Consider the following 144,179-nt stretch of genomic DNA (forward strand, 5'->3'; position numbering starts at 1 on the left):
GCCACATCCCGTGCTGAACCCCCTCGCTCTTTCATCTCATTCAAAGAACAGGCCCTTTTGATAACCTCTTCCTCCCTGCCCGATTGTCCGGCCTGATCCCAGGCCATCACCTAGCCCAACAGATGCAGTTTATTACCCCCTACAGTAGGACCTCACCTCACATCAAAGGAGCGGGGATTAATCAATGCTTTCGCACCCCGAAGATCCAACTGATCACACACATCCCCGTTCCCAGCGGAATGTCCAGCTGCGCGATAACCACCACATGCTGAGATCGGGGTGGGAACTCTACTGTAGATGTGTGTGGGAACGGGCCTGGACCGGGGATTCCGAGGATGTCTTTTCTGTCCTTCAAAGAAACATTACGGATGCAGTGTATGTAATAAAGCCATAAACCTGTGTATAAGAGGCCAGGCCTCAGAGATGCGGTTAGAGCACCTCGAGAAGATACCCTGTTGTCTGATTTGACGTGTTCTGCTCCGTCGGAATAAACTCCTGTTTCCTGCCTTCCGTCTCCAGCGCCTGCCTCTTTGTTTGGTAATATCGTATGGTATGAGAGGCGGCTAACGCCGGGCAAACACTGAAGGTCCTTGGTCGACATCGGCTCTACCTTTTCACACCTGGGCTGATCTTATAGCTCATGGCTAATCGTTTGAACTGATACTGTTTGTCGCCAGAAGTAAAAGTAAAAGCTGTCTATTGACTACTAATAGAGGACAGGTTATGGCTAAAAAAGCCTTTGGATATGTCAAGTGTGGTCTTAAACCGTTTACGCACAAGACCATCTACAAGGGCTGAACTGTGAGTATTCTGTACCACGCAGGTCCGACAATGAGAGTTCAAGTGCCGCTAATCCAATGCTAAATGGTATGAGCCATAAGGCTTGGTCACAGTAAAAAGAGGATTATTATCGGATACACACATGTTTCAATCACACCTTGATATTCCAATTGGTCAAGGATTTTCACCACAGGAGCTTTCGCTTCATGTTGCATGGGCTATTGGAGTTGAGGCTCTGGCATAGACCGCAATGGTATCTCATGTCTGGGGTAAATTTGTCCCATCCACATTGAGTACGGGACAACGCCGGTACAAGCACCTTAGCCCACTCTTCTACAAAATTGAGGGCCTGCTCTTTTGGCACAATGTGTGTGAAACTAGGGAGGATTACCTCCTTCCATCTCGGAGCGGCCAGAATGAAGAGTGGGGACCAGTCGGCCTCTGCCAACAAAATGTCATAGGTAGTAGTCAGATTTTCCCAAAATACCCCTTTTCTGGTACATTGTATGTCACCTTCAATTGAAAGGAGTATTTCATTAAGTCTTTCAGGGGGAGCCACTCTAGTGTCAGCTGTCTCAATAGCAACAAACGTGTCTGATGCTGTCACCTTCAGAAATGGAGGCAATGCCTCCCGCACTACTGTAATTTCGGCCGCGCTGTCCAGCAGCGTCAATGCCCATGTCAGGTTTCGAAGCTGTGTTCTCACTATCCGTGGCATACCTCGCTTTTAAAGTAGCAACTTTCTTCTTCTGAAACTGGGGTCTTTGACGTGAAAAGTCATCTTGCTTGCCTTTACCTTAGGTCTTGCGGGGCTGCTCACTGCTTTGTTGGGCACCCTGACCTCTGCCGCTGTCTTCTCCACCGGTTGGTGAGACCAATGTATCCTGCAAAGAGCGAGCAGAACGCTGATCAGGAACCTGAAAACGATCAGGTGACTTAATATTAGCGTGGTCTCGCAAATCATATGTGCGCTCAGTAGACATAGGTATTGGCGAAGCAGGACATGATCCCTGTTTCTGTTGCTGTTTCCCCTGTTTTTTATTCTTATTCCAATTCTGCTTTGGAAAATTGGGGCGATCATCAGAATTCGCCACCTTAGTTTGCTTTTGTGCTGCTGTCTTAGCAAAAGGTTGAACACCCAAACTATTGCGGCCAATGGTCTTATAAGCCTCCGCAATGATTTGTGGTAACTGCAGGGGTTTATCGGCATCAGGGACATCACGTAAAGCATTAGACACCTGGAAGTTCACCGCATCAATCAATCAATCAATCATGCCATTTGTATAGCGCACTACTCACCCGGGAGGGTCTCAAGGCGCTTGGGGGGAGGGGTATGCTACTGCTCGAACAGCCAGGTCTTGAGTTGTTTCCTGAAGGCGAGATGGTCCTGGGTCAGCCGAAGGTGGATGGGGAGGGAGTTCCAAGTCTTGGCAGCCAGGTAAGAGAAGGATCTTCCTCCGGCGGTGGCTCTTCGGATGCGTGGTACGGCTGCGAGGGCGAGGCTGGTGGACCGTAGCTGGCGGGTGGGCGTGTAGAAGGTCAGGCGGTCATTGAGGTACTTGGGGCCCAGGTCGTGGAGAGACTTGTGTGCGTGGGTGAGGAGCCGGAACGTGATCCTCTTGTCGACGGGGAGCCAGTGCAGGTTCCTCAGGTGGCTGGAGATGTGGCTGCGTCGGGGGACATCCAGGATGAGTCGGGCGGAGGTGTTCTGGATGCGCTGGAGTCGTTTCTGTAGCTTGGCTGTGGTTCCAGCGTAGAGGGCGTTTCCGTAGTCCAGTCGGCTGGTGATGAGTGCCTGGGTGACAGTCTTCCTGGTCTCGGTCGGGATCCAGCGGAAAATCTTGCGAAGCATACGCAGGGTGTTGAAGCACGATGAGGAGACGGCGTTGACTTGTCTGGTCATCGAGAGGGAGGGGTCCAGGATGAAGCCCAGGTTGCGTGCGTGGTCGGTTGGCTTGGGTGCGGTGCCCAGGGCTGGGGGCCACCAGGAGTCGTCCCAGGCGGAGGGCAAAGATCCAGGATGAGGACTTCCGTCTTGTCCGAGTTCAGTTTCAGGCGGCTGTCCTTCATCCACTCGGCGACGTCTTTCATCCCTTCGTGTAGGCAGGTTCTGGCGGTATCGGGGTCTCTGGTGAGGGAGAGGATCAGCTGGGTGTCGTCGGCGTAAGAGATGATGTTGAGGTTGTGCTGGCGTGCGATGGCTGCGAGAGGTTTCATGTAGATGTTGAAGAGGGTGGGGCTGAGTGAAGATCCTTGCGGGACGCCGCAGATGACTTCGGTGGCCTCGGAGCAAAACGGGGGGAGGCGGACTCTTTGTGTTCTTCCGGCGAGGAACGAGATGATCCACTCCAGTGCCTTCTCTTGGATACCGATGTTGCTGAGGCGCTGGACTAGGGTGCGGTGGCAGACCGTGTCGAACGCAGCGGAGAGGTCCAGGAGGATGAGGGCCACTGTTTCCCCCTTGTCGAGCAGGGTCCGGATGTCGTCGGTGGCTGCGATGAGGGCGGTCTCGGTGCTGTGGTTGGCTCTGAAGCCGGACTGCGAGGGGTCGAGGGATCCGTTCGTCTCGAGGAAGGCGGTCAGCTGTCTGTTGACGATCTTCTCGATGACTTTAGCAGGAAAAGGGAGGAGCGAGATGGGGCGGAAGTTTTTGAGATCGGTGGGGTCCGCTGTAGGTTTCTTCAGGAGGGCGCTGATCTCGGCGTGCTTCCAGCTCTCCGGGAAGGTGGCGGTGTTGAAGGAGGCATTGATGATGTTCCGGAGTTGGGGTGCGATGGTGGAGTCGGCCTTGTTGAAGACGTGGTGTGGGCAGGGGTCGGTCGGTGATCCGGAGTGGATGGTGTTCATCGTGCGGGCTGTGTCTTCGGTGGTCACCGTGGTCCAGGTGCGAAGGGTGGCGGTGGGGGGCATTGGTTCGACGGTTGGGTGCATGGGTGGGGCGCCGAAGCTGTTGTGGATGTCGGCGATCTTGCGGTGGAAGAACGAGGCGAGGGAGTCGCAGAGGTCTTGTGACGGAGTGATGTCGTTGGTGCCGGTGCTGGGGTTGGAGAACTCCTTGACAATAGTGAAGAGCTCTTTGCTGTCGTGGGCATTGTTGTCCAGTCGTTCCTTCAGGGATTTCTTCTTGGTGGTGTGGATGAGCTGGTGGTGCTTGCGGGTAGCGTGTTTGAGGGCGGTCATGTTGTCGGTGGTCCGGTCGAGGAGCCAGGCTTTCTCGAGGGTGCGGCAGGTCTTAGCAAGGACGAGATTGGAAACTACATCAACCACTCCTCCGAGTCTCATTCCCAATTCAACAGCCGCCTCCGCACCGTGTTCATCTTGGACACGCTTAATGACGGAGCGTAGGACAGCCGTTGATGGAGTGCCGAAGCACTTAGTATAGACTGTCACAAAAATCTTACCCCAGGACTCACAATCAGGTACCTCTGGTATTAAGTCTTTCAGCAAACTTATCGTTAGAATCCTGTGTTTCTCAACAGGTGTCGTATTAGGAAATTCTGTTTCAAGCTGATCAAATTTCTCAGCAAGCCAAAAAGGCATATTATCCTTATCTTGAGGCCGCTTACCCATAACCGAATTACCCATGACGGGATTAATTTTCATCCCGGCCGGTCCAGCTGGTTGCGCTGCAGCGCCATGTGGCCCCACCTAGACATTGCAGGATATGTATTGCACAAAAGCCCAATGCACTCCAACGAGGAAGGCATAGAGCACACGTAACTCATCAATAGTAACGTACAGATAACAAGGAAGCAGCGTGTAGCCGGCCAAAACCGGCCACTTGGCCCCAGGAATTGACAAAGGACCCATCCAAACCGCTGTTACCGAATTGGGAAGGGCGCCATCCAACCAAATTTGATGCTGCTGGGCAGAAATATGAATCTCCAGTGTCCTATATGGGGTATAGGCTAAAAGCAGGCCGTGGGAGTATAAACGTGAAACCTACCAGAACCCGCTTCGACAGCAGAAAAGGTAACCCATGAGTAAAAGAGCTCAAACAGGTACGCTGCTTCAGCACCCACCACAAAAATGACCGGCAGGCCATCCACAGTACCGCCAAACATCAGGAAATGGTTGCAGACGGCCACCCTACTATACAGTGGGATTTCAACGTCAGCCATAAAGACACAGTAGAGTAGAAGTACAATGCAAAAGAATCACATCACATACGGGTTGTAATTCAAAATAAGAACCTTTTTAAATTATCAAGCTTGAAAAAACCTATGTAATTATAGGTAGTTTAAGCCGTCACCACTGTTAATCGGAAAGAGCAGTGAGGTCATCGTGGACCATTATAAGCACTATTCGAGAGTCTCAAATATAAGACCACATCGTTAGGTGTGCCATGTTGCAGGGACTGTGCACAGAGACCCAGGACATCAGTGAATTGTGGTGGACCAAAAGATTCACCTCAGTACCTAGAACCCCTAACCAACTAGCATCAGTGTCTCATTAGCTCTTCGTCCTATAGCAAAGGTACCAATGATTAGACAACCCAGAAAGTGCGAATTAGGATACACTCAATAATGGTGGGAATCAAGAACACTCTTTCGTTTTATTCTCATACCAGTCCACAACATGGGTAAAAAGAGACACAATAAAGTTTAAAATGTTTATTTTAACGACGTGCTTTAAGATGCAGTATTTTTGCTAACATAAGCAGGCATATGAATAAAAATATTACAATCAGCATTGTTACAATTCCATAAAACACAAAGGGAGAAATCATATTATAATCATATTATAATGATAGTGGGAACTGGTCCTATAGTGCCTTGTATGCCACCCTCCCTAGCTAGGAACTAGGTTTTTATATAATAATAGAAGGTCTCTTAGCTTGAATGGGGAACCCCATACCTCCAAGATCACTAGAGATGAATCACATCAGGATCTGCAAAAGGTCTCTTTCTCTCTCTGGATACGGATTTTCTCCAAGTGTTCAAATCATGCATGCAGTGCAATATTAAAGGTGCAATCATTTCAGCTAACTGCAGCTGCGTGCATGTTGTGTCTAGAGCAAGAACCGATCAGCCCGAACAACACCTAACATTGTTATGATAACCTTGGAGACTTCAGCACTCACTGTGCTGACTAAGGTCGATATGTAAGTCTAGGGATGTTAAAACAAGCCATTCTCCTGTGAAGAATTTCACCAAGCCTAACTTACAACAACAGTTACATGTAGTGTTGTGTGCAAAAGCAGTAAAAAGGAAAAATGGTGTTTAAACTTCTAATCAGCCTATGCTAACATAGCAATGAGCGCAAGCAGGACCCTGCCTTCACTACAACGGACTGGATTGCACATGTACAGCTGCGGACCTGGCGGCTCGCAGATGCACAGCTGCGAGCCGATGGACTGGTACTGTTTTATGGTTTAGGGAAGTATAGTGGTGTTTGTGTACTGTAGTGGATTGTGCTGCGAGTAGTGTTTTAGGATTTAGAGTAGAGCAGTGTGTTTGTGTAGTGTTTGAAGGTTTGCGATGGAAATAGTGTTTTAGAATTTAGGATAGAACACTGGTGTTTCGGTAGTGTAGCGGATCATGGCAACAGACTGACTCACAGAGCCCTGAGCCGACGCACTGGCTTGTAAAGGCATAACCACGACCTGCTGATGTGGGGGAGGCAGCGTGAAAAGGGTATCTCACACAGACACAGATACCATTGTTTCCTTGCAGAGGTAAAATTACGAACCCGATAGCTTCTACACGGACAGATGCGAGCTGACGGACTGAATCACAAAATGGCTGCCAACACTTCCTAGTTTTAACAGTTCACAGCCAATCAGCCGCAAGCTCGTGCTCGTAACTCCTCAGCCAATCAGATGCCAGAATTTATATATCTATAAGCGCACCGTGGGCGCGCATTCCCGTGCATGAACTGCTGTGGTTAGGTAGAGGGTGTGTGACTGCCCAAAGATGTGTGAATAGTTGATTCAGTAGATATATGAAGTTAAAACTACATGTTCTAACAGTTGTTTGGGTGAATGAATTTCTTTATGGGTGTGGTGATGAGCAAATATATTTCTCACCGGTACATGTCCAACAAACTTGAAAAATAAAAGGCAGTGTATGTGTCAGTTGTTGCATATGAATAAGTATACATAAGACTCAATGATAGTGTGAGTGACTGTATGGATAAATGTATACTTGTAATAATGAATTTATAATATACTAAATATGACTTACTATCTAAATGAATAGATGAAGTGGTGTTTGTATAAGTGTGTAGCTAAGTAAGTATGTAAGTATGATCCATTGTTTGCATAAGTGAGTAGGATAACTTCATATGTGAATAGGTTGTGTGCTGGTGTGTAATGTCAGTATAGGTGTATAAGTATTTTTGATAGTGTTCTATTGTTCATTGACAGCATGTATGAGTGAATCTACAGGTAAGTGATTAGATGTGTGTATACAGCTAGGAATCAATGAGTGGGTTTTCAAATACTTCTATTGCTGTATCAATGCAATGGATTCAAATATGATACTCTGTATTTTACAAAGAGTGATGAAAGATTTTACTAGTGTATAAAAAGGTGTATGTGATTGTCACGTGGATGATGTCATCAGTGATGTCATCATTGATGTCATTTGAGATGTCATCAGTGATGTCACTGACCATGTCATGAATGATGTAATATGTGACATCATCAGCAGTGGATTGCGGGTGCGCGAAATATAGTTAGTACAACTAACTATATAGGAGCAATTTCAATGTTTTTTTAAAATGCTAGTTCCTAACTATATAAGGCCTGAAACCTATGGTTTTTTCAGTGAATTTCAAAGGTTTTTTATATGCTAATTCCTAACTATGTAAGGCCCGAAACCTATGGTTTTTTCAGTGAATTTGCAAGTTGTTTAAATGCTAATTCCTAACTATATAAGGCCTGAAACCTATGGTTTTTTCAGTGAATTTGCAAGGTTTTTTAAATGCTGATTCCTAACTATATAAGGCCTAAAACCTATGGTTTTTTCAGTGAATTTGCAAGGTTTTTTAAATGCTAATTCCTAACTATATCAGGCGTGAAAACTATGGGTTTTTTCAATACATTTTAAAGGTTTTCTAAATGCTAATTCTATTAGCTGATAACGTTTAAATATGTTAATATCCTTTTGGGACCACCTGAGCAGCCGTAGGGGGTGAGGATGTTTCTACCCTGCCCCCTTTTTGCATTCTACACGTTTGTTTTTCTGCTTTTTTGTGCCTCGGTCTACCGAGCACAAGATGGATGCCCAAACTTCCTGGTTTGGAGTGTTCACAGCCAATCAATGCAGCCCATGCTCGGAAAGGTCTGCGCGCACTCCTGATTGGCTGGCAGTCGTCTGTCAACATTCCAAACTGTCCAAACCAAGAAGTGTTGGCCACCATCTTGTTTCTCAGGAGAACTGAGGCACAAGAGAGCCCAAAACAAGAGTGGAAAACGCGAAAATGGGGCAGGGTAGAGTACCCCTGACCGCCTAGCCCTTCTCAGGGGGTCCCAGAATCACCCCCAGGGCAAAAAATAAATTTTTTTTTTTCGTAAAATCGCTGGGTTTTTTCTGGCCCTTGGGGTTCTTCTGGGACCCCCTGAGAAGGGCTAGATGTCCTATGGAAAATTGCATGTTGAAAAACACGTTTTGAGACCCCCTTTTTCACTGTTTTCCCCTGTTGTATGATCAGGGTACGCGTACCTGTAATCGCCCATGTACGCGCACCCTGAGCTTACTCCGTGAATTTTTTTTGCCCTTTGTGGTCCTTCTAGGCCCCCATGAGAAAACCTATGGGGTCATTGGGTCAATACCCTGCCCCCTTTCAATGTTTTCCCCCTTTTTTTTCGCCTACCGAGACACAAAATGCCGGACTCTCCGGACTGTTTCAAATGTTGACAGACACCCGAGAGCCAATCAGCTTTCCGCTCGCGCACTTCCGTTGCACGCCGGGTGTGCTTACCGGTACGCGTACCCTGAAAGCTCGAAGCGCGCATATAATACATTTTTTTAAGTTAATTTTCGTACAAACCACTGGAGCAATTTCTGCATACCAGTCCCTACAATTTTGCAAAGTTTGGTGTAATTCCATTAAGCGGTTTGGGCTGTAGCTGTGTCTGAACGTCCTATCGAAATAAACATGGGGAAAAAACGTTTTGGGACCCCCCTTTTTCTCGGCCCCCGCATGACGAATCCCCCCGAAACTTCCAGTGAAGGAGCGGAGCGGAGCTGGCCTAAATTTTGGAAAATTACATGCAAATTCCTCAACCGGCAGCAAAGTTATTCCTAATAGAATGTTGTAGATTTCCTATGGAAACTAGGTCCTAACTATATATACCTACTGGCTATCGCCAGTAGGTAATATATATATATATATATATATATATATATTTTTTTTTTTTACAGCACGATGCAACTCGATCCTGTTTCAAAAATGGTCAGCACGCTGGTATCCAGTTTTCAAATTTCTTTATTGCAAACCCCCCTCGCCCAGACAGACGCGTTTCGCTCTACTAGCTTCGTCAGTGTCCAAAAAAATAATATATATATATATATATATATATATATATATAAATATATATATATATATATATATATATGTATATGTATACACCAATCTGTAATGAAGATTGAGTGGATATATAACTGTCTGGATGGAGGATTTAGTAGCTGTCTAACTGTCTGTTTAAGTGAGTAATTAAAAGTGTCTCACTTAATACATGGATTAGTAACTAAACTATGTGAATGTGTGCATCACTGTCTGTTGTCGTATATCATGCTGCATAAGATGGTCACTAACTACATGAGTGTGTGTATTAGTTATTGATTAGTTGGGTGAGTATTTATATGGGACACTGAGTTTGTGTGTGGTTGGATGGGGTGTGTGAGGTAGGTTTAAGAGTGCATGTGGAAACAGTTGTTTGGGTGACTGAGTGTATATATATGTGTGTTGGTGAGCAAATATATGTTTTAGTTGTACATCTTCAACAAAGTAAAAAAATAAAAGGCATTGTATGTGAGAGTTGGTGTATATAAATAAGTATATTTAAGAGTCAGTGATTGTGGGAGTAACTATATGAATGAGTGTATAATTGTAATGGTGATTTTTTAACATATTAACTATCTTATTCAAACAATGTGTTTGAATACGTGAGATGTTGTGTGTATAAATGTGTAAGTGAGTAAATGTTAGTGTGATTAACTTTTTTCATGAGTGAGTAGGATGACTGCATAACCGACTAAGATGACTGCTGATGTGTTGAATTGGTAGTGGTGTGTGTCAACTTAGGAATCAGTGAGTGGGTATATAGTAACTGGTATTGGTGTGTCAATCGTTTCAAATATGTTACTCTGTATTTTACAGTGAGTGATGAAAGGTTATACGAGTGTATGATGAGGTATATCAGATTGTCATGTGGATGATGTCATCAGTGATGTCATCAGTGATGTCACTGACCATGTCATGAATGATGTAATATGTGACATCATCAGCAGTGCATTGCAGGTTAGCAGAACTAACTATAACGGAGGAGTTTCTATGGTTTTGTACGAGTGAAATATCCAGCTAACTATAACACCCCTGAAACCTATGTTTTTTTCTGTGAATTTCTAAGGTTTTTTAAATGCTAATTTCTAACTATAACGTTTCTGAAACCTATAGTTTTTTCAGTGAATTTCAAAGCTTTTTTAAATGCTCATTTCTAAATATAACCTCTCTGAAATATTTGTTTTTTTCAGTGAATTTCAAAGGTTATTTTAAATGCTAATTTTTAAATGTAATAGTAGTTATACCTATTTTTTGTCCTGATTTTCTACAGTTTTTATTTATAAATATTGTATTCATTAAATAACATTATATATTTTTCTGAAAATTGCAACACATTTTGTTAAAAAATAATTCAAACTGAAATATTGTTTTATTGTTTTAATTTTAATATATTTATATTATTTTCTTTTTTTTCCATATTTTTTTCGGAGTCGCTCACCCAAAGGGTACACATCACAGTGGGTGCCAGGATTCTAGACGCCATTTGAGAAAAGTCATGAAGTATCCGCGTACGGTGTGCGGCGGCTGCGTATTTTTCATTTACTTCATATACATTTAATATTACATGATGTGCGCGATTGGTATGCGACTAGTCCGGGACTCCTGCTCCCGCGCATTTGCGACACATGCGCATTACGGTGCACGGTGGCGTGTTCCGCGTGATGTCATATACGTGCTGGGGCCCGTAGGGTGCGCAACTTCCGCAAAAAAATGTTATGTTCTAAAATGATATGTATGTTTCTTTAATATACATATTAGGGCAAGAGCTTATCTAAGATATTCATAAAAATAATATATTCGTACTTATAATAAACATATTATTTTTAACTATATTTTTGCGAAGTCGCTTCGGGTGCGTGCTTCGTGAGCGCAGAGTGCGCGGATCCCATGTGATCTACAAAAAAAAGATTTCATTGGTTCATAGCATTTCCCACTGTAACTATTGAAGGACCCCACGCATTTTAATCATGAAATGAAATGAAATGAAAAATTGCATTTGTATAGCGCATAACTGCCCTAGGGCCTCGCAGCGCTTGAAGATAAAATGGTTTAGCGCAGGCTCGGGGCAGATCAGCAGGATTTAGCAAACAAATGCGTTTTCAAGGCCTTTCTGAATGAGAGGAGGTTGCTATTTCCTCGGATGGCAAAGGGGAGGGCATTCCAAAGTCTGGTCGCCGAATGGGAAAAAGAGCGGCCACCCCAACGGGCTTTGTTAATTTTAGAGGAGGTGGCCAGCTGCAAGGTACCAGACCGAAGGGGGCGTGCTGGGACATAAGGCGTGACCAAAGGGTGCAGAATCGCTGGGCCTACACGGTGAAAGGATTTGTGCATAATGCACAAAGCTTTAAACTGCACTCTGGCAGCCATTGGGAGCCAGTGGAGGTCTTTCAGAGCCTTCCTCGCCGACTGCCGACGGGAGAGATTGAACAGTAGGCGGGCCGCACTGTTTTGTGTGACCTGAAGCCTCTGCAGTACCGAAGCCGGTGCTCCTAGGTAGAGAGCATTCCCATAATCCAGGCGAGAGAGAATCAGGGCCTGGACCATGGTCCTCCTCGCCTGGAAAGGGAGCAAAGGGAGCACCCGCCGGAGCATCCTCATTAGTCCAAAGCAAGTGGCGGCAGTCTTAGTAGCCTGGACCGAGAAATCAAGGGCGGTGTCAAGCCAGATCCCGAGGCTCTTTATCTGGGACTTGGGGGCAGGAGGAGCGCCAAGACATGGTGGCCAGACGGGTGCAAGAGCAGACGGGGAGGGATTTCCGAGTAGAATGATGTCTGTCTTCTCCCCGTTAAGCTTCAAACAGGAGGCTTGCATCCATCTGGCAACAGCCTCTAGACAGGGGCCTAAGGTGTCGGATGATCCATCTGCGTGGTCTAACGAGACCACAAGCTGCGTGTCATCCGCGTAGGTGACTATACGCACACCAAAGGGATGGACTATCCTGTCCAGAGGTTCCATGTAGGCGTTAAAGAGGGTCGGGCTCAGGGAGGAGCCCTGAGGGACCCCACACCTGAGAGGGTGTTTGGGAGAGACTATCTCACCCTCGAAGACCTGGAAAAAGCGCTCACTCAGAAAGGAGGTAAGCCAGTCTAGAGCCGCGCCCGACACGCCCATGCCCGCCAGTCGGTGTAATAGCGTGGCATGGTTCACCGTGTCGAACGCGGCGCTAAGGTCTAACAGGATAATGGCCACCTTTCCTCCCCGATCCAAAGTCGTTCTTGCTTCCTCTGTAACCGCTAACATAGCGGTTTCTGTGCCATGTTGAGGGCGAAAACCTGTCTGGGAGGCACGCAACAGACAGTTGGACTCCAAATAGTCTGTTAAGATATTGTTGGCGTGCCTCTCCAGCAGTTTACTCAGCCAGGGGAGCAACGAAATGGGGCGATAGTTGGACAAGTTGCTCTGGTCCAGGGAGGGCTTCTTGAGAAGCGCCCTCACCATGGCGCACTTCCAGGGGAGTGGGACCGACCTGGCCACGATGGAGGTGTTTAAGGCTTCCAGGATGACAGGACGAATAACGTCCAGTGCCTTGACAAGGATCCGGGGGGGTGCCGGGTCATTGGGAGACCCGGAAGAAACTTTAGAAATTAATCTATCCAGGCTGCCGGCATCAAGAAGCGGAATTATATCCAGTTTGCAGAGAGCCGGAGAATCAGCTGGCTTAGATGGGACGGAGGGGGCGTTGACCGTAGGATTACTAAAAGAAGAGTATATGGTCGAAATTTTCTTGGAGAAGAAGGCAGCTAGCTCATTACAGCGGTCTTGTGCCCCTTCAGCAGTAGGACGCTCAGCCGGAGGTGAAATAAGGGACTTGGCTATCCTAAAGATTTCCCTAGGCGCGTTGGCTGCAGCACTAATTTTCCCTTCGTAGAAGGAGGTTTGCGCCAATTTAATCTCTGATTTATAGAGCCTTATTGCGGACCTATAATCATCTTTCCTAGACAGAGAATGGTCCTTCCTCCACGCTCTCTCTAGTTTGCGGCAGTCAAGCTTTAATAACCTCAGAGCAGGAGTGTACCAGGGTGCAACTTTAGGTCTTCTGATGAGTTTACAGGGGCGTTTGGGAAGAACTCGGTCTAGGGTGCTGGAGATCCAGTGATCAAAGTTGCTAGAAGCAGAGGCAGGGGTCAAGGCCCTTCTCGGGGGGTCTTGAGTGAGAGCCAATGTCCAGTCGGTGAGGGGAAGTGAGGACCATTTCCTGCCCATGTACTTGGTAGAGGCCTCACGGGGGGAACAGGAGTTAGAAAGCCAGGTGAACGGTATCAAAAAATGATCAGTCCAAGGCAGTGGAACAGGGGACTCTACATTAAGGTTGGTATTACTGTATATGTGATCAAGGAGATGTCCCTTCTTGTGGGTCGCCTGATGGCCTCTCTGGCAGAGGTCTAACGCTTGCATGTTGGCACGCAAGTTATTAGCTGCCATATCCTGGGGGTCATCTGAATGGATGTTAAAATCCCCAAGCAGGGTGAGGTTAGATGAGGTCAAGACTGCGTTGGCAGTGAGATCAGTAATTTGAGTGATAAAATTATTCAGGGAACCCGGTGGGCGGTAGAGTAAAATACCAGAAAAAGTGGTGGTAGGGGAGAGATCAAGTGCAAAGTGTAAGCTCTCGCAAGTCAGCAGGGAATTAGGAGTGACCCGACACTTAAAGCTGTCCCTGTATATAATTGCTAATCATTCTTGTTGAAGCATCTTTAGAGAGATATCTCTTTTCCTACAAGAACCCTTTTTGCTTGTTTTTTTGGTATTTTTCAAAAAATATCAAACAAAATAGATCCCATGTGACCTAAAAAAAAAGATTTCATTGGTTCATAGCATTTCCCACTGCAACTATTGAAGGACCCCACCCATTTTAATCATTCTTGTTGAAGCATCTTTAGAGAGATATCTCTTTTCCTACAAGAACCCTTTTTGCTTGTTTTTTTTGTTGGTATTTTTCAAAAAATATCAAACAAAATGGCAGCTGGACAGCAGAAGCAGTAGGAGGAAGTATCTTCTGAAGAAGAATTCTTGCCAGAGGCACCACATCCACAGAGGAATCTGTTGTGTGGAAATTCTTCACTTTTCCACCTGGGGAGAAGAAAGTAAATGCATGAAAGGTGACGTGCAAAATTTGTGACCTGTCAAAAGGCAGTGAAAAAAATACTCTTGTGGCACTGCTTCTATGTACACACGCATCTCCGGACCACAAATCCTCTAAATCTTGCTCGGGAAGAAATGAGGCGAGCTGCTTTGAATCCCTCATCTGCTGTGGCAAGTACGTCTGGAGCGTCCTCACGAACACCTGCAACGGACATTAGGCCAAAATTTGCCTTTCTCGAGCAACAGTGCGCGAAGTGTAAGAAACTTATATGCTTCGGTGAGCTGTCGGTGGATGCAGTTTGTGCTGCGCAACACGACCATCGTTGTTAATTTTTTGTTGTTGTTTTTGGAATGATAAGTAATTCCAAAAGTTTCCTGTTTTATTTGTTCTTTTTTTGATCAACACCAAAAAAATACAAAATTGTTCAAAAAATAAAAGAAAAATACAATAGAAAAAAAAAGTACTTATCAGAACTACCTTATCGAGTTAAAGAAATAACTATAATTTCAAGGTAATGTGTGAAAGTTTTGTTGAATATATGTATACAGCATGATTGACTGAAAGAATGCATTAGTAGTCTATGGTGAAATTATAGGTGAACATTTATGAGGAAGTACTGCAGCATGACACTGCAAGCTCTTTAGCTGCACTGCACTGTGGCACTTCCGAAGCACAGGGATGTGACATATGTACATGAATATGTTGCAACTCTGTGCTTCCCTCTGCAGTGCTGCACAAACTGCAGCCATGCGGTGACACAGGCACACTTGCACCAATGTGCAAGGATGTCTGTGTCGTATGGAGATTGTTTTTGTGCAGGAAGGGACACGTTCCTGCACAAAAACAATCAGTAAAGGCATTTTTTTCTTTCAATGTATGCTGGGGAATGCAGCATGCATTGAAAAGGGAAAAAATTAGGAGAAATGAAAACAATTATCCTCATTGCACCTTGCTACACCAACTCTAGGATGGCACAGCATTCACACACATCTCCAGATTTGCGATTTTTAATAAATCCGGAGATGTGTCTTGTTCTATGGGTGTTGTGTGGGAACACCCACAGCAACAGCTATAGGACGCTCCTTCAACGCAAAGTTCTGTGTATGAAGGGGTCGTATTTACAAGGAGAGGTAAACCATGCAGGACGGCTTTTCCTCTCCTTGTAAATATGAAGGAGTGCCTGGCGCCAACACTACGTTACAAAAAGTGACGTACTGGTGGTGCAGGGTGCTTTTAAATTTGCCCCATAAGTGCCTAGGTATTTGCAAACTGATACAATAAGAACGTAGTGCTGGACGAGTGATTTAAGAATTGCATGAGACTGACAGGAGGTATCCTACACTGCATGGGTACTACTTCAGTATTTAAGGGAGTGGACCAATAGTATGTATCTGCTTAGAGATTTGTAAGGATTATGCACAGAATATTTTATGTGTACTTGTGTTGGTGCCTAGGTCATTTTATAAGAATACCACTAGTAACTGGAATGATGACAGGGCTGCAAACAGAGTGAACACTTAATTTATAAGTGCTTACGTATTGGTGGAGTGATATGATAAGTAGATAGTGGTAGATAAGTGATTAAATAAGTGAATGGGACAGATTGGACGATTCCTACACTGCATGAGTACTAACTGGGTATTTAGAAGAGTGTATCAATAGTATGTAGCTAGTTAGAGGTCAGCTTGGATAGTGCACAAAATATTATAGCTGTAATTGTGTTAGTAGCTATGCCATCCCATAAGTTCATGACTAGTAACTAGAATAATTACAGTATTTTAAACAGAGTGTATAGTGAATTTATAAGTGCTTAGGTATTGGTGGAGTAATAGGATAGGTAGATAGTGCTGGATGGGTGATTTGAGAAACGCATGGGACAGACAGGAGAATTCCTACACTGCATAGATACTAACTGGGTATTTAGAAGAGTGTATTAATAGTTTGTAGCTGGTTAGAGGTGTGCATGCATAGTGTACAAAATATTGTACCTGCACTTGTGTTAGTGACTACGCCATTCCTTAAGTGTACGACTAATAACTGGAGTAATTTTAGTGTTGCAAAGAAAGTGCGTGCTGAATTTATAAGTGCTTTGGTATTGCTGGAGTGATAGGATACCTAGATAGTGCTGGATGGGTGAATGGAGAAGTGCATGGGACAGACAGAAGGATTCCTAGACTGCATAGGTACTAACTGGTTATTTAGAAGAGTGTTATCAATATTATATAGCTGGATAGAGGTCTGCATGCATAGTGCACAGAATATTGTAGCTGTACTAGTATTGGTGTGTCTAAGGTTTTGAGAATGGTAGTCTGTATTTTAGGGTGTCAGGAGGTGCATCAGATGATCACGTGGATGAAGTCATCAGTGATGTCATCAGTGATGTCACTGATCATGTCATGAGTGATGTAATATGTGACATCATCCGCATTGCATTGCTGGGGCGCAAGTTATAGTTAGCACAACTAACTATAACAGCCGAATTTCTCTTGTTTTGTACGAGTGAAATGTCCAACAAACTATGACGTCCATGAAACCTATGTTTTTTTCAGTGAATTTCTGAGGTTTTCCAAATGCTAATTTCTAACTATAATGTCTCTGAAACTTGTGTTTTTTACAGTGAATTTTATATGTATGGATTTCATCTCCTCTCACTATTAAAAGGAAGGAATCAGCACTCAGGTTGCAGTTTGGAAGTATTTAATCTGCAAAGGATGTGATCCACGCGTTTCGGCTTGTCCGAACCTTGATAACAATACAAGACATCATTGTAGCATCCTTATTTAAATGTACAAATGCCTAAAGTTGACAACAATAACAAAGGACTACATTTTACTTTAATCCAAAGAGCTGGCAGCCATATTGGCCTGGTCATGATGTGAAAATTCAGGAATTGATACACTAAAGAAAATAAAACAAGTGTTAATATGCACACAATGTCATTTCAGCATATCTTGCCCGTGACCACCATACCTGTATGTTCGTCAACGTGACTGATGCGTAAGTTATAGTTAGATCAGGTAACTATAACTGCCGAAATTCGCTGGTTGTCTATGAGTGAAATCTGAGTCTAACTATACTGTCCCTGTAACCTTTGATTTTTTCAGCAAATTTCAGATTTATTTTAACGTTAAGTAAGATGCATATCACAATGGATGGTGCGGGGTTGGAAGCAGGGCCTGGCATTCTGCTGTCCCCACCCAAGCTTGCTACTCCTGCCTTCCCTCCTCCTAGCCATCCATTGTCCAAGTCCATGTTCCTGCTCCCTTATTACAGCCCTGTGTGGCCGTTGTTCTGCCACTGGCCTTCCCACCTTCTCTGAACAGTTAGCTTGCCGGCCCATCCACCTCCTCCCTATCCTCTGTTGTCTGAATCCATGGACTAGCCTCCTCCCTCCTGCCATGCATGGTCTGAGGTGCTGGCACTGCCCTCCATTTAGCATGATGTACCAGTCCACCTTCCTGCCCTCCATTGCCCAATTAAGTGCCCCATCATTAACCCCTTCCATGCTGGTGACTGAACCACTCAGTCACCAGCCACGGGTGGGCTGTGCTAATGATGGAGTGGTTCCGTCACAGCCCGGCCGCCACACCTGCGTGGTGTTAATTTCGCATCCAGCGCTGAGCGTTCTATTAGGCGGGCGGGTCCCTGAGGGAACCACTCCGTCATTAGCACAGCCCACCTGTGGCTGGTGACGGAGTGGTTCCGTCACCAGCATGGCGGCAACATGCGCCCCCCCTCCCCCCAGTGCCATGGCGGAATTACTGCTGTGGCCAAGGGGTTAACCTCCTGCTTAGCCTCTGTGCTTAGCTTACTTCCCCTATTCTCCTTCCCCCTGCTGTCCGATGTCTGTGTGTATGCCCCTTGTCCATCATGTTCCATGGACCTGCCACTCCTATCTACTCTGAGTGTTCTTTTGAGCTGCTACTCCCCTCCCACCTGCCTAGCATTGTCAGATGACTGTAACCTGTCCCTGCCACCTCCACCCTTCCTGTCCATATTCCATGCCCCAATCCCCTTCCTCCTGTCCTCCATAGTCCATTTTACTGCCACACCCTTCTGCCTTCCCTGGTCTGTAGGGCTGCAGCTGCTCCTCCTGCCTGCCCTGCGTGGTCTGTTGTGAGGCCCCTTTCCCTGAACTCTCTTGTCTGTGCCCAAGAAGAAAACAGAACCCCGAGACGCTGTGACCGGAGGAGCAGGGAGGCCGTAATTTTGAATCCAGATATGGTATGAATTAAAATTTAGCCGACGAAGCATATCCAGCACGCGGCTGCAGTGATTCTATCAAGTATATCCCTGTATTGATGAACCTATCGGTGGCCCCTCCGACACAGTGTGGAACTAACAGATTGAAAAGCAAGACAAAATTCTTTTCAAATATACCCTTATTGATCAACTGGGATATTTGCTGTCTTGAGTGTGAATCAATAATAAGACACTCCGAACAATTCTCTTACATGAACCGCACCTCAGAATGAATATCTGAGTGAGAACAATTTTATATAGACCATATGAGAAACTGTCCTGAAGAAGGTTTTTTAACCGAAACACCGCGTCGACCTGTGTTCTCATGAACTTTTAAAGTTTTGTGTAATATTTTTGTGTATTGACCTGTGTTCTCATGAACTTTTATAGCATTGTGTATTATGTTTGTGTATTATGTAATGTAAATATGATGTATTCAACAATTGTATGAAAACATACAGTTTTTTTAATCTTACAAAGTGTAATAAATTCATGCTTAAATTTTTAAGTTTATCTTGCTGTATTGTTTCAACTTGTCACACAAATGGTTAAAGCTGCATGCTGGTCTCTAGTTTGGGTTGTATAGATTCCCAAATTGCTATGATTTATATAGCTACTTTCCTTATACCAGGTGGTTGTGTCTAATACTCAAACGAAGCATAGTGAGCACTAAACCTTGGGTGACTATCGCCACGGGTTTCTTTTTAATTCTTTGATTTTAGGGACATTGCAACTTTCTTAAACTCTTTTCCCCTGGTCCCAGACCGTACTGTAGGGGGCCTCCTATATTTTCTTTGTGACTATGCCAGTATAGTCTCACTGTTGCTCTCGATGGTGTATCTTGCTTCTTGTGCCCATCCCGCCTGACCTCCTTGGTCATCTTGCTGCTCCTGCCCTGCCCCCTTGCCCCCAGCCCTCTGTTTCCATATCGACACCCTATTTCCTCCCTCCTGGCTTTTCTGTTCCATTGTAATGCCCCTGATATGTCCCTCCTGCTCTGCATGAGGTGCCACTAACTTACAGCACCATAAGTCATTGCCACGTGGCCTTATTAAGGCAGAATTCAACAGACAAAGGACATTGCTCCGAGTGCGGCCTGACCAGACCACGCATCATCGTAGGGTGCGCACGCGCTGGGTGCTTGAGGTGACACTAACTCACTGCACCATAAATCATCGCCACGTGGCCTTATTAAGGCAGAATTCAATAGACAAAAGACATTGCTCCCAGTGCGGACCGCCCAGACCACGCATCATTGCAGGGTGCGCACACAGTTAGTGCTTCAGGTACCACTAACTCATTGCACAATAAGCCATCACCAAGTAGACTTATTAAGGCAAAATTCAGTAGGCAAAAAACATTGCTCCCAGTGCAGCCAGCCCGGACCACACATAATCGCAGGGTGCGGACACGCTGGTTGCTTCAGGCCCCACTAACTCAGTGTACCATTTATCAATGCAAGCTGCACACATATTGAATTGCCAATAACTGTGCAGCTCAACTCAATGCCATGTGGCTGTGGGCCCTTGTTAACCACTGCCTCCTGCCTACACTGCGGTCATCAGGGCTCACAATTATAATTGAGTCTTCATTCATTAATTACAGAGTGCAGTAGGCAACTAACTACAATGTCCCTAAAACCTACATAATTTCCTTTTAGTATCCTTGCTTCAAGAACGTTTTTGATATCAATTATAGCATCATCGCAGGGTGCGCACAAACTGAGTGCTTCAGGAGCCACTAACTCAGTGCAGCACAACTCATGGACCCATTATGACACAATATTTTGTTATTTGCAACAAAATAGCTGTGCAGTTGATACCTGTGGTGGTTGTTATGAAGTGAAAAATGCCTCTCCAATTGAAAAAGAAAAGATAGTTCATAGAAATGTTGAACAAGTAATAGCTGAGGAAGTTCAAGTGAGACGTACCCAGACTCTAGTGTTTACATTGGATTGTAGTAGTATTTGTAGTATGCATCAACATTCTATTGATATTTTACAAAATTTCTTAAGACAATATAGAAGAAAAGCTGTGAAACAGAAGACCAAGATATTACAAGCACTGGATACTTGCAAAGTGAGAAAAAATACGGGGGTGCAAGGTCATTCTCTGGCTTGTCTTTCTAGGAAAGTGTGTCAAAGTCGTTTTCCTAATTTAAGAATGTTAGCAGTACATTATTCCGAAATGCGAAAGTTAGTTAGAAGATTATACTATGTGAAAAGTCCTGCATTATGTCTAAATGAGATTAATACAGCTTTTTTGCATGCATCATTACTGGATGTAAAAAAAATTGTGATTTAGAGTTACATTTCTTTGCTGGTCAAGAGGAGTGTGGAGAAAGTAAGAGTTTGATAAGTGTAGGTGTTGAAGAAGAGATGTAAGATAGTACTGATGTGAAGTTTGAAAAAAGAAATAACAAAGTTTAAAGTAGTTTCTGGTGAAAATCCCAACTATTTTTGTATTTGTTGTTGACGTACTCATTATAAAATGCAAACTAGGAATGTAGATGTGTTTTTAAGAAGTGAAAAGGAAAACAATGATAACTGGAAAAAATGTGTTGCTTATCTGTTTGTGGAAGGTCGTTTTGAGTTAGGTACCGAGCAATATATTTGTAAATATTGTTACAATAAATGAGAAGAAAACAAAATGCCAGCTAGAGCTTTCCATGACTTAGAATTAGTTGCTATACCTCCTGAACTTAAAGTGTTAAATACATATGAGGCCATCCTTATAACATCTGTGCACCCTTTGCAGGCTATAATTCCTATGCAGCCTAAAACAGGTAAGCTGTCTCCAAGAGGTTTAAAAGGAAGAATTGTGTATTTACCTTTAGATTTTAACAACAATGTTGAATTTGTTGGTGTAGAAAGAGAGGATACTGAACCTGTAGTCATTCTTGTTAATGGTGTACCCACAAAGAGTCAGAAAATATGGCAAGAGTTAGCAGATGTAAGGAGAGTCCATAAGGCTACATTATATCTGGTGCAAACAATATTTACTATAAAACTGTAAATGTAGAAGAAGGACAAAGAAAAAGTGAAGAATTCAAGAAACGAAGAAATTTAGGAACATTATACTATACTCTCTTTACATTCAAAAGAACTGATAGGAGATACTATTGAATTGTTCTAGATAAAAAAAGCAAAAGGAACTCCCATGAGTGTGTGAGAAAAACGTTTGGAAGGTAGTTGTTTTCCACAGCTGTTCCCTACTGGAAAAGGTGGATAATATGATGATCGACCAGTTCAGATTCCAGCTTCAGAATACTGTACTTTACAACTGTACTCAGAAGAACCAAGATTTTGTCAGTGTATTCCATAAATGTTTAATCTTTTGTTCTATACAGCTACACCGCAGTCAGCAGAGCTCACAATTTAAATTGAAACACAATTTATTTATTATAGGGAGAATTGTACTCTATGTCCTCGAATTTTGTCAAGGAAGTGACTAAAAGTATTCCTCGATGTCTGTGCTGACTACTGCATTCGATGTACACTGCGGACAACAGGGCTCACAATTCACATCGAGTTGCCATTGCAGATGACACAGTCCAGTAGGCAACACACATTGGTACCAGTGCGGTTCGCCCGCACCACGCATCATCACTGGCTGTGTAGACACTAAATGCTTCTGATGCCTCTATATCAGTGCAGCAGTGCAGCACAACTCATGGGCCCTTTATGATACAATACTTTGTGTATAATTTCACATTGGGTGCCCCTACCTCAATGTACCACAAATCATTGACCGTTTATGATTGAATCTCTGTGTCTGATGCAATGATTACTGTTGTACTTATTGCCAGCACCAACCATTCCCAAAAGGCTGGCTTACACTCACCCCACACGTATCCAGCACAGACGTCACTGAACATGTGACCCTGGTAATAAAAAGGAGTCAAGGGCACGTGCCCGTACCCACTTCCACTATCTATCTGTGTCCTTGAGGTAATTATGTATGCAACATACTGCCCCTGGGCCCTACCACATTACATTGTGCTCTGGACAGAGTATGCAACTAATTTTTGACAGTGGGGGAAAACCTTTGTTACATAACTTTGTCTCGGTCATTGTACAAGTACATACATAGAGACTGGATCATTAGAGAACTCCAAGCAGAGTGTATAGTGAATTTGTAAGTGTGTGGGGATTGGCAGAGTGATTGTATAAGTACATATGTTGGCGCAGCCTAACTCCGACAACGAGCTTGTCTCTAATTGGCTGCCCTCCATGTGCCAAAAACTTGAACTTTCCATGGCCCTGTATTGCTACAGCTGCAACACTTCACTGAATGTGTAATAAACATTCATATCCACACAGATAAGTCATGTCCACCATCTTTCTTGTGTGGTACTATGGATGAATGTAGGGTCAGTGATTCCCCGTACATTCCAGGTTGGCCATGTTGTGGGACTTGGCTCACAGAGTGACACATTGGCGCTTGCGAAAAGGGTGACGGCAGCACTATAACACGGACACCCGCATCAGTTGATTCCTCATAGAGCTCACAACGGAGCCATGCCCATACCTCTGGAGTCATTCTTCACAACCTCATGCAGGACTGGCATATGTCAGGCCAGCCCACTCTGCTTACCCTTACAGGAAAGGACAACAACGCCCCATGGGCCAAATTTTCATTTTAGTAACTTGCTGGTCACAGGTCTAGTTGTCAGTGTGCCACAGCCACTCCCTCATGGCTGGTATACACACACAACAACCATCCAGCACAGGTGTCATAGGACACGTGACCCTACTAATAAAAAAGACCAAGCGCACGTGCTCTATGCCATTTTAGAGTTGTTCGCACTGGATGCACTGTGGCTGGCACAGTCACACCCCCATGGTGATGGCCCATCCCTGTGGTCCGGACACCTCATGTATTGTGTGCCCTGCTGGACCGCAGTATGGGCCTGAGCCATGCAACAGCGGGGGCCTACCGCCATGTGCATGGCCTCACTGATCACTGAGTTACTAGCACCGCATGGACTGAGCCAGTGTGTACCCTGCGATGATGATTGGTGCACTAGTATGTCCTCTTCCATGTCAAAATCAAGACACAGCACCAAATGTAAGACTTGTTGGCTTGTGCAGTGGGGCTCCATGATGTGGAGGGTGCCCTGTCCCTCACACGTTTCTCTCTCTTTTCCTTGTATCTTACTCGTTCTCTCTCTCATTCCTTCTCTCTTTCTATGTCTTCCTCTCTCTCTCATTCATTCTCTCTTTATCTGTCTTCCTCTCTCTCACTCTTTTTGTCCTCCTCTCTCACTCTTTCTCTCTCTCTCTTCCTTGTATCTCACTCTTTCCCTCTCTCACTCTTTCTCTCTTTCTCTGTCTTCCTCTCTCTTTCACTCTTTCTTTCTCTATATCTTCCTCGCTCTCACTCTTTCTCTCTTTCTCCTTTGGTGGACGCATGACACACCATCTTATCTTTCATTTTGTCTTGCAGGCTGTGATTCACAAATGGTCAAGCGATGACACGACATGGCTGTACATAGTTTTATTTGTTGTTGTTTTGTTTTAATAAAATGTTTTATATGTAAATCCGTACATGACTAAGATTCTGATTTGTCCAACCTCACAAGCATCTTATTATTAATAATTGTACAACATTACCCAATTTTTTACATTCCACATTGCCTAACGTGACTATCACATTTATTTGTGGGGGGTGGAGGGTGGTGGGAGGATGGCGGACAAGGAGCTCCTGCTGGGGGATGTTGGAACAGTGTTGGTTGTATGACCTGCACAAGAAAATGGGAGTTTTAGTAGGAAACAGGGATTTGATCAGGAGCTCAGCTTATTTACGCAATGGAGTATAGTTCAACCCAATAACTAGATATGGTGCAAACTAGGCAAGGGGATAAGCCCTAAAACCACTTATTAAGGTGTTGGAAAAATGCTTCGATACCCTCTTTTTTAATAAATTCCCGGTTTTATAACAAGTTTACGTACTTGTTTTTGTAGAGTGATCACTTCGAACTGAAACACAGCCCTTCTATTCAGAGGACCCATTCACGACCCAAGTGTGAACGAACACAATGTACCGAAGGTAGATCAATTATTTTTTGAACGTCTGGGTGTTTATTTTATTTCTACACTTTGGCTCACTCAACATGGACGACTATTAAGTGCCCTTGTGTGTTTTTTTTGTTCATTTTTTTCTACACAGACCGTTTTCTTTGAAACACATGTTGAGTACAAGTAGTGTAATATTTTTCCGTCTTCAACAATAGTAAGCCACACTTAGCCGTATCTCCTACTCATTTACACGTTAACAGAGTAACATAGTCCGGTTATTATTGCGACTTTGGCTCCATTTTCGATTTTTTTTGTTTTCCACCAGCACATCATTTATACTTCGCCCGTTTACCTATTAGTCCGGCCGGGTTGGAATTATAACTGGCTGAATGGTACGGCTCCTAGTACTCTTAGGCTGTCATTCTCCTTTTTTTCACCTCCTCCAGTTCTTTGAACACATTCGGGCACTCAGGGTTTTTTCTCTTCCATTTTTCTTGCCCCATCGTATATCTTCTTACCTGTCTGACTGTAATTTTTTCTCGCCTTACTTGAAGAAACCTCCTTCTTTTCTACCTTTTCTGACCACATTTTGTTTGATTATTTTCTCCCTTTATCTTTACTGTGCTCTCTCTTATTCCCCCCTCTTTTTTTCTGTAGCTCGCACATATCAATAGACATTGTCACAGGTATTGGTCAATCGCCACTTTTTGAAGCACTTTTTCGTCTAACTTTCTGTTCACGTAGAACATCTTAATACTTATCACTAAAATAACAGTCAGAATTTTTTCACTTTCCCTTCTATGAATATAGCATTGGACACTTTTTTCAAATCTCCTAGGACAACATCACTCCTTTCATATGCTAAAGAGGATTCTCCACCTGAGGTTGGTTGGGTTTCCACGTGTGCTTTTTACCACTCGTATCTCATCATAGGGCTCACGTTGTAAAGCACTTTTTTCTTTTTTTCAGCTTGCGGAACATATGTATCATTCGTATTTATTGTATCCATTCCCAGCCTGGCCTGAAGAAGTCACGGAGCAATTCTCCATTGTGCGACGAAACACGTGTCGGCTGGGTTGTTCCACCGTACTTTTATGTTTGAAAAGGATTAAAAGATTCAACTTGATCCACTGAAGACCTTTTCCTTTCATCTCAAAGATACTTGTTTTGTTGTTACATATTGTGATTACACGATCTTTACTCTCTTTTATGTGTGCCTAGGTGGTTGTTCTCATTTGTTGTACGACCTGCATGATCATTGCATCTGTTCTCAGAGACTTATGAGCCGGCGTGCTGGCTTGTAGAGGAAGAGCTACGAGCCGACTGGCTGGCTCATAGAGGAAGAACCGCGGCCCGTCAGTTCGCAGAGGGACACCTGCGGGCCGACTGGTATAGGGAAAGGTGCGGGCTGTCAGCTTCCAACGGGATAGCTGCGGAACAGTGATGTGGGGAGAGGGAGCGTGAAGAGCGTATATATCAGAGAGAGACCTGTGGTATATTTCCAGTCTTGGCTTCACAGATGCAACTGCAGGCCAGAGAACTCGCACCCGAAGAGATGTGAGCCGAAAAGTGGTTAGCAGGGGGAGACTTGCGGGCCCAAGAAGGTTGTTGGAAGTATGCTGTTGATGAGGGAAAAGGGTGCGTTACCTGCTGATGTGGGGAGACGCAGTGTGAAAGGGGTATTTCGCACAGACTGAGTTCCGGTATATTAAATTGCCCCCAGGGCCTTTCTTTTATATTTTCACTTGATGCGAGGCACAAGATGGCTGCTAACACTTCCTGGTTTGAAGTGTTAGCAGCCAATCAGAGGCAAGCTTGTGCTCAGGAGTTAGTCACCGTTCAGATATATATATATTTTTTCCTTTAATATCTCTAAAACTACTGAATGGATTTATACCATTTTAACAAAAGCGTGCTTTCTGGACCAACATCTTTCTCCCTGCCAAAATCAGCGTAGCTCCTTTCAGCAGTTTGACCCCTAGCCTTGTCTAAAATTTCCTACGGAAAATGCATTGAGAAAACACATTTTCAGACCCCCTTTTTTTCTCAGCCCCCCTTGACGAATCACCCCTAAACTTTCAAGATAGGAGCTGATCAAAAAAGAGAAACTTTTTGAAAAACTTCGTAAAGATTTGTCAAACGACGCCAAAGTTATTATAAGCACATGGAGGGCTCCAGGAGGGGGGCCGTGCAAACCACCTCCCAACATGAGTGAAATCCCGGGACTGCGGGGACCCCAGCGGGCCCCCGCAGCCCCAGCAAGTCCCTGCCATTATTTTTTAAGAAATGGTCCCGGGACCTAACCCACCCGGGGTCTCAGTAAAATAAAATGCAGGAACCCGCTACCCCAGCGCGAATTGTGCCGATATTGGCTTTTTATAAACATGCTTTCTTTGACCCTGAAGGTCCTTCTGGGACCCCCTGAGCAGGCATAGAGGGTCAGGGTGTTTCTACACTGTCCCCTTCTCTTGTTTTATAACTTTGTTTCTCTGTTTTCTGGTGACTCGCTTCTACCGAGTCACAAGATGACTGGCAACACTTCCTGGTTAGGAGTGTTGGCATCCAATCACAGTGAAGCTCGTGCTCGGGACTTAGGCTCCGCCCAAATATCAAAACATTTGTTTTCCCAATTTCTCAGCAACTACTGAACGGATTTACACCATTTAAGAAAAACATCGCTTTCTGAACCAACCTCTACATTTTCGCCAAATTTGGGGTAATTCCGTTCAGCAGTTTGGGCTGTAGCTCGTCACAAAATTTCCTATGGAAATTAGCATGGGACCCCCTTTTTTTCTCAGCCCTGGCTTAATGAATTACCCCCAAACTTTCAGGATAGGAGCTGACCTGGATAGACTTTTGTTGGAGAATTTCACAAAGATTCGTCAAACAACACCAAAGTTATTAGCAAATCAAAAAATTATTTTCCTATGGAAACTAGGTTGTAACTATAACTACCTACTGGTGACTAGCAATAGGTAATATATATACAGTATTGGGCCTCACTGTGTTTGTGTGACCTGTGGGTGTTTGATGAGCTGCTCCGTGCTCATTGTGTGAGGCCGCCCTGAAGAGTCTGGGGCTCCAGAACGGGGAAATGCTTTTCTGGATATACGACCTGCTGAGCAGCACCCGCTCCAGAGTGCCTGAGGGTTTCGTGGAAACTCGAGCGTTGAGGAAAGGTATCCCTCGAGCACCGCCGAAGCAATTACGGACACCGGTGAGGCTCCGGCTTCTGAGAACAGCGCCGTGAGAAAATTCCTCTGCCCGCCTCCGTCTGAGGTGAGAAAGACTACGCGTCTGACCGGTGAGTCCCGCTCCCTTCTATCAAGCCTGGAGTGTTTGCATGCAACGGTAGAGCGCCGAGGGGAGTGAAACACAGCGTGCCTCTAACCAGGATGGTTATGAGCAACAGCACTTAATTGAGTGAATGCAATCCGACTTTGTGCAAATATGGAAATGTTTGGCGAGCAGGAGCGCCGTGCCATGGCGCAGGATATGTTTAAGAAACGTGATAGACCGCTCTCAGCAACAGCGGCAGCCTCGTCCTCCGGGGCGGGAGGCGGGAGCAACAAGCTCAATGAATTATTTTTCAAACTTGAGAAATTGCATGAGCGGGAGATCCGCAAGTGGTGGGAGGCCACTAGCCTCAGCAGTTACATCGATGAAAAAATGGTGCCCAGAGGGTTAAGAGTGTATACGGTGCCCGCTTACGAGCATCCTGATCCCCAACTGCTAACGGACTGGCAAGAACATACTCAGGCATACTGTGATGGTATCCTGAAACTCTTGGTAAAGTACGCATGGAGCGACAGGGACAAAGCTCTAGCAGAGATACAAGCACTAGAAACCCTCCTAGATGGGGAAGGCGATTCTTCAAAAGTGAACGAACTCAAGGAAGCCCTGAAAAAACGTCTGGTTAGATACCAGCAGAAAATAATGTCACGTAAACAAGAAAAATTCGAGCGTGACGAAAATGACTATCGTCAGGGGCGTATCCTGACGTTCGCAAAAAAGTACGACGCACCGAGGAAGGCCATGATTCAAGGCACCGCGCCAACACCAGGCTCCAGTGCGCCAACCTCAGAGTCAGAGGTAACGGCAGACGAATCAGGAGATGACCAACGGGAACAGAGAAGTGAAAGAAGGAGAATCCCTGCTCCTTTTCACGCAGAGTTCCAGTTGATTCGACAGAATTGGCTCAGGGGTGGCAAAAACAAGCCTCCGGAACGACAAGAAGAAGGAGGACTAGAAGAGCCGGAGGAGGCGGCAAAAGGAAGAGGAAAGGGCAAAACAAAACCTCAAACACGGTCATATCGCAAAACGAAGAAGTAAGAATTGGAGAAGAACAGCGCGATAATGGGAGTAGCCTTACAGTGGTAAACCTTACAAACAAACTCCTGACCGATGAACAAGAAGAGCTCCTCAGCCTAGGGCTCTCCTTTTGCCCTAATACGGATCTCGAATTTACACAAACCAAGATCGATCTCTTCAAGTTTACCAGAAAACTGAAGTTACACAAACATTTTAAAATAAGACCACACATTAAGGCCACGTCCAAACCTGGGCTCAGGATAACAGCTACTGACACCTTGATCGGTCTGGACATGTCCTGCATTGAAGCCATGGAGACTCTAAGGAGTGAAAATGTTGACACGGACATCTCGGCAATGAATATGGCGGAGAGGGCAGTGGCCCAAGGCATTGAACAAGAAAGAGATGGGAGTCAGTTCAAACCTCTCTCAACGTTCATTCCTCAGTCTCCCTGGGACGCAATTGACGCCTTCTCTGAAGCCATGATGATGGAGTTGGTCAAAGAAAGAAAGGTTTCCCACTCTATTCCCAGTAACATCACTCAATCCCAGAAGAAAGCCTTGCAGGAATTGTTAAGCGACAAACAAACAATTATAAAACCCTCGGATAAAGGAGGAAATGTCGTCTTAATGACAAGAGAGTACTACCACCAAGAAGCAATGAGGCAACTTTCGGACACAAAATATTATGTCATCACGACTAAAGATCTGTATGATGCAAGTATTAGGGAGTATGACAATCTGATCCTTAAGTGGTACAACCTTTCTATGCTTGATAAAGACGAACACATCTTCTTAAGAAGTAGTAATCCAATGACACCTACTTTTTATCATTTGCCGAAATTACATAAAAACAATGTCACTCCTCCTGGCCGACCGATTGTGGCATCTATCGGTGGGCTAACAGAAAATATGTCCAAATTTGTGGACAACTATATCTTCCCTCTGGTTTTGGGTCTAGACTCTTATGTCCAAGATACAAAGGACTTTTTAAAGAGAGTGGACAATATGGATTGGCAAGATGATTATCTTTTCTTAGTGATGGATATTACCAGCTTATACACCATCATTGAGCATGGACATGGACTATCTGCTGTCGAACATTATCTAAACAAACGTCCCATTCGGTTTGCGCAACACAATGTGATGTTAATAGAATTTGTGCAATTCTGTTTGGAGAACAACATCTTTTTGTTCGAAGATAGCCTATATCGACAAACCTCTGGGACAGCGATGGGCACATGCTTTGCTCCCAGCTACGCGAACTTGTTCGTCGGCTGGTGGGAGGAGCATGTGCCCAGGAGCTATGATGAAGAGGGTGAAAGTGGGAAAGTGGTACACTGGTACCGCTACATAGATGACTTGTTCATCGTGTGGCAGGGTACTGAGGAATCGGCCAGAAAATACATTGATATTCTCAATGATAACATCTACAATGTGCACCTGTCTGGTACCATTAGTGGGGTGGCAGCTCACTATCTGGACCTGCGGGTTCACATTGAGGATGGCCGAGTCCAGACGTCTCTTTATCGCAAAGAGACAGCAGGAAATTCTATCCTGTTTGCTAGTAGTGCCCACCCACCTAAGCTCGTCAAGAGTATCCCGTACGGTGAACTCTTGAGGATAAAAAGAAACAGCACCCAAGACAAGGATTTCGAGGCGGCTGCCTCGGAATGTCTTTCTCGCTTCCGAGTCAGGGGCTATGATGAGCCACTTTTGTCCAACACACTGAAAAAAGTGAGAACGATTTTGAGAGTTGATTTACTAGCTGAGAAGGTAAGGACGCCAGATAATAACACTGGGAACGTCTTTAGAATGATCACTCCCTACTCTGCAGGTGCCGATAGACTGAGGAGCCTGATGCGCAAAAATTGGCACATCTTGCTCACAGATGAAGTACTCAGAGAAGATCTGCCCCCGCATCCTCTGGTGACCTTTAGCAAGGCGAGGTCCCTGGGAGATGTGTTAGTACACAGCCATTTAGAACCCTTACCCACTCAAAGTAATACCAACACCTTGAAAACTATGAGTGGTTTCTTCCCATGTGGGAAATGTAAAGCGTGCAGTAATAGCCGTAGGGTTCTGCAATATGACATTCCTGATGCTGGTAGGACTAAGAAAATCAATAAGTTCATTACCTGCAGCACCACCTATGCTGTGTACTGTCTGATATGCCCATGCGGTCTCAGATATATTGGTAGTACCATCAACCAACTTAAACTGAGAGTGCTCGAACATCAGAGGGCTATCGAAAAGGTGGACCCCGCGTACCCAGTAGCGAGGCATTTTGCCGAACACCATAACAAGGATAGAACGAAATTACGCTACTTTGGCTTGGACCATGTCCCATTCAACCCACGGGGTGGAGATAGGCTAAGAAGGCTTAGACGCCTCGAGTCTAGATATATAATCGATCTGTCTACCAAGTTCCCCAAGGGTATGAATAGTGGTGAGGATATGGTAGTACATTTGGGGAAATGAAGGGCTGAATAGGAGTACATTGTCATTGCCATTATCACCTGAAATTCCATCTTGTCTTTATATCATCTGTACGCTACAACACTATGCATAATTATCTGAAAGTATGGTCAACTTATGAAAATGTATATATGTATATAGTGTATATAGTGTGCTTTGACTGGATGGTCAAATTATGCGCCAGGGGCGATCACCAGCTTCTACATATTAACGTATGTGTGTATATATATATGTATATATTTCCTTATTATCAATGGCAAATTGTACATATATTATACGTCTCGTATCGGAATCTCACTCCTCTTACATTGTCCTAGTATCTGTATGTTTGTGTATATATTCTGACCTTGATCACTCTCTACATTAATCAGGTCTTTGATTTGATTGGATGGATTTCATGAATATGACCATTCTTCTCTGTATAGTTGTGATCATTTGTATATAGCTTGTGATGAACGTATCCCGCCGGATGGACGTCTGGCTGTTTGTTTTGCTGTGTTGCAGGATTTATTACTTTTTTCTTTACTATTTATTCACGGTGGAATTTTAGCACCCAGTAATATTCGCCTTGATTGCTGATATGAAGTAGGCCACTTCCTCTTTGCACATATTTATGTAAAATCAGCACCTTTTTGTATGTGGTCATGAATTGTTTTATTTTCTTCACGCAAGGGACCCTTGCCGATCCACGGCTGTATTCCTTTTTTGTACAATCATTGGAATGTATTATTGAAATTTGCCCTCTGCCTATTTGATTTAACCAATCCATGGCTTATATCTGTATGGTTTTGAATCTTAGAAAACCATTCTAAGATGGCGCTTACGGTATTGCTGAGGGTTGAGTCCCTTGTTGTTGTTCATGAATTATCACATGATTTTATTTAAGGTGTGTTTTGAACCAAGGGTTGTGACACCGACGAAGGCTTTTTGCCGAAACGTTTGTTTGTGCTAAATAAACTGCACGCTGCTTAGTAATTCCCCAGAGTGCTGCTCTCTTCTTTTTATACCACGGAGAAGTTCTCTGAGCGTCATATATATATATATATATATATATATTCACTGAAAAACCCATAATAGGTTTCATTGACGTTATAGTGAGTTGGAAATTTCCCTCAAACAAAACAATATAAATTCCGCCGTTATAGTTGAGCTAACGATAACTCACGCCCCTAGCCCTCTGTTTCCATATCGAGACCCCTATTCCCAGTGCTATTTTTATAATACAAAGAGCTGTATTAGATTATTTTTATAAACAATACCACTGGGGGCACACAATGGTGGTGGGAGCTGGACAGAGTAAACAAAGCTGTATTTCCCAAACATTTTATGTATCATCCTTTTACTATAGGTATATTAACAGCTTTAAGTGGAGTGAAAAATTTGGCAACTGTCTTAAACGGCTGGCGGAGCTAAGTACAGACAAAACCAGGACCACTTAAAGGTCTGCGTATATTCAGCAGACAAACACACTCTCACAATTACCTTCACTAATTATCACATTTACTTTAGCACTGTGAACAATATCGTACAGAAAATATACACAGAACATTTTCATTTTTTTATCTCTCACATATTTATAAAGAATGTCTTCTGAAGAAACGCTCCCCAACAACTTCCATTTCATAACAACACCAAAATCCAAAGCCTCCCAGTAACACACCAGTTTTGACTGATATTGAAATCTACCTCTCAGTATAGAAAATGAGACCACAAATTGTCCACATAACATTTCTGATTTTTGTTCCATCTCTGTTAAATTAATAACACATGAATTTTCTATTCTTAACCCTTCCCCACTATTTCCACACTAAGCATAATTTAACTAAGATTCGTAGTTGGTATGCAGATTCCAAATGTCACAAACACACTTGTCATGCACCGCTTTCATCAAGAATGGAACCAGTATAGCACAATTTCCCTGTCGCCCCACACATAAATACATGTAAAGAACAAATCGGAATAGTTCCTTGATTTTTTCAAATTGCAAAACTTCTCTCTTTTGGTTATTTTTGAACTTTCTATATAAACAGTTTTAAAACAATTTAGGAACACATACAGGTGAAAAGTTTAACATATTCTATCAACGCACTTTCTAGAACATTCTACGGCATGTGCAAGTTAAAAGTTCATAATTTTTTTAAACAAAACATCATTTTTTTGCAACATTTTCTCGAACATTTAATGGCAAGTGCAGGTTAAAAGTTCACCACTGTTTTAAGTTCAAACAGTGCCTTCCAAGTAGAAGGTGTGGTTGAACTGAGGAAATGTTATCCTATCATATGTACTCCAGGTTGAAACTGCTTTTTATTAACCAATGACAAAGATGCTTTTCCACAGACTAATAAACACCCTACTTTTTGAAAAACAATGCTTTTCATCTCCCAATCAGTTATCGTTTTGCATGAAAAAAAAAGTAGTTCTCCATCTTTAAACATATCTCTTATTCTATGAATGGAGTGCATGAGCTACAGACATCTATCCATATCTTCCAGCTATACCTTCAAAATGCTAGTGTGGATAGTAGGACATAGCTATGTTTTCTGGTGCAAGAGGGATGCAGAACAGAGATGTATTGACTTAGACCTAGGTTAACAAAATATAGACATTAAATGGTATGGACAGAGAGGATTGAAGTGGCACCAATTGCTCCCTCTGGCTAAAATCTGTTTGCATCTTCAACTCCCTGACCTCATGATTGTGCACTGTGGTGTAAACGACCTAGGCACATTGACTGGGGTAGGTTTGGAAATGCTAATGAAGGACACCTTTAGACAATTGATGTTACTTTTGCCTCAAACTGTCTTTGTATATTCCAATATATGCCAAAGACTGAAGTGGAAATGGTCAAACCAATTTTGTCCACAGATTGAAAAATCTAGAAAGAATGTCAACAAAGCTATGTCTGCATACCTCGGAGACCATAGAATGGGGTTGATCTACAACAACAACATATGTTTTGATATAGCTGATATCTAAAGAAGTGATGGGGTTCATCACAGATGGGGTTCATCCCAGATCAGGGAAATCAACTTTTTCGGAATAGCCTCAAGCTGTGCATCCGCACTTATATGTAGCTCCAATTAATAAACACAAAGGCTCTTTTTAGAGCTGCCTTATATTTCCAATATCAGTTTGCAGAGTGACTGCTGCGATCTGGCTAACTTAGGGAGACCTGTGGGCCGTCGAACTGCCTCGCAGAGGGAGAGCTGCGGCCCGTGGGCTCGACTCACACAGCCGCAGCTCTCCCTCTGCGAGTTACGGGCTGTCGGATCGCAGACGCAGAGCTGTGAGCCAACGGACTGGTAGTGTTTTATGGTTTAGGGTACTGCAGTGGTGTTTGTGTGGTGTACGGGGTTCTGCTGTGGGTAGCGTTTTAGGGTCTAGGGTAGTGCAGTGGTGTTTCTGTAGTGTAGGCGGTGGCGCTGGAGGTACATTTAGGGTTTAGGGTAGTGCAGTGGTCATTACGTACTGTAGGGGGTCCTGCTGTGCCTAGTTGCTTAAGGTTTAGGGTACTGCAGTGGTGTTTGGGTAGTGTAAAGGGTCGTGATGAGGGAAGCGTTTTACAGTTTAAGGTAGAGCAGTGGTGTTTGGGTAGTGTAGGGTGTCATGCTGGGGTAGTGTTTTAGGGTTTAGGGTAGTGCAGTGGTGTTTCTGTCATGTAGGGGGTCGTGCTGGAGGTAGTATTTTAGGGTCTAGGGTAGTGCAGTGGTGTTTGGATAGTGTAGAGGGTCATACTGGGGGTACATTTACGGTTTACAGTAGAGTAGTGGTGTTTGGGTAGTGTAGGGAGTCATGCTGGGGTAATATAGGGTTTAGGGTAGTGCAGTGGTGATTGTGTAGTGTAGGGGATTGTGCTGGAGGTAGTGTTTTAGGGTTTTGGGTAGTACAGTGGTATTTGGGTAGTGTAGGGGCTCGTGCTGGGAGTAGGGTTTTAGGCTTTAGGGTTTAGGGTAGTGCAGAGGTATTTCTGTAGTGTAGGGGTCATACTGGGGGTAGTATTTTAGGGTTTAAGGTAGTGCAGTGGTGTTTCTGTAGTGTAGGGCGTCGTGCTGGGGTAGTATTTTAGGTTTTATGGTAGTGCAGTGGTGTTTCTGTAGTGTAAGGGATCATGCTGGCAGTAGTGGTTTAATGTTTAGTTAGGTAGTGCAGTGGTGTTTGGGTAGTGTAGAGGGTTGTGCCGACAGACTAACTCACAGAGCTCAGAGCCAACGGACTGGCTTTTAAAGGCATGGCTTCGTCCTGGGGATGTGGGAAGAGGCAGCGTGAAAGCGGTATCTCACACAGACACAGATGCCAGTGTTGCCTCGCAGAGGTAAAACTACCCTCCCGATGGCTTCTGCACGGAAAGATGCGAGCTGACGGACTAAGTCACAACATGCCTGCAAAAACTTCCTACTTTCAACCGTTCACAGCCAATGAGCCGCAATCTCGTGCTCGTAACGCCTAAGCCAATGAAATGTCAAAATTCTCAAATATAAAAATCTGTAAAATATGATATTTCTCAAAAACTAAGGATATACACCAATTTTAAAAAGGGTGCGCTTTCTCGATCACAACCTTTTTCCCTACGAGATTTGGCGTAATTCCATCCAGCAGTTTGACCTGTAGACTTGTCTAAAGTTTCCGATGGAAAATGAATTGAGAAAACACATTTTGGGACCCCTTTTTTTCCTCAGCCCCCCTCTTGACCAATCAACCCCAAACTTTCAAGATAGGAGCTGATCAAAAAATAGAAACTTTTTGGAGAACTTTATAAAGATTAGTCAAACAACGTCAAAGTTATAAGCACATGGAATGCTCCAGAAGGGGGGCAGCACAACCCCCCCTCCCAACATGAGTGAAACCCGGGGCTACGGGGATCCCAGCGGGCCCCCACAGTTCCAGCCAGCCCCACTATTATTTTTTAAGAAATACCCCCGGGACCTAGCCCACTTGGGAGCCTCATTAAAATAAAACGCGGGAACCGCGACACCAGCGTAAATTGCACCAATTTTTTTATTTAAAAAATATATATATTTGACCTTGGGGTCCTTCTGGGACCCCTTGAGCAGGCATGAGGGTCAGAGTGTTACTACCCTGCCCCCTTCTCTTGTTTTATACCTTTGTTTCTCTGTTTTCTAGTGACTCGCTTCTACCGAGCCACAACATGGCTGCCAACACTTCCTGGTTGGCAATAAATCACAGTGAAGCTCGTGCCCAGATATCAAAACTTTTATTTTTCTAATTTCTCAGCAACTACTGAATGGAGTTACACCATTTAAAAAAAGGTCGCTTTCTTAACTAAGCTCTACCTTTCTGCCAAATTTGGGGTAATTCCGTTCAGAAGTTTCGGCTGAGGCCTTGAACAAAGTTTCCTATGAGAAATTGATTTTTTGACTCTTATTTTTTTAATTTCTCAGAAACCACTGAACAGATTTACACCATTTGAAAAAAAGGTTGCTTTCTGAACGAACCAAGCTCCGTCTTTCTGCCAAATTTGGGGTAATTGCATTCAGCAGTTTGGGCTGTAGCTCATCGCAAAATTTCCTATGGAAATTACAATGGGGAAAACACGTTTTGGGAACCCCCTTTTTTCTCAGCCCCCGCTTGACGTATCGCCACCAATCTTTCAGGATAGGAGCTGACCTGAATAGACTTTTTTTGGGGACAATTTCGCGAAGATTCCTCAAATGACGCTAAAGTTATTAGCTAATCAAAAAATGCTTTTCCTATGGAAACTAGGTTGTAACTATAACTACCTACTGGCGACCACCACTAGATAATATATATATATATATATATATATATATATATATATATATTTTTTTTTTTTCAACACACACGGTCCACACTCCAATGTCCGTTACACAATTAAGGGCACTCACAACAATTTCTCCGTCGTTTTTCAAACTGCCACAGTTTATTATTTATGGCGCTGCACAATCATATCAACAAACGCGTTTCGGCGATCCCGCCTTCGTCAGTGTCGATAGATACTCATTTTAAAATGGTTTAAATAAAGTTACATTGCAACTTACTCACGTGGTTAAAATTAAACATAAAAGAAGGCACAGTAATTATTCTGCATTTCTGTGGTGGCCATCTTGGAATGTCAAGGAAGCGCTTGTTACAATCACAAGAGTCTACTTAAACTTCTGTACATTAAATCATAATGTTATTGATAGCGTAATTATGCATTATATTTACATTTTAAATGTTCTTTTTCGTATTTTATGATTTCATTTTTGTATTTTACGAATTTATTCGACCCTCACTGGGCTTTCCTTATTAATTCATAAGGATATTTTAAGGCGCTTTTCCTCTGTTTTTTATGGCCCATATGTGTGCCAACCGTCTCACATTTCTTTACTTTTTAGTATCTTGCCCTGAATGGGCGAAATGTGAGAAATCAATTATCCTTCAGAGGGGAGTGAAGTCTTAGCAGGTTATGAATCACATGTCTTACTTATTTCTCAAAGTATTCATCTCAGCCTATGTGTATCCACATTTCTTCCTCATTGTTCAGGCCTGTCGGGTTCTTGGTCTGCAGCATTATAATATATCGTGACTCGAGGGTTCTCAACTTTCTTACCCAGTCTCCCCCACGTTCTGACCTTGTTAGCTGATCGAGGATGAAAAAGGAGAGCAGACTGCTGTTGCTCTGATGCTTCTGCTGATAGTGCCGAGCTACTGGGTAGCTCTGATCCTTGGTGTTGATCGCTCTCATGTGTTCCGACACTCTTAGTTTTGTTTGTTTAGTTGTACTGCCCACATATTTTTTACCACATGGGCACACAAGGCAGTATACTGTGAACTCTGAATGACAGTTCAAGAGTTTGGGGATAATCTTATTCTGTTTGCCCGGTACCTCGAATTCTTTTACTTTGCTGGAGTTTTTACAGGCCTTGCACTTCATACAGGGGTAGAACCCCAGAATTGGGGTTTTCCTTTTCTGTTTGGGATTATGGTGGCTGCTCACCAATAGGTCTTTTAGGGAATGACCTTTTCTATAGGTGACTAGTGGGTAGTTGGATATTAATTTTCCCACTGTATTGTCAGACTGTAGTATGTCCAGTTTCTTCTCAAGATCTGGAATAGCTCAGGAGACTTCTCTGTGAAATTGGTTATTAGTCTCACCTTCGTGTCTTTAGGTTTAACCCTGTCTATTAACAGTTCATTCCTGGTTACAGCATTACTTCTCTCTTCTGCCTCTTTCAATACACCCTTGCAGTACCCCCTTTTAAGGAACCTCTGCCTGGATTCTGTTCTAGCTCTCGCAAATTCATCTTCAGTGGAGCAATTCCGCTTTATGCGAAGGAATTCTCCCAGGGGAATGTTATTTACTACACTCCTTGGGTGGCAGCTGCCAGCATGCAGAATTGAATTTCCCGCTGTAGGCTTTCTGTATAAGGATGTCTCAATTTTTCCCCCCTGAACAAATACTCTCAGGTCTAGGTAATACACCTCTCTCTTACTGATGTCGCTCGTGAATTTTAAATTCAGTTCATTATCATTGAGAATCCTGATATACTGTTCTGCCTCATTCTCCGTTCCACGCCACACTATGAAAAGATCATCAATGTAGCGCGTCCATAGCACTATCTTCTCCACCCATTCCTTGTTGGTATCCGCCCAGGCCACGTGCTCCTCACACCAGCCCACGAAAAGATTCGCGTAGCTGGGGGCGAAGCACGTGCCCATCGCGGTCCCCTGTTCTTGCAAGTACAATTGTCCTAGGAATAGAAAAATGTTGTTTTTCAAACAGTATTCTGCGAGCTCAATTAACATGCGGTTATGCGACCTGTACTTCAATGCCCTCCTGTCTAGGAAGTATTTCATGGCTTTCAGGCCATCCTCATGTTTTATGGAGGTATATAGGCTTGTTATGTCCAATGTTATTAAGACAAAGTGATGTAATATGTGACGTCATCAGCAGTGCATTGCACGCGCAAGTTATAGTGAGTCCAACTAACTATAACGTGGGAATTTCATTGGTTTTATGCCAGTAAAATTTCCAGCTAACTATAACTGGTGTGAAACCTATGGTTTTTTCAGTGAATTTAATCGGTTTTTTAAATGCTAATTCCTAACTATAACTGGTGTGAAACCTATGGTTTTTTTCAGTGAATTTCAATGGTTTTTTAATAGCAAATCTCTATAGGTATGAAAAGTAATATTTTTTTATAACGAATTTTATATTGTATAATTATGTAATTTCTCTATTTTTTTTTATTTTTTGCCCTAGGGCGCTCCCGGGGTGCGTACCGGTGAATGCACGGGTAAGCGCAATGTTACGGCACGCCCCGGGGCGCGTACCGGGGAGCGTCCCGTTAGCGCTATTCCCGCGAACGAAAACAACATTGTGACGTTTCGCGTAGCCGCGTGATGCGTCATATGACGCACTGCGTAAGCGCACCCGGAAGCACGCGAGCGCATACGATCGCGCAACGTCCTAACGCGCTTATGCTGCGTGCCCCGGGGCGCGTAGCGTAAGCGCGACGGGTCATGTGATCTGAAAATAACACTTTTCATTGGTGCAGATCAGTTTTGGTTTCCAAATGATGAAAGCCCGGATCATGTGACTTGAAAATAACACTTTTCATTGGTTCCTAACTTTGTTTTTTTTACAAAGACTGAAATCCCCACCCATTTCCTTCACTTCTTGTTTCACTTTTGTGAGTGCAAGACCTGCTTTTGGCACCTGTGTCATATTTACTTCTATTATCATGGCTGCAAGAGCATCCAGCAGCAGTGATGAGACTGAGGATTTCATTGATGAGGAGGTTCCTGAACGAACTGTGAAGGAACATTTCATTTGGACATTTTTCAAAATTCCAGAGGGGGAGAAGAAGGTAAATGCTCAAAAGGTGGAGTGCAAAATATGCCACACCATCGTATCGAGAGGAAATCCCAGAAAAAAATACAGCTTCGGGAACTGGACGATGATACGCCACGTGTCAAGGAAACATCTCCAGAACTATGCACGGGAGAGTGTCAGGGCTCTGGCACGAGAGGCTCCCAGGGATGGTGCCTCTACTTCTACCGGTGGAGCAACACCTTCTGTGCGTCGGCGTGAGCAGGAGATGATACCAAATATTCAGCCTGCTTTTAATCAGGCTATATTAAAATGCCGAAAATGTGACCATCTTCTTTGCTATGGGGGGCAAAGTGTCACACTCATGGTTCGAGCTCTCGAGAACCACTGCTGCCATCCCCAGGCCTAATTTTTTTTTTTTGGCTCCTGTTGAGCTGTTTCCAGTTCCCAGTTTTTGCTTTTGTTAAAAAAAAGAAGAATACAAAAGTTCTTTTCAGAGCAACCTCCAATTCTCATCAAAGAGCTGTGTTCTTAAAAAAATCAAAAAGAACTCAATCAAGGCATTTATAGAGCGCACTACTCACCCGTAGGGTCTCAAGGCGCTAGGGGGGGGGGGGGAGTGCCGTTACTGCTCGAACAGCCAGGTCTTGAGCTTCTTCCTGAAGGAGAGGTGGTCTTGGGTCAGGCGCAGGTCGGTTGGGAGGGAGTTCCAGGTCTTGGCGGCCAGGTAGGAGAAGGACCTTCCTCCTGTTGTCGCTCTTCGGATGCGGGGGACGGCGGCGAGGGCGTGGCTGGTTGATCTGAGGTGGCGCTTGGGAGCGTAGAAGTTGATTCGGTTGTTGAGGTAGCTCGGGCCTTGGTCGTGTAGGGCTTTGTGTGCGTGGGTGAGGAGGCGGAAGGTGATTCTTTTGTTGACGGGGAGCCAGTGCAGGTCTCTCAGATGTCCGGAAATGTGGCTGTTTCGTGGGATGTCGAGGATGAGTCTGGCTGAGGCGTTCTGGATCCGCTGGAGTCTCTTCTGGAGCTTGGCGGTGGTTCCGGCGTAGAGGGCGTTGCCGTAGTCCAGTCGGCTGGTGACGAGGGCCTGGGTGACAATCTTACTGGTCTCGGTGGGGATCCACCAGAAGATCTTCCGTAGCATGCGCAGGATGTTGAAGCACGACGAGGAGACGGCGTTGACTTGTCTGGTCATGGAGAGGGAAGAGTCCAGGATGAAGCCCAGGTTGCGTGCGTGGTCCGTCGGTTTGGGTGCGGTGCCCAGGGCGGGGGGCCACCAGGAGTCGTCCCAGGCGGAGGGCGAGGAGCCCAGGATGAGGACCTCCGTCTTGTCTGAGTTCAGTTTCAGGCGGCTGGTCGTCATCCACTCGGCTACATCTCTCATCCCTTCGTGTAGGTCGGCTCTGGCGGCGGCGGGGTCGTTGGTCAGGGAGAGGATTAGCTGGGTGTCGTCGGTGTAGGAGATTATGTTGAGGTTGTGTTGGCGTGCGATGGCCGCGAGGGGGCTCATGTAGACGTTGAAGAGGGTGGGACTCAACGAGGATCCTTGAGGGACGCCGCAGATGACTTCGGTGGCCTCTGACTTGTACGGTGGTAGTCGGACTCTCTGTGTTCTTCCGTCGAGGAAGGAGGTGATCCATTCCAGTGCCTTCTCCTGGATTCCGATGTTGCCGAGGCGCTGCACTAGGGTGCGGTGGCAGACAGTGTCGAATGCTGCGGAGAGGTCCAGGAGGATAAGGGCCGCTGTTTCTCCGTTGTCCATCATGGCTCGGATGTCATCGGTGGCAGCGATGAGGGCGGTCTCGGTGCTGTGGTTGGCTTGGAAGCCAGACTGTGAGGGGTCGAGGGATCCATTCATCTCGAGGAAGGCGGCCAGCTGTTTGTTGACGGTCTTTTCGATGACTTTGGCCGGGAACGGGAGGAGCGAGATGGGACGGTAATTTTTGAGTTTGGTGGGGTCCGCTGTAGGTTTCTTGAGTAGAGCGCTGAGTTCTGCGTGCTTCCAGCTCTCCGGGAAGGTGGCGGTGTCGAAGGAGGTGTTGATAATGTCCCGCAGGTGGGGTGCGATGACAACGTCGGCCTTGTTGAAGACGTGGTGAGGGCAGGGGTCGGTCGGAGATCCGGAGTGGACGGAGTTCATTGTGCGGACGGTGTCTTCGGTGCTGATCGGAGTCCAGGCGCGGAGGGTGGTGGTGGGTGGCGTTGCTGCGGTTGTGGCGTGCGTCGGTTGGATGCTGAAGCTGTTGTGTATGTCCGCGATCTTGTTGTGGAAGTAGGAGGCGAGGGAGTTGCAGAGGTCTTGCGACGGGGTGATGTCGTTGTTTCCGGCGTTAGGGCTGGAGAGCTCCTTCACGATGTTGAAGAGTTCCTTGCAGTTGTGTGCGTTGTTGTCCAGCCGGTCCTTGTATGCATTTTTCTTGGTGGCGCGGATCAGTTGGTGGTGTTTCCGGGTGGCGAGCTTGAGGGTGTTCATGTTGTCCATTGTTGGTTCCCTTCGCCAGGCTTTCTCGAGGGCTCGGCAGTTCTTCTTGGAGCTCTTGAGTTCGTCGGTGAACCATGGGGCTTTTCTGCTGCCGGGTCTGCTGGGCGGGGTCCTCAGCGGGGCGAGTTCGTCCGCGCAGTTGCTGATCCACTTCGTGAGGTTGTCGGCGGCCTGGCTGGGGTTCGCTGAGCCGGCAGGAGGGTGCTGGCTCAGGGAGGCGGTGAGCTGGTCGGCTGTGATCTTGTTCCAGCTTCTTCGGGCAACCTGTTGCTGGTGGTGGTGGATCGTCGTTCTTTTGAAGGTGAAGTGGACGCAGCTGTGGTCCGTCCAGTGGAGTTCTGTTGCGTGGCTGAAGGCGATGTCTTTGCTGGATGAGAAGATGGCGTCGAGTGTGTGTCCGGCGAGGTGGGTGGGGGTGGACACCAGCTGCTTGAGTCCGAGGTTGGCGAGGTTGTCGAGCAGGGTGATGGTGTTACGGTCGCTGTTGTTCTCCAGGTGGAAGTTGAGGTCCCCCAGGAGGATGTAGTCGGCGGAGGGGAGGGCATGCGGGCTGATGAAGTCGGCGATGTCCTCGCTGAATCCCTCCAATGTATTAAAAAATGCTACATTTGTAAAGAAGTCTGTCATTGTTTTTTCTCCAGGGTACGCTCCCCGGTACGCGCACCGGGGCGCGTACCGGGCGTTCCCCTCGTGAAAATCGCATTAAAAAAAAATAAAAATTTAATGCGGCGGGGCCCTTTTATGACCCCCACATCAAACCTAGGGGGTCAGGAGGGCTCTACCCTGCCCCCTTTTGGATATTTCCCCCTTTGTTTTTGCCACCTCTTGTGTCTCGATCCTACCTAGACACAAGATGGAGGCCGCTCAGGACTGTTTGGAATGTTGACAGACACCCGAGACCCAATCAGCTTTCCGCGCGCAAACTCGCGTAGCGCGCGTAGCGCGCCCGGTGCGCTCCCGGTACGCGTACCGGGGCGCAGCTATAGATATAATAATTTTTTATAACCTAAATTACTCAAAATCCACTGGAGCACATATCTTGGAACATAGCAAAGGCACATCGGGCTACCAGTCCCGACAATTTTGCCAAGTTTGGTGAAAATCCATTCAGCCGTTCGAGCTGAAAGTGAGTTCGACCGCCCTATGGAAATTAACATGGGGAAAACACGTTTTGGGACCCCCTTTTATCTCGGCCCCCGCTTGACAAATGCCCCCCAAACTTTCAGGGAAGGAGCGAAGCGCCACGAGGCAAAGTTCAGGAAGCTTTCAGGCAGATTCCTCCACCGGCGCCAAAGTTATTCCCAATAGAATGTTACAATTTCCCTATGGAAATCAATCCTGACTATAACTACCTACTGGCGACCGCCAGTAGGTAATATATATATATATATTCACTGAAAAAACCATAGGTTATAGACTATATATAGTTAGGAATTAGCATTTACAAAACCTTGAAAATTCACTGAAAAAACCATAGGTTATAGACCATATATCGTTAGGAATTAGCATTTACAAAACCTTATTTTACTCACACAAAACCATTGAAATTCCATATATAGTTAGTTGCACTAACTATATATCGCGCACCCGCAATCCACTGCTGATGATGTCACATATTACATCATTTATGACATGGTCAGTGACATCACTGATGACATCACTGATGACATCTCAAATGACATCACTGATGGCCACGCCTCGGCCAGGAGATCATCACGTAGGGTGTAGCCGGAGGAGAGGCCGAGGCCAGCGGGACCCGGCCAGGGGGATTGACAACGCTGGAGAGTTGCAGGGGGGGGAATGTCCGTGTCCTCGACCCTCCCCTCTCTCTCCCAGTCCGGCCGCGGTGGCCCTTGACAGTTGCAGGTAGTCCCGCCACATTCTCTACCGGTCCGGCCACCAACGGCCGGGGCCGATGGGATCCGGCTGCAGCCGATAAACCAAGGAAACCGTTCATGGGGCCAGAGCAAGGGGCGTCCGGCCGACATCCACCGGAAGCCCGGCCCGAAGACGGACGGGACATTTCTTCTTTCTTCAATAATGGCTTTGACAACACTGGGGGGGATGTCTTGCACATGCCTCCGACCCCCCCCCCCTCGTCCTCATCGCCTGGCCCGGCCATAACAAATCTCAAGCGAGACGCCGTGGGGTGCACTGGGAGGGAGAGACGGTGCGAACAGGCCTCTCCCGCCTCCCCAGTGGAGGCTTCCCACCTGCACCCTCAGCGCTCCAGGCGCCCGGAAAAGGGTTCTTCCACTGTGGCGATGCTGCAACGTCTCGCCCGGCAGGGTGGAGCCCGTCCGCTCATTTGACCCCGCGATCGCCAGTAGCTACCGAACTCTCAAAATGGCGGTCGACCTGGCAAGAGCGGGCCCAGCATAAAGAAATGGCCCGGTCACTGGTTGACTCCACCACCGTAGTCCTCCACGACCTTGAAGATTCTAGAGAAGCCGCGGGAGTCTCCGACCCCCGCAGACACCCCCGATGGGGAATGACTGCCATGATCGCCCGTGGAGTTGTGGTAAATAAATAATTAATTACCGGTACTATTTTTCTAGGCATTAACTGAAACAGATAGCTCAATAAATAAGAGGCAGGATCCGTGGTATCTGAGTCGATTAGGCTTTAATCAGATGGCTCAAGCCAATGGACCATCGGGTTCCATCACCTGCAAAGGTTCAGGAAGGGACAGACACAGGACAAAGGGAAGTAAAAGCCTAATGTCATATTAACATCATACAGTATATATAGTAAAACAGTGCAATTTCATTGCATACAGTAGGCGTAACAAGTGACACATGACAGGGCAAAATTCAATTTTCCTCAGAGTGACGAAACTGTATCCGCGGGACGTCGGCGCTCCCATGCTGGCGCCAGCCTCACTTTGAATGACTAGAATCCTGCAGACCTCAGTTCCGGTGAAAGCACACTGTGACCCGGTAGGAAAAATTGTTGCACCCCCTCCCCTTTTTGACTGATAGTTCAAACCACCGATCCTTTCCTTTGCCCTTTTACCAGAACTTTGGACTGCCTCCCCCTCTTTTACATTTTCTAGAGAAAACAAAACATTAACCACTACATTAGCATAGCAGTTGACACCAGAACTGTTTTCAAATTGAAAACCAACAACATCTTCAACAGAATCCTTTTTGTTTCTGCTGTGACCCTGCTACAGCACAGGCATTGTCCCCAGCAGTAATTCTGCAATGCCGGTAAGAATAGCTGTGGTGCCTACTGGACTCACTCACCCCCGCGGCGCCCCACGCCGTTATTTGCTGGGCGGCAACTTACTAGACATCACCTTCGTGACATCCAGATTTCAGCGCTTTCTGCTGCCTTGGAACTATTCGCACAACAGACCGCTACTGACAATCCACCCCCCGGGACGCCCCACGCCGGATACCCAAATCAGTGCGGCACCCAGGCAACATCTTCTGAATTTTCATAATTTGAAAGAACTAGTAACATGTCCTCATCAGGAATTTCCTCATGAAAAATCTGCAATGATGATTCTTGTAACTCTATGGTCTCCAAACATTCGATAAATTCGCCATCAAGAGATTGATCAAAAAAATCATTCAAGTCATCTCCTCCTTGTGAGAATATTTCGTTATTGGTGCTGTCAATTTCAATAAATGTATTGGATAATTCAAAAGAAATTGCCACGGTCTCTTCGTTGTTTAAATGTTTTTACTGTTTTTGTTTTGTTGTATATATTTATAAGTTATTAAAGTTTTATAATCCTACTACTTTGTTGGAGTGCTATATATTTTTAATGTGACACATAAATGTAAAAACGTTGATGTACAAAGAGTCATCCCTGGAATCTTCCGCTTCAGGCTCGGTCCCCTCCCCAATCACAATACAGGATGGTTTTCAGATAGTAGGAACACGTGTGGTGTGACGGATCTCATCGGGTGTGGGCCTTGATCTACTATAACTCCTTTGAAGAGGGGTGATTCTTTACAGCTGGGGCCATAAACTACATCTGCAGGGCTAGCTGATAGCCTGGACAATCGGACACAGAGGAAGAGGAGTGTCAGAGGGTGCGGTAGTGAATAGGGCGAAAGGGAGGTGTCGGGCGGGCACAGAGTGTGATTCTCAGGGAAGAGCAGCGCAGATGGGGGGAGGTTTATTGCCCATGCATAAGACAGAGAGCGGGGGTGACCAGTGCCTGGGGAAGATGCTTGCGAGGGTGGGGACCCATGCTACGAATCGACAGCGTGCAGAGAGTGGGTCTGGTCAAGGCATCTAAAATGGCTGCCGTGCACGACAAAAGTGTGGCATTTCAAAAAAGGCAAGATGGCGCAAACAATGTTTTTCAACACTTCCTCATTTCCTTCGAATCGAACGTTAACAGACGTTGGTGCATATTACCAAAGTTAAGCGATATTTATCGCTAACGATGCTTACCAACAAATTTTTTACCGCTAAGCATCGTCAGAAATTATCGAAGATAAACCTTGCTATTATCAAGGTTTATCGCAAATGCGATAAAAAACGGCCGCAATGCATGAATATCGCTAAAAAGTCAGCGATATTCATGCATTACCGAGCTAATGCTCTTAGCCATGTTATCCACCTCCCATTGGATAACATGGCTAAGAACTGCTCAGGGCAGGTGTTAGTTTTTGGAGATATTCGCGCTTAGCGCGAATATCTCCAAAAGTTGGTAATAGGAGATATATATCTTGCATGTTGTAATGCAAGTTATTGTGGTATATGGAACTCATACCATAATCTCTCAGGAAAGCAGAAACTGATCCTTTTGGGACCACCTGAGAAGGCCTAGGGGGTGAGGGGTACTCTACTTTGCCCCCTTTTCACGTTCCGAACTATTTTATTTTACTCTCCTCTGTAATTACACAAAATAGCAGCGATAAGATGCATCAGAGACACACAGTGAGAGAAAGGAGGCCGGAGATGAAGAAGAGATGTCAAATACACATTGGAGATAATATAGTGGTAGAAGGGAAGTAAATATGAGTAAACTTACCATGTAACATAAAAATGTTGCACTCTATACTATAAGTCTCATTTTATACTACAATCACTTCGCTACAAACTCATAAATTAAAAATAAAAATGAATAATGTCTCAAACAATTTTTGATTTCTAAATATAAATTTATTCTTCTGAATTTTCTAAATTTGAAAGAACTAGTAACATGTCCTCATCAGGAATTTCCTCTTCAATCATCTCATCTGGAATCTCCTCATTAAAAGTCTGCAATGATGATTCTTGTAACTCTATGGTCTCCAAACATTCGATAAATTCGCCATCAACAGATTGATCAAAAAAATCATTCATGTCATCTCCTCCTTGTGACAATATTTCATTATTGGTGCTGTCAATTTCAATCAATGTAGTGGATAATTCAAAAGAAATTGCCACGGTCTCTTCATTGTGAGCCATTTTATTTTGAAATTGCTTGCTGTAAATTGCAGAAAAAAATAATCACTTTCATTTATCGTTTTTAGTAATACATAATATAAAACTAACTTTATCAAGTATTTAGTATAACAGAAGGACTGCAAATAAATAACAGAAAACATTTTTCAAATTATCTTCAAGTGTACAACATAGTTCCCCTTACAAATTAACAACTCACCTTTTTAAAAGTAGGAGAAGTGTTAGTACTGTGTAAATCAAACACCAAAAATTGACCACCAAAAATTACTCACAAATGTACCTCAGACAGTAGTATCACAAAATGGCTGTGGTTTCCTCTCATTTGAGATATATACATAACCAATTAACTTTCATCACACACAAATACAAAACCAAAGTAACATTTTAATTGGTTCTAAATTTCAACACTTTCAAATGTGTTTTCCCCATGCAATTTTCCATAGGACATTTACATACGTCTACAGCCTGAATGGCTGAACGGAATTACACCAAACTTGGCAAAATGGTACATCAAGCCTAAGAGGTCAGGGAGGATCTACTATGCCCCCTTATGGTCATTTGCCCCTTCGCTTTGGCCTCCTCTTGTCTCTCGATCCTACCGAGAGACAAGATGGCGGCCGCTACGGACTGTTTGGAATGTTTACAGACGCCGGAGAACCAATCAGCTTCGCAAAGCTCCATAACGCGAAAAGTACGCGAAGCGGAGCGCTGTTACAGATATATATCTTTTTTTGAACGTTAATTTCTCAAAATCCACTGGAGCACATATATTAAGACCTAGCAAAGGCACATCGGGCTACCAGTCCCTAATATTTTGCCAAGTTTCGTGCAAATCCATTCAGCCGTTCGATTATTATTATTATTATTTTTTTTTGCCCCGCGGGGCCCTTTTAAAACCTCCACATCAAACCTAGGGGGTCAGCGAGGATCTACTATGCCCCCTTATGGTCATTTGCCCCTTCGCTTTGGCCTCCTCTTGTCTCTCGATCCTACCGAGAGACAAGATGGGGGCCGCTACGGACTGTTTGGAATGTTCACAGACGCCGGAGAACCAATCAGCTTCGCTTCACAAAGCTCCGTACCGCGAAAAGTCCGCGAACCGGAGCGCTGCCCGGTCCGCTGTTACAGATATATATCTTTTTTTGAACGTTAATTTCTCAAAATCCACTGAAGCACATATATTGAGACCTAGCAAAGGCACATCGGGCTACCAGTCCCTACAATTTTGCCAAGTTTTGTGGAAATCCATTCAGCCGTTCGGGCTAAAAGTGAGGCCAACCGCCCTATGGAAAACTCAATGTTAAAAACACGTTTTGGGACCCCCCTTTTTTCTCGGCCCCCCCTTGACGAACCCCCCCCAAATTTCCAGGGGCTGCTCAGAAACAAAATGTTCCATTTTCCAGAAAATTTCAGCCAATTCCGTCCACAAACGCCAAAGTTATTAGACATAGAATTTTCAAAAATCCCATAGAGAAAAAATCCTAACTATATATACCTACTGGCGACCGCCAGTAGGTAATATATATATATTGCTCACGAGCGGTCCTGTCGCAGAGGGAACAGCTTTGCGAGTCGGTGCTAGGTTCGGGACCAGGGCCGGGTCCCGTGTTGATTTTTGCTCAAAAGGAAAACCAGCCCAACAGTGTTTTGAATAAAATATAACTGCATCCAACAAGCGGAGTGCTGGTTTTCCTATTGAGCAAAAAAAAAAAATATATATATATATATATATATATATATATATATTCACTGAAAAAACCATAGGTTTCACACATGTTATAGTTAGCTGGACATTTCACTCATACAAAACCAAATGACATCACTGATGACATCATCCAGTGAATGTGTGTCTTTCTGAATAAAAATATGTTTTATATATGTATATCTAAAGGTCGATGGAAGAAAAAATGTATAAATAAGTGTCTAAATGGATGTTTTTTTTTTTAAATGATTGTATAACTAACTTATTAGGTGTATCTTAGTGAATAATGTTTAAATATGAAAATATATGTATCAGTGTCTCACTTTGTGTATAAGTGGCTGCATGGGTTGGTGACTAGCTACAGGAGAGTCGATATGGGTTATTAGTTGGTTTTTAGAGTATCAGTATGACTGGCTGTATGGTTTGGTGTGGGGTATTACTTACCGCACAGATGCATGAATGGGTGACTCACTGTTTGTATGTGTTTTGAAGACAGCATGTGTGCAGGACTGTATGGGTGGATGAGTGTGTGTATGGGTGTGTTAGTGAGTGAATCACTGTCTCAATAGTATCTTCATGAGTAACTACATATGTGTTAAACTACTATATGTGAGTATTGAAGTATATAGGTGAGTATATGTGAGAGCGAGAGATTGTAAGAGTTCCTGTATAAATAAGTATGTGTTTCCATAAGTGATTGTTTAGGAGAGTAAGTATGTGTACAAGTCTGTAGAAGTAAGTGTAGTGGTGGGTGTATAACTGTATATGCAAGTAATTGGATATTTGCATGTGGAAGTTTGTGTGTAGGTAACTCTATAGATGAGTGTCTGTGTGTAATAAGATGAGTACATATGATGAGTGAGTACATGTATGAGTGCCTACATAGAACTGTTAGTGAATGACTGGATGTGTATGTAGATTTTGGAATTACTGAATAGGTTGTTCTAACTGGAATTGGTATCTCCATTTTTTTGAAAATTTTAGTTTCTATTTTTGAATGTGTGTATCATGGGTTATGTTACGCTGAGAGGAGGTCTGCCACTCTTTCACAAGGAAGATGTCATCAGTGATGTCATCAGAGATGTCATTTGAGATGTCATCAGTGATGTCATGAGTGATGTCACTGACCATGTCATGAGTGATGTAATATGTGACGTCATCAGCAGAGCATTGCGGATGCGCGAGTTATAGGTAGCTGAATTAATTATAACGGGGGAACTTCAATGGTTTTGTATGAGTGAAATGTCCAGCTAACTATAACATGTGTGAAACCTATGGTATTTTCAGTGAATTTCTAAGGTTTTTTAAATGATAATTCGTAACTATAACGTGTGTGAAACCTATGTTTTTTTCAGTGAATTTCTAGGGTTTTTTAAATACTAATTTTTAACTATAACATGGCTGAAACCTATGTTTTTTTCTGGCGGCTGGTCGTCATCCACTCGGCTACATCTCTCATCCCTTCGTGTAGGTCGGCTCTGGCGGCGGCGGGGTCGTTGGTCAGGGAGAGGATTAGCTGGGTGTCGTCGGCGTAGGAGATTATGTTGAGGTTGTGTTGGCGTGCGATGGCCGCGAGGGGGCTCATGTAGACGTTGAAGAGGGTGGGACTCAACGAGGATCCTTGAGGGACGCCGCAGATGACTTCGGTGGCCTCTGACTTGTACGGTGGTAGTCGGACTCTCTGTGTTCTTCCGTCGAGGAAGGAGGTGATCCATTCCAGTGCCTTCTCCTGGATTCCGATGTTGCCGAGGCGCTGCACTAGGGTGCGGTGGCAGACAGTGTCGAATGCCGCGGAGAGGTCCAGGAGGATAAGGGCCGCTGTTTCTCCGTTGTCCATCATGGCTCGGATGTCATCGGTGGCAGCGATGAGGGCGGTCTCGGTGCTGTGGTTGGCTCGGAAGCCAGACTGTGAGGGGTCGAGGGATCCATTCATCTCGAGGAAGGCGGCCAGCTGTTTGTTGACGGTCTTTTCGATGACTTTGGCCGGGAACGGGAGGAGCGAGATGGGACGGTAATTCTTGAGTTCGGTGGGGTCCGCTGTAGGTTTCTTGAGTAGAGCGCTGAGTTCTGCGTGCTTCCAGCTCTCCGGGAAGGTGGCGGTGTCGAAGGAGGTGTTGATAATGTCCCGCAGGTGGGGTGCGATGACAACGTCGGCCTTGTTGAAGACGTGGTGAGGGCAGGGGTCGGTCGGAGATCCGGAGTGGACGGAGTTCATTGTGCGGACGGTGTCTTCGGTGCTGATCGGAGTCCAGGCGCGGAGGGTGGTGGTGGGTGGCGTTGCTGCGGTTGTGGCGTGCGTCGGTTGGATGCTGAAGCTGTTGTGTATGTCCGCGATCTTGTTGTGGAAGTAGGAGGCGAGGGAGTTGCAGAGGTCTTGCGACGGGGTGATGTCGTTGTTTCCGGCGTTAGGGCTGGAGAGCTCCTTCACGATGTTGAAGAGTTCCTTGCAGTTGTGTGCGTTGTTGTCCAGCCGGTCCTTGTATGCATTTTTCTTGGTGGCGCGGATCAGTTGGTGGTGTTTCCGGGTGGCGAGCTTGAGGGTGTTCATGTTGTCCATTGTTGGTTCCCTTCGCCAGGCTTTCTCGAGGGCTCGGCAGTTCTTCTTGGAGCTCTTGAGTTCGTCGGTGAACCATGGGGCTTTTCTGCTGCCGGGTCTGCTGGGCGGGGTCCTCAGCGGGGCGAGTTCGTCCGCGCAGTTGCTGATCCACTTTGTGAGGTTGTCGGCGGCCTGGCTGGGGTTCGCTGAGCCGGCAGGAGGGTGCTGGCTCAGGGAGGCGGTGAGCTGGTCGGCTGTGATCTTGTTCCAGCTTCTTCGGGCAACCTGTTGCTGGTGGTGGTGGATCGTCGTTCTTTTGAAGGTGAAGTGGACGCAGCTGTGGTCCGTCCAGTGGAGTTCTGTTGCGTGGCTGAAGGCGATGTCTTTGCTGGATGAGAAGATGGCGTCGAGTGTGTGTCCGGCGAGGTGGGTGGGGGTGGACACCAGCTGCTTGAGTCCGAGGTTGGCGAGGTTGTCGAGCAGGGTGATGGTGTTACGGTCGCTGTTGTTCTCCAGGTAGAAGTTGAGGTCCCCCAGGAGGATGTAGTCGGCGGAGGGGAGGGCATGCGGGCTGATGAAGTCGGCGATGTCCTCGCTGAATCCCTCCAATGTATTAAAAAATGCTACATTTGTAAAGAAGTCTGTCATTGTTTTTTCTCCAGGGTACGCTCCCCGGTACGCGCACCGGGGCGCGTACCGGGCGTTCCCCTCGTGAAAATCGAATAAAAAAAAAATAAAAATGTAATGCGGCGGGGCCCTTTTATGACCCCCACATCAAACCTAGGGGGTCAGGAGGGCTCTACCCTGCCCCCTTTTGGATATTTCCCCCTTTGTTTTTGCCACCTCTTGTGTCTCGATCCTACCGAGACACAAGATGGAGGCCGCTCAGGACTGTTTGGAATGTTGACAGACACCCGAGAGCCAATCAGCTTTCCGCGCGCAAACTCGCGTAGCGCGCGTCGCGCGCCCGGTGCGCTCCCGGTACGCGTACCGGGGCGCAGCTATAGATATAATAATTTTTTATAACCTAAATTACTCAAAATCCACTGGAGCACATATCTTGGAACATAGCAAAGGCACATCGGGCTACCAGTTCCGACAATTTTGCCAAGTTTGGTGAAAATCCATTCAGCCGTTCGAGCTGAAAGTGAGTTCGACCGCCCTATGGAAATTAACATGGGGAAAACACGTTTTGGGACCCCCTTTTATCTCGGCCCCCGCTTGACAAATGCCCCCCAAACTTTCAGGGAAGGAGCGGAGCGCCACGAGGCAAAGTTGAGGAAACTTTCAGGCAGATTCCTCCACCGGCGCCAAAGTTATTCCCAATAGAATGTTACAATTTCCCTATGGAAATCAATCCTGACTATAACTACCTACTGGCGACCGCCAGTAGGTAATATATATATATATATATTCACTGAAAAAACCATAGGTTATAGACTATATATAGTTAGGAATTAGCATTTACAAAACCTTGAAAATTCACTGAAAAAACCATAGGTTATAGACCATATATCGTTAGGAATTAGCATTTACAAAACATTATTTTACTCACACAAAACCATTGAAATTCCATATATAGTTAGTTGCACTAACTATATATCGCGCACCCGCAATCCACTGCTGATGATGTCACATATTACATCATTCATGACATGGTCAGTGACATCACTGATGACATCACTGATGACATCTCAAATGACATCACTGATGGCCACGCCTCGGCCAGGAGATCATCACGTAGGGTGTAGCCGGAGGAGAGGCCGAGGCCAGCGGGACCCGGCCAGGGGGATTGACAACGCTGGAGAGTTGCAGGGGGGGGAATGTCCGTGTCCTCGACCCTCCCCTCTCTCTCCCAGTCCGGCCGCGGTGGCCCTTGACAGTTGCAGGTAGTCCCGCCACATTCTCTACCGGTCCGGCCACCAACGGCCGGGGCCGATGGGATCCGGCTGCAGCCGATAAACCAAGGAACCCGTTCATGGGGCCAGAGCAAGGGGCGTCCGGCCGACATCCACCGGAAGCCCGGCCCGAAGACGGACGGGACATTTCTTCTTTCTTCAATAATGGCTTTGACAACACTGGGGGGGATGTCTTGCACATGCCTCCGACCCCCCCCCTCGTCCTCATCGCCTGGTCCGGCCATAACAAATCTCAAGCGAGACGCCGTGGGGTGCACTGGGAGGGAGAGACGGTGCGAACAGGCCTCTCCCGCCTCCCCAGTGGAGGCTTCCCACCTGCACCCTCAGCGCTCCAGGCGCCCGGAAAAGGGTTCTTCCACTGTGGCGATGCTGCAACGTCTCGCCCGGCAGGGTGGAGCCCGTCCGCTCATTTGACCCCGCGATCGCCAGTAGCTACCGAACTCTCAAAATGGCGGTCGACCTGGCAAGAGCGGGCCCAGCATAAAGAAATGGCCCGGTCACTGGTTGACTCCACCACCGTAGTCCTCCACGACCTTGAAGATTCTAGAGAAGCCGCGGGAGTCTCCGACCCCCGCAGACACCCCCGATGGGGAATGACTGCCATGATCGTCCGTGGAGTTGTGGTAAATAAATAATTAATTACCGGTACTATTTTTCTAGGCATTAACTGAAACAGATAGCTCAATAAATAAGAGGCAGGATCCGTGGTATCTGAGTCGAATAGGCTTTAATCAGATGGCTCGAGCCAATGGACCATCGGGTTCCATCACCTGCAAAGGTTCAGGAAGGGACAGACACAGGACAAAGGGAAGTAAAAGCCTAATGTCATATTAACATCATACAGTATATATAGTAAAACAGTGCAATTTCATTGCATACAGTAGGCGTAACAAGTGACACATGACAGGGCAAAATTCAATTTTCCTCAGAGTGACGAAACTGTATCCGCGGGACGTCGGCGCTCCCATGCTGGCGCCAGCCTCACTTTGAATGACTAGAATCCTGCAGACCTCAGTTCCGGTGAAAGCACACTGTGACCCGGTAGGAAAAATTGTTGCACCCCCTCCCCTTTTTGACTGATAGTTCAAACCACCGATCCTTTCCTTTGCCCTTTTACCAGAACTTTGGACTGCCTCCCCCTCTTTTACATTTTCTAGAGAAAACAAAACATTAACCACTACATTAGCATAGCAGTTGACACCAGAACTGTTTTCAAATTGAAAACCAACAACATCTTCAACAGAATCCTTTTTGTTTCTGCTGTGACCCTGCTACAGCACAGGCATTGTCCCCAGCAGTAATTCTGCAATGCCGGTAAGAATAGCTGTGGTGCCTACTGGACTCACTCACCCCCGCGGCGCCCCACGCCGTTATTTGCTGGGCGGCAACTTACTAGACATCACCTTCGTGACATCCAGATTGCAGCGCTTTCTGCTGCCTTGGAACTATTCGCACAACAGACCGCTACTGACAATCCACCCCCCGGGACGCCCCACGCCGGATACCCAAATCAGTGCGGCACCCAGGCAACATCTTCTGAATTTTCATAATTTGAAAGAACTAGTAACATGTCCTCATCAGGAATTTCCTCATGAAAAGTCTGCAATGATGATTCTTGTAACTCTATGGTCTCCAAACATTCGATAAATTCGCCATCAAGAGATTGATCAAAAAAATCATTCAAGTCATCTCCTCCTTGTGAGAATATATCGTTATTGGTGCTGTCAATTTCAATAAATGTATTGGATAATTCAAAAGAAATTGCCACGGTCTCTTCGTTGTTTAAATGTTTTTACTGTTTTTGTTTTGTTGTATATATTTATAAGTTATTAAAGTTTTATAATCCTACTACTTTGTTGGAGTGCTATATATTTTTAATGTGACACATAAATGTAAAAACTTTGATGTACAAAGAGTCATCCCTGGAATCTTCCGCTTCAGGCTCGGTCCCCTCCCCAATCACAATACAGGATGGTTTTCAGATAGTAGGAACACGTGTGGTGTGACGGATCTCATCGGGTGTGGGCCTTGATCTACTATAACTCCCTTGAAGAGGGGTGATTCTTTACAGCTGGGGCCATAAACTACATCTGCAGGGCTAGCTGATAGCCTGGACAATCGGACACAGAGGAAGAGGAGTGTCAGAGGGTGCGGTAGTGAATAGGGCGAAAGGAGGTGTCAGAGTGTGATTCTCAGGGAAGAGCAGCGCAGATGGGGGGAGGTTTATTGCCCATGCATAAGACAGAGAGCGGGGGTGACCAGTGCCTGGGGAAGATGCTTGCGAGGGTGGGGACCCATGCTACGAATCGACAGCGTGCAGAGAGTGGGTCTGGTCAAGGCATCTAAAATGGCTGCCGTGCACGACAAAAGTGTGGCATTTCAAAAAAGGCAAGATGGCGCAAACAATGTTTTTCAACACTTCCTCATTTCCTTCGAATCGAACGTTAACAGACGTTGGTGCATATTACCAAAGTTAAGCGATATTTATCGCTAACGATGCTTACCAACAAATTTTTTACCGCTAAGCGTCGTCAGAAATTATCGAAGATAAACCTTGCTATTATCAAGGTTTATCGCAAATGCGATAAAAAACGGCCGCAATGCATGAATATCGCTAAAAAGTCAGCGATATTCATGCATTACCGAGCTAATGCTCTTAGCCATGTTATCCACCTCCCATTGGATAACATGGCTAAGAACTGCTCAGGGCAGGTGTTAGTTTTTGGAGATATTCGCGCTTAGCGCGAATATCTCCAAAAGTTGGTAATAGGAGATATATATCTTGCATGTTGTAATGCAAGTTATTGTGGTATATGGAACTCATACCATAATCTCTCAGGAAAGCAGAAACTGATCCTTTTGGGACCGCCTGAGAAGGCCTAGGGGGTGAGGGGTACTCTACTTTGCCCCCTTTTCACGTTCCGAACTATTTTATTTTACTCTCTTCTGTAATTACACAAAATAGCAGCGATAAGATGCATCAGAGACACACAGTGAGAGAAAGGAGGCCGGAGATGAAGAAGAGATGTCAAATTCACATTGGAGATAATATAGTGGTAGAAGGGAAGTAAATATGAGTAAACTTACCATGTAACATAAAAATGTTGCACTCTATACTATAAGTCTCATTTTATACTACAATCACTTCGCTACAACCTCATAAATTAAAAATAAAAATGAATAATGTCTCAAACAATTTTTGATTTCTAAATATAAATTTATTCTTCTGAATTTTCTAAATTTGAAAGAACTAGTAACATGTCCTCATCAGGAATTTCCTCTTCAATCATCTCATCTGGAATCTCCTCATTAAAAGTCTGCAATGATGATTCTTGTAACTCTATGGTCTCCAAACATTCGATAAATTCGCCATCAACAGATTGACCAAAAAAATCATTCATGTCATCTCCTCCTTGTGACAATATTTCATTATTGGTGCTGTCAATTTCAATCAATGTAGTGGATAATTCAAAAGAAATTGCCACGGTCTCTTCATTGTGAGCCATTTTATTTTGAAATTGCTTGCTGTAAATTGCAGAAAAAAATAATCACTTTCATTTATCGTTTTTAGTAATACATAATATAAAACTAACTTTATCAAGTATTTAGTATAACAGAAGGACTGCAAATAAATAACAGAAAACATTTTTCAAATTATCTTCAAGTGTACAACATAGTTCTCCTTACAAATTAACAACTCACCTTTTTAAAAGTAGGAGAAGTGTTAGTACTGTGTAAATCAAACACCAAAAATTGACCACCAAAAATTACTCACAAATGTACCTCAGACAGTAGTATCACAAAATGGCTGTGGTTTCCTCTCATTTGAGATATATACATAACCAATTAACTTTCATCACACACAAATACAAAACCAAAGTAACATTTTAATTGGTTCTAAATTTCAACACTTTCAAATGTGTTTTCCCCATGCAATTTTCCATAGGACATTTACATACATCTACAGCCTGAATGGCTGAACGGAATTACACTAAACTTGGCAAAATGGTACATCAAACCTAAGAGGTCAGGGAGGATCTACTATGCCCCCTTATGGTCATTTGCCCCTTCGCTTTGGCCTCCTCTTGTCTCTCGATCCTACCGAGAGACAAGATGGCGGCCGCTACGGACTGTTTGGAATGTTTACAGACGCCGGAGAACCAATCAGCTTCGCAAAGCTCCATAACGCGAAAAGTACGCGAAGCGGAGCGCTGTTACAGATATATATCTTTTTTTGAACGTTAATTTCTCAAAATCCACTGGAGCACATATATTAAGACCTAGCAAAGGCACATCGGGCTACCAGTCCCTAATATTTTGCCAAGTTTCGTGCAAATCCATTCAGCCGTTCGATTATTATTATTTTTTTTTTTTTTTGCCCCGCGAGGCCCTTTTAAAACCTCCACATCAAACCTAGGGGGTCAGCGAGGATCTACTATGCCCCCTTATGGTCATTTGCCCCTTCGCTTTGGCCTCCTCTTGTCTCTCGATCCTACCGAGAGACAAGATGGCGGCCGCTACGGACTGTTTGGAATGTTCACAGACGCCGGAGAACCAATCAGCTTCGCTTCACAAAGCTCCGTACCGCGAAAAGTCCGCGAACCGGAGCGCTGCCCGGTCCGCTGTTACAGATATATATCTTTTTTTGAACGTTAATTTCTCAAAATCCACTGAAGCACATATATTGAGACCTAGTAAAGGCACATCGGGCTACCAGTCCCTACAATTTTGCCAAGTTTTGTGGAAATCCATTCAGCCGTTCGGGCTAAAAGTGAGGCCAACCGCCCTATGGAAAACTCAATGTTAAAAACACGTTTTGGGACCCCCCTTTTTTCTCGGCCCCCCCTTGACGAACCCCCCCCAAATTTCCAGGGGCTGCTCAGAAACAAAATGTTCCATTTTCCAGAAAATTTCAGCCAATTCCGTCCACAAACGCCAAAGTTATTAGACATAGAATTTTCAAAAATCTCATAGAGAAAAAATCCTAACTATACATACCTACTGGCGACCGCCAGTAGGTAATATATATATATTGCTCACAAGCGGTCCTGTCGCAGAGGGAACAGCTTTGCGAGTCGGTGCTAGGTTCGGGACCAGGGCCGGGTCCCGTGTTGATTTTTGCTCAAAAGGAAAACCAGCCCAACAGTGTTTTGAATAAAATATAACTGCATCCAACAAGCGGAGTGCTGGTTTTCCTATTGAGCAAAAAAAAAAATATATATATATTCACTGAAAAAACCATAGGTTTCACACATGTTATAGTTAGCTGGACATTTCACTCATACAAAACCAAATGACATCACTGATGACATCATCCAGTGAATGTGTGTCTTTCTGAATAAAAATATGTTTTATATATGTATATCTAAAGGTCGATGGAAGAAAAAATGTATAAATAAGTGTCTAAATGGATGTTTTTTTTTGTAAAAATGATTGTATAACTGACTTATTAGGTGACTTATTAGGTGTATCTTAGTGAATAATGTTTAAATATGAAAATATATGTATCAGTGTCTCACTTTGTGTATAAGTGGCTGCATGGGTTGGTGACTAGCTACAGGAGAGTCGATATGGGTTATTAGTTGGTTTTTAGAGTATCAGTATGACTGGCTGTATGGTTTGGTGTGGGGTATTACTTACCGCACAGATGCATGAATGGGTGACTCACTGTTTGTATGTGTTTTGAAGACAGCATGTGTGCAGGACTGTATGGGTGGATGAGTGTGTGTATGGGTGTGTTAGTGAGTGAATCACTGTCTCAATAGTATCTTCATGAGTAACTACATATGTGTTAAACTACTATATGTGAGTATTGAAGTATATAAGTGAGTATATGTGAGAGCGAGAGATTGTAAGAGTTCCTGTATAAATAAGTATGTGTTTCCATAAGTGATTGTTTAAGAGAGTAAGTATGTGTACAAGTCTGTAGAAGTAAGTGTAGTGGTGGGTGTATAACTGTATATGCAAGTAATTGGATATTTGCATGTGGAAGTTTGTGTGTAGGTAACTCTATAGATGAGTGTCTGTGTGTAATAAGATGAGTACATATGATGAGTGAGTACATGTATGAGTGCCTACATAGAACTGTTAGTGAATGACTGGATGTGTATGTAGATTTTGGAATTACTGAATAGGTTGTTCTAACTGGAATTGGTATCTCCATTTTTTTGAAAATTTTAGTTTCTATTTTTGAATGTGTGTATCATGGGTTATGTTACGCTGAGAGGAGGTCTGCCACTCTTTCACAAGGATGATGTCATCAGTGATGTCATCAGAGATGTCATTTGAGATGTCATCAGTGATGTCATGAGTGATGTCACTGACCATGTCATGAGTGATGTAATATGTGACGTCATCAGCAGAGCATTGCGGATGCGCGAGTTATAGGTAGCTGAATTAATTATAACGGGGGAATTTCAATGGTTTTGTATGAGTGAAATGTCCAGCTAACTATAACATGTGTGAAACCTATGGTATTTTCAGTGAATTTCTAAGGTTTTTTAAATGATAATTCGTAACTATAACGTGTGTGAAACCTATGTTTTTTTCAGTGAATTTCTAAGGTTTTTTAAATACTAATTTTTAACTATAACATGGCTGAAACCTATGTTTTTTTTCTGTGAATTTCTAAGGTTTTTTAAAAGCTAATTTTTAACTATAACAAGGCTGAAACCGATGGTTTTTTCAGTGAATTTCAAAGGTTTTGTAAATGATAATTTTTAAATGTATTAATTGTTATTTTTTTATACTGATTTACTACATTTTAAACAATTTATTTTTAGATATTTTATTTTTTTAAATTACATTACACATTTTTATTATGAATTTTTTTTTTTTAAATATTGAAATTGTAATAATTATTTTTTTTATTTAATATTTTTTTCATTTATACATATTTTATATAGCTGGCAATGATATCCTATTGAAGGAAATTCAAGTTACTGGTAAGTACAGTTACATTTCTTTTTCAGGAATAGTAGTGAGCTAGATTGGGGAAATAATTCCTCTTCAATCCTGAGGTCCCCTGTGAGCCAACTAGCCCACCAGGTACCTCCAGTATGCGCCAGGCAGCTGTGTTGCAGAGAGTCATTCAAAGGGCATGCCCCCTTTTTACAACACTTTGCAACACAGCTCTGTGGCGCTTACTGGAGATACCTGTTGGACTAGTTGCCCCAGGGTACCTCTGGATTGAACAGGAATTAATTCCCAAATTAAAACGCCCCTCAGGGCATGTTTGCACTCACATCACCTCAAGCTCCGCCCCCTACCTTCACCACTGTGCTAACGCGCCCTGTAGAGTGTTCTAAGTTGAGGGATTAAGTCCCCTTGCATACTGGGGGTCCCTGTGGGCTAACTAGCCCACCGGGAACCTCCAGTATGCGCCAGGAGGCTGCGTTGTAGAGACGTGTAATGAGGCCACGCCCCTTTTTACACCTCTCTGCAATGCAGCCCACGGGCGCTTTTGCAGAGGGGGAACTAATTCCCCTTGCATACTGGGGGTCCCTGGGGGCCAACTAGCCTGGGGGCCAACTAGCCCACCAGAAATCCTTGTTGGACCACCTGAGCAGGCTTAGGGGGTCAAGCCGTTTCTACCCTGCCCCCTTTTTGCGTTCTACACGTTTGCTTTTCTGCTTACTTGTGCCTCGGTCTACCGAGCAAAAGATGGCTGCCAACACTTCCTGGTTTGGAGTGTTCACAGCCAATGAGCATGCAGCTTGTTCTCGGAAAGGTACACGTACGGTACTCGTTCGGTACTCGTACGGTATTCGTACCCCGTGATTTTTGTCAAAAAAAAAAATTTGGGGGGGCCTTGGGGGTCAGGGTGTTTCTACCCTGCCCCCTTTTTGCGTTCTACATGTTTGTTTTTCTGCTTTCTTGTGCCTCAGTCTACCGAGGCACAAGATGGCTGCCAACACTTTCTGGTTTTGAGTGTTGACAGACAGTTGACAGCCAATTAGCATTGAGCTCTTTCTCGGGAAGGTACAGAGTACAGTAAGCTTACAGTAAGCTTACTGTACTCGAAGGGTACTCGTACGGTACTCGTACCCTGCGATTTTTGTCAAAAAAAAAATGGGGGGAGGCCTTGGGGGTCCTTGTGTGACCCCCTGAGCAGGCCTAGGGGGTCAGGGTGTTTCTATCCTGCCCCCTTTTTGCATTCTACATGTTTGTTTTTCTACTTTCTTGTGCCTCAGTCTACCGAGGCACAAGATGGCTGCAACACATTCTGGTTTAGAGTGTTGACAGACAGTTGACAGCCACTTAGCATTCAGTCGTGCTCGGGAAGGTACAGAGTACAGTAAGCTTACAGTAAGCTTACAGTATGCACTTCTAGATATACTTATGATTTTACTTTTGACTTTCTCAGGAACTACTGAACGGATTTACACCATTTAACAAAAAGGCACATCTGCGAACAGAACTCTACCTTTTTGCCAAGTTTGGTGTAATTCCTTTCAGCCGTTCGGGCTGTAGCCCCGGCTAAAGGTCCTACGGGAAATTGCATGGGGAAAACACATTTTGGGACACCCTTTTTTCTCGGCTCCTGCTTCACGAATCACCCCCAAACTTTCAGGGAAGGAGCAGAGCGGAGCAGGCCATCTTCTTGAAGAAATCTGCGAAGATTCGTCTACCGCCGCCAAAGTTGTTCCAAATAGAATGTTGCAGATTTCCTATGGAAACTAGGTTTTAACTATAAGGTTATATATAGATATATATATATATATATTACCTACTGGCAGTCGCCAGTAGGTATATATAGTTAGGATTTTTTGGAATAGGGATTTCTGAAAATTCTATGTTGAATAACTTTGGCGTTGATGGACGGAATTGGCTGAAATTTTCAGGAAAATGGCACATTTTGTTTCTGAGCGTCCCCCGAAAGTTTGGGGGGGTTTCGTCAAGCGGGGGCCGAGTAAAAAGGGGGGTCCCAAAACGTGTTTTTAACATTGAGTTTTCCATTGGGCGGTTGGACTCACTTTTAGCTCGAACGGCTGAATGGATTTCCACAAAACTTGGCAAAATTGTAGGGACTGGTAGCCCGATGTGCCTTTGCTATGTCTCAAGATATATGCTCCAGTGGTTTTTACGAAAATTAACTTTGAAAAATATATATTGGGCTATATATATGTTAGAGCCCAAATGTAGCCCAATGTTGCCCAAAGATGGCCACCAGAGACAAAAAAAACAAATGTAGCCCAAATATCAGCCAGATGTAGCCCAACTATAGCCCAGTGACAGAATGTCCCAGAGTGTTCCAAAGAACAACTAGAGCGCTAACAGTCTTACTTATGACAAAAGTATGGCACACCTGAAGTCATCTTGATTGGAATAAAGTGTTATCACTTAAAACATTTAATTTGAAAAGGAACAAAATGAGGGGTTTGCCATATATATATATATATATATATATATATATTCACTGAAAAAACCATAGGTTAGAGACTATATATAGTTAGCTGGACATTTTATTGACATAAAACCAATGAAATTCCATATATAGTTAGTTGCACTAACTATATATCGCGCACCCGCAATCCACTGCTGATGATGTCACATATTACATCATTCATGACATGGTCAGTGACATCACTGATGACATCACTGATGACATCTCAAATGACATCACTGATGACATCACTGATGACATCTCAAATGACATCACTGATGACATCATCTAGTGTCTGTGTGTTTTTGTAAAGTTTAAATATGTTTTACATATTGAAGAATGAGTGGATGTATGGAAGACTGAGTGTGTGTGTGGCTGGCTGGGAGGTGTGTGACTGTGCATATCAATGTGTACATGTATCAGTGATTGTATAAGAGAGTAAGTTTGTGTTAGTATATGTGTGAAAAGTATGGTGTTCTGTGTTTAACTGTATAGATGAGGAAATCGAAGTGTGATTGATTCTTCACAGGACTGACTAGGTGTATGAGTGCATATGATAGTGTTGTAATAATCAGTGACTGTATGTATGAGTGATTGTATGGGTGAATGAGTGAATGTGTGTGTAGACGTAGGAATCAGTGAGTGCGTATGTAGTAACTGGTATTGGTGTGTCATGATGTCATCAGTGATGTCATTTGACATGTCATCAGTGATGTCATTTGAGATGTCATCAGTGATGTCATCAGTGATGTCACTGAAGTATGGTGTTCTGTGTTTAGCTGTATAGATGAGGAAATGGAAGTGTGATTGATTCTTTACAGGACTGACTAGGTGTGTGAGTAACTCCATGGATGAGTGGCAGTGTGTGAGTGTCTGCATAGGTGTATGAGTGCATATGATAGTGTTGTAATAATGAGTGACTGTATGTATGAGTGATTGTATGGGTGAATGAGTGAATGTGTGTGCAGACGTAGGAATCAGTGAGTGCGTATGTAGTAACTGGTATTGGTGTGTCATGATGTCATCAGTGATGTCATTTGAGATGTCATCAGTGATGTCATCAGTGATGTCATTTGAGATGTCATCAGTGATGTCATCAGTGATGTCACTGACCATGTCATGAATGATGTAATATGTGACATCATCAGCAGTGGATTGCGGGTGCGCGATATATAGTTAGTGCAACTAACTATATATGGAATTTCATTGGTTTTATGTCAATAAAATGTCCAGCTAACTATATATAGTCTCTAACCTATGGTTTTTTCAGTGAATTTTCAAGGTTTTGTAAATGCAAATTCCTAACTATATATGGTTTATAACCTATGGTTTTTTCAGTGAATTTCATTGGTTTTTTAAAAGCTAATATCTATAGCTGTAAAATATATTCTTTATTACGTGACGTATCACGTAGCCACGTGAGACGCCTCATGACGCGTCGCATAACCGTGACGTATCGGCTCTGCAGCGCAAACAAAACCCGTAACGTAAGCGTGCCGGAGCACGCTTACAGATATATATTTTTTTTAACCTTAATTAGACAAAATCCACACGTGCACATATCTTGAGGCCTTGCAAAGGCACATCAAACAAACAGTCCCTACAATTTTGCCAAGTTTGCTGGAAATCTATTCCCTTAATTTTTTTTTTACTGTTTCTCTTGGTTTTCCCCTTGTTACGCTTACCGGGACGCTACCCGGTACGCGAACCGGACGCTCCAAAAACACAAGATGGCGGACTCCCGTTACGCTGCCGGTTAGCTGCCCGGTTCGCGTACCGGGAAGCGCCTCTACCGCGAAAAATCGCGGGGGACTTTAATATCCCCCTCATCAATCCTAGGGGGTCAGGAGGGGTTTACCTTGCCACCTTTCCTTCATTTCCCCCTTCTTTTTTCACCACATCTTGTCTCTCGAACCTACCGAGAGACAAGATGGCGGCCGCTCCAGACTGTTTACAATGTTGACAGCTACGCTGCCGGTTAGCTGCCCGGTTAGCTGCCCGGTGAGCTGCCCGGTGAGCTGCCCGGTTCGCGTACCGGGACGCGCCTCTACGGCGTGAAATCGCAAAAAAAAAAAAAAATTATGTTTTGCCCCGCGGGGCACTTTAATATTCCCCTCATCAATCCTAGGGGGTCAGGAGTGGTCTACCTTGCCCCCTTTCCTTCATTTCCCCCTTCGTTTTTCACCACATCTTGTCTCTCGATCGTACCGAGAGACAAGATGGCGGCCGCTCCGGACTGTTTAGAATGTTGACAGACACCGGAGAGCCAATCAGCTTCGCTTCACGAAGTTCCGTTGCGCGTCAGGTACGCGAACCGGGGCGCTAACCGGAGCGCTGTCACAGATATATATATTTTTTTAAACGTTAATTTCTCAAAATCCACTGGAGCACATATATTGAGACATAGCAAAGGCACGTCGGGCAAACCATATCTACAATTTTGCCAAGTTTCATGTAAATCTATTCAGCCGTTCGAGCTAAAAGTGAGTCCAACCGCCCTATGGAAAAAATGAATGGGAAAAACGCGTTTTGGGACCCCCCTTTTATTCTCGGCCCCCCCCTTGACGAAACCCCCCATATTTTCGGGGGCTGCTCAGAAACAAAATGTGCCATTTTCCTGAAAATTTCAGCCAATTCCGTCCACAAACGCCAAAGTTATTAGACATAGAATTTTCAGAAATCCCATAGAGAAAAAATCCTAACTATATATACCCACTGGCTATCGCCAGTAGGTAATATACATATATAAACATATATAATCTGCATATCTATATAAATATAAATGCATGCATACATATACATATATGCATACATATGCATGTTATTTACATGAAAGTTTTAAAAACACTAATAAAAGCAAAGCTAAAAAGCCACCTCATTACAAACAGAATGGCTTTAACTTAAACGAGGGCGAGATCTATTGCATTTTCAATGCTTGTTTACTTTGGTTCTATCAAGAAGGCATTCAGATGTGTCACACATTTGCCATAAATTCTGAATGTTAGCACTCTAGTTGCTCATTAGATCACTGTAGTAAAGCTAGTGCTCACCAGGGAAGTCTGCTGCTAATCATGGTTTGCAGCCATTTTCCCGCATTTTTTATCCCGCAGACTTTCAGTCCGCATACCATTATCCCGCAAGGTCATTGACCTCGCATACCATTATCCCGCATTTTTTCAAAACGCATGTGCATTTATTGCGCATGCCTTTACAAAGAATTACGTTTTAAAGGCATGTATGGTAAATGCATTTGCGTTGTGAAAACCACGATGACGAGAGAGGTAAGTGGGTTTGTGTTAATTTTTTCGTGGGTTAGTGATTGTGTAGTGTAGTGTAGTGTTGTGTAGTGTTGTGTTAGTGTAGTGTAGAGTTGTGGTGGTTGTTTAGTGTAGGGTCATGCTGGGGGTAGTGTTTTAGGGTTTAGGGTTGTGTTGTAGTGTTTGCGTAGTGTAGGGTCATGCTGGGGGTAGTGTTTTAGGGTTTAGGGTAGTGTTGTAGTGTTTGCGTAGTGTAGGGTCATGCTGGGGGTAGTGTTTTAGGGTTTAGGGTTGTGTTGTAGTGTTTGCGTAGTGTAGGGTCATGCTGGGGCTAGTGTTTTAGGGTTTAGGGTAGTGTTGTAGTGTTTGCGTAGTGTAGGGTCATGCTGGGCGTAGTGTTTTAGGGTTTAGGATAGTGTTGTAGTGTTTGCGTAGTGTAGGGTCATGCTGGGGGTAGTGTTTTAGGGTTTTGGGTAGTGTTGTAGTGTTTGCGTAGTGTAGGGTCATGCTGGGGTGTAGTATTTTAGGGTTTAGGGTAGTGTTGTAGTGTTTGCGTAGTGTAGGGTCATGCTGGGGGTAGTGTTTTAGGGTTTTGGGTAGTGTTGTAGTGTTTGCGTAGTGTAGGGTCATGCTGGGGGTAGTGTTTTAGGGTTTTGGGTAGTGTTGTAGTGTTTGCGTAGTGTAGGGTCATGCTGGGGTGTAGTGTTTTAGGGTTTTGGGTAGTGTTGTAGTGTTTGCGTAGTGTAGGGTCATGCTGGGGTGTAGTGTTTTAGGGTTTTGGGTAGTGTTGTAGTGTTTGCGTAGTGTAGGGTCATGCTGGGGGTAGTGTTTTAGGGTTTTGGGTAGTGTTGTAGTGTTTGCGTAGTGTAGGGTCATGCTGGGGGTAGTGTTTTAGGGTTTTGGGTAGTGTTGTAGTGTTTGCGTAGTGTAGGGTCATGCTGGGGGGTAGTGTTTTAGGGTTTTGGGTAGTGTTGTAGTGTTTGCGTAGTGTAGGGTCATGCTGGGGGTAGTGTTTTAGGGTTTTGGGTAGTGTTGTAGTGTTTGCGTAGTGTAGGGTCATGCTGGGGTGTAGTGTTTTAGGGTTTTGGGTAGTGTTGTAGTGTTTGCGTAGTGTAGGGTCATGCTGGGGTGTAGTGTTTTAGGGTTTTGGGTAGTGTTGTAGTGTTTGCGTAGTGTAGGGTCATGCTGGGGGTAGTGTTTTAGGGTTTAGGGTAGTGTTGTAGTGTTTGCGTAGTGTAGGGTCATGCTGGGGTGTAGTGTTTTAGGGTTTTGGGTAGTGTTGTAGTGTTTGCGTAGTGTAGGGTCATGCTGGGGGTAGTGTTTTAGGGTTTAGGGTAGTGTTGTAGTGTTTGCGTAGTGTAGGGTCATGCTGGGGGTAGTGTTTTAGGGTTTAGGGTTGTGTTGTAGTGTTTGCGTAGTGTAGGGTCATGCTGGGGGCAGTGTTTTAGGGTTTAGGGTTGTGTTGTAGTGTTTGTGTAGTGTAGGGTCATGCTGGGGGTAGTGTTTTAGGGTTTAGGGTAGTGTTGTAGTGTTTGTGTAGTGTAGGGTCATGCTGGGGTGTAGTGTTTTAGGGTTTTGGGTAGTGTTGTAGTGTTTGCGTAGTGTAGGGTCATGCTGGGGGTAGTGTTTTAGGGTTTAGGGTAGTGTTGTAGTGTTTGTGTAGTGTAGGGTCATGCTGGGGGTAGTGTTTTAGGGTTTAGGGTAGCATAGCTGCCAAGGTTTAAGATTGCTATGTGTGACATTTTCATAATGTCACTGTAATTATGAGTGACATTTCAATGACTATGAGTGACACTTTCTAGCGAGCAAAATCAAGTAATTTAGACAAGTAAAACATTTAACTATAAGAAATTACATCCAACTAAGCAAAGAGAAACTAAGAAGATTTAAAAACTGCTGCGAACTACCAGAAATTGGAGGGCACTTGCTTATGTGTGGCATGTACATGGTATTAGTGGACGTATGAATGACATTTAACTACCGAATGTGTGAAACTTAGAGTAACACTTTCTCATGAGTAAAACCAAGTAATGAGCTGCACGGAAAGAGAAATATAAAAATTCTTACACAAGTTCTAATATCTTGCAACTGGAGCAAACCTCATGAAATGAAAGGTTACCCTTGCTTTATTATGCACTCTAAATGTCTGCAGTTTTTGTGGCAGTCTATCTTATACTGTGCACAATACAATTTTGAAACAATTTCCATATTCATGTGCTCACTCACAGCCTGGCTCCTCGTAGCACTATAAGAAGTAACTAGCACTACTGAACCAAGAAGGACAAACTTATATTCCTCTGTGGCTACAGTTGCACTGAGCTGGAAATTGCCAGACATCATTTATCACACTTACAACATGAATACAATTCGTCCTGTGAGTAAACAAAAACTCCCGCGGCATGCTCATTCTGAAATGAATGGTGGGCAGTAACCTGCATTGCTGCCTTGTATTGATAACGAAATGCTGTAGAGATCAACTGAACGGGACACACAGAGCCTGTAGACTCACCCGTCGGCTGCCGATAAACAAGTGCTTCTGCATGTACCAGTCAGAGCGCTTCACCACTTCGACATCGTTTCTTCTGGTGGCTGAGCTCTTCGGTTTGCTGGGCAGGGGTAAAGGGGGCACGGGTTGAAACAGCAGTTTTAGAATGTGCCTGAGCAGCGACGTCACCTGAACTAAGCAGCATGTCTTCACTGCGAGAAGTGCTGTATTGTAGCTGGTAATGGGAATTAATGACTTCTATTTGCGTGCTGTTAGCCCGGCTGCCATCCATGCCTGCCTGAGCCAGAGAGTCCACAGCACCTACCCCCTAACTAAGAAAATACAACAGTTCGCTGCAACACTTAAATTCGTTTCTGCAGGGAGAGGCCCAGCTGATTTAAAGGGCTCTCTCTAGCGCCGTTCTGTGCCCTCTTCAGTAGCGGCAATTAATAATTCCTCCGGCGTACCAACTGTCGGGCGGTCCGGTCCCGGGATAATTTCCATTTTGGATTTAGGTAGAGTTGCCTGTGCCACTGCGTTGCGAGCAGCCAAGGAGCTTGAATTTACGCCTGCTGGGCACGCGCCGCGGGCGTCAGGACGTCCTGTCACGTGGCCTATCAAAGTCTGTGACTAACTGACAAAGGACTCCGAAAGTGAAAGTACGCCGCTCTACTGCGCAGCCTTCGATTCAATACAGTTGAATTGAGATGCTCTCCCATTGAGAAGTCTCCCGTGCAGCGCAGGCTGCCGACCTCTGACATTGACAGTGACTGACACTAGTTTTTTGTGATCACAGCGCTTAGTGGGCACAGGCTATATGCGTGACATCGCATTTCAGTGCGGTGATGCGGATCACCTCACTGAAATGCGTTAGCATCACGCCTAATGCGTGATACTTGGCAGGACTGGGGTAGTGTTGTACTGTTTGTGTAGTGTAGGGTCATGCTGGGGGTAGTGTTTTAGTGTTTAGGGTAGTTTAGTTGTTTAGTGTATGCTAAACGCATATTTGTTCTAAAGGTTTTCGTTATTTTAATTTGTGGCCTAATAGTACATGCGGGATTTTTTTGGCGGACTGATGGTATGCGGGATTTCGTCATATATTCGCTAATCATACTTTCTATGGCAAAATGAACCCCCTCATTTTGTTCCTTTTTAAATTAAATGTTTTAAGAGTTACCACTTTATTCCATTCAAGATGGCTTCAGGTGTGCCATACCTTTGTAATAAGTAGGACTGTTAGCACTCTAGTTGTTCTTTAGAACACTCTGGGACATTCTGTCATTGGGCTATAGTTGGGCTACATCTGGCTGATATTTGGGCTACATTTGTTTTTTTTTGTCTCTGGTGGCCATCTTTGGGCTACATTGGGCTACATTGGGCTACATTGGGCTACATTTGGGCTCCAACATATATATAGCCCAATGTAGCCCAATATATATTTTTCAAAGTTAATTTTCGTAAAAACCACTGGAGCCTATATCTTGAGACATAGCAAAGGCACATCGGGCTACCAGTCCCTACAATTTTGCCAAGTTTGGTGTAAATCCATTCAGCCGTTCAGGCTAAAAGTGAGGCCAACCGCCCTATGGAAAATTGCATGGGAAAAACACGTTTTGGGACCCCCCTTTTTTCTCGGCCCCCCCTTGACGAAACTCCCCCAAATTTTCAGGGGCTGCTCAGAAACAAAATGTTCCATTTTCCTGGAAATTTCAGCCAATTCTGTCCTCAAACGCCAAAGTTATTCGACATAGAATTTTCAAAAATCCCATAGGAAAAAAATCCTAACTATATATACCTACTGGCTATCGCCAGTAGGTAATATATATATATATATATTACCTACTGGCGGTCGCCAGTAGGTATATATAGTTAGGATTTTTTCTCTATGGGTTTTTTGAAAATTCTATGTCTAATAACTTTGGCGTTTGTGGACGGAATTGGCTGAAATTTTCAGGAAAATGGCACATTTTGTTTCTGAGCAGCCCCTGAAACCCCCTAGGTTTGATGTGGAGGTTTTAAAAGGGCCCCGCGGGGCAAAAAAAATAAATAATAATAATAATCGAACGGCTGAATGGATTTGCACGAAACTTGGCAAAATTGTAGGGACTGGTAGCCCGATGTGCCTTTGCTAGGTCTCAATATATGTGCTTCAGTGGATTTTGAGAAATTAACGTTCAAAAAAAGATATATATCTGTAACAGCGCACCGCTTCGCGTACTTTTCGCGTTACGGAGCTTTGCGAAGCGAAGCTGATTGGCTCTCCGGTGTCTGTAAACATTCCAAACAGTCCGTAGCGGCCGCCATCTTGTCTCTCGGTAGGATCGAGAGACAAGAGGAGGCCAAAGCGAAGGGGCAAATGACCATAAGGGGGCATAGTAGATCCTCGCTGACCCCCTAGGTTTGATGTGGAGGTTTTAAAAGGGCCCCGCGGGGCAAAAAAAAAAAATAATAATAATAATCGAACGGCTGAATGGATTTGCACGAAACTTGGTAAAATATTAGGGACTGGTAGCCCGATGTGCCTTTGCTAGGTCTCAATATATGTGCTTCAGTGCATTTTGAGAAATTAACGTTCAAAAACAAGATATATATCTGTAACAGCGCTCCGCTTCGCGGAGATAAAATTATATCTGTATTACCTAGTTGTTGCTAACACCAGTTAGCGACGGCTAGTAGGAGATAGCGACCATCTTGGGCCCCACTTTGCATGTGAGTGATATTTATCACTAATGACATGCAAAGTGGGCATGCCAAGATGTTAGCGACTGGAAACAGTCGCTAACATCGCTATCTCCTATTATCAACTTTTGGAAATATTCGAGATAAGCGCGAATATCTCCAAAAAGTAACAGCTGCCCTGAGCAGTTCTTAGCCATGTTATCCAATGGGAGGTGGATAACATAGCTAAGAGCATTAGCTCGGTAATGCATGAATATCGCTGAGTTTTCAGCGATATTAATGCATTGCGGTCGTTTTTTATCGTATTTGCGATAAACCTTGATAATAGCAAGGTTTATCTGCGATAATTTCTGACGGTAAAAAAATCTTTGCAATGCATCGTTAGGGATAAATATCGCTTAACTTTGGTAATATGCCCCAACGTCTGTTAACGTTCGATTCGAAGGAAATCAGGAAGTGTTGAAAAACATTGTCTGCGCCATCTTGTCTTTTTTCAAATGCCACACTTTTGTCGTGCACGGCAGCCATTTTAGATGCCTTGACCAGACCCACTCTGTGCACGCTGTCGATCCTTAGCATGGCTCCCCACCCTCGCAAGCATCTCACCCAGGCAGTGGTCACCCCCGCTCTCTGTCTTATGCATGGGTAATAAACCTCCCCCCATCTGCGCTGCTCTTCCCTGAGAATCACACCCTGTGCCCGCCCGACACCTCCCTTTCGCCCTATTCACTACCGCACCCTCTGACACTCCTTTTCCTCTGTGTCCGATTGTCCAGGCCGGTCCTAGGCTATCAGCTAGCCCTGCAGATGTAGTTTATGGCCACAGCTGTAAAGAATCACCCCTCTTCAAAGGAGTTATAGTAGATCAAGGCCCACACTCGATGAGATCCGTCACAGCAGAAGCGTTGCTATTATCTGAAAACCATCCTGTATTGTGATTGGGGAGGGGACCGAGCGTGAAGCGGAAGATTCCAGGGATGACTCTTTGTACATCAAAGTTTTTACAATTATGTGTCACATTAAAAATATATAGCAATCCGACAAAGTAGTAAGATTATAAAACTTTAATAATTTATAAATATATACAAGAAAACAAAAATAGTAATAACATATAAACATTTTTAGGGAAAAACAACGAAGTAGCGGTCGGCTGTGCGAATAGTCCCAACGCAGCACAACGTCCAGATTTCCGGCGTGGGGCGTCGCGGGGGGTGGGTCATCAGTAGCAAACTGTTGTGCGAATAGTTCCAAGGCAGCAGAACGCGCCGAAATCTAGATGACACGAAAGTGATGTCTAGTAAGTTGCCACCCAGCAAATAACGGCGTGGGGCGTCGCGGGGGGTGGGTCATCAGTAGCAAACTGTTGTGCGAATAGTTCCAAGGCAGCAGAACGATGGCACCAAGGTGATGTCCAGTAAGTTGCCGCACTGGTTTTGGTATCCTACAATGCTGCTCCGAATAACGGCGTGGGGCGCCCCGGGGGAGGCGGCGTGAACGGGCCTCTCCAGGTGGAGTGTCGTCTGTTGTAGTGGGGCGCCCCTTTACCGTTTCAGTTGCCATTCCGTCCGTTTTTGGTCCACTGTGTCAAAAGCCGCAATTCAGCTGAGTTGCGCCCACTCTTGCGGTGCAGCGATAGGCGGCTGTCACAGGACTCTCAAAATGGCGGCAGGCTCTTTCCTTTTTGGGCCTGGTCCACTGAAATGGCCCTGGGACACCTTGGAAATCGGACGCTTGTCTGCTAGGTCTTGGACCCCATTCTCGAAAGCGTCCCCTCCGCCTTGAGAATTCATCAAAAGTTTTGGGGGCCCCGACTCCTGCAGGCTTCTGGTGGGGAGCGGCTGCCATGATTGCTCGCGGAATGACCACGACGGAGCTACGAGATGGTGGTGCTCTCATGCTGACGCCAGTTTAGTCTGAAACATCCAGAAACAAGGTGGGGCTTTCATCGTTTGGGGAAAAAAAAAGTTTTCATCCAATGAAAAGTGTTGTTTTTAGGTCATATGATCAAGCCTTCCATCATTAGGAAACCAAAAGTAAAATGAACCAATGAAAAGTTTTATAAACAAGTCACATGACCTGTTATGCGGCATAGGGTATAAAATGCGGAGAAAATACGTTGGCACGTGAGGCGGCGTCAGTAGCGGACCGATGTGCGAATAGGCCGAAGGCAATACAACGCGCCAAGATCCGGATGGCACCGGGGTGGTGTCCAGCAAGTTGCAGCACTGGTGTGGCCATCCTACAATGCTGAAAGTCGGCGTGGGGCGCCCCGTTGGCCTGTGAGTTTGCGTCAGTAGCGGACCGATGTGCGAATAGGCCGAAGGCAGCACAACGCGCCAAGATCCGGATGGCACCGAGGTGGTGTCTAGTAAGTTGTCGCACTTCTGTGGCCATCCTACAATGTTGAAAGTCGGCGTGGGGCGCCCCGTTGGCCTGTGAGATGGCGTCAGTAGCGGACCGATGTGCGAATGGGGCCAAAGGCAGCGCAACAATATTTTCTGACTGACACCACAAGGCGCTGAGATGCCAAGATCCGGATGGCACCGAGGTGATGTCTAAGTTGCGGACTGATGTGCGAATGGGGCCAAAGGCAGCGTAACAATATTTTTTGTATGGAAGATACCACTAGGCGTTGAGATGCCAAGATTCGGATGGCACCGAGGTGATGTCTAGCAAGTTGCTGTACTGGTGTGGTCATCCTACAATGCTGAAACTCGGCGTGGGTCGCCCCATTAGCCTGTGAGATGGCGTCAGTAGCGGACCGATGTGCGAATAGGCCGAAGGCAGCACAACGCGCCAAGATCCGGATGTCACCGTGGTGGTTTCATAGTTGAGAGGCACTTCATCTGCAGTGGGGCGCCGAGATCCGGATGGCAACGAGGTGATGTCTAGCAAGTTGCTGTACTGGTGTGGTCATTCTACAATGCTGAAAGTCGGCGTGGGGCGCCCCATTAGCCTGTGAGATGGCGTCAGTAGCGGACTGATGTGCGAATGGGGCCAAAGGCAGCGCAACAATATTTTCTGAAGAGAAGACACCAAAAGGTGCTGACATTCCAAGATCCGGATGGCACCGAGGTGGTGTCTAGCAAGCTATGCAGTTGAGTTGTGTGCGCACTTGCGGCGAATAGGTCGAAGGCAGCATAACAATGTTTTTTGAATAGAAGACACCACAAGGCGTTGAGATTCGGTTACCACCGAGGTGATGTCTAGCAAGTTGCCGCACTGGTGTGGCCATCCTACAATACTGCTCCGAATAACGGCGTGGGGTGCCCGAAGGGGGGGGGAGCCGGCGTGAATGGGCCTTCCTAGGTGGAGGCTCGTCTGCTGTAGTGGGGCGCCCCTTTACCGTTTCAGTTGCCATTCAGCTGAGTTTCGGCTGCTCTTGATGCTACAGCGACAGGCGGCTGCAAGAGGACTCTCAAAATGGAGGCCTGTTCTTTGGATTTGGGCCTGGTCCACTAAAATGGCCCTGGGACACCTTAGAACTCGGACGCTCGATTTTTTTTTCCTTTCCTGTACATGCAAAAAAAGGTAAATGCCCGGTACGTTACACGCTTCATCTGGCACGATGAACTCTCCAGAGGAACTGAAAAAAAATATAGTTGTGGTAAGTATACCATGCATCGTCATATGGAGAGGTGGCACCAATTAATTATAGTGCTGCATAAAAGAGAGATTTGGAGGAGAACCCCTGACCTGCTAGTACATTCATCAAAGAAGTGGCACTGAGAGCTTCAGAGGCAAGGGAAACGGTCCCAAATATTTAGAAGAACTTTGGAAAGATTAAAATGACATGTTTAGATTGTGGCAAATTAATTTCATGTGGACAGATGAGTGTTACTCTAATAAATACAGCATATGAACATCATCATAGTCGATGGTTGGTAGAGACATTTTGACTATATCCTGGACCTGCCCGTCCTCGCCCAAAATGGCGCCGGAATAAATGGGACTCGTAACTCCTTGTTGTGTACTGGTTGCAGAACCTTGAAATCACGAGATACGTATGCAGTTTTGAAGCACATGGCGGGCGGGGACGAGAATTGATTGAATATTTCGACATCCCTATTGATATTAAGTTCTGATGTGTTATTGATTACTGTACTGTTGAAAGTTCGAATTAACGTCACCCATGGTACTTGCCCGCAAATGTATATCTAGATAATTTTATTGTAACTGGCCCTGTCGTATTTTAATTATAAAATGTACGTCCACCGATTCCGTAACTGTTAGACACCTTAGTTCTTGCAACCTAATGGCCCGCCCGTTACGTTCCTCTACAGTGTAAATGTCTATTCATCATATACGATTACAGTTTGCTCTGTGGCAGGCCCACGTGGTTATAGGCTCGTATTTGTATAATGAAATTTTCACAATAAAGGTTTTTAAAAGAAAACATGGTAGTAGTATATACATTGGTAAAGTTTTTAATAATAGTGACTGTTTTAGAATCATTAAAAGGCAAATGAAATAAAGCAGACCAATTACATGAAGGGTAAAAGGTATAATACGAAGGAACGCAGTAAAGATAAATGGTCAAGGGCTGTTGTGTTTTCTATTCCTGCAACATAAAGTGATCGATAAGAATCTCATATTCAGGCGTATCGGCGACTAAGACAGCAGGTCGACCCTCTTTTGCTCAACGGCTCCGTCATGGGACGAAGAAACGCTCTTTTTCTCGAAAAAAGAATATATTTTACTTGCAGGACAGTTGTAAAATTTCCGGGAAAGTACATTAGCCTGGAACATTATAACATATATTTAAGAAAAAATAATGTTCGGAAGTAATGAAAAGCGTAATTTTTAGGTCATATGACCAAGCCTTTCATCATTACAATAAGAAAAGTAAAATGAACCAATGAAAAGTTTTATTAACAAGTCACATGACTTGTTATGCTTACGTTACGCGCTGCGCGCCCCGGATGACTTCCGGATGCGCTAACGCGGCGCGTCATATGACGCATTACGCGACAACGCAGGTACACAATATAGTCAAAATGTCTCCACCAACCAGCGGTCGGAACACAACCCCTTTCAGCAGGCTAAATAGTTCTGTTAAATGACAACAGAAGGGACAGGCAACAAGAACCATCAGTCAAAGAGGGGAGGGCTAGTTCTTCTCTACCGGGTTACATTGGGGCGCTACCGGAACTGATCGAATTGGTAGTCTACAGTGTTTCTGGATGTTTCAGACTGAAGCTGGGGTTAGCATGAGAGCAGCACCATTTCGTAGCTCCGTCGTGGTCATTCCGCAACCAATCATGGCAGCCGTTCTTTATCGTTATTTTGGGCGGGGTGGGTGGCGGAGCCGAGCTGTTTTTCAGCCATCATTGTGTGGAGTTCAGTTCATCTCACTAGTTTTGTATTTGTCATGAGGGGTTGTTCCTAATGTTTCTATTTTAGCGAGGTCAAAAAGAGATCCCATTAGTGGCCTACTGATTTTGCTCGATTCCTTTTCTTTTTTTTTTACACGATTTTTCGTTATCTGCAAAGACTAAACAGAGTATTGCGACTCTGTGTTTGTTTGTAAATAGAGAATGAACCAAAGAGAACTAATTCTAAAACAGTAAATACTTGGATAACAATCAATCAAATGGAGAGAGAAGCAGGCACGACGGATTACAACGGGGGCAAAGGCCTGCGTTAACTACCTTTCACTATCTGCAAAGAGAGAGTACTCCTAATAGAAATGAGGGGGGGGGCACCATTCAAAGCAGATCAGTGTGCATAAACACGAAAATGTTTTCACTTACCACGTACTTGACATTCGACAGCTTATGATATTTGCTATTAAAAAACCATTGAAATTCACTGAAAAAACCATAGGTTATAGACCATATATAGTTAGGAATTAGCATTTACAAAACCTTGAAAATTCACTGAAAAAACCATAGGTTATAGACCATATATAGTTAGGAATTAGCATTTAAAAAACCTTATTTTACTCACACAAAACCATTGAAATTCCATATATAGTTAGTTGCACTAACTATATATCGCGCACCCGCAATCCACTGCTGATCATGTCACATATTACATCATTCATGACATGGTCAGTGACATCACTGATGACATCACTGATGACATCTCAAATGACATCACTGATGACATCTCATTTGACATCATTCTTGTGCTAATACGATAAACCTCTTCAGACTCTAATATAACCTTAGATACACTCAGTGTATACAGACACTCACACACTGCCACTCATCCATGGAGTTACTCACACACCCAGTCAGTCATGCAAAGAAACAATCTCACCTCCATTTCTTCAACTATACAGTTAAACACACCTTACTTATTGAAACATATACTAACACATATTTACTCTCTTATACAATCCCTGATACAAGTTCACAATGATCGATACAACCACTCACTCATTCAGTGGCTCTCATGCACAGTTATTTATATATGCCAACTCTCACATGTACTGTGTTTTACATATGTACTTACTATGACATGTAGCATTGAGATATCCATTCACTCATCAATACACTCATGCACACAGTCAACTGCCCATGTAGCTGTTTCCACATGCACTCTTGAACTCATACACCTAGTGAATAAACTGCTCACACATCTATGCATAGAGTCACACACCTTCCAGCCACCCCCACACAAACTCAATCTCCCATAGAAATACTTGGGCAACCAATTAATAACACATATAGCCTCTCGTATAGCTAATGATCAACACATGCAGCAGTTTACAGAACAACAGACATAATGATGCACAAATTAAGACAGTTTAGTCACTAACCCATGCATTCAGTGAGACACATTTAATCACTCACTCATACAGTCAGTCACGCACCTACTAAATCCTTCATCCAGACACTTATACATCCACTCATTCTTCAATATGTAAGACATATTTTAACTTTACAGAAACATACAGTCACTGGATGTTGTCATCAGTGATGTCATCAGTGATGTCATTTGAGATGTCATCAGTGATGTCATCAGTGATGTCACTGACCATGTCATGAATGATGTAATATGTGACATGATCAGCAGTGGATTGCGGGTGCGCGATATATAGTTAGTGCAACTAACTATATATGGAATTTCAATGGTTTTGTGTGAGTAAAATAAGGTTTTTTAAATGCTAATTCCTAACTATATATGGTCTACAACCTATGGTTTTTTCAGTGAATATATATATATATATATATATATATTACCTACTGGCGGTTGCCAGTAGGTATTTTTTTGAATAGGGATTTCTGAAAATTCTATGTTGAATAACTTTGGCGTTGATGGACAGAATTGGCTGACATTTTCAGGAAAATGGCACATTTTGTTTCTGAGCGTCCCCTGGAAGTTTGGGGGGTTTCGTCAAGCGGGGGCCGAGAAAAAAGGGGGGTCCCAAAACGTGTTTTTAACATTGAGTTTTCCATAGGGCGGTTGGACTCACTTTTAGCTCGAACGGCTGAATGGATTTCTATGAAACTTGGCAAAATTGTAGAGACTGTTTGCCCGATGTGCCCTTGCTAGGTCTCAAGATATGTGCTCCAGTGGATTTTGAGAAATTAACGTTCAAAGAAAATATATATATCTGTGACAGCGTCCCGGTTAGCGCCCCGGTTCGCGTACCAGACGCGTAACGGAACTTCGCGAGGAGAAGCGGATTGGCTCTCCGGTGACTGTCAACATTCTAAACAGTCCGGAGCGGCCGCAATCTTGTCTCTCGGTAGGATCGAGAGACAAGAGGTGGAAATAAACGAAGGGGGAAATGAATGAAAGGGGGCAAGGTAGACCCCTCCTGACCCCCTAGGATTGATGTGGGGGCTATTAAAGGGCACCGCGGGGCAAAAAAAAGAAAAAAAAATGTTTTCTCGATTTTTCACAGTGGAAGCGCTACCTGGTACGCGAACCGGGTAGCTCACCGGTAGCGTAACGGGAGTCCGCCATCTTGTGTTTCGGACGAATTTAATCACAAGATGGAGGATAAACAATGTTGGGAATGGGTATAAGGGGGCACGGGAGACATATCCTGACCCCCTAGGTTTTCTGAGGGTGGCTGAGGAGGCCCATATATGTAAAAAAACACCTTTTTTTTCAAATTTCCGCACGGTTAGCGCCCGGTCCGCGCACCGGGTAGCGTTCCGGAAAGCGTAGCAAGGGGAAAACCAAGGGAAATATTAAAATAATATTTTAGAGTGCTTTGAGGTAGGGTAGCTCTGAATAGAGCTGTTGTGTTGTGTGGGTGATGTAAGTACCAACATGTAGGTACCAATGAAGAGTCTAAAATTCAATGTACACCGTCTCCTCTGTAGATATTTTGTATGTTCTAATATGGGTTATTTAAATGTAAATGTGTGGAAAAGCACTTTATGCTTTAAAGCAATTGTATTTTTGAACTGATTGTTCTTTCCTCTTAGTCCTCCTCTTTGGGTTTTTTTCCCCACACTCTTCTTCAGCATGATAGTTGATAAATTCGTTCTCTCAAAAAACTTATATACATAAAAAAATTATATTAAATACATATAAAATATATTTTTCCTTTAAAAGAAGAATACATTTTACAGCTTTTGATATTTGCTATTAAAAAACCGTTGAAATTCACTGAAAAAACCATAGGTTATAGACCATATATAGTTAGGAATTAGCATTTACAAAACCTTGAAAATTCACTGAAAAAACCATAGGTTATAGACCATATATAGTTAGGAATTAGCATTTACAAAACCTTATTTTACTCACACAAAACCATTGAAATTCGCATATATAGTTAGTTGCACTAACTATATATCACGCACCCGCAATCCACTGCTGATCATGTCACATATTACATCATTCATGACATGGTCAGTGACATCACTGATGACATCACTGATGACATCTCAAATGACATCACTGATGACATCACTGATGACAACATCCAGTGACTGTATGTTTCTGTAAAGTTAAAATATGTCTTACATATTGAAGAATGAGTGGATGTATAAGTGTCTGGATGAAGGATTTAGTAGGTGCATGACTAACTGTATGAGTGAGTGATTAAATGTGTCTCACTGAGTGCATGGGTTAGTGACTAAACTGTCTTAATTTGTGCATCATTATGTCTGTTGTTCTGTAAACTGCTGCATGTGTTGATCAGTAGCTATATGAGTAACTATATGGGTTATTGATTGGTTGGATCAGTAATGTCAAATGAGATGTCATCAGTGATGTCATCAGTGATGTCATTTGAGATGTCATCAGTGATGTCATCAGTGATGTCATTTGAGATGTCATCAGTGATGTCATCAGTGATGTCATTTGAGATGTCACCAGTGATGTCATCAGTGATGTCATTTGAGATGTCATCAGTGATGTCATTTGAGATGTCATCAGTGATGTCATCAGTGATGTCACTGACCATGTCATGAATGATGTAATATGTGACATGATCAGCAGTGGATTGCGGGTGCGCGATATATAGTTAGTGCAACTAACTATATATGTGAATTTCAATGGTTTTGTGTGAGTAAAATAGGGTTTTGTAAATGCTAATTCCTAACTATATATGGTCTATAACCTATGGTTTGTTCAGTGAATATATATATATATATATATTACCACAGCTTCTTCTTTCCACATAAAGTAGATCAAAGGACACGGCACAGCAACAGATGGCTTTAGCGTTCTTTTATTTACACACCAGTGCAAAAGTAACGTGCATCAAAAATGGACGGTCTACGCGTTTCGGCTCCTGCCTTCCACTGGACCATAGAGTCCCTAGGTCTAGACCTTGTTTAAATAGTGTCAATAGTGTAAGTACCCTCTACCATTTCCATGGTCATCTAGACCAACCCACCCAGCATAGTATATACATGGCCAGTACATGTTAAAGGTATACACACTAATATGTACAATCAACGTAAAGTACTCTAGTATTAATCCAGAACTGTACAATCAAAAATAAAGTATTTACACTGTTGTTCTTTTATACATATTGGTGTTTCTAAATTAATGTGAAGTACCATTAATCAATCGAACCGAAAATTATAAATAAAGTATTAACAACAATTATTGACCATCAGATCCATCTCCATCTAAGCATTTTATGGTATTAATTCATACCTATTCAATGAATTACTCAAAACTTGAGGACTAAATTAATTCATGGTTAGTGTAGGCCTCAAATCATATGGCAATCCTTTCGCAAAACTTGCGGGGGAACAAATTATTGAGTTATATAAAGGTCGGGAAACTGCTGCAATAATCTAGAATAAAGTATCCTATGGACATAGAAGCCAAGACTTAGTAACGCATATTATCATTCTCTAGGTATAACACAACCTTTCATCTGGAATTATATGCATTATTCCGGCAATTCTTTCTCATGCAGCTACCCCGAATTATTGTGAAGTCACAATCTTCTTTAAGTTCCTCATTTTCTCCTAAGATTGTATTGTCATATGTTCTATAAATCACTTTGTCCCACAGTTCCTATCCTCTATTTATGCTTATAGAATCTTTTAGGTCAATCGGTTCTCATTTCATACAATTCACAACATGTACATATTCCAGCTTCAATTAGATGGTTCTTATATGATTCCCTTGGAGTACTACATATTCAAATGACAGCATCATTCTATTGTTTTTTTTTGGGTCAGGTCACAAGTGTACATACAGTTCGGCATCCAAGTTATATATATTAGGGGTCTGGAATACAGAATAGCCAGCAGTGTCATCCGATCCCAATGCCAGAGGGAAACTACTGTCCCAGGACAGAATCTGTTGAAAGGTCGAGCTGCTCCTGCAGGACTCTCCACCAATGGATACCCCACTCCTTATTCCCAAGATTTTTGATCTGCTACGAGTCCTCCGGAAGGTAGATCAGCTCTATATCAGAGCAGTGGAGAACAGAGGAAAATATGGTTGTCATAGCCCAGGACCTACGGTGTGCTACTCTAGTCATGATGACACTTATGAGCGCACAGTGGTGCGCATACTACATGGAATTACTTGTTATTGTTTAATCTTAGCTCATGCACGGAGCGGACACTGGCTCAGGGTTTGAACGACATTGAGGGTTGTGTGTTGAACACTGAACCTGGAGGTCTCGACACTTCATGGGTGGAATGAGTGATAAAGATGATACAACTTACCTGGCTGTGTGATCCTTTATTCAATACGTAATATCTGGCAATGAGCAGGAGTGCCCACTCACCAACCATCAAAACCTACGTGGCAATTTCAATGGTTGCTGACTGACGTACAGAGAGCATGTGTTCAGTTGTGGTCGACTTAGCTGGTCTGGGCAAGTTTTGTGGCACAGGTAGGCACCGATCAACCACGGCAGTGCTGGAATTGGCGGGCGGGCGCCCGTGCATCAAAAGAGGTGAGTAGAGCAGTTTGTGACCACTTCACACAGATGAAACATCTGGGAAGAGCGTTACAAAGGCACTTGACGCATGATGCCGACGCAACGGCCATGTTGTGGTTAGCCTCGGAAATCAGCTGATTGGAGGTGACCAAAGGTGAATATCGCGCTTATGAGACATCTGTGGAGCATCACTCGATGGCTATGGTGAGGTTGACATTTACAGTCAATTGGTAGAATACACCTGGTAAACGATGCTTGCCTTGGATATAAAGGAGAGGAGTATCGGTTTGGGAACTGCTCAAGAGAGAACTGCTGGGGGGACACATACTGTCCAGTTACATTGCAGCTTAAAATCAACCTGAGCTTACCACCTATCTTTGAATAGTGTGGGAGGCTTAGGTGTGGAATTGATTTTGTGTCATTTTTTAGAAACTTTTTTTCTTCTCTTCACCCTATTTAAATTTAGCTAATACCCATTTGATGACACTGCTGCCACCGTTCCTTAGTAAACCGGGCAAACCAGCAGTGATTTGGCCTGAGTGGTTTAGATTATTTGAAAATCACTTAGTGGCTGTTGACGCTATAGGGCACAACCCTGCAAAAAAGTTTACAATGTTATTTGGATGCTTGGGGCAAGCGGCACAAACACTTTATGACTGCCTTACACCAATTTCACTATCGCATGGTCAGTCTGGGAACAGACAATGAAACGTGTATTTGGAAGCAATAGAAAGACTAAAGAAACAGTTCACATGTTAACTTAATATTATGCTTGAGATGCATAACTTCTACAAAAGACAACAAATGGAGGACAAAAAGGTGGAGGAGTATATTTCGGCTTTGAGGGTGCTGGCTACTACATGTGGGTTTGGTCCAATTTTAGATGACTACATAAGAGACCAGTTTGTTTTTAACTGCACGTCCAGACAAATCAAAGAAAGGCTACTGAGCTGCAAAAACCTGACTCTAGCAGAGGTGATTGATTTGGCTATGAACATTGAGAGGTTTGCAATTTCTACTACAGCCATGCATGGAGATTCAGATACCAAAGTTAGCAGGGTGGCTACATCTGTTCAGAACCAGGAAGACTATCTAAGTGGTGTTAACGTAAAATAAAAAACCACAAAGTCTACACACAAAAAGATGACAAATTTTTGTTTCAGATGCAGCTCAAAGAACCATTTTAGAAATTTTGCAGGATGCCCAGCCATTAACAAAAGCTGTGTGCCCTGTAAGAAAATGGGGCATTTTCAGAGCGTCTGCAGGAGTAGTAAGACACAAGTGAACGTGGGCTGTGTGGAAACGGAAATTGAGACATGTTCTAGTTTACTTAGTAATGTTGTGTTAACACTCGACTGTGTGGAGAACTCCAAACTAGCGAAGGGACCTTTGTGCACTGTGGTTATCAATAACATTACTTTGCAAGTCAGGGCAGACACAGAATCTCCCATAACCATCCTGAGGGACGCAACATTTTATGATTTCTGGGGAGAGAAGGTTTCCTTGTCCAAATCTGATGTGAACCCAAAGGCTTTTGGGGGAAAAAATACAGATATGGTAGGGTATTTTGTGTCAAAAGTTCAATGTTTGGGGAGTGAGGAGAGAGACTGAAACAAAAGTGTATGTAGCAGTCAAAGGAAAGAATATTATTGGATGAAGAGATTTGGTGCGAAATGGACTGAACTTGGTCCCAGGGGTTGTGAATCCAGTCAGGGTTGGGGAGTTACCAGTTTGCCAATTGGAATATGTGGATGGGGCAGTAAAGGAGATTCTATCAGACTTTCAATCAATATTCAGCAAGCAGGTGGAGTTAGTACAAGGCATGGAACACCATATAAAGTTGGTGCTGGGTGCTCAGCGTAATCCATAAATTACAACCCATGCCTCTGTTAGAACATAAAACTATGCTTTCATATTGTTTTATGTAAGTTAGCATTCACTGCACCATTTTGTATTTGGACGCCATTTTAAATCGTATTCAAAACTAATCCCTTGCTATTCCGAGAATTCTTAGGTTTTGCTTCTTCAAGGCTAAGTTATACTTTGCTAATGAATACACTGTTATTATTAGTGCATACCTTTCCTTTTAGATATAAGCCTTCTCCCACTTTTCTAGTGGTGGGTACAGGCAGATTGACCGTGAATAGTAGATGTGTGCCCGGCCTCAGAATCAAAACTTACTCCTTTGTAATTTACTGTCCAGCTGCATCTGTTTGGAAAATTCCATGGCGGGGGTGCTTTTATTGGTTTCGAAGTGTACATAATGTATGTTATGCTTCCTGAAGTCAGTCCCTCTGCAGCACTCCTAGCAACTGGGCAGACAGGGCTCCACTCTGAGTGTACTTTGAATATACAGTTATTGGTTTGTATTCTCTACTGTCTGACTGACACTTCATATTGTATGGAAGGCTGAGAGGTGGTCATTAGCGACCATGGTGACCCTAATCAGGCCACTTTCTTCAGTTGGTGCCCAGACAGGTACTCCTTCTGTTGAGTGACCCATCATCTTCAACGGGTGGGGGAGGTTGAGGCTATCGTGGGGTCGGACGGACGGATCATGGATCTCTGCACAAAGAGTTCCTGGTCACCAACCGTCCCCTGCCCCCACCACGTCTTCAACAAGGCCATCATCGCACCCCAACTCCGGGACATCATCAACACCTCCTTCAACACTGCCACCTTCCCGGAGATCTGGAAGCACGCCGAGCTCAGCGCCCTCCTGAAGAAACTAACAGCAGACCCCACCGACCTCAAGAACTACCGCCCCATCTCGCTCCTCCCTTTTCCTGCCAGAGTCATCGAGAAGATCGTCAACAGACAGCTTGCTGCCTTCCTCGAGACGAACGGATCCCTCGACCCCTCGCAGTCGGTTTCCGAGCCAACCACAGCACCGAGACCGCCCTCATCGCAGCCACTGACGACATCAGATCCCTGCTCGACAACGGGGAAACAGCGGCCCTCATCCTCCTGGACCTATCTGCGGCGTTCGACACTGTCTGCCACCGCACCTTAGTACAGCGCCTCAGCAACATCGGAGTCCAAGAGAAGGCACTGGAGTGGATCATCTCGTTCCTCGCCGGAAGAACCCAGAGAGTCCGCCTCCCCCCATTCAGATCCGAGGCCACCAAAGTCATCTGCGGCGTACCACAAGGATCATCACTCAGTCCAACCCTCTTCAACCTCTACATGAGCCCTCTCGCAGCCATCGCACGCAAACACAACCTCAACATCATCTCCTACGCCGACGACACCCAGCTGATCCTCTCCCTCACCAACGACCCCGCCACCGCCAGAACCAGCCTGCATGAAGTGATGAAAGACGTCGCCGAGTGGATGAAGAACAGCCACCTGAAACTGAACTCAGACAAGACGTAAGTCCTCATCCTGGGATCATCGCCCTCCGCCTGGGACGACTCCTGGTGGCCGCCTGCCCTGGGCAGCGCACCCAAACCAACGGACCACGCACGCAACCTGGGCGTCATCCTGGACTCCTCCCTCACGATGACCAAGCAAGTGAACGCAGTCTCATCATCCTGCTTCAACACCCTGCGCATGCTCTGAAAGATCTTCCAATGGATCCCCACCGGAACCAGGAAGACGGTCACCCAGGCCCTCGTCACCAGCCATCTGGACTACGGGAACACCCTCTACGCTGGAACCACAGCCAAACTCCAGAAAAGACTCCAGCGCATCCAGAACGCCTCAGCACGACTCATCCTGGACATCCCGCGCCGCAGCCACATCTCCGCCCACCTGAAAGACCTGCACTGGCTCCCCGTCAACAAGAGGATCACGTTCAGACTCCTCACCCACGCACACAAGGCTCTCCACGACTTGTGCCCGAAGTACCTCAACAGCCGCCTCACCTTCTACACACTCACCCGCCAGCTCTGCTCTGCCAGCCCCGCCCTCGCCTCCATCCCTAGAATTCGGAAATCCACCGTCGGAGGAAGATCCTTCTCCTACCTGGCAGCCAAGACATAGAACTCCCTCCCCACTCACCTACGGCTGACCCAGGATCACCTCTCCTTCAGGAAACTACTCAAGACCTGGCTGTTCGAGCAGTAGCGACCCCCCTACCCTCAGCACCTTGAGACCCTTACAGGTGAGTAGCGGCCTATACCAATTTTGTGATTGATTGATTGATTGGTAATCTCAGCTGCCCCTTCTGTCCTGCCGGACGGTGCCTCGCCCAGAATCCTGAATGGTGAAACCCTTCGATCTGACCGTTTGGTCTGAAGAAAGGCAGTGGAGAATTAATTTGTTTGACCTGCATATATCAGGTGAGTTTGTTTTGGTTCTTTGTGGATATGTTACCATTTTAATTTGAATTTGGCATGGTCTCAGGACCGTTTTTAGGATAAAAATTGCTTTGCCAGGCATAAATAATGAACTTGTTTTCTTTTGAGAATGCCTGGTATCAGTAAACTGTTTTTTTGTGACGTCCCTGTTGTTCTTCAGATGCTAGATTGGAAGATGCTCAGCCGGTGACTCCAGATGCCATTCCGAATTTTGATATGTATGTGAAGCATGGTCTTTGCCATATTATGTTTAGTACATTATGGTACAAATATATGAGGGACAATGCTGAGTTGCAGTGGCCGTTGACCGGCAATTTTGATTAACAAAAGATTGAGTATTTACAAGAACAGTTGTTTAAAAGACGAAGTAGGCAGTCTATGTTTGATTCCCTCAGAACATTGCAGAAAGCAGCTATACAGAGGCAATTGAAGGCAGAGAAAGAGGCCCAGAAATGGAAAATGCAGAAATGTACTCAGAAAGCTGTAGTATATGAAAGGGATAAACCGTAGAAGGGAGTTGAATGTGAAGATAGGAGGTTTTGATTCCACATTGATAAAATGTATGTGGTCCAGGAAGAAGATGATACTTTTGTGGAAGAATTGTTAGACACCCAACCCCGCTTCCATATGCCCCACAAAGGATATATCCTACTGTCCAGGTGTCTCCGCAGGTGCCCGTTACTGTTGCTTCTACTGTTTCTGTACCTGTATCTACCGCTGTCATTTCAATGGCTGTGGCTCCTCCTCCTCCTGTGTCTTTGCCGTCTGTGGCAACTGTTACTGTTAGTACCCCTGCCACACCTATTGTTTCAGTATCCGTCTTGCCAACTCCTTCTCCTGCGACATAACTGTCAGCGACAATAGTGCCTGTTATTTCTGTTGCTTCTCCAACTATGGTTTTTCATCCTTCGGCTTTAGTGAGTAGTGAGACACCGGTACGCGGATTTGAGGATAGAGACTGGATCAAATTTAAGGGGCGCAAGGGACCGTTAGTGTGATCTGATGCGGGAGATGATGGGAAACAGGTATAAGCTAATCAGGCTGCACAGTGGGCTCGATATCCTATTTATAGTGCAGAGGATGTCTGGGCGACTATGTGAGATTTTGAGCCCTTTATACAGCAGCATACCCTCAAACACCCATCCACTACTTTGATTGGTCTTTGGAAACAGTACTTTAAAGCAGAAGCGCCTCAAATGTTATTGGATATTAGAGATCTGGTGGATATTAGTGAATTGGGGCCAGAACAACTTTTTGCTAATGTCACAACAATAATAGCTTTTAGAGGAAGACTCCATGTGAAAAGTCCTAGGTCGGTGTCTCAGATTCTGATGCGGGAGGTTCATCCTATATATCATCCAGAATTACCAGAATTAACAGATGGCTGTGGTAATATATCTAGGCCGAGGGAGGTGGCCTGTTTTCAGGAACAATGGCTTTATACTCCTTGGAAAAGAAGTGAAGTCTTCTCTCTTGAAAATCATTTGCCTGACACTAGGAAAAATCCTACTGCATATTATAAAGAATTGACTGAAGCTGCCCCTTCCACTGTAATAACTCTTGCTGATATTGAAATGTTTTTTGATCTGCTGGCTCCGGTTGATATTTGGAGGCAGGTGCACACACAAGATCATGTTGCAGAATTGGGAGGTATATGGGTTGTGATTAAAGAATGGGATCAGGAAAGGAAGCCTGGTGATAAACCCCAAGCTGAGATACTTGCTGTGCCTGGTTGCATTATTACATATATGCATTCTCTTATTCCACCGAGAAAAGTAAATTGGGATAAAGTGTTGGCTTGTTGACAAAAGAAAGATGAGAGTGTGTCTGATTTTTTCACCCGGTTTGAAGATACGTTTTTGGATTACAGTGGGAAGGATCTGTCCATTGAGGGAGGTGTTCATTGTTTTTTAATAGATTTGTTTCCAATTTGCTTCTTGACATTGAGACTCAACTGCAGGCTTCTGAAAGTACTTGGTCAACCTCTTCCCCTTCTGTTATGTTTAATATGGCACAGTATTATGAGCATAGGGATAACAAGGAAAAGGAGAGGACAGAGAAAAGGCATAAGGATTTAAAGACAAAGGTTTTGCTGCAGCAGGCTTTTAGAGGGAATGGTAGAGGACGTGGGGGTCCTGCCCTACAGCTTCCACGCACTAGTAGGTAGCCGAATACTACACCTTTGGGGCCAAATCAGTGTGTGTATTGTAAAGAGGAGGGTCACTAGCGTAGCGAGTGTCCTGTGCTTTTGAGAGGGTGGTAGTCCCTGGAGGATGTAGTTTTCATGGACGGGGTTGTTTAGCTGGTGGGGCTGATAGGGTTCAGAATGCTGCAGCCACACAGGGTCATTCTGTTAAAATCTACTTTGATGACACTCGGGATGGACAGTAGTACCATGATGATTATGATATGGAGGAAGTGACAGGAATGTCTTACAGCTACGACAGCCAGGGACAGAGTGGGGGGGCCAGTTCAGATACCTGTAGACCAGTGTGGTCCTTATGTAACAACAGAACTTCAAGGCTCAACTAAGGAATTTTTGGTGGATACATGTGCAACAAAAATTTCTGTTTCTCGAAATATGGTCCCCTGGAGTAGCTCTGTCTGGCCATAATAATGTTTCAGTAGGTTTTTCTGGTGTACCAGTTGTAAGCCCCATTTTCAGACCCCTTGCATTGACTATTGGTCCTTTCACTGTGGATTCGCCATTTTTGCTGACATCTAATTGTGTTGAGAATTTGATGGGTTTGGATCTGGAGACGAAAATGCATGCTACGATTTATTTTCTCCACCAGGTGTCTACGTGCTAAACAGTGTTTGTCCAAAGATGCACCTCTTCCTGTTGAATTTGCTGATGTGCCACCCACTTTGTGGGCGACAGGTGATACAGATATGGGACTGCTGCAGATACCACCAGTTTTGGTAAAAGTTAAGGATGGTGTTATTTTGCCTAGTATCCCTCAGTATAAAATGCCACAAGCAGGAGAGGCAGCCTTATTGCAAATTATTCAGGATTTGATCAAGAAGGGACTGGTTGAGGAGACGGCTGCCAATATTTGTAAAAGCCCTATTCTTCCCATTCTTAAACATACACCCTCAGGTTCCTCTGATGATCATGAAGATGTTTATCGTTGTGTGATTGATTTGCGCGAAGTTAATAAAATAGTGGTTCCCCAATTTCCAGTTGTCCCTGACATTACTACTCTTTTGACAATGATTCCTTCCACTGCTAAATTCTTCCCTGTCATCGACTTGAAAAATGCATTCTTCAGTATTCCCATTCATCCAGATATCAGGCACTTGTTTGACTTTACACTGGCTGGCAGGATCTTTAGGTTCTGTCAAGCTCCTCAGGGCTATACTGAGAGTCCAAGTATTTAGAGTCAGGCCGTAAAGTCTCAGTTGCATTCCCTTTCGCTTCCTACAGGTAATGTATTGGTGCAGTATATTGACAATCTTCTTATCTCTTCTGATACTGAGCAGGGTTGTAGAGATAGCACAGCTAAATTGTTGTTGCATTTGGACCAACATGGTCATACAGTTTATTTTTCTAAATTTCAGTATTGTTGACAGGAGGTCAACTATTTAGGTTACCTACTGTCGAAGGAGGGTGGGAGATTGACCCCTGAGCGCATCAGCACCATTGTTAAAATGCCTGTTCCACAAACTCAGAAAGATGTGCAAGCTTTTATAGGTATCACTTCCTACTGTTGGCAGTGGATACCTAATTACTCCCTACTAATCAAACCTTTGCTTGCACTAACCACTAAAGAAGTGAATGAGTCATGCAGTCTTTTGAGAAATTGATAACTGCGCTTTGTTCAGCTCCAGTGCTCGGCACCCCTGACTATAATAAACCGTTTGTGTTGTTTGTCCATGAGATGGCTGGTTACATGCTTTCTGTTCTAACACAAAAATGTGAAGATAAGAAATGATTGTGTGCCTATTTCTCTGCTGTGCTTGACCCTGGTGCAAGAGCCCTCCCGAGCTGTCTGAGAGAGGTCGCTGCAGTGGCCACATCAATAGGACAGTCGGTTGGACTTGTACTTGATACTGATCTCACAGTCATGGTACCCCATGCTGTGGAAGCACTTTTTATTAAGACACAGATACAACACCTTACCAGTGCACGTCTGACTGACTATGAATTAACACTGTTTGCTAAACATATCACAATCAAAAGATGTGCCAATCTGAATCGAGCCACATTACTGCCCTCCCTTCTGAGAGTGATGAGATGACTGTATCTTCCTTACAGAAGAAGAGACAAAAGGATGTGTAGACTTGACTGATGTTCCCTTATCTGACCCACAAAGGAAACTATATGTCGATGGCTCTTGTTTTAAATTACCAAATGGCAGTACAACTGCTGCACATGCTGTTACCAAGCTGCGTACAGTCGTTTAGACATCACAAGTTCCTTATCAATCAGCCCAAGCGGCTAGGCGTGTTGCCTTAATACGAGCTTACGAATTGAGTGGGGGGCTGGTTGTCAATATTTATACTGACAACCTTCAGGCCTTCAGGGTTGCACACAATTTTGGGCGACTCTGGGCTGAGAGAGGGTTTCCTACTTCTCATGGCACTAAAATTCGGCATGGGCACCTTATATTGAGGCTTTTGTCTACTTTGACACTCCTAAAGACATTAGCCATAGTAAAGTGTAGTGCTCACCAGAAAGTTACTGATGATGTAGGTATGGGTAATGTGATTGCAGATCAGACAGCTAAGGAAACAGCCCAGACTAAAATGAAAAGTATATTTGTGGCAGGTCCCGCTGGGTTTGAGGATACACTTGAGAACGTGAAAGAGATGCAAAGTGAGGCCACAATAGAGGAGATAACAATATGGCAAAAAAGCACAGCAGCATTGAGTGATGAGGGGTGTTGAATTGATAAGTCAGGGAAGCAGAGATGGATTTTGCCTGATACATATGATTTTCCTGTAGTCACAATGGCCCAGCGCATATTAGTGCTAAGGGTATTTGCAAGTTGTTAGACCCTGCATGGCAGAATGACAACATTTTTAAGACAGCTGCTCATTTAGTGAAGTACTGCATGGTGTGTATGATGCACAATCCTGGAAAAGGTACCACTATAGCATATGGTAATTTTGCACCACCCACTTTCCCTTTTGAGGTCCTTCAGATGGATTATGTAGAATTAAAAAGGTGCAACAATTTGAAGTATGTTTTGGTGGTTGTTTTTACATTCAGTAAATGGGTTGAGGCTTATCCTACCAAAGACAATACAGCCATTATGACTGCAAAGGTACTCCTGAAGGAGTTCTTTCCTTGTTTTGGCTTGCCGCTGAATCTGGAGTAATAACAGAAGTCATTTTAATGACAAAGTGATTCAATTGATTTGTGATGGTTTGAATATCAAGCAGAAGTTCCATGCTGCCAATCATCCACAGTCAGCATGTTTGGTTGAGAAGTACAATGGTACTCTCAAGCTCAAACTGGCAAAAATGCAGAGGACCACAGGGTTACAGCCAGATGCTTTACCGTTAGCTCTTTTGTCAATGAGAACAACAACATATTCTAGGACAGGATTGTCACCATACGAGGTCATGTTTGGATGCCCCGCAAATGTCCGGGGCATTACGCGCCCTCTGAGGTTTGCTGATATTGAATACCCGTTGTTGATTGACTATCTGGCTCAGTTAACTGAAAGTTTGCCTTCTATTCACCAACAGGTCCTGGAAACCCTGCCTGTTACACCAGAGGGGCCCATAAACGATATCCAGCCTGGGGACTTTGGGGCATATTATCAAGGGCCTTATCGCGGCCTTTGCTGGACTTTTTAATTTCATCGCCCTATTAGCAAGCTGTCAGGAGTTAGCGACAGTTTGTAGGCGATAGTGAGCGGTTTGGGGCCCGCTTTGCATGTCAGCAATATTTATCGCTAATGACATGCAAAGTGGGCGTACCCAACCTGTTAGTGACTGAAAGCAGTCGCTAACATCGCTATCGCCTATTATCAACACAGACACAGCGATAAAACAATTGCGCTAAGCGCGAATATCACCAAAAACTAACGCCTGCTCAGACCACTTCTTAACCTGTATATCCAATGGGAGTTTGATATTTAGGTTAAGACCCTATTGGCGTTAATGCCTGAATATCTCTGGATTTCCAGCGATATTCACGCATTGAGCCGCTATCGCCGGATATTTTATCACATTTGAGATAAACGTTGCTAATAGCACGTTATCTCTGAGATAAAATCCGGCGATTTGCGGCGATAAAAAAATATCGCTAAACTCATTTAGCGATAAATATCACAAGTTGTTGATAATATGCCCCTTTGTTCTCATAAAGAATTTTCAGCAGAAGAAGAGTTGGGAGTCAAGGTGGAAGGGACAAGAGCAAGTCCTCCTATATACACGCACAGCAGTGAAGGTCGCTGGCCATAATGGGTGCATGGGACTCATTTTTGCAGGATACCGCTACCTTTGCCCTATGATTAATGGGTGAAGGATGGACTAGGGGACTCCGAGTGAGAGACGGTGCCTCGGTTTGTCCCCTTCAGCGACGCCAGGCTGACCTGGACAAACACGGATGAGGAAAATGATGAAATGCTGAATGCAGCAGTTCCTCCATAAATATGAGATATCCAAGAACCCCCTTTTTTTGGAACCTTCTGTGCCTGGAGTCACTAGGTATAATCTGTGCCCTCGGCTGAGGGATGGTGCACTCAAGGAGAAGAAAGATTAGTTGGGGATGAACTGTGTAAGTCAGGGTGAGTGTGTATTTTGCTATAGTATCAACGGAGTTAGTTTAGGGTGATGTGAGATTCATGCACTGTTTGAACATTGGACAGGATAGATCAAAGTATTCCCTTGGGGGTACATTATCCTGAACGACATGGGAACACAAGCTTAGGACAGAGCAAGCTCCACCACCGGTGCTCAAATTCAACAACATTTTTGATGAACAATAGGAGCCTGTACCAGTGAGGCTCTGACGGACACTGGGAACTTGTATGTTCTTCTTGCTGGCATTTTGTCCCCTTGTTGCATCATCTGCTATGCAACTTTTTGGCAGAATGGTTGCCGATGAGGAGCAGCCAGTGATTTCCCCTGTTTACACATGTATATTCTGGTCTACAAAGAAATATAATATGTGCTCTTTTTGTGATTTTGATGTTATTGATTCTGGGTGGGGTGTCCTGGGTTTTGGAACATGATCAGGATGCACCGTCATGTACTAAGAATAAGGTTGCTTCTCAAGTCCGCACAAAAATGACAGCCCGAGTAATTCATTTCTAGACACACGTAAACGTTTTTTGGGAGAAGGTACTGCTTGTTACCCTACTGAATCTGTTAATGGACAGCATGATAATTGCCAATTGTTAATTATACTTATACTCGCCCCCCTGGTTTTGTAGAAGTGTAAGGAGTATTTGGGTTTGGTTATCCAGGTCCTTGTCCATATCATAGAAAGCCATGAGACATAGGTTATCCAGGGTGTAACAGCAACACTTATTGTGACAATTTCTACGTGGAAAATCACAATGGTAGGTTGGCATTACAAGGAGTTAACAGTTCCCCGAGAAGCTGGTTGCTAGCTTGCAAGTTGTCCAATTGTCAATTTTACTGACCTCATTTTGTATGTCCATTGCTTAAGGATAGTTTTTCGTAAGGCCATATACTCTATGGTAGAGGCAAAGGACCCCAGTACTGTTGGGTGGAATTCCAGGTATTTTGCTGTAGATTATGATAGGCATATTTATGCACACCCAGGGTTTTTCTTTTTACCTAATGGGACTTATGCTAATATGCATGATGGTACAAATGATGTGGACCTTGGGATGGTGTTGCCTTTAGGTGTGCCTTGTAAAAATGCGAAGCCTGAGATAAGATGGGTTAAAAGAACGCTGCAAATGCATTCTGTGAAGGAGTGACATACCTTGAAGTAATAATTTTAGTAATGGTATGACTTTTGGGTATATTCTCTCCTCCATTATTACCTTTCGTGGTACTGCTATGGCAAGGGTTGAATGAGCTAGAGAAAATTTGGATGTAAGCTGCAGATACTGTCTAATTCCACGGGAGCGGCTTTGCGTGAAATCACCAACCAACTGGAAAGTATGCAAATATATTCTTAGTAGACTAGATATGCAGTCTATTTGATCTTGGCTAAGAGCGGCGGTTGTGTGCGCGGTAGTAAGAGACCAGTGTGTAGTTGGGATCACCAATATGGAAAAGAACATCACCCAACACATTTTACACATTCTAGAAAATGTTAAAGGACTGGAAAGTGGGAACTGTAGTTGGTCGCTTTTTGGTAGTTGGGGTTGGATCCCTGAAAAGGTGATCCATGTCATTGTCATTTTGATCTCTTGCTGCATCATAGTCCAGAGCCTCCCCTTCTATTGCTCTTATTGTACCACCTTTATTCCTCCTAAGAAAAGTATTTTGATTCATGACACAAATGCTGTGATTATGTTGCAAAAGGAAGTAGACAATCTGATGCAAATCGATGAGGGCATCTTCGATGACTGCTTCCCTTCTTTCAGCCTCCCTTCCTAAATATGAGAATATGGACTGTGTATAAAATATGATTGTATATATGTGTTCTTTCTTTTCAATACAGAATAATTAGCTCATACTAAAAGGGGCTCTGTTAGAATAGAAAACTATGTTTTCACATTGTTTTATATAAGTTAGCATCTGCGGCACCATTTAGTATCTGGGTGTCATTTTAAATCGTAATCAAATCTAATCCCTTGCAATTCCGAGAAACGGCCTTTCTTATGTTTCGCTTCTTCGAGGCTAAGTTCTGCTTTGCTAATCAATACACTGTTCTTATTAGTGCATACCTTTCCTTTTAGATATAAGCCTTCTCCCACTTGTCAAGTGGTGGGCAAAGGCAGAGTGACCTTGAATATTAAATAATGTGTGCTCTGCCTCAGAATCGAAACTTACGCCTTTGTAATTTACTGTCCAGCTGCATCTCTTTGTAAAATTCCATGATGGGCATGGTTTTATTGTATTCAAAGTCTAGATAATGTATCTCTAAGCTTGCTGAAGTCAGTCCCTCTGCAGGACTCCTAGCGACTGGGCAGACAGGACTCCACTCTGAGTGTACTTTGAATGAACAGTTATTGGTTTGTATTCTCTACTGTCTGACTGACTCTTTATTTTGGATGGAAGGCTGAGAGGTGTTCATTAGCGACCCTGGTGACCCTAATCGGGCCACTTCTTTCACCTCTGAGTGTCAGAGGAGAATTGAGGAACACCCTGCAAGACTGGTGCTCTCAGGGTGTCATAGCACCTACTGATTCCTCACTATGGGTGGCACCCATTGTCGTTGCCAGGAAAAAGTCTGATGAGATTAGACTTTGCGTGTACTTACGAGTACACAACAAGAATATCATCAATGACTGCCACCCACTACCTAGAATTCATGAGTTACTTACGAATCTAGGGAAGCCAAGTGGCTTTCTTTAATTGACCTGAGGTCAGCATACCACCAGATGGTATTATTAACAGAATCTCAGGATCTTACAACGTTTGTTACCCCTTTTGGCGCCTATAAGTTTCTATGGCTGCCCTTCGGACTAGCCTCTGCTGGCAGATTGTTTCAGAAACGTATGGACACATTGTTCTATAGTACAAAAGGGGTACAAGAATATCGGGATGAGATACTGATATACGCAAAGACTTTGGAGGAGCATAATACAATTTTAAAGAATGTACTGTCTATAATAAAATCCACAGACATGACGGTCAGAGCTGACAAATGCACATTTGTGGTGCAGGAGGTAAAATATCTAGGACAAACAGTGTTTTGTAATGGTATAAAACCTAAATATTCAGTTGTGAGGCTATAGAAGTTGCCAAGGCTCCTACCGATGAGGGTACTTTGTGATCTTTTCTTGGGCTGGAAGAGTACTACGCCAGAGTCGTACAGAACTATGCACAGACAGTGGAACCTTTACATACTCTCCTCAAGAAGGGTCAAAGTTTCAAATGGTCAAATGAGTTGGAGGAAGTGTTTGCGACTGTGAAGGAATTTACTATTTCTGCACAGTTTTTTCATGCATTTCACAAAGACTATGTTTCACTCATAATGGTGTTTGCTAGCATCCATGGTTTTGGAGCAGTACTTAGTCAGAAAGTGAGTGGTTGTTAACAAACAAAGGGCTTCACAGCAAGATCCCCTAAGAAGTTTAAAAGACAGTATTGCACCATAAAACGAGAGGCCCTGGCATGCGTGTGGGCTATACAGAAGTTCAGGATGTATATTTGGGGTCACAAATTCAATTCTTTATTTATGTTTTGGAACTCATAAGAGATCCACATAAAAGAAATACAACATATATTTGTACATACACAAACTTTGCATAAAACAAATACTGACAAGCATTTGATTCCCAAGCCCTCTAATAAATATCTAGAAAACATTTTAAAAAGTTAAATATATTAAAACAGAACATTTCATTGGGTGGAGTGTACAAAGCATTCAGAAAGGAACTCGCCATCAAGAGACCCAATTTTAAACATATATGTCTAAACCACTTTCTACGTGATATCCGCAAGGCTGGACATATTAAGAGGACATGTACAATATCCTGGGTGGACATATTACAAAGGTGACAAATTGCAGGGGACCCATACCATCTAGATGTTAAATATTTAGAGGAAGAAGGTCCAGCCTCAAGAGGAACCAAAAACGCCGTATACCGTGAGGTATATTCCAAGAAACATACGGTTGCATTTTCTTATATAGGCAGGAGTCAAGAAATGGGGAAGGGCCTTTTTTTGCAAGAATTGCCTCCCTGTCTAGGCTAAAACTCAATTTCCAAGTGGCCAGTTTTAAAACAGCCTTCAACTGGCCTGGGGACAGTGTGAATAAAGTTAGTTCATCTAATTGCAGGTATTCAGCTGCCTTTCTAAAATTCCTCACAATTGTAGAGTGTTCTTTTAAGGATCCCAACAATTCTTTTTTCATAAGATTCCGCATAGTTGGGGTCGCAGGTTTGAACTTATCATGGACCAGAAACCATTGGTATATATATTTATTAAAGTCAATTGCAGCAGTATGTCAGCCAGACTCACTAGATTGATATCTAAGTTGCAAAAGTATAACTTTACAGTTAAACACATTTCCAGGGGATATAATTTTAGAGTTGGCTGTCTATTGAGAATGCTTATGGAAGTGGACAATGAGGATTGTTCACTGGTGGATGACATCAAGCGTGTAGTGGAGGAGGACGCCGTGGCAGAGTATGAATCAGTCATAACTAAGGAGGTGTGGATGGAGGCTTGCAAGTGTGACCAAACTTGGGCAAGGTAATTGAGTATATCACACATAGTTGGCCAGACCCAGGATGCTTAAATGGAGACTTGAGGATTTCTGCACAGATAATGGATGAACTGTCTGTCGAAAATTATATTGTTCAATGGGGGACAGGTTTGTGCCACCTGCTGGGCTACGGGGCATAATCATAAACAAAGCACATGGGAAACCATGGTTCCACAAAACCCGTATGATAGTAAAACAACATTATTGGTACCGAGCAATGAACAGTCAAGTTTAGTTGTTAGTAGACAGTTCAGGCAAACATTGGAGGACAGTACATACACACAACACAATTCCTGGAAGCAGCTTGGGAAAAGGTGGGATTTGATTTTTCTGGTCCATATTTTTTACTGAGGGCAGACATGAAGTATTTCATTTTAGCAATAGATTATTTATCTAAGTGGATGTACTAAAGCTTTGTGGTGGCACCTGACACTGCCCAGACTATGTCGTTCTTAAGTAGAATATTTTTATTAGCAGGAGCACCCAAGGCCATAGTCACAGACAACGACAAACGTGCAATTTTTTAAGTTCAAGGGACATAAAATGCTTGGAGGTCACTTTATATTCGCCTAGTTTGAACGGCCTGGTAGAGAGAGGAAACAAGGTTATGAAAGAGGGGATGCAAACTACATTGGCTGCTTGGTTGAATGTTGAAGAGTTAATTGAGTGTAAAGTGTGAAGCTGTAATGCCTCACTGCAGTGCACCACAGGGATGACCCTGTTTGCCATGCTGAGAGGAAGGGAGGTACACACTCCTTTGTTCCCATCGTGGTTGGGTGACATGTCAAGTCGGGACAAACCTGGGGTTGAAGAAGTGACTGCTAGGGTGGTAGAGAAACAGGCTGCCATGAAAGATAAGATTAGATTTGAAGTGTCACCTTGGCAAGGAAAAGGTAGCAGCCGGTGACTGGGTTTTGATTAAGAAACCTCTAGAGTGAGGAAAGGGGAGTCCATATTCTCTATGCTGGAACAAGTAAGAAAAGTGAGTAAAGGGACAGCGTGTGGTCGCATTAGGAGGACAAGTTTGACGATTTCATCAGATATTAAGTGGAATTAGTTTTTGTAAATTGTATATTCATTGATTTTAATTTTTTGTGTTTTATTTCTAATGTTTTTTTCCAGTTTTGTTGTTTATGAGAAAGGTGTTGTGGTGTGCTACTCTAGTCATGATGACACTCATGTGCCCGCAGTGGTGCACGCACTACATGGATTTACATGTTATTGTTTAATCTCAGCCTTTGCATGGATTAGGGTTTGAACAACATTTAGGGTTATTGGTTGAATGCTGAGCCTGTAGGTTGCTCCATGTCGTGGGCAGAATCAGTAATAAAGGAGATACAACTTACCTGGCTGTGTGATCCTTTATACAACACATAATAGGACGATACCATGGAGGGACTGCAGCCCTCAGAGGAGGAGGTGGGAGGAGGCCTAAGACCCCGCAGAACCAGCCAGCAATACTGAAGACTGAGGAATGAATGTTAGAGGTCGGCAGCAGTGCAAAGAGGGGGAAGCTTAAAGAAGAAACTTCTGGCAGGCTAGGACTCGCCTTGAGGACTGAGGGTGCATGTATGGAGTTCTTGGAGATGAGTTGCAGGGACAATAGTCTGTGAGGTAGTAGTAAATAATGGAGTTGCAAAGGGGTGCAAAGGAGTGGGTCTGAATTAGTTGATAGGAGAGGAGCGCAGCTGCAGTGTACCTGCGGGCCCCAAGATCAAGAGCTAAGTGAATTTTGATGCATTGAGCCAGTGGAGATGAATGATTGAAGATGAAGGAAACCTCTGTGAAGTGTGCAGGCCAGTGGCTGAAGGACCAAGTTCCGCTCTGCAATCGGTGGGCTCTGAGTGATACAGTTTGGGGCAGACACAAAGTAGCTACAAGATAACAGAAACCTCAAGTGTATCCCCAATTTTCAAGGCAAAAGCAATACACTAGACACACTATGGCTAAATATGTGAGTATTCTACTTACCAAAACTTTCCTAATGGGCAAATTCCTCTCCTAATTCTTTCATTGCAATCACCCCATCGACCTTGTTTTTATTCTATTGCTACTACACCTTGGACTGACCAGACGCTATCTACCCAGCACCTCTGGGCATTCCACCCTTATACTCCTGGACTTTCATTCTTGTAAAATGTTTGCACTTGTTTTTATCCCAAATGTTCCACCCCCCTACCTAAGTCTTATTTGTATACAACCTGTTAACCCTGTAAAGCGCTCTGATACCCTAACGAGTCATGTCTACGCTCTATAAAACACAAATAAATAAATAAACAATCAAGCAAAACATACTGCATTGTAAGAGATAACTTTGTATATACCTCCCAGAGGAGATGGAGATCACCCCAGCACATCCCAAGTACAAATAACTATTCAAAAATGCAATGACTGTTCCACAGTCTTGGCCCCTGAGTTGGGCTGTCAAGAGGGAATATCATAAGAATTTTTTTGTTTTTCTCCACCAGAAAATGTATAACTTGAACATACATTTCCAACCTTTTAATTACAATGCACCTTGCTCTTTGGGCTAACTAGGGCCTACCTTATGGGTGACATATGCAATAGTAGGTAAGGTTAAGGCTTGGTAAGGAGTTATTTTGCAGAGTCGAATTGGCAGTTTAAAACTCTATTCAGGTTGTGGTGGCAGACATGAGACACTCTTTAAGGGGCTACTTAAGTGGGTGGCATTATAAGTGCTGCAGGCTCACTAGTAGCATTCAATTTACAAGGTTTGGGTATGTGGTATACACTTTACTAGACATTTAGAAAAAAAATATGGCAATGAAGTGTAAGCCAATTCTACCATGTTTTATGGTGAGAGCACAGGCACTTTAGAACTGGTTAGCTGAGTCAGAATGCCAACAAAAACAAATTTGAAGAATAGGAGAGGAGAGGTCAAAAAGTTATTAGTAATACCAAACCAAGGACGCCAGGTCTAACATCACACATGTTGGACAGGAAGGCTTTCTAGTGACATTATTTAACACTCTGGCAGGACTTGCGCCTGGTGATCTAATAGTACATAATTGGTTTTAATCTACCCTGGGTTGCAAAGATAGCTAGATCAGGTGCACACATGTCCCATTCTCCAAAAACCTCAACAACATGCTGCAGACTCTAGGTTTGCATGACCCTTGGAAAGAACAAAACATAAATCTTACAGAATACACATTTTCGTGCATATCAGCAGGACTGTCTTGAGAGTTAATTATGTTCTGGTGTAGAACACCCTAATGTCATCAATCCACAAAACTAAAACACACTTTATAGTGTATCCAAACATGCTCCAATTGCTCCAATTGGACTGCCCTTTCTTAGGAGTCACTAGACATCTCCATGGGGGACGTGGATTCTATATAAGGTGAAGCCCAGCAGACACTTATTTGGTTCAGGGATTTATCTACTAGGAAAGCTAAATGCTACGGCTACTCACATAAATTCCGAATCGGTAAATTACGATTCGGTAATTTCTGATTCGGTAAATTCCGATTCGGTAAATTACCGACTCGTATTTAACAAATCGGTCTTTTTTGGGCCCCTACATCTCAAAAGCCAAATACCGGTCGTAACGGCCGAAATTCTGTATTTTCGGCCGTTACCGACCGGTATTTGGCTACCTACATCTGGCCTCAAGAGAGATCTATGGGGCATATTAGCAAGAACCTCGTTAAAATTATCACCGTTTTAATGGCAGGAAACTGCTGCTAAAACGGCGATAATGGGCTTGCTAATATGCGTTATAGAATTCCAATAGAACCTAGGTTAGATGTCCTGCACATCTAACCAGTGCTTCTATTGGAATTCTATGAAGCATATTAGAAAGCCCATTATCGCCGCTTTAGATGCAGTTTCCTGCCGCTAGAAGGCGATAATTTTAACAAGGTTCTTGAGAATATGCCCCATGTCTTCTTATGTGGTACTTCGATTCTTAGACCTCCTTTTATTTTGGTATGAACACATTTTCAACCCTCTAATGAAACAACTGTATGTCAGACTGAGCAATAGGCTATATGAAAAAGAAACAACTTCTGTAACAAATATTATTCAGCATCACATTTCTTCATTATAAAATTAGAAAACGATGTCAAAGAACAACATTTTCTATTCATGCATTGTATTTAATGTGTGACATAATATGAAGTAATTCTATTCAATGATGATAAAGTGTTTCTAGCAAAACCTTTCAAACTGTTATTATTAATCAGAAGCATTTTTGTTATAGACAAGAAGCTTTCATTAAAAGACATGTCAGGTTAAGGTCAATTTTTAAGCATTTTGTGCACATCTCAGCACATTTATCTTTGCTGCTGAAAAAATGATGCTTACTTAAAACATTTTGAGGCCTAGCAAAAACAAGTTTGGTTAAATACCAAATTTTTGCACATTTGAATGTTCTGTCAGTTCAATACCAATTGCACGTTCACATTGCCCATGTCTCTTCAATAATATTATTTTGCGTTTTAATAAAATGTTTCTCCCAACCCCATGCAAATGAAGGAATTCCATCTTGATATAGAGCTGGTGCTTCATAGGCGCCAGCGCTATCTGTATTACAGAAGGGGCTGCACAAGTGTCTGTGGCCTATTCTGTAAAATGAAAGTGCCCTGGAGGCACACAAAGTGGGTGCACATGCCCAATGGGCTCTCGGTACACTTTCCATATTAGGGCGCCACGTGCATCTTGGAATCTTTAAGAATTCCAGAAGTTAGTATATCTATACACATGTATGGCTGTATATTTCTAGATGTGGATTTACTTGTTGTTTTTTAAGATTGAGGACCACTATATTGCTAGGTCTGGCATTTGATTTTATTAAAATGATATGTAATGATAGGGGTTTAAGTCACGCCAGCCCTTTTCATCCATTGTTCTGTTATTTGTGTCATTCACATTTTTCCTCCTCCCACTACAGCATACAAAATGGGGCAGACCTCTTCGACCAATGGTTAAATTCTCTGTAAGTGATGGGATTCTGCCATTTCAAAATAAGCACCTCTACAGACAAAGCAGCTGTTTTAAGTGCAAAAGGCTGCTGTAGCTAGGTGTGTTTTTTACACCAAAGCTATTCTTACTTTTAACTATTTTTTTAGTTTGAAAAGTGCTAATATCAGCATCCCCAGTAATAGCGTTTCGCAAAAATATGACAAAACAATAAAATGCATTGACAAAGGCAAAATGTTGATGGCCGGCACCAGACCTATTGGCTTTTCCAACGCTTGTTTCTGTCTTAATATTGCAGATATGTTTGCTTAGGTTTCATTGTGCCTGCTCAGTAGTTCTAGTCTTTATAGAACCCAGATTTCAAAGTATCAGGTTGAAAACGATAGGTTTATGCGTGGGTGCCTAAAGGAGAGTCAGTACTGACACAAAACTAACATGACATTCAACAATAGCCACCATGCATGCGGTAACTATAATAGATCACAAAGACGCTCGCTGGACCTGACTGCCCAGGGTGTGCTCTCATGTGTGATGATATCACTTTCACTTGAGCACTAAAGCAATGGCCTTCAGACTGTTTTGAAATTCAGATCGGTTCTGCCCATATTTAATTCAGACAGGTTAGTTCAACATCAAGTCATGCCAGACCTTTTAATGTGCAATGGGCAAGATAAGAAATATTTCATTGGACTTTGCCAATAAATCGTGAAACATGCCTCTCTTTGAGAATTCTGAGAATGTTGGAACCAAAATAAGGCTTCCTTTTATTCTGGAAAAGAAGCCATTTTCTTTCTATTCTTTTTAAGGGTTTTCTTGAACAAAGAGAAATTCAAGTAAACACTATTATCAATCTTTATGTATTTTACCAGGCTTGGAAAACACAATTTTGTTTCATGTCCCTCGTGTTAATTTATAAGATAAAAATATATGTAAAACAAATCACGAGACTACTTTGGAAACAATTCAAGGAAGTAAAGCGAGACAGTTATTTGACGTTTAATATATATCAGTCCTGTAACACAAAATAATAGGTCCTACTGCATAACGGGGTGAGGGGCTCCGCAGCCTCCCATATCTCACATATACTAGTAGGCCCGGGACTAAATTGGGGCCCATGAAAGGTCGCCCCTCCCCAGCACCGTGCATTGCAGGGGCTGCCGCGGTCTACAATATGTCCCTGATACAGACACTAATCTGTAATATGAAATACAGAAGTGCCCCAGACATATCAATAATGTTAGAACGATATAGAGAGATAACAAAGTGAAAATAATCGAGGTGGAATATCTAAAGTGGACGAAGTTCACGAACTGGACCTAAAGGCACGATATGAACATTCACCTTATGTATACCTTGGCAAGAGGCACTGAACTAAGAGTCAAGCATAACACTAGTGGTTCCATTACCAGTTGGGAGTTAAATATCTCATGATTCTCCCCTTGGAGGTAATAATATGGGGCCATGGGTAACTCAAGCGGGTAGAACTATTACATATAATGGAAATTTGAAGAATATTATGGAATTGGTGCTGTTTCACCAGATCTGGCATGTTTTTGCATTGTGCATCACCAGGAGGTTATACCTGCTTTCAATAATTGATGTTTTCCGGTGAAATATTCCTGATCCGCTGAGTTACCGTAGATTTTAGAATCCTGATTCAGCTTCATTTATTTGCTGACTCGGGATTACCAGAGCAATCATCAGAGGCCCCTATGAGCATCTTCTTTGGGATCATTTACTTCAGTTGGAAATAAAGGTGCAACGGAGACATAGAGGGTGGCAGTCAAATACAAAATGTATCATGTCCATTTGTAAATTGTATAGCACACATGTTATGTTATGTTAGGTCCACTTGTAGCGCGCCCGGATACTCATGAGTGAACCGCTAGTCCATTAGGGTCTCCTGCTTTTTAGAAAAATAGACTTTCCTGTATCAATCTGGAAGTGTGTTGGGTCTGTGAATGAAAAATGAAATGCTTTTTTCAGTAATAGCCAGCAAAGCATGGAGAAAATGTCTGTGATCCTAAAATCACCCTTTCAATCCCTAGCCTGCTCTTGTGGTACAGCAGGAGACTGTCGGCCTGATGTATTATTCCCATTTGCAAATCAGAGATGTGCAATTATCAGAGCCAGTGGTTTTCACCAGTGTTTTTTGGGGTACTGTGACTTTTACAGTCCATCCAGTGGGTGGCGCACCCTTTGAAATCTTTAGTGAGCCGCTAGACACTGCCTGTCAGCCCAAGCCCTTCCAAAGGCCACCAGAAGAGTGTTAGTAGATATGTGTTTTCAGGAAACTTTCATTTTCCAGTCAATAAAAAAAGCCTATAAAAACAAAAGGCCAGATGTATGACAGTTTTTAGTGGTTGCAAATTGGAAATTGGGCTGTTTGAACTGCTATAAAGGGTTGTAGCATGTACAAACTCTACTTTTCAAGTTGGTAACCTATTACTGACTCAAAAACTAGGTTGTGTGAGTCACTATTAGGAAAGGGTGTGGTAAGGCCTTCCCTTCCCAATAGCGAGTCACAGGGGTTGTATGATGCAAAGGTAAATGCGGTTGCAAAACAATCGCAGTTACCACCAATTTCAACTTGGTGGTAAGCCAGTCACAAGCGGGAAGGTGGTCCGCAAAGGACTCCTTCCCTTTTGTGTTTGGCAGCAAAATAATTTTTTAAGAGCAGGCATTGGTCCCATGGACCACTGCCTGACCTCAAAAAATTAAAAGAAACCTTTTCATTTTTTTCTTTTAAATGCATCCCATTTTCCTTTAAGGAAAACAGGCTGCATTTGAAAAATAATGTTGCTTTATTTAAAAATCAAACACAGACATGCTGGTCTGCTTTCCCCCGCAGGCCACCATTGCTGTGATTGTAGCTCAATTCCAAGGGTCAAAATTGCAACCTGCTTCATGAATGTTGATGTGGCAGGTCATTTAGGACCCCGTTGGAAATAGCTAAAAGTGTCTTGAGACCAGCCACGGATCGTGCAGGTAACAGCGTGGGGCGGTGGGGTCAGGTGTGGGGATATTTCAATGGACAATACAGAGGGAAAATGTATTATTTATTTAATTTTCTCTCTGCATCATCCTTCGAAATCTCTCCCCCCGACCCAGCCCCACATCCACACTGCTGTTACCTGCACAGATCGCGGCTGTCTGAGACACAATAGTGCATTCCGTTTTGTGAGTCACAAATTGTGAGCCGCAAAAGAAACACAATTGCGACGTCCAAAACGGAATGGTCATCCATCTGGCCCAGACACTTTTGTAAAAACAATGGTTAAACTTTATTTGACCAAGATACAGGCTGGAAGAACAGGAGGTAGGATCTACGCTGATGAAAAGTCAGATGATAGGGGAAAGTATAGCAGTCCTGCAAACGAGTCTGTAACAAGCTATTCACTCCTTTGAAAGGCTGGCTGATTTGGGACAGAGTTAGACACATGCCACTTTCGCAGCACAGAACATGGAATGCCTGTCGCGCAGGGTCAGGATCAAGTCAGGCTCTCCTGTGAAAGAAAGGTATGGTTAAGGTTGAGATGAAGACCAACTCCCTATTCTTATCTACGATTTGTATACTATTATACTACAGATTTTCTTGCTCCTACAACTTAGACTGCAGATCTGATTTCTAGTGCTGTACATGGTACCAGGTTTGTAGCACAACAGCCTGAACACAAGTCCATTGTAATGCAAGCTTTTACAATACCCACTCTTAGGCTCAATCAGGCAAGCCCAGAATCCGTACCTATTCAAACATTGTTGGGCTCTTTGCTGAATTGGTTGTGATGGTGATTTGGGCTCAGTCATAGATAGATGATGCGCCTAGTTCTGTGCATTGCTGCTTTACTTTGAGGTTATGGTGGGTAATACATTATGAGCAGCTTTGCATGCAGCCCTTGGAATAGAGATAGGGTTTGGTTTATCAGTGGCCTACCAGGTCTAAGTCAAATAGTCATTCACGATGTAGGCACAAGGCAGCCTCCATGTACATGGGAGGGTTCACTGACAGAATATCGACCTAACAAATATAGATGTAAAAAATATTGAGGTAAAACTATAGAATTCAAAAATATTGACTCCCTATACTTAAACAGGAAGTACTAAAATATCGGAAACAAATGTTGATGTCAAAAATATAGTTGTACCAAATATCGATTTTTATATCTATATATATATTAATATATAAATATATATACATTAAATATGATAAATAATACAATTAATTAAAAAAAAATTTGAGTTAATAACCACTTTAACAAATATAACAAATAACCTTTAGAAAAGTTAAACACACACAATAATTAATAATATATATATATATATATATATATATATGTATATATATATAGATTTACTTTCAAACAATTAATTATTAGTTTCAATTCATTTTATGATTTTAAATTTTATAAAAATGTACAAATAAATAATACAAAACACATAGAATGCTCCTGCCGGTGTGATCAAGACAGCAAGTCTGTCAAAACACTTAATCTGTATACATTAAATTCTGTATCTGGCAATTCCTGAGTGTGCATACTACTTTGGATTTTGAGCGATATATATATATATATATATATATATATAACTATATATATATATATATATACATTACAAAAGTTCCAATTTCAAAGTGCTCTCGGTCCGCAAAATTACACCAGACACTACTGCTGCTCCAAGGGTGTTTATTTAGCTAACACAACATGTTTCGGCTGCGGACAGCCTTGATCACGTTAGCCGATAGGCGTGTTCCCATTGTTTATAAAATGAAGGTGCAACAAACAAAGAAACAGGACTTAAGTGGCCTCGTAACTTTTTACACATTGGAAATTCGAAAACAATACTAAAATAGCAGGTTTCATGCATTTCCTATATAATTGCATCACTGTACAGAGTTGTAGTAATGTTGTACGAGTACGTGATCAAGGCTGTCCGCAGCCGAAACATGTTGTGTTAGCTAAATAAACACCCTTGGAGCAGCAGTAGTGTCTGGTGTAATTTTGCGGACCGAGAGCACTTTGAAATTGGAACTTTTGTAATCAAGAAATTACCGGTTGGCTCGACCGGCGTGGGTGCCACTTCCCGCGGGGCCGCTGTCGGCGTTTTCGAGCGGAATTTGAAACTCATATATATATATATATATATATTCACTGAAAAAAACATAGGTTTCAGGGGTGTTTTAGCTAGCTGGACATTTCACTCGTACAAAACCATTGAAATACCTCCGTTATAGTTAGTTGTACTAACTGTAACTCACGCACTTGCAATTCCCTGCTGATGATGTCACATATTACATCATTCATGACATAGTCAGTGACATCACTGATGACATCTACAAATGACATCACTGATGATATCACTGATAACATCATCCGGTGCATGTTGTTTGCTTCCATAATTAAATAAGTATTATATACATAGGAATCTGCATGGAAGGCCGAGTGAATGTATAGGTGACTGGATGGAGAATTTAGTAGCACTTGAATTGACTGTCTAAGTCCCTAATTTAGAGTGTCTCACTAAATATAAGGAATAGTGATTTAACTGTGTAAATATCTGTATCACTCTGTCTCTTGTTGTGTAAACTATTGCATAAGTTGAATACTAGGTATGTAAACTTTATAATAGTTAATAATTAGTTAAGTGAGTATTTGTATGGGATAGTAAATGTGTGTGTGGTTGGGTGGGAGGTGTGTGTGACTGTTCAAAGATGTGTACATAGTTAATTTAGTCGATATATGAGGTTAAGACTGTATGTGGAAACAGTGAGTGAGTCTTTTTATGGGTGTGTTGATAATTAAATAAATTTCTCAATTATACATGTCCAAGAGAGTATAAATGGTGAACAACCTTTACAACGCAACTTTTACAACGCACTACCATTACAACGAAACTTTTACAACGCGAATGTATTTACAACGCATGTTATTACAACGCATGTATTTACAACGCAAGTACCTTTACAACGCAAGTACCTTTACATCGTAATTATAATGTTTATATATATATATATATTATTGATGTTTTGAAATACATTTATTAAAGTTATTATTTTATATTGTAGTTGTATTTTATTTATTGTAATACGAATAATATTTTTTTATATTAATTTGAGTATTTAGAAATAATACTGTAGTATTAATATTTAAAAAAGAATATTTATTGTATTAATTATGAACATTTATATAATTTAATATTTATTGATTAAGTTGAAAAATAAAAGGAAGTAATATTTTCATTTTTAGAAATTCATTTATTAATGTGAGTTAAAAAAATATACTTTTGTTTAATTTATTTTTATGAGTAAAAATTAATTCTATTAATTATTTTATATATTTATTATAAAAATGGTAATTAATACTCTAGTAATTCTTTTAATTTATACTGTTAATATTAATGTAAATTATATAATTAGTATAAAAATGCTAATTAATACTCTAGTATTTTTTAAAATTATGCTGTTAATGTTAATGTACATTAAATATTTAGTATAAAAATGGTAATTAATACTGTAGTATATTTTTAATAATATACTGTTAATGTTAATTTAAATTAATTAAGTTTATAAATATTATAAGAAGAATTTCATTAATTTTTATTTTTTTAATATTATTATTGTATATGAAATATATAATTTAAATATAGATTTTTTTAAATGTATGATTATTAATATTATACATTTAGAAAAATTAAATTTTTAAAAAAATATTTAAAAATATTTCAAATATTATTATAATATTTTATAGGTTAAAAAAAGATAAGTATAATTTTTATTTCTTTATTAAGTTGTTACATTATTTATTAATAATTTTAGAAAAAATGTTCCCACGATTTAGCATTGATTCTAATGGAAGCAATTGTCCTTCATTTATTTCCATAGTTAAAGCTGTTCATTCCGCGGAAATGAAAAGGAAGGTGTTAAAGAAGAAGAAAGGGGATGAGTTGAAAAGAAAAGGAATAAGGATGAAGATAAGGATGAAATATCATTAATTTTATAGTATAACAATAATAAAAAATATTAACTATAACATAAATACATTAATACAATAAATATAACAAAGTTTATTTTTTGGTATTTTTTATTTACAAAATATAGAACTTTTGCATTTATTTTTATTGATTTTTTAACATTTTTGTAATTTTTTTAAATTACATATACGATTTATAAACAAAAATCATTATAATCTATAAATTACAGTATTAAATAGTCCTTTTTCTATCTTTGCAGCTTTCTATGACGTATTCGCGTTAAAGTAAACCAAAGCGGCCATTTTGAACAGCATCGATGCAGGAAGCAGCTGGAAGCTGATCTACGTCCAGGTAGGAAACATTTCTAAATTAAAAGATACATGTTTAACTTAAAAAAAAAAACATATTGTAAAGAAAGGATAAGGAGAGGTTGCCGTTTTTGATTTTAATGTTAAACTTGTAAAACAACATGTCGACGATCGTGTTATTAGTGTATGCCTATGTCGGGTCGCAAAAAGTATATGTTTTGATTGAAAAAAATGAAATTTAATTTGTTTTACATTACTATTTTCTTTTATGATATAACTAAATAGTAAATGCATTTTCTTCAAAATTGAACCGATTTCCTTTCAACTATAAATTTGAAAAATGTTGGTAGTACATTAATGGAAAATGCTTCTTAAAATTATTACTGTTATTTTGGTTAGGAACACTATCCAGAAATAATTTTGTTTGTATGCATTGTTTCTATAAAATTGTTATGAATGATATATTTTTAAATCTGTTAAGGTTGGAGGGATTATTTGTTTATTTTCAATTGGTTGGTCAGTTGGTAAAATCATATTCATTCGGCTGTTATAAATAATATAGCAGCTGGTTTGGTTTGGTGAATATGTTTTGTTTTATTGGTAAATTCCTTTTGAATATAAAAAAAATAGCCAGTTAGTTTTTGTTAAATTTCAAAATAGCAAGGGTTGTATAGAGAGAAAATGTTTTTGTAGGAGGCATAAAACTCTTTTGGATGTTCTTATAGAAAAAAAAATATAAAAATATATTTTTTCAAAGATTTCAAAATGCAATTGAGTGTGATATATTTTAAAAAAACATTTAGATTCTTCTTCTGGAAATTGAAATGATTTATTATTTCTATACAGATAATTATGCTAGTTTTTTATGCAAACTAAGGTTTTAATTTTGAACAATCAATGAAAGGGGGTATTTTAAACACATCAGATTACATATTTTTGGATATAAAAATAAATTAATGTCCAAAATTCTTTGGTTTTTCTAACCAATTTAAATTAGAAAATAGAATTTACATTTTAAGAAGCATTTAAATTATTTCTTATAGTTGAAAGATTCGTGCATAAGTTGTTTGTTAACTTGGAATGGTTTTGTAAAATTTGGAAAAAATGATACTAATTATTTGTTCGTTTAAATTTGGAAACTTGGGGTTATTCGGTGTTGTAAATGAAAGGATTATGTATAACTGGAAAAATTAGAAAAATATGAAAAAATAAAGTAGGCAGACTCGATTACATTTTTTGGTTAATTTATAAAAAATATATATAATATAGACAATTGTAATTAGTGTGTTATTAAATTTAGGGCATTGCAGGAAAGTAAGGTCAAATGTTTTTATTAGAAACTTAGAATGTTAGCCACATTTTCGAGGTAGTCCAGAGCCACACACAACGAAAACTGTTGCATTATACCCAATAGTCTTTCAGACATCTCCTTTGTTTTTTTTGTAACTCGTGGGTTTAGACTACCACTTAATGCTTGGGAAAGTCTCATTTCTTGGAAACTTTGCTCCTTCTTCAAAGTTTCTAAAAATGAGTAGAAATCAGGGTGAGGTTTTCCAATTGTATGATTGAAGGAGTTATGCCATCCCTCAATGGCATTTTTTGTTTTAGCTTCTCCCTCTAAACAGCTCGTGTAACAGTTCCACCACTCCACATAGAAACGTGGATTCCTCCTGCGACCTGATCTGCTTAGGTGCCCAATCCATGTGTCTTCAAAATAATTTAGGATGGGTGCCAATTTGTCTCCATTTTGATTGTAATAATCAGATTCAGTAATGGCAGTGTAGTACTCATCTACACTATCGGGAGGAACAAAACAAAGTGCTGTTAATTTTTTTAATTCAACTTGGAATTTGCTGTCTGTGGAGTAATCTGTAACTAGGGATGTTTTCTGTAATTTACGCCAGAATGCTTGGGAAAAATGGAAAAAACACCCCTGAATTTGGGTATCCGTGTACATTTTACTGATCACATTGATCATGCTCAATTCAAAATCTATTATTATTTTCCTAGGACTTTTTGTTGTAGTATTTTTAATAACTGATAAAAGTTCAGTGTAGGTTGCAGAAGTCTTATCAGGCAGCAAACTATATACTAAGGGGATCACATTATGGTTAATTTTAGCGTGAATTGTGTAAATTTGGTAGAATGGATGGGGTGTACTTTTAAACGTCCATCCATCATCCAAATTTCACTGTTTTCTAACTTTACAAGGTTGCGGGGAGTACTAAAAATTGGAATACGTTTTTGAGGGTTTTCATTGTCATGGAGAAGAAAGGGTTCATCAGCAAAAGAAATAGTAAGTTCATGTGGAATAACAATGTCAGAAAATGTATGAGGTGTTGTGGTTTGAGTGTTACTTGCCTGCTTTTGTCTTTAAATAATTTGTCTCAAATTAGGAATTATAGGCATATTACTAGCAACATGAGAGGGGACATGTTGTGCAACTACTCTTACAATGGATCCTGTTGAATCATTGGAGGTGCTTGCTAGTTCTTTCATCTCATTAATGGTTTCCCTTACATCAATCTCCATTGCAGAGGCAGAGTGGTTGTGATCAGTAGTTTTTACAATAATATCATCATGGGTAACTGCTCTGCCGCTGCAATGGGATGTGTAGTATTGCACACACCTCCAATGATTTCTAGGAAAACTTATCCTTTCTTTAGCATATATGTATCCTGCATGGTTAAGTAGTTTGTTTCCTTTTCTGGATTTGATGTAGGAGGCTCTTTCCTGAGTAGACATTATCTGTTGGGGGGGAAATGTTTTTGTAATAATGTGTTTGATTAAACAAAAAATTTTAGATCTTAATTTTTACAGTTTCTTTACATCAGAATTGTTCTAACATTTAAATTGTTAATCTCCAGTCACTTTATTCTGGTCATTTCTTTATGTTTCTCCTCTTTGCAGTATAAATAGTCAATTTTGGTCTAGAGTTTAGCACACTTTTTCTCCTGCTGATATTTGTAAGGAGTTGAAATATTATCTGTTTCGACCATACCATGCTACATTTTAACAACTGCTGAAACATATTGGAGTAAGATTATTATTTGATACCCCTACACCATCCAAGACTTACACTTTTGTTGCACCTACCTGGAGTTATAAAAGTAATTGATACCCCTACACCATCCCACACTTTCCCTAATGCTGTACCTACCTGGAGTTAGAATAGTAATTGATACCCCTACACCATCCCACACTTTCCCTACTGCTGCACCTACCTGGAGTTAGAATAGTAACTGATACCTCTACACCATCCCACACTTTCCCTACTGCTGCACCTACCTGGAGTTAGAATAGTAATTGATACCCCTACACCATCCCACACTTTCCCTACTGTTGCACCTACCTGGAGTTAGAATAGTAATTGATACCCCTACACCATCCCACACTTTCCCTACTGCTGCACCTACCTGGAGTTAGAATAGTAATTGATACCCCTACATCATCCCACACTTTCCCTACTGCTGCACCTACCTGGAGTTAGAATAGTAATTGAAATCTCTACACCATCCCACACTTTCCCTACTGCTGCACCTACCTGGAGTTAGAATAGTAATTGATACCCCTACACCATCCCACACTTTCCCTAATGCTGTACCTACCTGGAGTTAGAATAGTAATTGATACCCCTACACCGTCCCACACTTTCCCTACTGCTGCACCTACCTGGAGTTAGAATAGTAATTGATACCCCTACACCGTCCCACACTTTCCCTACTGCTGCACCTACCTGGAGTTAGAATAGTAATTGATACCCTTACACCATCCAACACTTTCCCTACTGCTGCAGTTACCTGGAGTTACAATAGTAATTGATACCCCTACACCATCCCACACTTTCCTTACTGCTGCACTTACCTGGAGTTAGAATAGTAATTGATACCCCTACACCATAGTACACTTTCCTTTGCATTATGTGTTTTACATAGCTTTTGGTTTGGTTTCTTTCTTTGTAGTCTGGGTTCTGCTTTTATTTTCTACTCTTGGTGGCCTTTTGAGTTGCTGTCCTTTTGAGATACGGATTGTTATTTTTGGTGATCAGAAGGTTTTTGTGAGTTTCTAAAATAATGAATAAAGAAAAGGATATGTTATTTAAATGCAAAATATTTATGATGTAGTTTAAAATGTCAACAATATTGGGTATAATTTACATTTGTGTTTACAGTGACTTTTGCAAACTTTACAATGTTATAGCATTTTTGAGATGTTGCAATAGTATTATATTCCCTTACACCATTACACAATTTCTTTACTGCTGCACTTAGAAAATATTTCTACTTTTAACATCCTAAACTTTACCTACTGCTGCACTTACCTGGAGTTAGATTTGTAAATATTACCCCCTACACCATCCCACATTTTCCCTACTGTTGCACCTACCTGGAGTTAGAATAGTAATTGATACCCCTACACCATCCCACACTTTCCCTACTGCTGCACCTACCTGGAGTTAGAATAGTAATTGAAACCTCTACACCATCCCACACTTTCCCTACTACTGCACCTACCTGGAGTTAGAATAGTAATTGATACCCCTACACCATCCCACACTTTCCCTACTGTTGCACCTACCTGGAGTTAGAATAGTAATTGATAACCCTACACCATCCCACACTTTCCCTACTGCTGCACCTACCTGGAGTTAGAATAGTAATTGATACCCCTACATCATCCCATACTTTCCCTACTGTTGCACCTACCTGGAGGTAGAATAGCAATTGATACCCTTACACCATCCCACACTTTCCCTACTGCTGCACCTACCTGGAGTTAGAATAGTAATATATACCCCTACATCATCCCACACTTTCCCTACTGCTGCACCTACCTGGAGTTAGATTAGTAATTGAAACCTCTACACCATCCCACACTTTCCCTACTGCTGCACCTACCTGGAGTTAGAATAGTAATTGATACCCCTACACCATCCCACACTTTCCCTAATGCTGCACCTACCTGGAGTTAGAATAGTAATTGATACCTCTACACTGTCCCACACTTTCCCTACTGCTGCACCTACCTGGAGTTAGAATAGTAATTGATACCCCTACACCATCCCACACTTTCCCTACTGCTGCACCTACCTGGAGTTAGAATAGTAATTGATACCCCTACACCATCCCACACTTTCCCTACTGCTGCACTTACCTGGAGTTACAATAGTAGTTGATATCCTTACACCATCCTACACTTTCACTACTGCTGCACTTACCTGGAGTTACAATAGTAATTGATACCGCTACACCATCCCACACTTTCCCTACTGTTGCACTTACTTGGAGTTATAATAGTAATTGATACCCCTACACCATAGTACACTTTCCCTTGCATTATGTGTTTTAAATACCTTTTGGTTTGGTTTCTTTCGTTGTGGTCTGGTTTCTGCTTTTATTTTTTCTCTTGGTGGACTTTTGAGTTGTTGCCCTTTTGAGATATGGATTGTTATTTCGTGATTAGAAGGTTTTTGTGAGTTTCTAAAAAAATTAATTAGGAAAAGGAAATGTTATTTAAATGCAAAATGTTTATGATGCAGTTAAAAATGTCAACAATGTTGGTTTTAATTTACTTTTTTTTTACAGTGCCTTTTATACTATGCTAACCTTTCCATGTTATAGCATTTTTCAGACATTGCAATAGTATTTTATTCCCATACAGCATTAAACAATCTCCCTACTGCTGCACTTACCTGGAGTTAGTATAGAAAATATTACCCCCTACACCATCCCACACTTTCCCTACTGCTGCACTTACCTGGAGTTAGAATAGAAAATATTACCCCCTACACCATGAATCTCTTCTTTATTAACTACTACATTTTAAAAAAAATCAGTAATGTAAATAATAAAATATTTACCTTCTTTAAAAGTTGACGTAGAGAATAGATGTTTATTTTATCGAAATAGAATTTCTCTGTGAAAATCAAATGAAATATATATGGATTTTTTAAATGTATTTCCGTTTCATTTGTTTAGAATAGTGATTTTTAAACTAATCCAAAAATACCTTCGAAATAATCTTGAAGAGGAGTGTTGCTTCTGTAGCAAAATCCAATTTTTGTACAGTGGCCTTTTTCGTAGCAGTTTATAGTAGTTCGACTAATAAAAAAAATGTAACATTTTGTGATGTGTGGAAAATAATATATGTTTATTTATTTGAAAATATTTTTAAATAATACACAATTTTATTTAGATTTTAGTATGCTTTTTATATGTATGGTATTTCATTTATGGATATATGTATCCATAATTATAGTGATATTTTGATGTTATATTATTATCTTTAAATAGGAAAAAGAAATTAATAGGGAAGCCTTTTAATTGTTTGTAGAACACATTGCAGACATTAGTTAGTAACTTACTTGTTTAAGAGAAATAATGCTCCTGAAATATAATCGGGTATTATCTTCACAAACAGGTCAGAGGGTCAGCTTTTGGCGTCTGGTCTCTCTGGAGTTGAGAATCAACTGTTTTAAAAATGGTGTCTGGCTCGTATTTATAAGTTTTTCACAGTGTCATTGTTTTTTTGAAGAAACACAGCGTTGGGATTCTTTTTTTAAGTTCGAATTACTTCTGTGGAAAGTTATAATTTAAAATTTAGTATAAAGAGTTGTTGTTTTCGCTTATTCGTTCCGTTTTGGCATCCATTTTGGAAGTAGTGTTGTGGTATTATTTTCATGGAAAGAGTTGTAGGACATATTTAGGAACTACACAGTTTAAAATGGCGACTATGTGTATGTATAATGTTTTTGTTTACGAATAATTATTTTAAATCATACTAATATATTTGGACTATATATTATTGTTATTTTCGTTGATTTTGTAAAATTATGAACAGTTACGATTACATGAGTATTAATTTTTAATACTCGGGTATTAATTTTAATACCCGAGTATTAATTTTAATAAAATCGTTGTATGTCTTCAGATTTTGTTAAAGGATGTGACAATAAGTATTCTTTTGATGTCTGTGCTGACTACTGCCTTCAATCTACACTGCAGACAGCAGGGTTCACAACTTGAATTCAGCTTTGCCTCTACACTACGGACAGTAGGGAATTCAGCCTTGATTTATTTACTGCAGAGAAAAAATGTGTACTATATGTCTTCAGATTTTCTTAAAGGATGTGACAAAAAGCATTCCTCGATGTCTGTGTCGACTACTGCCTTCGATCTACACTGCGGACAGCAGGGTTCACAACTTGAATTCAGCTTTGCATCTACACTACGGACAGTAGAGAATTCAGCCTTGATTTATTTAATGCAGAGACAATTGTACTGTATGTCTTCAGATTTTGGTAAAATAAGTGATAAAAAGCATTCATCGATATCTGTGCTGACTACTGCCTTCGATGTACACTGCGGACGGCAGGGCTCACAACTTGAATTCAGCTTTGGATCTACACTACGGACAGAATGAAATTCAGCCTTGCTTTATTTAATGCCGAGACAATTGTACTATATGTCTTCAGATTTTGTTAAAGGATGTGACAAAAAGCATTCCTCGATGTCTGTGCTGACTACTGCCTTCGATATACACTGTGGGCAGCAGGGTTCAAAACTTGAATTCAGCTTTGGATCTACATTACGGACAGCATTGAATTCAGCCTTGCTTTTATTTAATGCAGAGACAATTGTACTATGTCTTCAGATTTTGTTAAAAGATGTGACAAAAACCATTCCTCAATGTCTCTGCTGACTACTGCATTTGGTCTACATTGTGAGGGCTCATGATTCAGGTGGAATGGCGATTGCACATGACGCATTCCAGTAGGCAAGAGACACTGTGCCAGTGCGACCCGCCCGAACCAACAATCATCGCAGTGTACGCACACACTGAGTTCTTCAGGTTCCACTAACTCACTGCACCTCAAATCATCTCCACATGGCCTTATTAAGACAGAATTCACGAGACAAAAAACATTGCTTCCATTGCGGCCTGCCCGGACCTCGCATCATCACAGGTTACTTACACGCTCCATGCCAAACGTACTACTAACTCAGTGCACCATAAGTCATCACCACTTGGCCGTAATCAGGCAGAATTCAACAGACAAAAGACATTGGTCCGAATGCGGCGCCCCTGTATCACGCATTATCGCAGGGTACGTACCAGCTCAGCGCCAAAGATACTACTAACTCAGTGCACCATAAATCATCGCAAAGAAGAGTGAACAGTTTTATGTCAACAATGAGGCATACTATCACTTTTAAATCGAATTGATGCAGAATTCAATAGACAACAGACATTAGTCCAAGTACTGTGCTTCCCCGACCACGCATCATTTAGGGTTTAGGGTAGTGCAGTGGTGTTTGTCTACTGTAGGGGGTCATGCTGTAGGTAGTGTTTTAGGGTTTAGGGCAGTGCAGTCGTGTTTGTAAAGTGTAGGGGGTCGTGTTTTAGGGTATAGGGTAGTGCAGTGGTGTTAGGGTAGTGTATGGGGTCATGCTGGGGTTAGTGTTTTAGGGTAGTGCAGTGGAGTTTTGGTAGTGTAGAGGATCGTGCTGGGGTAGTGTTTTAGGGTTTAGGGTAGTGCAGTGGTGTTTGTGTAATGTGGGAGGTCATACTGGGGGTTGATTTAGGGTTTAGGGGAGTGCAGTGGTGTTTGGGTAGTGTAAGGGGTCGTGCTGGGGGTGGTGTTTTAGGGTTTAGGTTAGTGCGGTGGTGTTTGGGTAGTGTGGGGGATTGTGCTGGGGGTAGATATAGGGTTTAGGGTAGTGCAGTGGTGTTTGGGCAGTGTAGGGGGTTGTGCTGGGGGTAGTGTTTAGGGTTTAGGGTAGTGCAGTGGTGTCTGGGTAGTGTAGGGGGTCGTGCTGGGGGTATATTCAGAGTTTAGGGTAGTGCAGTAGTGTTTAGGTAATGTAGGGGGTCGTGCTGGGGGCAGATTTAGGGTTTAGGGTAGTGCAGTGGTGTTTGTGTAGTGTAGGGGGTCATGCTGGGGTAGTGTTTTCGGGTTTAGGGTAGTGCAGTGGTGTTTGTGTAGTGTAGGGGGTAGTGTTTTAGGGTTTAGGGTAGTGCAGTACTGTTTATGTAGCGTATAAGGGTTGTTCTGGGGGTAGTGTTTTAGGGTTAAGGGTAGTGTAGTGGTGTTTGTGTAGGGGAGGGGGTTGTGTTTTAAGGTTTAGGGTAGTGCAGTGGTGTTAGGGTAGTGTAGGTTAAGTGTTTAGGGTAGTGCAGTGGTGTTTGGGTAGTATATGGGGTCATGCTAGGGTAGTGTTCAGGGTAGCGCAGTGGTGTTTGGGTAGTGTAGGGGGTCTTGCTGGGTATAGAATTTTACGCTTTAGGGTAGCGCAGTGGTGCTTGGGTAGTGTAGAGGGTCGTGCTGGGATAGTGTTTTAGGGTTTAGGGTAGCGCAGTGGTGTTTGGTAGTGTAGGGGGTCATGCTGGTGGTAGTGTTTTAGGGTTTAGAGTAGTGCAGTGGTGTTTGGGTAGTGTAGTGGGTTGTGCTGGGGGTAGTGTTTTAGGGTTTAGGGTAGTGCAGTGGTGTTTGGGTACTGTAGGTGGTCATGCTGGGGTTTGTATTTTAGTGTTTAGTGTAGCGCAGTCGTGTTTGGATAGTGTAGGGGTCGTGCCGGGGGTAGTGTTTTAGTGTTTAGGGTAGCATAGTGGTGTTTGGGTAGTGTAGGGGGTAGTGTTTTAGGGTTTAGGGTAGCGCAGTGGTGTTTAGGTAGTTTAGGGGGTCGTGCTGGGGGTAGTAATCTAGGGTTTAGGGTAGCACAGTGGTGTTTGTGTAGTGTAGGGGGTCGTGCTGGGGTAGATTTAAGGTTTAGGGTAGTGCAATGGTATTTGTGTAGGGGGTAGTGCTGGGGCTAGTGTTTTAGGGTTTTGGGTAGTGCACTGGTGTTTGTGTAGTGTAGGTCGTCGTGCTGGGTGTAGTGTTTAGGGTTTAGGGTAGTGCACTGGTGTTAGTTTAGTGTAGAGGTAGTGTTTTAGGGTTTAAGGCAGTGCAGTTGTGTTTATGTGGTGTAGGGGGTCATGCTGGGGATAGTTTAGTTTTAGGGTTTAGGGTAGTGCAGCTGTGTTTATGTAGTGTAGGGGGTCGTGCTGGGGATAGATTTAGAGTTTAGGGTAGTGCAGTGGTGTTTGTGTAGTGTAGGGGGTTGTGCTGGGATAGTGTTATAGGGTTGTGCAGTAGTGTTTGGGTAGTGTAGGGGGTTGTGCTGGGATAGATTTAAGGTTTAGGGTAGTGCAATGATGTTTGGGTAGTGTAGGGGGTCATGCTGGGGTAGTGTTTTAGGGTTTAGGGTAAGTATGGGCGAATTTTGCAAATTTGCGGTTCGCGAATTGAAGCTTGAATTCGCAAAAAAATCTGTGAATTTGCGGATTTCCCCGCGAAATCGCAGATTTTTTGGCAATTGCACTATACTCAACTGGAGTACTTTCTACTGGCTAATCGGTAAGTGCTACCTCGTTGGGTAAATGTATTGTGTTTTTCCCTTCACTACAGCTGTGTAAAGCCGAGAAGACAGCGTGGGACTCCAACAACTGGACAAGGATCCCACTCACAAAGCAGGGCATCGACTCGACCTCATCTTTTCTACCCCTCAGCTAGTACACTTGAACGATATCCTGCCTATGAGCTGGACTGATCACTCCCTTCTTAAATTTCATATTACTAGTAAGGGGACTAGTATGCCGACACACAGTATCTTTTCGGAATTTATGTATAGAGATTGGAAAGCTCTGGGAAGGCTGAAAACTACTGGTGCCGTGTTTCAAGTGGAAGACAGTTTCTCCTCCTACAACCCAGTAGAAGACAACTACGAGGCTTTCTGCACTAAGATATCCTCAATTACTGACTCCCTTGTTCCCTTAAAAAGATGCAAAACTAAGGGCAGAGCATCAGCCCCTTGGTTTGATGACTCCCTGAAGGCCCTTAAACTAGCCTGCAAACAGGCTGAGAGGAAATGGAGGCTAGGATATTCCGACACTAACAAGCTGATCTGGAAAAACAAACTCTTGGAATATAAACCTGCAATTATTAAATGCAAATCCACCTACTTCTGCTCCACTATAGCTACTGCCGCCAACAGTTCCAAAAGCATTTTCCAGATCCTTAACAACCTCACCCACCCTGACTCTGCCAAAAAAACTATCCCTCCCACACAAGCACTCTGCGACAATCTCGCACTGTTTTTCAAGGACAAAATTGAGACTATCATCCATAACCTGAGCACCAGCCCTGGAGCTGACTCTACTGACTACAAAAAGGCAAGCCAAGGGTGTTCTCCCACTGACTGCTTGCGGGATTTCCCCCCCATTTCGGAGGTGGATTTCGATAGTTTGGCCCGTGGGGTTTCTTCGGGTTCCCCTCTTGACCCTCTGCCCCCCAACACCTGGAAAGTTTTCGGAGTGGAACTCTTCTGCACTCTTTGCAGAATCTGCAATCAATCCCTGCATTGCGGATTTGTTCCGGCCCCTTGGAAACAGGCTCTCATTACACCACTGCTGAAGAAACCCTCCTTGAACCCCGAGTGTTTATTGAACTATCGGCCTATCTCCCTATTACCATTCCCGGCGAAAATCGCCGAGCGCTGGGTGAGCGCTTGTCTTTCCAAACACCTGGAGCTGAATAACATCCTGGACGAAATTCAATTTGGTTTTCGTCCGGCCCATGGCACTGAAACAGCTGTTCTTACTGCCATGGAGGACCTGCGTAGGCGTGCAGACAGGGGCCAGGCAGTAGCCCTGATCCTGCTGGACCTGTCTGCCGCATTCGATACGGTCAATCATGTGATTCTGCTGGAAAGATTGAGGGAGGCAGGGGTTGATGGCACCGCCCTGCTCTGGTTTCACTCCTTCCTGCGGGATAGGAAGCAGGCTTTGTCCCTCCCCCCGTTTCAATCTGCCTTCTCCCCAGTTCCCCATGGAGTGCCTCAAGGCTCGTCTATCAGCCCTATTTTATTTAATGTCTACCTTAAACCTTTGATCACGTTAATAAAATCCCATAAACTAAAAGCCATAAACTATGCTGATGACACTCAGTTTATCCTCTCTTGGGAGGGGGAAGAATCGATCCCCCTGGACTCATTTCACGACTGTCTAAGAGACACAGCTGGTTGGTTGCACAAAAACTCCCTGCAATTTTACTCCTCTAAAACCGAGGTTCTGTACTGTGCCGGTAGTCGGATCCCTCGCTTGTTCCCAGTTGATTTTTGGTCCCCTGAAGCCCTGGTAAAGCCTCATCTGGTCACCACCGTTCGCAATCTAGGTGTCATGATGAATGACAAACTTAGCATGGAAACTCAGGTTGCGAAAACAGTGTCCACTTGCTCCGCCCTCTTGCGTTCCTTACGCAAGATCATGCCACTTCTTCCCTCACAGGCCCGGGTGCTAATAGTCAGGTGTACTATTCTTAGTCGCCTGGACTATTGCAATGCGTTGCTGCTAGAGGCCCCAGCTGTGCTGCTAGACCGACTCCAAAGAGTCCAATCTGCCGCTGCCAAACTAGCCCTTGGCTGGACAAGGCAATCTTCGGCTACTGCGGCTTTAGCTGAGCTGCACTGGCTTCCTATGAGACAGCGAGTGGCTTTTAAATCAGTTTGTCTTGTTTTTAAGGCATTACACGGAGTTGGGCCCAAACCCCTGCAATCCATGTTCACGTGGTACAGCCCTACCATAGCCCTCCGCTCCTCCACAGCCTGTCTTGTCTCAATACCAAGATTCTACAAGGTCAGGACCGGGGGAAGATCCTTTAGAGTTGCCGCCGCAAAACTTTGGAACAGCCTGCCCCTTGACATTCGCCAAATAACTGAACTCCTTCCTTTCAGAAAGCGGATTAAAACCTGGCTTTTTCCCTAAACGTTAAATTTTTGGTCTCTTTTAGCTGTTGTCCCCCACTGCTTCCACCTCTGGAGTTATATTTTTTTTACAGCGCCAGGATACCTGCAAGGTGATAGCTGCGCTATATAAGTGTTTTAAATAAATAATAAATAAATAAATAAATAAATAAATAAGAGTTGTCTCCAGTGACCCCGTGTGTCTGTAACTTTGCCACCGCGCCCATAGGCACCGAGGTCCCTCGAGTGAGCTGTCCGTCACAGTGGGGGAAAGGGCGGGAAGAGGTTGCACAGCCTAGTGTGTGTGGGGCCAGGCTTCTGTGCGAGTTCACATGCCTCTTGTTTATAAAGGTCAGAGACCGATCAGAGCAGCATATGAGGAGAAAGCAGTAAGTGCTACCTTGTTGGGCAAATGAAATGTATCGTGCTTTTCCTACACTACAGCTGCGTAAAGGCCCAGAAGAGTTGTCTCCAGTGACCCCGTGTGTCTGTAACTTTGCCACAGCACCCATAGGTGCCGAGGTCCCCCGATTAAGCTGTCCATCACAGTCGGGGAAAGGGCGGGAAGAGGTTGCATAGCCTAGTGTGTGTGGGGCTGGGCTTCTGTGCGAGTTCACAAGCCTCTTGTTTATAAAGGTCAGAGACCGATCAGGGCAGCAAATGAGGAGAAAGCAGCCTCCTGGTCACTGGAAGTACAGGGGGATTGCGCTAGAGAAACTCGTGGATGCCTAGACCTCCATCACGGATTACAGCTATTTGTAGACGGTAGATTTGGGGGGAAAGCACACCTGCCTAGCATCGACTGTGCTACCTAGATTCTTGGGCTGATTATAAATGCGTTACTGAATTTGAGCTTCAACTCGGGCACCTGCTTTATTTATATCTGTAAGTGCTTCCTGCTGAGGTTTAATTTTTGTGACAGGAGCCGCGTTGCCTAATTGTAACTATTCTCTGACCCTGCTTCGAGGGTCAGAGCAGGGTCAGAGAATAGTTGCAAGTAGGCAACGAGGCGCAGCTGAGGAAGCACTTACAGGGTTACAGCAGGTGCCCAATTTGAAGTTAATTTCTTTGTAACCCTTTTGTAAATGGTTACAAAGAAATTAGCTTCAACTCGGGCACTTGCGGTAACCCTGTAATTGCTTCCTGTAAAAAATGTGTCCCGCTCGCGGATTCGTGGATTTTGCCGCAATTTCGCGAGATTCGCGGATCGCGAAATTGAGGAAAATCTGTAAATTGCCCGAGCGGAACAAATTTTTGGCCCATACTTAGTTTAGGGTAGTGGAGTGGTGAATGGGTAGTGTAGGTGGTCGTGCTAGGGGTAGATTAAGGGTTTAGGGTAGTGCAGTGGTGTTTGTGTAGTGTAGGGAGTCATGCTGGGGGTAGTGTTTTATAGTTTAGGGTAGTGCAGTGGTGCTTGGGTAGTGTAGGGGGTCATGCTGGGGGTAGTGTTTTAGGGTTTAGCGAAGTGCAGCGGTGTTTGTGTAGTGTATGGGGTAGTGTTTTAGGGTTTATGGTAGTGCAGTGGTGGATGGGTAGTGTAGGGTTTCATGTTGGGGGTATATTTAGGGTTTATGGTGGTGCAGTGGTGTGTGGCTAGTGTAGGGGTTCGTGCTGGGGGTAGATTTAAGGTTTAGGATAGTCCAGTGGTGTTTGTGTAGTGTTTGCGTGTTTGTGGTTGGGGTTAGTGCTTTAGGGTTTTCAGGTAGTACAGTGGTGTTTGTGTAGTGTAGGGGGTCATGCGGGGTAGTGTTTTAGGGTTTAGGGTAGCGCAGTGGTGTTTGTGTACTGTAGGGGGTAGTGTTTTAGTGTTTAGGGTAGTGCAGAGGTGTTTGGGTAGTGTAGGGGGTCGTGCTGGGTGTAGAATTTTACGCTTTAGGGTAGCACAGTGGTGCTTGGGTAGTGTAGGGGGTTGTGCTGGGGTAGGGGTTTAGGGTAGCACAGTGGTGTTTGGTAGTGTAGAGGGTCATGCTGGTGGTAGTGTTTTAGGGTTTAGGGTAGCGCAGTGGTGTTTGGGTAGTGTAGTGGGTGGTGCTGGGGTAGTGTTTTAGGGTTTAGGGTAATGCAGTGGTGTTTGGGTGGTGTAGGGAGTCATGCTGGGGGTTGTGTTTTAGTGTTTAGTGTAGCACCGTGGTGTTTGGGTATTGTAGAGGGTCTTGTGGGGGTAGTGTTTCAGGGTTTAGGGAAGCGCAGTGGTGTTTGTGTAGTGTGGGGGGTCATGCCTGGGGTAGTGTGTTAGGGTTTAAGGTAGCGCATTGGTTTCTGGGTAGTGTAGGGGGTCGTGCCGGGGGTAGTGTTTTAGGGTGTAGTTCAGTGCAGTCGTGTTTGGATAGTGTAGGGGTCGTGCCGGGGGTAGTGTTTTAGGGTTTAGGGTAGCGCAGTGGTCTTTAGGTAGTACAGGGGGTAGTGTTTTAGGGTTTAGGTAGCGCAGTGATGCTTGGGTAGTTTAAGGGGTCTTGCCGGAGGTAGTGTTCTAGGGTTTAGGGTAGCACAGTGGTGTTTGTGTAGTGTAGGGGGCCGTGCTGGGGTAGATTTAAGGTTTAGGGTAGTGCAATGGTATTTGTGTAGGGGGTAATTCTGGGGGTAGTGTTTTAGGGTTTAGGGTAGTGCACTGGTGTTTGTGTAGTGTAGGTCGTCATGCTGGGTGTAGTGTTTAGGGTGTAGAGTAGTGCACAGGTGTTTGTTTAGTGTAGGGGTAGTGTTTTAGGGTTTAGGGCAGTGCAGTTGTGTTTATGTGGTTTAGGGGGTCTTGCTGGCGGTAGTGTTTTAGCATTTAGGGAAGTGCAGTGGTGTTTGTGTAATATAGGGGTCATGCTGGGGCTTGAGCTTTAGGGCTTAGGGTAGGGCAATGGTGTTTGTGTAGTGTGGGGGTGTCATGCTAGGGGTAGAGTTAGGGTTTAGGGTAGTGCAGCGGTGTTTATGTAGTGTAGGGGATTGTGCTGGGGATAGATTTAGAGTTTAGGGTAGTGCAGTGGTGTTTGTGTAGTGTAGGGGGTCGTGTTATAGGGTAGTGCAGTGGTGTTTGGGTAGTGTAGGGGGTTGTGCTGGGGTAGATTTAAGGGAACAACAGTGGTCCCATGCATAAATAATAAAACACAACCAATAAATATAGACGAAATCGATTCTATATTTTTAGAAGGACATGTCCAGCCGGACAGAGGTCATTCAGGTTTACTTAATAAACACGATTTCTCAGAAATAGAAAGTAAGAATACCTTCCACAGTGCCCCTATGTGGTACACAAGCCTTTGCCCAACACTTACGGGGTGATTACAGTTGGAGAAAACAGGAAAGGTTCAAGGCAAAACAAACGTTTTTCTGTTCACATATACATTACACAGAAAATATCAAGCTGCACCATTACAGAAAATCAATCAATCAGATTTGTATCGGGTGCATGAGCAAGTCGACGGCGTTTCGGTTCCATTAAGGAATCATAGGAACCATCATCAGGACAATTAAATACTTTTGCCTTTTCACTAAACCTCAATTTTGCCTATAAGAAGAGATAAAAATAAAAGTGTATTTTAGGTACAGAATACATATAAAAGAATACGAAAAGTGACTCTTTGTGCACCGTGCACATGCTCATTCGTCAAGAAGTGAGGTCCTACTTATAACAGGAATGTAGAGGCATTGACCTTAATCTTAACTATAAGGCATGCGTCCAGAGTTGCTATAACGTGTCTAAGGGACCTTAGTGGTTGCGCAGGAATTTGAGCGGAGTGTAAGTGAACTAGAAACGTGGTAATTTTGTACTTAGCACTCGCCGAAAAGTGGGACTATTTTGAAAACAGTGAGGGGACCGCACTTCTTACCGAGGCAGTGCGCGTTAGGGCACCGATAAGTCAATACTTCGTGTTGCCCGGACCGACAGCCCTGTAAAAGGATAACGAATGTTAAATCAAAAGGGCTTGAAACATACCGGGTGTCGGTAGGGGTAGCCATGCAAGCAATCTTACCGAAGTTGGGCGTCAGGTTAACCAGTTTACACGATCGTAACCGGACGACGCCAGGGCAAGCCTAAGTAAAATAAGGATCCGTTTTTAAAAAAGGAACAAAAGGTTAAAACACAGAATTACTTATCAGTCATGTTAATACACTTACCGATTTCTTCGGTCATGGAGTGATTCCCTGGCGTGCTCGTGTGCTGAGAGCAGGAAGTGAAAAGGGGGTTAGTGCGACGTGATTGGACAGTGCGCGTGAACCGAGGGCATAAGAATAAGAGAAGGACTACGGTCCAGGGGGCATCTTAAAGTGATGCCTAGCGTGATTACCATGCATAGTGACTTAAAAATTACAGGTTCTTTTAAAGACACATTGTTGGTTGATTACTCGTTTTGAACAGAGTCAGAAAATTGTTAAGACAATTTAGATCAATGATGTCCACTCCTCTTGCAGGTTCAAGCCGGAATTCAAGCTATCCGTCTTCAGTATCCACTTTAACTCCTCTCTGTTGAGCATCCGACTCAGGTCACCACCTCTAGGTGGTATAACGATCTGTGTGATAACAGTCCAACGGATCTCATTTTCAGTATGCCCCTTGTCCAAAAAATGTTCAACCAAGGGAGCGTTGGGGGTTTTGCACCTAATGCGACTGCGGTGCTGGGATATCCGTAATTTAATTTTTTGTTTTGTCTGTCCAACATAAATGCAATTGCAAGGGCATAAGATCGCATAAACAAGATTACAACTGTTACAATTAGTAAAGGTACATAAATCATTTTTCACATCGTTGTACACAAAATCTTTACCCTCTATTGTAAAATCACAAACCACACATGAGCCACATTTAAAATGACCTCGTACGGGTGGTAATGACCAATGGTCATGCAGTGTAACATGCCTCCCCGGTGTAGCTGGTAATGCTGCCCTCACTAATTGATCTTTCAGACTTTTGTTTTTCTTGAAAGCAAAGAGAGGAACCTCCCAATTAAGGGAGCCTGAATTCAGAATATGCCAGTTTTTCCTTATGCATTGCGTTACCCGATGAGAAATGGCAGAGAAAGTGGTCACACATACTGTTTTTACATCAGTAACTTTTGGTTTAGGCTCTAGTAAAGTGTCACGGGGACAGTACCAGGCTCTTTTCATAGAGTTCCTGACCAGGCGTTTAGGGTAACCTCTGAACCTGAGTTTCTCTGACAGGGTATTCGCCTCTAGGAAATAGTCCTCTTTCTTATAGTAGTTCCTTCTGAGCCTTAGAAACTGTGAGTAGGGAAGGCTATCCCTTAATGCTCTTGGGTGACAGCTCCTATAACTAAGCAGGGTATTCCTCTCTGTGGGCTTACGAAATAGGGATGTGTATAAAGTCCCTTCTTGATGTTGAATGTTCAAATCTAGGAAAGGGATACAATTTTTATCATAGGTCAAAGTAAATGTCAGCCCATTGCAATTGTTATTCAGCCAGTGTGTCAGTCCTGGAAAATCTTCAATAGAGCCACCCCAAATTAAGAAGATGTCGTCTATATAACGTTTCCAGAGTAGTAACCCTTGATGGAATGGGTTACTGCTTGAAAGAATAATGTGAGTTTCCAACCAATCCATATATAGAATTGCCAGGGTCGGTGCAAAAATGGCTCCCATGGAGCAGCCCCGTACCTGCTGGTAAACGGTAGATTTTCCAGGAGAGAGAGAGGAATACCCTGCTTAGTTATAGGAGCTGTCACCCAAGAGCATTAAGGGATAGCCTTCCCTACTCACAGTTTCTAAGGCTCAGAAGGAACTGCTATAAGAAAGAGGACTATTTCCTAGAGGCGAATACCCTGTCAGAGAAACTCAGGTTCAGAGGTTACCCTAAACGCCTGGTCAGGAACTCTATGAAAAGAGCCTGGTACTGTCCCCGTGACACTTTACTAGAGCCTAAACCAAAAGTTACTGATGTAAAAACAGTATGTGTGACCACTTTCTCTGCCATTTCTCATCGGGTAACGCAATGCATAAGGAAAAACTGGCATATTCTGAATTCAGGCTCCCTTAATTGGGAGGTTCCTCTCTTTGCTTTCAAGAAAAACAAAAGTCTGAAAGATCAATTAGTGAGGGCAGCATTACCAGCTACACCGGGGAGGCATGTTACACTGCATGACCATTGGTCATTACCACCCGTACGAGGTCATTTTAAATGTGGCTCATGTGTGGTTTGTGATTTTACAATAGAGGGTAAAGAATTTGTGTACAACGATGTGAAAAATGATTTATGTACCTTTACTAATTGTAACAGTTGTAATCTTGTTTATGCGATCTTATGCCCTTGCAATTGCATTTATGTTGGACAGACAAAACAAAAAATTAAATTACGGATATCCCAGCACCGCAGTCGCATTAGGTGCAAAACCCCCAACGCTCCCTTGGTTGAACATTTTTTGGACAAGGGGCATACTGAAAATGAGATCCGTTGGACTGTTATCACACAGATCGTTATACCACCTAGAGGTGGTGACCTGAGTCGGATGCTCAACAGAGAGGAGTTAAAGTGGATACTGAAGACGGATAGCTTGAATTCCGGCTTGAACCTGCAAGAGGAGTGGACATCATTGATCTAAATTGTCTTAACAATTTTCTGACTCTGTTCAAAACGAGTAATCAACCAACAATGTGTCTTTAAAAGAACCTGTAATTTTTAAGTCACTATGCATGGTAATCACGCTAGGCATCACTTTAAGATGGCCCCTGGACCGTAGTCCTTCTCTTATCCTTATGCCCTCGGTTCACGCGCACTGTCCAATCACGTCGCACTAACCCCCTTTTCACTTCCTGCTCTCAGCACACGAGCACGCCAGGGAATCACTCCATGACCGAAGAAATCGGTAAGTGTATTAACATGACTGATAAGTAATTCTGTGTTTTAACCTTTCGTTCCTTTTTTAAAAACGGATCCTTATTTTACTTAGGCTTGCCCTGGCGTCGTCCGGTTACGATCGTGTAAACTGGTTAACCTGACGCCCAACTTCGGTAAGACTGCTTGCATGGCTTCCCCTACCGACACCCGGTATGTTTCAAGCCCTTTTGATTTAACATGCGTTATCCTTTTACAGGGCTGTCGGTCCGGGCAACACGAAGTATTGACTTATCGGTGCCCTAACGCGCACTGCCTCGGTAAGCAGTGCGGTCCCCTCACTGTTTTCAAAATAGTCCCACTTTTCGGCGAGTGCTAAGTACACAATTACCACGTTTCTAGTTCACTTACACTCCGCTCAAATTCCTGCGCAACCACTAAGGTCCCTTAGACACGTTATAGCAACTCTGGACGCATGCCTTATAGTTAAGATTAAGGTCACTGCCTCTACATTCCTGTTATAAGTAGGACCTCACTTCTTGACGAATGAGCATGTGCACGGTGCACAAAGAGTCACTTTTCGTATTCTTTTATATGTATTCTGTACCTAAAGTACACTTTTATTTTTATCTCTTCTTATGGGCAAAATTGAGGTTTAGTGAAAAGGCAAAAGTATTTAATTGTCCTGATGATGGTTCCTATGATTCCTTAATGGAACCGAAACGCCGTCGACTTGCTCATGCACCCGATACAAATCTGATTGATTGATTTTCTGTAATGGTGCAGCTTGATATTTTCTGTGTAATGTATATGTGAACAGAAAAACGTTTGTTTTGCCTTGAACCTTTCCTGTTTTCTCCAACTGTAATCACCCCGTAAGTGTTGGGCACAGGCTTGTGTACCACATAGGGGCACTGTGGAAGGTATTCTTACTTTCTATTTCTGAGAAATCTTGTTTATTAAGTAAACCTGAATGACCTCTGTCCGGCTGGACATGTCCTTCTAAAAATATAGAATCGATTTCGTCTATATTTATTGGTTGTGTTTTATTATTTATGCATGGGACCACTGTTGTTTCCAAAAAATTGTTCCCCGAGGTCCCTGCTTGACTGATTTGGGGTCCCTTGTTGTTAAAAAGTGGGGGTAGATTTAAGGTTTAAGATAGTGCAATGGTGTTTAGGTAGTGTAGGGGGTCAGGGGGTCATGCTGGGGTGTTTTAGGGTTTAGGGTAGTGCAGTGGTGAATGGGTAGTGTAGGTGGTCGTGCTGGGGTAGATTTAGGGTTTAGGGTAGTGCATTGGTGTTTGTGTAGTGTAGTGGGTCATGCTGGGGGTATTGTTTTAGAGTTTAGAGTAGTGCAGTGGTGTTTGGGTAGTGTAGGGGGTCATGCTGGGGGTAGTGTTTTAGGGTTTAGCAAAGTGCAGTGGTGTTTGTGTAGTGTATGGGGTAGTGTTTTAGGATTTATAGTAGTGCAGTGGTGTTTGGGTAGTGTAAGGTTTCATGTTGGGGGTAGATTTAGGGTTTATGGTGGTGCAGTGGTGTTTGGGTAGTGTAGGGGTTCATGCGGGGGTAGATTTAGGGGTTAGGATAGTCCAGTGGTGTTTGTGTAGTGTTTGGGGTTTGTGTTTGGGGTTAGTGCTTTAGGGTTTTCAGGTAGTACAGTGTTGTTTGTGTAGTGTAGGGGCTCATGCAGGGGTAGTGTTTTAGGGTTTGGGGTAGTGCAGTGGTGTTTGTGTAGTGTGTGGGGCCGTGGTGGGGGTAGTGTTTTAGGGTTAAGTATAGTGCAGTGGTGTTTGTGTAGTGTAGAGGGTAGTGTTTTAGGGCTTAGGGTAGTACAGAGGTGTTTGGGTAGTGTAGGGGGTCAGGCTGGGGTAGTGTTTCAGTGTTTAGGGTGGAGCAGTGGTGTTTGGTAGGCCTGAGTGGCAAAGTCAGTTCCGCTCGTGGAATTTGCAAAATTTGGGTAATTTTGCGTTCCGTGTAGAACGCGACATTGTCCAAAATTCTGCGTTCCGCGACTTCGGGAAATTTTTTGCTTGTTCGCGTTCTCAAAATGTGCGTTCACGATATATTTCTCCCCGAGCACGCAAACAGCAATTGTAAACAGGAAAAAGCATTGCGAACAAGCAATTATGAGTGTCTGCGGAATTATTTGCGTTTTCGCAGAGATTCTTTACTGTTTCACAGAGATTTGCGTAACGCGATTATGCAAGTTCCGCCAACCCCTAGTGTTTGGGTAGTGTAGAGGGTCATGCTGGGGGTAGTGTTTTAAGGTTTTGGAAGCGCAGTGGTGTTTGTGTACTGTAGGTGGTAGTGTTTTAGAGTTTAGGGTAGCGCAGTGGTGTTTGGGTAGTGTAGGGGGTCGTGCTGGGGGTAGGTTTTTTAGGGTCATGCAGTGGTGTTTGTGTATTGTAGGGGTTGTGCTGGAGGTAGTGTTTTAGGGTTTAGGGTAGTTCGGAGGTGTTTGTGTAGTGTAGGGGTCGTGCTGGGGTAGATTTAGGATTTAGGGTAGTGCAGTGTTGTTTTTGTAGTGTAGGGGGTAGTGGTGGGGTAGATTTAGAGTTTAGGGTGGTGCAGTGTTGTTTGTGTAGTGTAGGGGGTCGTGCTGGGGTAGTGTTTTAGGGTTTAGATTAGTGCAGTGGTGTTTGGGTAGTGTATGGTCGTGCTGTTGGTAGATTTAGTTTATAGGGTAGTGCAGTGGTGTTTGGGTAGTGTAGGGGGTTGTGCTGGGGGTAGAGTTAGGGTTTAGGATAGTGCAGTGGTGTTTGTGTAGTGTTTGTGGGTTCGTGCTGGGGGTAGTGTTTTAAGGTTTAGGGTAGTACAGTGGTGTTTGTGTAGGGTAGGTGGTCATGTTGGGGGTAGTGTTTTAGGGTTTAGGGTAGTGCAGTGGTACTTGTGTAGTGTAGGGGGTAGTGTTTTAGTGTTTAGGGTAGTGCAGTGGTGTTTGTGTTGTGTAGGGGGTTGTGCTGGGGGTAGTGTTTTAGGGTTAAGGGTAGTGCAGTGGTGTTTGCATAGTGCAGGGGGTAGTGTTTTAAGGTTTAGTATAGCGCAGTGGTGTTTGGGTAGTGTAGTGGGTCGTGCTGGGGGTAGATTTAGGGTTAAGGGTAGTGAAGTGGTGTTTGGGTAGTGTAGGGGGTGGTGCTGGGGTAGTGTATTAGGGTTTAGGGTAGTACAGATGTGTTTGGGTAGTGTAGGGGGTCATGCTGGGGTAGTGTTTTACTGTTTAGGGTAGCGCAGTAGTGTTTGGGTGGTATAGAGGGTCATGCTGTGGTAGTGTTTTAGGGTTTAGGGAAGCACAGTGGTTTTGTGTACTGTAGGGGTAGTGTTTTAGGGTTTAGGGTAGTGCAGTAGTGTTTGTGTAGTGTAGGGGCTAGTGCTGGGGGTAGGGTTGTAGGGTTTAGGGTAGTGCGGTGGTGTTTGAGTAGTGTAGGGGGTAGTGCTCACCAGAAAGTGAACTGGAAGTCTACTGCTGGTATTGAAAGTGATTGTTCAGTCTGCATGTCAGAATTTTCAAATTAAATAGAAGAGGATTTGAGATCTCTCTTAAAACATGCCCTAATTCTTCTTTCTACAACACTAACCATAATGTATATGACAAAATGAACACCCTCATTTTGTTCCTTTTTAAATTAAATGTTTGAAGTGTTGCTAGTTTATACCAATCAAGATGGCTTTAGGTGTGCAATAATTTTGTCATAAGTAAGACTGTTAGATCACTGGTTGTTCTTTAGAACACTCTGGGTAGCTGTAGTAGAACACAAAGCAATCAACTGACAGGCTGCTCCTGTTGAAATATAACATGAAGATATTTGAGATCACACCTGAAACATGTCCTAATTTTTCTTTCTACAGCACTAACCATAATTTCTATGACGAAATAAGCCCCCTTATTTTGTTCATTTTTAAATTAAATGTTTTAAGTGTTACCAGTTTATTCCAATCAAGATGGTTTCAGGTGTGCCATAATTTTGTCATAAGTAAGACTGTTAGATCTCTGGTTGTTCTTTAGAACACTCTGGGTAGCTGCAGTAGAACACAAAGCAATCAACTGACAGGCTGCTCCTGTTGAAATATAACATGAAGATATTTGAGATCACACCTGAAGCATGTCCTAATTTTTCTTTCTACAGCACTAACCATAATTTCTATGACAGAATAAGCCCCCTAATTTTGTTCCTTTTTAAATTAAATGTTTTAAGTGTTACCAGTTTATTCCAATCAAGATGGCTTCAGGTGTGCCATAATTTTGTCGTAAGTAAGAATTTTAGCGCTCTAGTTGTTCTTTAGAACACTCTGGGTAGCTGCAGTAGAACACAAAGGAATCAACTGCCAGGCTGCTTCTGTTGAAATATAACCGAAAGATATTTGAGATCTCTCTTAAAACATGTCCTAATTTTTCTTTCTACAGCATTAACCATAATTTCTAGGATAAAATGACCCCCCTCATTTTATTCCTTTTTAAATTAAATGTTCTTAGTGTTGCCAGTTTATTCCAATCAAGATGGCTTCAGGCGTGCCATACTTTTATCATTAGTAAGGCTGTTAGCGCTCTACTTGTTCTTTATAACACTTTGGGAAGCTGCAGTAGAACACAAAGCAATCAACTGACAGGCTGCTCCTGTTGAAATATAACAGGAAGATATTTGAGATCTCACTTAAAACATGTCCTAATTTTTCTTTCTACAGCACTAACCATAATTTCTATGACAAAATAAACCCCCTTCTTTTGTTCCTTTTTAAATTAAATGTGTTAAGTGTTACCAGTTTATTCCAATCAAGATGTCTTCAGGTGTACCATCATTTTGTCAATAGTAAGGCTGTTAGCGCTCTAGTTGTTCTTTAGAACACACTGGGAAGCTGCAGTAGAAAACAAAGGAATCAACTGACAGTCTCTGCCCTTGTTTGATGTACCTGTTTTACTGAGAATGTCAGACTTCATCATCACATGACTGAGAAAGATAATGTGAATTTACAGAAAATATGCTCTCATTTTAGCTTCTGGAGCACCTTCCAAACGTCTCTGGGACAAGCATGAAAAAATAGTTTTCTCTCAAACATGATTCATGATATCCCAGCTGAAGGCTTTTTCACATGGTAAAATCACCTTAGAACACACCACAATTCCAAAAATGAGTATGGTACCATCAACAAATGATTTATAATGTAAATAAAATCTTAAAACCTTCTATTATTGGGAGACGCGCGAGCGCGTCAATCAAGATGGCCGCCACCACCGGAGCTCCGTAACTCCCTCAGCCCGACTCTAATTAAAACGCCGATTTTTGTGTCAGAAAGTCGGCGGAAATGCCGGCGCTTACCTGCTCATGCTGTTTTCGACCTGTGCAGTGACTTTTGGTCGATTTCCTTCGGCGGAAGTGCGATTTGTGGCTCCATGGTTCCTGCTCCCAGCCTTTCCTGCAGGTATCACCGGTTCTGAGTGCTTGTGGGCGGAGTAACTTTTATGACAGAGCCTGGCTTGGGCCTAGCCACGCCTACAGTCTAATTTAGCTGCTGCACCTGTTGTTTTGAGGAGATTTTTGGTGTTTTCTTCAATACTTACATCATTTTGCTCACATTTTGAGGCTGTTTTCTTGTCTTTATCATTCTTCACATATTGTTGAGACTTTTTTCGCCTCAGAATGGATTCTAAAAATTCCACTACTAATAAAAGGAAGCAGCAGGTTTCTCCTCCTCCAACCAAGTCTAAGATGGTAGAGTCTTCAGAGCCTTCTCTTGCTCAAATTAAAGCATTACGCTTAAATACTGATACAATTGCCTCAGAAGTCAAAAATGTCCGTAAAGATATGGCCTCTATGTCAATGAAAATTTCTGACAATGCCATTAAAATTCAGGATGATAATAATAAACTTGACGCTTTCACGCCTTTATTGACCAAAATAGCTCCAATGCATACTCAACTATTGGACATGGAAAATCGTAATAGGCAATACAACCTTCGTATTTTTAATTTGCCTGAAGAAGTTGAGGGGACAAATTGTCGTTTATATCTTGAATCTCTTCTGCCTGGCCTTTTGAATATTAAATTCTCAGAAAAATTAGAGATAGATAAAACCCACAGAGTCCCTTCACATCGGAATCCTAGACATACTAAACCCAGGCAAATGATATTCAAGGTTCTGCGTCATCATCATCTGGTTCTCATTCAGAAGGCTGCATGAGAAATCCCTTCATTATTGGTGAATGGAACCAAAATCTTTATTCACCAGGACTTTGCCAAAGAAACTGTTGCTATTCGTAAAGAGTTTTCTGCCTTTCGTCCGCAGCTGAGACACCTTGGATTTAAATATGGACTTTTTGATCCTTCTACGATGCGTGTATGGAAAGAAAATGTCTCCAAATCTTTTCAACGTCCTGAAGACCTTCGACTGTTTCTTGATCAGCAAGCTCCTCCATCTATGGATACTCATGATCCTAATACTTGAGTTCGTCTAGTCTGACTTCACTTGCCACATCTTTGCATATTCTTATATTCCCGGGCTTCAACTGTTCCTGGCCATACTTGTGGAACGGGTGTGCGTTTCCTTGTCCTTATTTATGTTTCTTGTTTGTTCCTTTCTCTTTCTTTTCTGTTCTCCCCTTTCATATTCTCTATATAGAGTTACTTCTTTCACATGGCTATTTCTTCCTTCTTCTTGTTCTGATTCCTTTTTCTCCTTCCTTCTAAGTCCTGATGGCTAGTATTCATAATATTAAAATTTTTCTCTTAATGTTAAGGGTTTGAGACATCCAATTAAACGTACGAAAATTCTAGATTATCTAGGTAGTTCTAAAGCTGATATTTGTTTTGTTCAAGAGACACATGTTGAGGATAAGATTCTACGGTACATGAATAAAAAATGGGTAGATGCTATTGTTTCCTCACCTGCCAAAGGTAAAAAGAATGGGGTCGCTATTTTCTTTCCTAAGAGACTACATTGCCAAATTCTCAGTAAGATTTCAGATTCTGAAGAGAGATATCTTATAGTCAATATATCTACCTCCTGATTTCGATCATCCAAGGTTTTCCATGCTTTTAAAGCTTTTCTTCATACCACCAAATTAGCTGACATTTGGAGACTACACTTTCCCACTGATAAATATTTTTCTTTTTTCTCCAACCCTCATAATTCCCATTCCAGAATTGATTATTTTTTACTTTCCCCTTCTCTTATTCAATCTGCAACTAATCCTGTTATTGGTACTATTGACATTTCAGACCATACCCTGATTTCTTTTGTTTTGAATGTCTCATCCACCTTTGCTAAGCAAAATAGATGGCGTATGAATGCTGGCATTGTCCTTAATGATACTCATAAACCTAAATTATTACAGGTGATTCAAGATTACTTTTTGTTCAACCCTGAAGACTCTACATTTCTAGTAAATAGATGGGACACGTTTAAAGCTTACATTAGAGGTGCTACAATTTCAATTATGGCTCATGAGAATAAACAATTTAACTCCAACATTAAACTTCTAGAGAAACAAATAGCAAAATTTGAATGTTTATTTATTACTTCCAACGACCCTCAATATAAAATTAAATTACAAAAACTTAGAAATGAATTTAACACTATCCTTAGTACTAGGCCGGGATACAACTCTCTAAATCCAATGCCAAATTTCGCTTTAATTCTAATAGGTCTGGGAAACTCCTCGCAAATTATTTAAGTATTAAAAGAAATAAAACACAAATTACTTCCATTCAGAGCCCTCAGGGTAAAGTTGCACTCTCCCATAATGATATTGTTCAGGAATTTTTAGACTTTTATTCCAACTTATATAGCAAACCAGATTTTTGTGATACCTCCTTAATTGATTCTTTTTTAACTACATGTTATTTACCTCACATTTCTCCTTCAGATAGACTTGGGTTAGAGTCACCTATTACTAGAGATGAAATTCTGAATGCCCTCAAATCGCTCCCAAAGAATAAATCTCCAGGTCCTGATGGCATCCCTGCCGAATTTTATAAAGAATTCCAACCTCATTTGTTACCTCATTTATTCCAACTTTTTTCACATTTTGGTTCTTTAGGCACCATTTCGGGCTCTTTTTTGGAAGCCTTAATTATTGTCCTCCCTAAACCTGATAAAAATCCCACCCTGGTCTCTAATTACCGTCCCATATCTTTAATAAACCAAGCTTGTAAACTTTATGCCAAAATCCTTGCCTCTAGATTAGCCCCTGTCCTCCATTCTATTATACATTCAGATCAATCTGGTTTTATGAAAAATAGATATTCCGCTAATAACACTAGAACATTATTACATGTCATTGAGCAGAGTTCCACACTTTTTGTCCCTGCAGGTGTTATGGCTTTGGACGCAGAAAAAGCGTTTGATAAAACTCATTGGCAGTTTTTATTTAAAACTTTATTGTCTTTCAATTTTGGTCCCTCTTTTATTCGTATGGTTTCGGCTTTATATTTTGCTCCCACTGCCCGATTGTTTATTAATGGTCAAATTTCTCCTCAATTTCCCCTTTTTAGAGGCACACGACAGGGATGCCCACTCTCCCCTCTTTTATTTTTATTAGAAATAGAGCCGTTTCCTTATTACATATGTAGGTGTGAAGATATTCAGGGTATTACCATCAAAGATGTTACTGTTAAAACTTTAGCATATGCTGATGATGTGTTATTGTTTATCAGTAATCCTATTTCTTCTGTTCCGGTTTTACTTGACATTATTACGCAATATTCAACTGTCTCAGGGTATAAATTGAATGTTAGCAAAACTGAATTTTTTCCTTTGAATGTGCTTTGTACTCCCGATATGTTACCGTCACCTTATATTATTTGGCAAAAAAGCAAGTTGAAGTACCTTGGCATTTTGTTTTCATCCTCCTTACTTGATACATTAAAACTGAATTATGATTTTATATATCGATATGTCAAACAGAAAACTTCTAAATGGTCTCCCCTTCATCTCTCCTGGTGGGGAAGAATGGAATCTATTAAAATGAATCTTGCCCCAAAAATATTTTATTCTCTTGCTATGATTCCCACTCAATTTCCGCTTAAATTTTATAAAGATATTGATAAACTGCTGTCCAAATTTCTTTGGAATAATAAACCTCCTCGTATTGCTTATAAAAAATTGAAACTACCTAAATGTCAAGCAGGATTTGCCCTCCCTGATTTTTATTTGTACCATAAGGCCTTTATTTTGAAACAAAGTTCGTTGTGGTTTAATACCTCACCTCTTATTAAGCCTTCTATCTGGTTTTATATCGAACAATCACTTGTAAAACCTTTCCCATTACCCTCCCTGTTAACCATGTCTCATACCTCTAAGGTTGTTCATTACCATAATCAAACTTATCTAGATTGATTTTTAATGATTTGGACTCTAATTTGCCTCTCCCCTACTTTCTACGGTACATTTATCACTATGGCACAGTGCTCTAATAAAATTAAATAGAAATGTCACTTTTTGGTCCTCGTGGATTGCCAAAGGCATTCTTTACCTCAAAGATGTTTTTTCTGATGGCACTTTTATTCCCTTTGTTCAACTCCAATTACACTTCAGCTTGCCAAAGTCTGATTTGCTTAAATACCAATTTTTCTGTAACTCCATTTTAGATTCCTTCCCAGATGGTATTCCGTCTACTTGTTCAGCTGATTTTATAATTTACCTTAATACTGTTTCTACATCTACTAAAGCAGTTTCTGTATTTTATAAAAAAACTTACCTCTTCAATGGGCACCAACATTGATGTAATTTCCACTTTTTGGAATGCTGAACTTTCCATTGCCCTTTCTGTTGACTCTTGTTCATTAATTTGGACCAATAGTATTTCTGGTTGGTTACCAGTTTCACTTTATCAAACTAATGCATATATTTTGTTTAACTCCCTATGGACTCCATTACGCTTATTTCGTGCTCGTTTATTACCATCTGACCTCTGTTGGCATTGTAAATTGAGTCCTGGATCTTTACGTCACATGTTATTTGATTGTCCTGTTATTATGAACTTTTGGTCCGAAGTTTGGCTTGTAATATTGAAAATGTTGCCTATTAATGATCTGCTCTCTTATAAAACATTAATTTGCAAATCAGTTGTTTTGACTCACCCGCTTGAAGATGCGGAGGCAAAGTTATTTAATTTTTTGGTTTCAGCTGCGTTAAAATCAATTACCTTTTGTTGGAAGGATGCTTCTTCTCTTTCAGTTCATGCTTGGTGGTCATGGATTATCTTTACAAGAAGAGGTGCTCAATTGTCATTACAAGGTGTTCATCATAATTCTATTTATTATCAATCCTTTTGGTCCCCTATTGATTCATATTTAATGTTGTGACACACGTTATTTATTGTTAACTGCTTTACTTATGTACTGCTCTAATTATTTCTACTATGTTACTGGTAACTCTAATTTTTTTAAAAACTTTATTATGCTATGAAATGTTCTACTTCCTTCCCCCCCCCTCTTCCCTCCCTTGACTTTGGTTTTTCCTTTGATTGATTGTTGCTTATAGTATTGCACTTTTTTATGACTATTGATTGTAATTGCTCTTGATTCCTTACTTGTACTATTACTGATATGGCATATATTTTCAGTTTTGTCTTTTTGTGTCTTTTTTCTGAATAAATTCAATACAATCATTTTGAACATGAAAAAAAAAACTTCTATTAACTGCAATGCTTTTTAATGAGGTGCTATCATGTATATTGGTCCCAAGATGGCTGCACAACACTTCTTGGATGAAGTACTGACAGCCAATCAGATCTCACGATGAGATGTGTCGTTAGGCTCCGCCCAGATATATATGTACATTTTCCTTTAATATCTTAAAAACTACTGAACAGATTTACACAATTTAAGCAAAAGGCACGAGTTTGAACTGAGGACTACCTCTTTGCCAAATTTGGTGTAATTCCGTTCAGCAGTTTTTATTTTATTTTTATTTGCATGTTTATATAGCGCTATGAATAAACTCCCGTAGGAGTATCTCCGCGCTAATGACAACCGGTACGGAACTGAAAAAGGAAGCAATGAAGTTAAAAAGTGCTGTAGCAACGACTAAAGGTCCCCATGGAAAACTGCATAGGGAAAACACGTTTTGGGACCCCCCTTTTTCTCGGCCCCCGCTATCCGAATCTTCCCGAGACTTTCAGGATAGGAGCGGACAGGAGCTGGACATTAGTTTTGATAATTTTACGAAGATTCATCAACCGGCGCCAAATTTATTCCAAATAGAAGGTTGCGGATTTCCTATGGAAAAAAGGTCCTAACTATAACTACCTACTGGCGTCTGCCAGTAGGTAATAAATATATATATATATATATATCTATATATCTATATATATATATATATATATATATATATATATATATATATAGATATATATATATATATATATATCCTTGCTCCTACTGCACTTAGTTCACGCACTCATGCACGGGTGCTGCATTTGCGGAAAGTGCTGCCGCAAAATATAACACTTCTCGACCCTTTTCCTCATTCAAAGAGACACAGCACTCGCGGGGGGAAAGTTAAAGATTTTATTGAGACTTTCAAACGCACCAGACGCGTTTCGGCATACGCCTTCCTCTGTGGTCAGAAAGACACACATTCACTGGATGGTGTCATCAGTGATGTCATGAGTGATGTCACTGACCATGTCATGAGTGATGTAATATGTGACGTCATCAGCAGTGCATTGCACGCGCAAGTTATAGTGAGTCCAACTAACTATAACGTGGGAATTTCAATGGTTTTATGCGAGTAAAACTTCCAGCTAACTATAACTGGTGTGAAACCTATGGTTTTTTCTGTGAATTTAATAGTTTTTTTAAATGCTAATTCCTAACTATAACTGGTGTGAAACCTATGGTTTTCTCAGTGAATTTCATAAGTTTTTTAAATGCTAATTCCTAACTATAACTGGTGTGAAACCTATGGTTTTTTCAGTGAATTCCATAGGTTTTTTAATAGCAAATATCTATAGGTATAAAAAGTTCAACATTTTATAATGAATTTTATATTGTATAATTATGTAGTTTTATTATTATTTATTTTTTTATTTTTTATCCCTGGAGCGCTCACGGGGCGCGTACCGGTGAACGCACGGGTAAGCGCAATGTTGCGGCGCGCCCCGGGGCGCGTACCGGTGAGCATCCCGTTAGCGCTATTCTCGCGAACGAAAACAACATCGTGACGTTTCGCGTAAACGCGTGATGCGTCATATGACGCACTGCGTAAGCGCACCCGGAAGCACGCGAGCGCACACGCGAGCGCAACGTCCTGACGCGCTTATGCTACGCGCCCCTGGGCGCGCCCCGGGGTGCGACTACGGGCGCGCCCCGGAGCGCGCCCCAGGGCGCGTAGCGTAAGCGCGTCGGGTCATGTGACCTGAAAATAAAACTTTTTATTGGTTCATTTTACTTTCGGTTTCCTAATGATGTAAGGCCAGGTCAGGTGACCTAAAAATAACACTTTTCATTGGTTCAGAACAGTTTTCTTTTCTAAATGATGAAAGACCCCACCTTTTTTCCTCATTCTACTTTTGTGCTTTGAGAGAGGTAGACCTGCAGTTATTTCATTAGAAAATGGCTACATTAGCTGCAGCTGCTGGAGCTTCTGGACCACCACCACCACCACCACCACAAGGACCACCACAACTTCACAGTGGTGGAGATGAAGAAGAGGAGGAAGATGAGGATGAGGAGGAGAGGAGATTCGTCCGAGAGGACAATATTATATACAAACCTAAAGAGCACATCATCTGGCAGTTTTTTTCAATCCCCAAGGACAAGAAAAAAGTAAATGCGCCTAAGGCAACCTGCTTAATATGTCATCAGGAGCTGTCAAGGGGGAATCCCAACAAAAAATACTCCTTTGGCAACCACACGATGATCAGGCATATGCGACGCAGGCATCCAAATAACTATGCAAGGGCAGAGCTCAGGGAACTGGCCAGAAACCCTGTCCAATCTTCTGCCAGCACCTCCCAAACTAAGTTTCCCACCCCATCGGGACCGGAAGTTAGGGAGATATGCTCCACCATACAACCAAAATTTTCCAATTTTAAAATTCCCTGTTTTTTGTTTCTCCCCTTAAAAAATACAACAAAAAAATATTTGAGATGTCATCAGTGATGTCACTGACCATGTCATGAATGATCTAATATGTGACATCATCAGCAGTGGATTGCGGGTGCGCGAAAATAGTTAGTACAACTAATTATATAGGAGCAATTTCAATGGTTTTGTATGAGTGAAATGTCCAGCTAACTATAACACCCCTAAAACTTATAGTTTTTTGAATGAATTTCAAAGATTTTTTAAAAGCTAATTCCTAACTATATAACGCCTGAAACCTATGTTTTTTTCAGTGAATATATATATATATAGATATATATATATATATAAAACTAAACAAGGTGTCACCTCTTG

This window comes from Lissotriton helveticus, chromosome 1_1 (assembly GCF_964261635.1).
Source record: "Lissotriton helveticus chromosome 1_1, aLisHel1.1, whole genome shotgun sequence".
Taxonomy (NCBI): Eukaryota; Metazoa; Chordata; class Amphibia; order Caudata; family Salamandridae; genus Lissotriton; species Lissotriton helveticus.